The sequence below is a fragment of the Platichthys flesus genome, chromosome 24 (assembly GCF_949316205.1).
Source record: "Platichthys flesus chromosome 24, fPlaFle2.1, whole genome shotgun sequence".
Lineage (NCBI taxonomy): Eukaryota > Metazoa > Chordata > Actinopteri > Pleuronectiformes > Pleuronectidae > Platichthys > Platichthys flesus.
In genome coordinates, this window is record NC_084968.1 from 5,118,856 (window position 1) to 5,260,022 (window position 141,167).

Genomic DNA, 141,167 nt, shown 5'->3' on the forward strand with positions numbered 1-141,167 from the left:
GAAACAAAAAAAGTAAAATGGAAGTGAGAAAATATTTAAATTGAATAAAATGCAAGAATGATATGACCTTGCAAAACTGCTTCCTTAAAGGGACGGTTCACCCTGAAATGAAAATCCACTAATTATCTACTTTACCACTATGCTGATGTAGAAGTGGCTGAAGCGTTTTAGTCCACAAAACAGTGAACAACCAAAATAAAATGCCTCTCTGAGGATGATGTTGACATAATGCAACTAAAGTCGTAATGTTCCATGTGTTAATTTAGTTATTGCTTATTCTGAGTATGACCTTATTTGGTCAAGGTTATTAGTCAGTGCAGTTTACATGACAGTGTCTTTTTCAGACGATTGTATCAATTAAAAAAGAAAATGAAAGCTCATTATTTCATTGATTGACAGAAAGCAATTCATTACTCAATTAAAAATAAAAAAGGTTTTTTATGGACATATATATATATATATATATATATATATATATTTATGTTTTGATGTTTATATTATTGCTTCTTTCCAGGTTCATGGTGACTGGCTTGTGTATTCCAACCAGCTCTTTCTATTTCCTGATGTGATTTCGACCTCTTCGGGCAGTGCCTCTTCGGGCAGTGTCAGCCGAAATGAACTACCTCTGAAACAATCACTATAGACAGACTTGAAAATACTCACCGGCCTTGCAACCCATAATCAGGGCCGGTCTTTCCTACAGGCGATATAAGCGGTTGCCTAGAGCGCCACTCAGAGGGGGGCGCCAAAAACTGCGCCGAGCAAAAACAAATCCCAAAAAAACATTATTCTTTTTTTGCTAGGCAGGGTTTTTTGCGCCCCCCTCTATATGTGGTATGACCCAAAATATTGTATTCAATTACTTTGACAGTGTTTTAAGTAGTTTCATTAGAGAAATCAGTTAATGACAGCAGCACTCAGGAGGAACGTTTGGCACGGGAGCAGTTTCACCCCGTCCTGTCTCTTTGGGGGTTCCGCTCACCTGCCAGGTGCAGTCTGGATGAGGAACTGAATGCTCCGTGTCTTTATTGCTGCTGCATTCATCCTGTATTCTAGAGGTTAGTAGTGGGTGAGAGTCACCTACGTTAGCTCCTAAAGCTTCGCTTGATCACCACGGGTGTCATTGAGACATGTTGATTTTGTTTTGATTATCTACTTAGACTGGTAAAACTTAGAAACTCCGCTGGGCAGTTAGGGGAGACCCTCGCGCACTAGGTGGGCGGGGCTACTTTTGCGTGTATAGGTGTTTATTTTACCTGGACGTCGTCTTGCAGGCGGGTCGCGATAGTATATTGTTTACTTTACAGTGTGTAGTTCCGCTCCGACACACACAGACTCTGTTATTCATGTATTGTTATTGTGCCTTATAAAGACCAGTTATAAGCTAATGTTCAATAGGTCTATATTGTAAATGTTTATATTTCTTTATGAATGATAATGTATATTAAGATGTTTGGAGGAAAGAGACACCATAATAATTGAATGTATGTTTTATGCACTTTAAAATGAAGTCTCACTCAGAGAAATGCTTGTACTTGAAATTGTGTTTAATTTGAATAAGATGCAGTCTGGATGTGGAACTGAAGGCGCCGTGTTGTTATTGCTGCTGCATTGCTGCTGTATTCTACAGATATTCTATAATTTTGGGACCCATTACTTATATCTCCAACCAATATTTTGTCAAAAAAAAAATGTATCTGACATCAGGGTAACATGAGGCAAAAATATTATATTGGAATTGCAAGATCGTCCACAATAATCGCAATAAGTCTTTTTACACCAAATTGTGCAGCACTAGTCTTATCTTAAGATCCACTGATATAAATGCATCTAGGGATTACCGGGATGTCCCTCTGTCCCTCAGGTGGCGTGCCACAGAGGGGGACCAGGCTCTGTGCGAATGCTGTGACTCTGACGACTGCTCGAGACAGACTGGAGTGGGGAACATTGGCTACACTGTCCACACGACTCCATCCCATAAAGGTTTTACCATGAAGTTTACAGGTTTTTTGACATTTTTACCAGTTGTGCTGAATGCAGATGATAGCCATAGCCATGTTTATGGATGTGAAGCCTATGCAATTGCATGGTCACTAAACTAGGTGTGTGTGTGTGTGTGTGTGTGTGTGTGTATATGTGTGTGTGTGTGTGTGTCAGAAACAACGCATGAGGCGGACACAGCAGTTGGGCCTATTCACACCCTGCCCCCCTCCCATTGGACGGGTTATCTGTCAATCATACACTGAAGAGCATTAACATGACTTGACTATTAGGTGGGTACAGTGACTGCTGAGAGCTGGGGAGTTGACCAATAAAGCATTTATCACGTAGTGTTTTTCTTGTTTCTAATCCGTCAGTGAAAAACGCATAGCTCAAAGGCATGAATAGCCTGCTACAGCATTGCCTCTACAGATTCATGCATGGAGCATTTTTGATTACTCTGAACAAGAAGAAATGAAAAGGCAAGATTTGGCAAGTGAAATGTTAATTTTCTGGTTGTCAGCTTAAAGATTCAACCCAAATTGGTTTCTGTAAACTAAATGTCACTGTGTCTACATGTCGTGAAACACTTCCATGTGTATGCCAGCAGAGTGCGCTAGTGCTGCTCCTTGTTGACTGAGCTGAAGATGCATATTTAGAGAAAGCTTTATTTCGCCCCAAGAGAAATAAACCAAACAAACCAATTTTCACAACCATGATTACATTTGTCTCTATAACACTATAACACTATTTCAAGGTGCCCCAGTCGTGATTATTATTGAGTCAGCGCAGCACTCTTAAGTGTCTGTGAGATGACTTAATAGAAATCCTGTTTGTAAATATGTGTGTCATCAGACTGACTGAAGAATGAGTCGTTTTTCATTCAGCTGTTAAAATGAATAGCCATAAAAAAACAAACCCGTGAGGAATTTCCACAAAGAGGCCGAAGCACCACAATGGAACTTAAAATATCTCGGAGGGAACAAGCGAAGTAGAATAAACATCAGGGTAAGAATGGGACAGCTCTGCAGCCGTGCACTCTGTGCTCTGCTTCCACTGTCTGCAGTAGAAACCCTTATCTAGTCCCGTGAGAGGAAATGTGACGGACCAATGGGAAACCTGTTGGATTCTAACGGCGCAGTGTCTTATTCCATGACATCAGGACGTCAGTTATTCTTGATCTTTATCTCTGAGAACAATCCACTGTATTGATGTAATAAGCAGTTGTATTTCGCAGAGGATCTTACTGGTTCTGGAATATGCTGACCTTTCCCTCATCACTTTTTGGTCAGAAATTTTGTGAATGGAAGAGTTGAAACTGAGCAGTTACATTTAGGCCTGTGGTGTTTGGCTTTGTGGTTTTACCTGTCAGGAGAATTCATATCTATGCAATGGAGAGATATTCAGATGGTTCTGTTTAAATATCATTGTAAAGTCGGAGTTACTCTGAAGTATTTGATTAGGCACAAGCACGGGGAAAGGGATCTATTTATAGCCTGGATGCCAGACGACCTTAGCCCCGCCCACAACATTTGAGGTCGGGAAGTTCGGTCTGGAGTCGCTCCGTTGGGGAGAAATTATGCCCGGTTCCAAATCATCCGGACCAATCCGATTGTCAGGGCGGGCTTTATACGATGATGGACAGATGATCAAAGGTAACGTAATCAACCACGTCATCAAAGTGCCCTTGGGTTGAATTCGTTTTCAACAAACATGCCTGCCGCTGGAGGGCTGAGATGTGTAGATGCTGCCATTGAGTCTGTTTTAGGAGACATCGACAGCGCATTCATTTTGAAAGAGGAACAGAGAACGTGGAGGCCACGCCAAAGCACCACGCTAATCCCTATCGCGCCGGAGCTTGGCTGTTCACACCGGACACTGAAGCGACGCTGATCCGCCGGGCAGAGCTAATATCACCCGTTGATCCAGTAGATTAAAAGCATATACTTATTTGTTGCTCCAACATTAAGCAACAGCATCCCAACATTTGTCTTTCTTGGTGTTGTCTTTATACAACATGTTCCGAGGATCATACAACTCACTGTACTTCTCCACTTCAATTATTAATTTAATGTCATCCATGTTGAAGAACTTCGCTGTTTGCTCCGTTAAATGTCGGGTGTCGGGGGTAAATTACGTATTCTCCACTCAAGCCTATGTGGAGAATACGTAGCCCCCTCTCTCTCTCTTTTTATCTGTATCACTGCTTGTGTGGCTGTAGTGGATGGGCAGAGGGGGACATTTAATAATGTCATTGGTCAAATTAAAACTCCAGGACAACAGAAGGGGACTTCAAAGTATGGGATGCATATTTGATCATTTATATCATATCAAATATGTCATCAATATAGTTTAAAATCGTTTTTCAGTGTGTTTCCTGGTGCGATACACTCGTGTCAAGCGCAAAAAATAGACTCGACAACGAAACGATCGCTGCACAGAGCGAGGCAGCCTTGGCGCAGCGCGGTGATTCAGCCTCCGGTGTGACCCGCACAAAGTTTTAACATGGGAGTGGATGGGAGGCAGCTGTTATTTAAGGCTTGGCGCTGCGCTGAAGCGTCGCTTCGGCATCGCTTCAGCGTCCGGTGTGAACCCGGCGTTAGTAAATAACTCACAATGCGTTGCTTAACATACGTCACATACCACGTTGCTCTGATTGGTTGTAGGTCTATCCAATTGGGCGAAGAGGAATTTTATTTCCTGGTCAGTTGAAACACGCCCCATAATCACAGCCCAATGGAGCGGTCTCAGACTCACATTCTGACTAGAATTGTGAGTCTGACAACGTCAGGCTAATCTATTTACATAAACTGAATATAAACTAATCCTAGTGATGTTTTCACTAGCGTGTTTCATCTAAATTGTACAAAATGTTTTCTTTACCCTAGAATTGTCCCTTTTATGTTTATATACAGGGCGTCAGTTATTCTTTATCTCTGAGAACAATCCACTGTATTGATGTAATTAGCAGTTGTAGTTCGTCGAGGATCTTACTGGTTCTGGAATATGCTGACTGTTCCCTCATCACTTGTTGGTCAGAAATTTTGTGAATGGAAGAGTTGAAACTGAGCAGTTACATTTAGGCCTGTGGTGTTTGGCTTTGTGGTTTTACCTGTCAGGAGAATTCCTATCTATGCAATGGAGAGATATTTGGATGTTCTGTTTAAATATTGTTGTAAAGTCGGAGTTACTCTTAAGTATTTGATGTGACACAAGCATGGTGAAAGGGATCTATTGACAGAAACTGAATATAAAATAATCCTACTGAATTTTCCACTAGCGTTTTTCATCTAAATTGTACAAAATGTTTTCTTTACCCTGGAGTGGACCCTTTTATTTTTGAATACTTTATATTTACATCGGGAGCAGGTCTTCTCTACGGAGGCCGCCATGTTTTTTTACAGTATTCCAAACTGGAAAAACTGAACACCTTTTTAATTTTCAGAAACCACTGAATAATTATTATATGAATACTGTATGTTACAGAAACATTTTGTCATTGCTTTACATATGTGGGATAAAAAACATTACAGCCTACGACCCCTATTAACTGACATTATCATATGACCAACATAACTTATTACTTCTGTTTTATCCTTTTTATTTATTCGTTTTCTAATACTATTTTCACACATTTGCTTTGAAATTGTGAATTGTTTCATGAATATATTCATATTTTCCACTATTAATATTTGTTCAATTTGGTTTACACTGTAATGAAAAGTGCAATAATAAAAAGGACATTAAACAGATTTGCTGTATTTATTTTGTATTTATATTATATAAATAGACAGATTTTTTTACACAGGTTGGTGTGAGTGAAAGGCAGCATGATTCAGCTTTGCTTTTCAATGATGAATAATGTTCCTGTTGAAAACAGTTAAAATACTTAATATAATATTTAACATAAAATATCAAGTTTGGAAAAAGTTATTCTTTTATGAAAATGACTTACAGGGTTTGTATTCCAAAAGAGTTACAAAAAAATAAATTCTGGTGTTCAACCATTCAGTATCTGATATTCATGTCAAAAACTTTGAACATGGACTCTGGATGTGACTGATATATTTCAAATGCAAGCTGTGGAAACAACCAAAAAGAATACTGAACGATTAAAAAAAAAATGTAATAGATATGGTGAAATGGCCGTCAGAAAGGAGACAAAATAACAAAGAATGGAACAAAGAAACTTTTTTTTGATAATAAAACACAAGAGAATACATATTGCAATATTAATTCCAGTGGAAACTCCATTGCTAAACAAAGCTGGATCTGAAAAGGTTTTTCTTTCATTGGAGTTGATGGTTCAGGGTCAGAAATCTGTAAAAGAACCCGTAAGAAAAAAAGTGATTCTTGACACAGTTGTCTTCTCCAGTAATATGTAATTTCACATCCTGAGGTGGTGGGAAGTTCACTAACATTGTATTTCTGGTTCATAGAAATAAAACTAATCTATCAAACAACAGATTGAATTCATGTTGATGTGGTAAATTACCTGTTCAACAGAAAACTGGAGACTTCAGCGTCTGAAAGTCTTTGTCTCTCAGTAGTTTTCCATCGTGGAGACAACATGTTGTTTGTCCTCATTTCTGTCTCATTTCCTGTTTCACCACGCCTCACTTTAACTTTAACTTTCACTTCTGAGATGAAGCCTGGGCCGTTCCTTTGGTTTTTCGGTGGTTCATTTATTGTGTATTACTTATTATTATTAAAATAATTTCCGTTACCGCTTTTATTTTAGGCTCACTACAGAGTTGATATAATTTAGATATGAGGATTATATCCCGTTTTGTGCAAAGAGAGCATTATAAATCCTAAGACATCTTACAAACTACTACTTTAAATTGATCTTCTCATAACCTGCAGAAATCCTGAAGTAGATAAAAGATTATGTTGCTCAGCTCATTTACTGGTGAAAACTAGCTGCTTGTTTTCATACAAAAGTACATGGATGTCATCACTACACAATACAATAAGATTAACAGATGCAATAACTATATTTAATGGAGTGTTTATAGGTAATTGCATTTTAACTATGCAGACTCTAATATACATAGTTGTGAAAATTATTTGGCTTGACCGTTTTCTGACTTATTTTAACTCATTAAATGTTCTTTTGTAAGTGGCCTTTTCCTGCCAAGCTTATGACACACCTTGCTGTTGGCTGGGTGAGAAACAATAGCCTCCTTTAAAGCACACTGTCACATGAAGTAAATGAAAAACACAAAGAGCTGTAGCAGTCATTAAAGTCAGTGTTGAGGGTGTGTTGTGTTAGAAAAGGATGTTGAAGGGCAGAAATCAGAGAGAGAAAAAGGGCGAGAGAGAGAAGGGCTCTCATTTCTCAGATATTCCTTCATGTATTACACAATCTCAAATAAGTCTGATTCATGTGATAATATTTTAAAAAGAGTCACCCTGGAGACCTACCAGCAAAATCAGAAGTGATTTGCTGAAACTTGAATATTGTAACTAAAGCTTACTTTCTACTCCTATGAGAAAAAAACTATTGACTGTATCAGACTGGTTAGTAAATTTAGAAGGTTCAACTGATGTCACGTTTCCATTACTGTGAATAAAAACCCATGACATTAAATGCCGATTTAGCACAGCAGCAAACCTACACAAAACCTTTTATTGTAGATATGAAAAAGTAATTAAAAAAAGTAAAAGTTAAAGTTGATATGTATTCCTGTTGTGGTCTGTATGCTGTGATTGTGCTTTGGGGAACATTGAAGAATACATGCTGAGCACTGCCATTGTTTCTGTATGGAATCTGTTTAATTGAGTAATTCATCAGTACATGTTGACAACACCACAAATGGAGTGAATGATCTTTTAATTCCTTTCAAAGTGTAAATAGTTACCACAAGATCAAACTCAAAACAAAGAAGCCCTTCAGTCTGAGGGAGAAAATTAAAAGGTTGCGCTAAATTTAAAGAGAAAAAAAACTCAACAACACATTGACAAATACACTTAATATTTTCCTACATTAGAAATGTAAATATTTCTAGATACGTCACACGAACAGGAACAGATTTAAAAAAAAAAATGTTTTTAAATTCTGTTTGATAAGGATGATACCACATACAGACATGGTCATGTTTTAACAAAAAAATTGAATTTTAAATTCCATTTGATGAAAGAAAAAACAGCAATTTCTGTTTTGATTATTTGCGTGGATGTTTTTAGAGGCAAGATAATGATGTTATGTCAAAAAAAATCCTAAAATCTATTTGGTATGTTTCTTAACATGTGCTCCTAGAATGTACACAGACTATGCGACTGTATTTCAGTGAGCTCATCAAAACAGAGTTAAAGCAGATTACTTTGTTAAAAACATTAAAACATTCTTAGATAAAGGTGAACACAAATGGATCAAGTTATCCATGACAGGATAATGAATCAGTGTAATGAGGAGGATGTGCACTTCTCTCATCAGACAGCTTGTTGTCTCTCAGTTCATGTTAAATGACCCTTTGAGACTCTGTTCTGCCTGCAGACGTGTGATCTTTTTCCAGGTTGTAGGAATATCAGCAGGCATTAAACCATGTTTTTGTGCAAACTCCTCATTGAACGTTGCCATTACATATTTCCAGTAGTCTGATGCCTCGTAGCTTCCATCTGAAGGAATAATCCAATCTGGGTAGATGTCTTTGTATTTTTTGTAAGGGGTCCATTCATCTTTAATAGCATCAGAGCGAAATAGGATGTCACTCACCACTAATGATGTGCATATGTGAGTACTTAGTATATTAGTTGTGTACCAATAGCCTCCTTTCAGACCCCGTGGCCTATGCAGTGGAGCCGTATGCTCAGCATGGTTACCACCTCCGGACACACAGGCCACTCCACAGAAGGGACACTGTTTACCACATCCAATCACTTGTGTGAAAAGCTCATTCTGGGGCTTGACATCAAGATGTTTAAGTATACTCTGGATGTCTCTTTCTTTAAACCCTTGCTTTAGAGCTTGTTCCATTTCATCCACAGACTGTGTGAACCAGTCAGCGAACTGTTCCTGGTTTGCTTTGTTCAGCATCATGAAATCACCAAGTGCATCCTGGGAAATGACCAGTGTATCACCAAGTTCCTGACAGAAGTTGTTAATGAATGTTTTCAAGTCAGCACTTGTTTTCTTTGTGGCCTTGTGGATTGCAGCCTTTATGCTGCTGAGACTTGAGTCAAGATGCTGATCCACTAGCTCAAACATCTTAGAATCTTTTGATAAGTGTTTCTCTGTTTGGTCGAGTATCCACTCCTTTACATATCCCTCATATGATCGAATGTACCTTATGTACTCACCAACGCTGTTCTTTGAGAGCAAATCCAACAAAATTTCATACTGGGAGCAGTGTCTTGCATTGAACTGTGATTGTTTCCTCATTTCACGAATGATATCAGGACCCAGTTTACTGTAGACAAATGTTTCAACTGCAGGCTTCAAACATTGTTTGGTGAATTCTTCTGCCTTCTTCTGGCTCTGGTCTCGTTCATTGAACACATCTTTGAAAGTATCACAAAACTTTTCTCTGTTTCTGTTCAGACATAAGTGAGGGTCATTCTCCTTTAGGAAATCTTCGTGCATTTTCTGAAAGTGTCTGGCTGCAATGCCACAGATGTTCTGTTTCAGAGAAACTTCAAACTCAATGTCTACGGTTACATCCTCATGCTTTTGCAGCCTCTCATCAACTATGCGAAGGATCTCCTGGATGTAAGCATCAGAGTAGTTTTTAGTTTTTTTTGCATCTGCTTCAGGTTCTTCTGTTTTGACTTTTTCCATCACATACTGAAGGCATTCCTCTATGATGTTATCAGCTATATTCTGTAGCCTGATTGTGTGATCTTGACGCAGATGCAAATCGCTCATCATCTTTATAACCAATCTTTTCCACCATTTTTTGGCTGTTAATATGAAAGGTGTTTTACCACAATCTTGCAGGTTTTTTTGACTCAGTAATTCACATGCATGACTCCCTTTGGGTGAGAGATTTTCTAATAGATAGTGGGAGACACTGGTAAAGACATTTGTTGGCACTTGTTCGGAAAAAGACAGTTTCTTTACTGTTTCTTTCCACATCTTATCAAATTCTTGGTTCAGTTCTTCATCTCCCATCTTGATGTTTTTCTTTCGACATACATCGATCAGTGCACACACTGCTCTTTCAATTTCTTTTGTGTGGTTTTCCTTGATGTTTTGAACTTCTGTCTGTCCCTGTTTGATTTCAGCCGCTGCTGTGAGTTGACTATACACAGAGTTCTGCATGTCTCGTCGAAGACTTCTTGCACTGTTTGCAAATTCCTCTTTGTATCTTTCTACGAGATGGACATGGCCGTCTTTTTGCTCGAAATATTTTTTTATTTTTTCAAGATGCTCTTCCTCCAATTTCGTCAGCTTTGTGGAGACTTCACTTGTCAAACTCAAGATGAGTTCTTTCAGGTCAACTATTTTAGATTTTGAAGCAGGTGTTCCTAAATTTGAGATGGTTGTTTCTGCATTTGTTATCCACTTGTATATGGATTCTTTGAAGTCCCATTCCCACTTGTTGAATTCTGTGCATAGCTTCATGTATGCTTCAGCCACTAGACTGTTTCTGAAGCTGAAGATGAAGTTTTCATGCTTCACTGCTCTCCACAGGCTTGACATCCACTCTTTAAACTTCAAGATGTCATTAGCAGAGGACTCACAGTTTCCTAGTATGTGTGTGATGTTTTTCTTGAACTGATATACAGCTTCACTGTACCCTGCATTGACTGGTGCCATTGGTGGGTTTCCATTCCAGAGTCCAGGAATGTACCAGCTCCCAGTTTCTGGGTTGTACTCCATGACATCAGTGAAGCACTTGTTCTTTTCTTTCTTCTCCATTTTGGCTGCTGCCTGTGTCATCTCGTTTAACTGATCCAAGAGCAGTTTCCTCTGTCTTAGGGTGTTCTCATTGGCTGACACATCTGACACATTCTGGTGAACAAACTGACATTTAGGCTTTTTGCCAACCTCTTTCATCCTGAGAAACGCATGCACAACTATTTGTAGGATGTCCTTCATTTGTGTGGAATTCTCCATTGCAATATTGATAATGGTGATGTCACTCAGCCCCACAACAAGTGTTGCAAGCTCATTGTCGTGCTCATAGCTATCATCCAGTTGTGCAAGCTCTGCTGACTTTAAGCCCTCAGTGTCAATGATGACCATGAAGTCACAGTTGAGGTCTTTTTTGACATCTTCATTGATTCTGATGAGCAACATAAAAGCACCTCGAGTGCATCGGCCACTGCTGACTGCAAACTGCACTCCAAACATGGTGTTAAGAAGAGTGGACTTTCCTGTGCTCTGAACTCCAAGAACCGTGACGACCAGTATCTTGTTGTTTGGAGACACCAGTTCATTGAGCTGGGAGAGAACATCACTCACCCATGTGAGAGGTATGTTGGATGCATCTCCATCTACAAGCTCCAGGGGAAATCCATCAAGCAGCAATCCTGCACAGATTTTGGGCAGATGCTGTAGTTGTTTACGTGACCGATCTTGTTCTGGAAGGGAAACTGAAGCTTCATAAATCTGACCCATTTCACGGAAGAAGTGTTCAGTTCCCAGTGAGCTGTTGGAAAGCTCTTTATCAATGTCTTTGATGGCCTCTGTGTTCTCTGCATCTTTGCATTTTTCTTTGTACTGCTTCCTGAGGCCAGACAGTTTTTCTCGAGACAGGTTATCAAGGTTCATTCGCATCCATTTCAGGAAATAATGTCTCTCTAAGCCTGGGCTTGATATTGCACTGATGAAGCACGTTATGGCATCTGACATGTTTTCAGAGCTCTGTTTCTTCCGAAGTTCTCCTTTTTTTTCCTGAAGCCCTGCTTTGTACATTTCTATGTCTTCAGATCCAAGATTTTTCAGTCGAAATTCTTCCTTCTCTAAAATTGTCAACTCCTTCCATATTTCGCCATGCAAGGGAAGCTGAGCGGCTTTGTAGTCAGGGATGTTTTGAATTTTTGATGTAATGGCATCTGCATTTTCCTTGGCAGTCTGACACTTTGGACAGTCTTCATCAACCAAGATTCCCAATTCATGGGCAATGTCAGCCATCTTCTCAATGCACATCTTCTCCTTTGTGTTCTCAATTACATCGTTGACTTTTTTCCGCAAACCTTTGACAAATTCAGCATAATTTTTGTGCTTGGTCTTTATAATGATGTTGTCTTTACTCAAGCCGAGCTTTGTTGCTACTGTTTTGAGTGCATCCATACTGAAGCATTTGCTTTGTTGGTTACCCACCAAAAACATCTGTGCCTTGTGGTGGAGGTTGGTTAGCAGGTTGCACTCAGGGTCCAAATTGTCAAAGAACACAAACACTGCTGCAGATGTCTGACACAAGAAAGAAAACTGAGTTTCAAATGAAGCAATGTCCCCACGAAGGTTAGCTACAGCTAATGGCTCACTGAAAATATCAATGTTATTTTTGCCGGAAGGAAGGTACCATGTTATTTCAGTCAGTCCATTGGATATTCTTCTTGGGGAGTCACCACACTCCATATCATGGTGCACAAAAAAGTCATGGTACTCTTCAGAATTGCTCAAAAGCTTATTGAGAATCTCTGACTTGGACATGGAACATTCCCCCAGTCTCACAAAAGATATCATTGGAATTTCAGAGAGAACAATTCTTTCTTCAGTAAAACCCTTCGATTGTAAAAGTGACCGAGGTCTGTAGGTTTTAACAATGTCTCTCATGGCCCAAAGCATGAGTTTGCACTGATCTGTGTCACAATCTGGAAGCAGGAGAGGCACAGAAAACTGACACATGGACATTTTGAGGGCCATTTCCTGTTGCACAAACCCATCAGAACACAGGAAGAGAGCAGTGATTACGTCAAGGGGGTTTACCTTGTCACCTGAGTCTGTAATGTCGCACAGATTATCAAAGTCAGATTCAGTTGCTTCTGTTGCGCCGTCATTGGATGATTCACATTCTGATTGTAAATTTCTCGCTGTCACATTAACCATCATCAGTTTCTTTAAGAAATACCATGGAAGATCTGAGTTGCACTTGGCAGGTTCATCATTGATGGCCTTCAGGTCAATCTGAAGTATTTTGCTCAGTGTTAGCTTCTTTGTGTAGTGCTGCTTCAAGCCCAGATCCTCCAACAAGGTCTGCAGTTGTGTCCCTGTGGGCATGAAAACAATGATAATTAATCAGGCATACATCTGCCAAGATCCAAGTTCTATCTCAGCATGTTAAAGAAAGAGTGAAAACCTCCCCCTGATGCTGTATACCTGCACCTAAATTTAATGGGTTCCTCCCTGATCCATACCCCATTTTTCCACTAAGTCTCCTGGTAATCTGACAAGTAGTGTTTGTGAAGTGGTGCGAACCAACAGACAAACAAACCAGATGTCTTTTAGTATAAAGCTCATACTCTAAGACACAATGATCTCCTTAAATTTGAAGCTAAATTGAATTTCACTCACTTACATATATCAATTCTCTAATTCTGATGGATCTTTTCCATCAAGATCTATGAATTATTTCTTGGGTTTTGTTGTAATTCATGCAGTGTTTTTTTTTGTGATCCTGCAAACTAACAAGACACAAACATAGAAACACAGATGAAAACACACCATCCTTGGTAAAGGTAAATAGGTTAAAGCATTCTACATACATACAAACATATATTGAGGCCATATGCCTTAGGGGCTGTTTGATCATATCATATTAGTGTCCCTGTAGTCAGGTAGGACCAGTAGTTAGACTACAAATCAGTAACGCTGATAGTATTGCCTGTGAAGTGCCAGTGCCAGACACAATTTGTCGTTTTTTGAAGTGGAAAAACCATGTCTCTTTTTTTTCACTGTGTGTTTTTGGTCACATTCATTAAATACATATTACCTCTAATTTTACGCTCTCTAACTTGACCATTCATAATTATCAGCTGAATTATTTATTTCTGTTATGGTTTTCGTTTGTGCTTGTTAATGTTTTGAAGCAGTTGGTCTTTTTTATGAGAAGGTAGCGACTTTGTCATTGTAGTAGTGGACTGTAAAATTAATTTCTCCAAATATTTTTCTTCACAGACTAGTTATAAAGTCATATTTGACTCTCTAATAAAAATTTCTGAATAATTAACAACAATAATTAACCCTGAAGCCAATTGGAATCCTCCCTGCACAAAGGAGCAGAAACTGGTCCTGCTGCTGGGTTTATGCTCTTCCTGTCCAACTCTCCTCGAGCAACAGACTCATAAATGGAATAAAAAAATATCTCCTGATGAAAAGGCCTTGCCTTACACGTATAGAAGACACCAACAAAGGTCTCAAGAGAGCTTTCGGTGATAAGAGTCGACACAGGTGTTGATGTAATATAAAGAAAAACAATAGATCTCCACAGCAGAATTTATGTGGCATCCTGCCTCTGCCTGCTGCACCACCCTTCAGCTGAACACCCCGGAGATTTCTGTGATGTTGTGAACGTGTCAAAGCAGAGGATCTCCTGCAACCTGATTTGTTGATGGGCTCCCTGGCCACTGGAAAAGTTAATATGTAACTAACGTCTTTGTTAGAAGTTGACATTTGGTGCAATCATGTTAACTTAAAGTTTCAGCGTGTAAGCTTTAGTGACATCTAGTGGTGAAGTTCCATGCTGTAGCTGAACACCCCTCACCTCACCCTCACTTTCCAAACATAAAAGAGAACCTGTGGTAGATTCAGTTGTTATAAAAAACTCTAAAACAGTGTTTAGTTAGTCCGGTCTGGGCTACTGTAAAAACATGGTGGCCTCCGTAGAGAGGAGCCGCTCGTTATGTAAATATAAAGTATTTAATTATAAATGGCCCATTTCTATGGTAAAGAAACAATAATTTGTACACAGTATTGAAAACATGAAGGGTGATACATTTCTGCCAATATATCCCTTTCACCTGAATCTTAAACACTGAAAAATTATCCAAGAAATATCATAGATCTGTTTTTATCACTGCGAACAGTCAAAAGCTACATCCTTGAATATGCTCCACTATAGTTTTGATATTAATAGATACATCACACATATAACCAGAATTATAAATATATTATGGTGGGTCTTACAGTTTAAATTTACACTGGAATGCTGTAAAGTTATAATAATTTCATGAATTAGTGGCATGATTAAAAAATAAATTTTGCACATGTTGAGTATTTAAGACTGCATCATGCATTGGTGAAGCATCTTATTGAATGAATTTCTTATTTTGAGATTAAATTCTTCACAATTTTTATTGCAACAATTATTTTCTGTCACTTACGTGTATTGGCAGATGTTCCTATTGAAGGGCTTCCTGTTCCACTCCTGCCCTGAACATCTACAATGCTGGAGTCCTCCATGGTCTCACTGCCTCTGAGTGTGTCACTGCAGGGATCTGAAACAGTCCTCGTGTCTGAACTGAGAGGTGTTTCTTCTTCTGGTGGAGAAACATCTGTCATAAGAGAAGAGAAAGAAATACCTCTCAGTACCTCCAGATCACACCGTGTTCTTTTGTTCACTGGACTGGCACACTTAAGGTCGATATATGCTACTCTGTTTTGACGGACACGGACACATGGGAACGGCTTCGCCGCCGTAGAACGCCCTCTTCGTGCACCTCTGATTTTTCTAACTACATGTCGGCATGGTGGAGAGCCTAGGGATAGCCCTTGGCTGTGATTGGTCCGCTAACGACAGCATTTACAAACTACATCATTTCGGGAATCCAACATTTCAGGACCTCAAACTTCCTGTTTCATTCCCTATATCACAATACCCAAACATAACTACGATTCTATGATTAATGTGACAAGTGGGTTAAGCCAGCGGAGTTGTCTGTTAATAGCAGCTGAATAATTTATTCTGTTATATTTTTGTTGGTGCTTGTTAATGTTTTGATGCAGTTGGTCTTTTTTTGAGAAGGTAGCGACTTTGTCGTTGTAGTAGTGGACTGTAAAATGAATTCCTCCAACCGCAGACTAGAGTAATAAAGTCATATTGGACTCTCTAATAAAGCTGTCTGAATAATGAACATTTCAACACTCTGTAGAGTGCATTTGCCCGACAAGGCCCAACAGTTTCCTTGAAACCCTGAAGCCAATTGGAATCCTCTCGCATAAAGGAGCCGATACTGGTCCTGCTGCTGTGTTGATATAGCCTGACGTTGTCAGACTCACAATTCTAGTCAGAATGTGAGTCTGAGACCGCTCCATTGGGCTGTGATTATGGGGCGTGTTTCAACTGACCAGGAAATAAAATTCCTCTTCGCTCAATTGGATAGACCTACAACCAATCAGAGCAACGTAGTATGTGACGTATGGTAAGCAACGCATTGTGAGTTATTTACTAACGCCGGGTTCACACCGGACGCTTCAGCGCAGCGCCAAGCCTTAAATTACAGCTGGCTCCCATCCACTCCCATGTTAAAACTTTGTGCCGGTCACACCGGAGGCTGAAGCACCGCGAGGCAGCCTTGGCGCAGCGCGGTGCTTCAGCCTCCGGTGTGACCGGCACAAAGCCGTGCAGCGATCGTTTCGGCGTCGAGTCTATTTTTTGCGCTTGACGCGAGCGTATCACACCAGGAAACACACTGAAAAACGATTTTGATGACATATTTGATATGATATAAATGATCAAATATGCATCCCATACTTTGAAGTCCCCTTCTGTTGTCCTGGAGTTTTAATTTGACCAATGACATTATTAAATGTCCCCCTCTGCCCATCCACTACAGCCACACAATCAGTGATACAGATAAAAAGAGAGAGAGAGGGGGCTACGTATTCTCCACATAGGCTTGAGTGGAGAATACGTAATTTACCCCCGACACCCGACATTTAACGGAGCAAACAGCGAAGTTCTTCAACATGGATGACATTAAATTAATAATTGAAGTGGAGAAGTACAGTGAGTTGTATGATCCTCGGAACATGTTGTATAAAGACAACACCAAGAAAGACAAATGTTGGGACGCTGTTGCTTAATGTTGGAGCAACAAGTAAGTATATGCTTTTAATCTACTGGATCAACGGGTGATATTATAAACCCGCCCTGACAATCTGATTGGCCCGGTCGGGCATAATTTCTCCTCAAAGGAGCGACTCCAGACCGAACTTCCCGACCTAAAATGTTGTGGGCGGGGCTAAGTTCGTCTGGCATCCAGGCTAGTGTTGATAGTCTTCCTGTCCAACGCTCCTCGAGCAACAGACTCATAAATGGAATAAAAAATATCTCCTGATGAAAAGGCCTTGCCTTACATGTATAGAAGACACCAACAAAGGTGTCAAGAGAGCTTTCGGTGATAAGAGTCTACGCAGGTGCTGATGTAATGTAAAGAAAAAAAAAAGATCTCCACAGCAGAATTTATGTTGCATCCTGCCTCTGCCTGCTGCACCACCCTTCAGCTGAAAGCTCCGGAGATTTCTGTGATGTTGTGAACTTGTCAAAGCAGAGGATCTCCTGCAACCTGATTTGTTGATGGGCTCTCTGGCCACTGAATGGAGTTAATATGTAACTAATGTCTTTGTGAGAAGTTGACCTTTGGTGCATTCATGTTAACTTAAAGTTTCAGCGTGTAAGCTTTAGTGATATCTAATGGTGCAGTTCCATGCTGTAGCTGAACACCCCTCACCTCACTATCCAAACATAAAAGAGAACCTGTGGTAGATTCAGTTGTTATAAAAAACTCTAAAACAGTGTTTAGTTTGTCCGGTCTGGGCTACTGTAAAAACATGGTGGCGTCCGTAGAGAGGAGCCGCTCCTGATGGCCCATTCTATTGTAAATAATACATTAATTTGTACACAGTATTGAAAACATAATATAATAATTCAGTAACTTCAATCTTTTTTCACAGACTCAACACTGCTTTCATGCATCAACATGAAATAAAAGTCCAACTACTGAGAAGTATTTTCAAAAAGACTCAAATTATGTAGCTTTAGCTGAGAATACTCACTCACTGAATCTATGACAACCAACAAAACTGCTGGACCCACCAGTTGAGATTCACTGAGCTTAATGTAATGTTATGTAATGGACACTAGCAACACACTCGACTGGAAATGGAGGGAACTATATCAAGTTGTACAAGCTAATGTGGCAGGTTTGCATGATCATGCATTGATAGTTGATTTTAACAACTTTGCAAATGCACATTAAACTGATAAAAATTATGTCTGAGAAGAAATCTGGGGTTTTATGGCTGTGGATATAACAATGATGATGTGGCTAAGGTAGCCAGCAGAAGGATTTGTGGTAGATGCGCCTCTTAAAACCACTGAAAAGCATGACTATCAGTCAGTGCAATATTGAGCCATCTAATGATGAGTTTATATTTTGCACTGGATGTCTTGGCTCAGTCAAATGCACTTCAGAAAACTGAGGCCAAAGCTGTAAATAGATTGAACAAACATCCTTGTTTGAAGATTTATTCAGTGTCGCCTAATTTTTTTCAGCACAGGACTTGGCCCAATCAGTAGCACTCACATCAGAGCTAGAGACCTGTGCATCTAGGCTAATATTTCGAGTGGACTGCATTAAAGGACCAAGTGCAGTCATCCCACCACCTGCTTCAATTTAGTGATCTTCTATAATGTCCTCATTAGAAGACCTGAGCAAGCACTGCTGCATCAGCATTTAGCCCTGAACACAGATTCTTCCTAGAGAAGGACTGTGGACTGAGGTCCAACTTTATTGAGTAACTGATGGGAACGTAACTTTGGAGATAGTCTGGTTTGGCATTTAGTGTAAATGCTAATGAGGAGCATGTTCCCTGTTTGTCCACTTATTGTTAGACTACCACAGTGGTTCCCAATCTTTTTCTGTCTTGCCCCACTTTGGAGTTAGAATATTTTTCATGCCCCACCCGCTCCCTTGCCACAACACAATATGACAAAATGGGCCAAGTTTAACATGTGTATTTATATAACATACACATGAACATTAAATTCACATTACTTTCTGGAATTTCTGAAGTGCAAATAAAAAAACTTTTTCAAACAACTTTTTGTGACATTTGACACTTTTTTCAAAGAATAGTGCAATAACTTTGCTTAAATTCAACTTAATTGAAGTACTTTTGGTGACATTTACCACTACATTCCTCCATCAGTCTTTACCTTTTCAAAAAAAGAGAAAAAAAAATTATAATCTCTTTGTTACAATGATGATAAAGCTCAACCAAAAAGAACACATGCATGTGACTGGGGTATAATGTTTCTATAGTGTCTTCTTAATTTGATGGGTCTCATACTGTTAGCTGCCAGAGTTTTCAGACCTAACATACACACTGGTCTCTCCTCATGTCCTCCTTCATTCACTGTGAACCCAGGAGCAAGACAGGCTTCGTCGTACTTTCTTTTCAACTTAGTTTTTGAACATTGTGTCTTGTTTGTCACTGACCGGCTGCTCATGGGAACGAGCTCTGATCTCACTGTGTGTCTCTCTGAGCGAATGAGTGGGGGCAGTCGCCCGGGGCCTGTGTGTGTGTGCGCTGTCTGGTGGTACACACAAACACACACACGCACACACACACTCACACACACACACACACACACACACACACACACACACATTCACCCGCTCCTGGTATTAACATGAACGTGAGTTCACCGCTCGCGAAAAATATGCCAGACTTGCACAACACTGTACAGGGAAACGCTGCAGAGCCGGTGTACTGTTCCACCGTTAGAGAGATGCGGACGTCAACACATTAGTTCCGCCTCACATTTCCCCCTCCCGGTCACGCGCCCCACCTGTTATGCCTCTGCGCCCCATTAGCCACCCATAACTATAAACCATGTAGTTCTAGTAGTAGTCATATAGTTTCAAGAATTTCATGGCTTCCTGTCATCTTCACAGTAGTGCTCGGCTCTGTTAAAAAGCCAACAGTTTTGACGATGGAAATATTAATAACTGCTTTAATCTACTTTCAAACTGCACAGTAAATGGTGCCTGTTAATCTGAACAAGAGCATGAGACTGACCTTTGTTTATATTGCCCCCAAGGTTATGATGAACAGGTGGATCTCCATCGCCCGTTCCCTTGATAAATGAAAATAACACATTTGCAAACGTGATGAATCAACTTATTATCCCATACACATTAGCTTATAGTGAAGTGTTTCCATAGAATTTGTTTTTTTCAACACAAAACAACTAGAGTAGCTGTTTACCTCCATTGTGGCTGTACTCTCAATCCTCTCACTTGTTCTTCTCACTGTAAAATATAAGACAATGCTTTGAGGGTTCATTCCTGAGACTGTTACACCATCAGCTCAGTGTTAGCATAGTTTTGTTACATTTCATTTCAGTAAAAACATTACACATAGTTCTAATTTTCTGAGTTGGGTGCAAACAGGTTGGTAAATATTCTGTCTTTCTCTATAATTATTCTTTGTTTCTCTTTAATTTGCAATGACACTTGTTTGCAGTGAGTTCCCGGGCAAAATGCCTGAAGCCTGCAGGAAGTGGCTTTTAAGCCCAGCCCACAGGAAGCGGGGGAGGCCAAAGCATGTGTGGAGGGGGGGCAGTATTTGCTGAAAACGGTTGGGTGCTGATCACATCAAGAATTTACATCAACCAGTCTTGAAAATGTGTTTAACTTTATCTTATTAGTGATACTGTCATAATATGATGTGGCATAACTGCACAGTAACTCAATATTAACACAATAGTTAATAGAGTTGTCATTTTAGGGAATACCTTTGTATGTCTTTCTTGCCAAGAGTTGAAGAAGTAGATCAATACCAAACACATAACCCCCCCCCCCCCCCCCTATCTGCGGAAAACAGTAGGCTGCTGATCACATCAATAATTTACATTAACTATTCTTTAAAATGTGTTTGTACCCCTCTCACATCACATCAATAATTCTCTCAAAAAGAAATAAAACATGAATAATTTCCATTAATTCCTAACAAATCCATGTCATTGGTGTAGTTACGCGGGTCCTCCCATCAGGCACATATTAGAAAAATCACTGACTAAACAATAAAATGACCAAACTGTGTCATATCAAACCTACCTTTGAAGGAAATTCACCCATGGCACAACTGAATTCTTTTGTCCAGGATTTTCATTCACGGTTACTCAGGATTTGCAGGTGAAGTATTTCTGCTGATGCCGTAGACAAAACACTTCTCTCCACCACACGAGCCAATGCAATAAGGTGCTGCAGAAGACTCCTTTAATGGTCCTCAGCAAGTTACTTTCACTTTCAGTTTGACACGGTCACATGGTTTCCCAGAAATGGACGGTTTGCAGTAAATTGAAATAATGCCACACACAGGAAGCTGAGTGAATTGCCTATTCTAGAAATCAATGGTGAAGCCCATGGAAACAATATTCTCAATATTTATTACATGTTTCCCACACAATCACAATGAACTGTGAAGTTGTCATGAATAGACTGAGACTGGGACAAACATGAAGATGTGCTGGAATTGAAGAAAACATCAAGTTACGAAACTTCTTTTCATGAAATTCAACTGTTACAATGAAGAAAGGCTACATGTTGCAGTATCATGCATCTTTACCATCAATACATTTAAGATGTACTGGATTCATTGATAAGTTGAATATCAGCTTTGCTTATGTATGGACATGCAATGGAAAGGGTAAAAAGTGCAACTCTTGGGAGAGCACTTTGATCAAAGACATTGATTGTGAGAGCATGTGAAAGATCATGAATGTAAAGCACTCCCTCTCAGGTAGGACATGGGGCCTTGTCTCTGATATACAATGATTCATTTACAGATGATGTATGATAAGGTCAAATAATAGAATATAGTAGCTGTTTCTGCCATGAAACAACAGCCAGCTCAGCTAACAAGGGAGGGAGGGATGAATAAATGAATGAATAGATGGATGGATATCTGAATGAATGGATGAATCGAGGGAGGGAGGGAGGGATGAATGAATGGATAGATGGATGGATGGAGGGATGTGTGGATGAATGAATGGAGGGAGGGAGGAATGAATGGTTGAATTTAGGGATTAATGAATGGATGCAGAGATGAATAAATGGATGAAATGAGGGAGGGATTGATGGATGAATGCATTGGTGGATGGAGGGAGGGAGGGACGGATTAATGAATGGATGCACAGTTTAATGAATAAATGGAGGGAGGAATGAAAAGAGGGATGGAGGGATGGATGGATGAATGGAGGGAGGGATGAATGAATGAATGAATGGATGGATGAATGAATGGATGGATGGATGGATGGAGTGAGGGAGGGAGGGATGGATGGAGGGATGGAGGAATAAATTAATGGATAGATGGATGAATGGATGGAGGGATGTAGGGATGAATGAATGGGACTGAAGTTCTTCTGACGGTGTTTCCCACAGTTCTCTGCACAACTGATTGGGACAATGCGACTCCAGCCGTCGGTCGCTAACCACGCTGCCTGTGTGAACATGGCCGTCCAGTTCACCGGGCTCCACCTCCACTTTCTGGCGGTCGCGCTGTCGGTGAGCGCCTCTTCTTTCGCCACGGGAACCCGGGACAGCGGCAGACTCGAGATCCGCTGCGGAGAGGCGGAGGTGAGGGTCACCGTGCCGCGGCGGCTCCTCGAGGAGAGACGGGTCCCGTTCAGACGCGAGCACCTTCGACTCGGGGCGAAGCCGACGCGGGGCCCGGAGGCGGCGTGCGGACCGCGGGGCCTAATGACCGGCGAGGCAGCGGTCATCTCCGCGGGGCTGCGGGACTGTGGGGCCGAGTCCAGAGTAAGAGGGAGAGCCGCGAAGGCAAAGTCTGAGCACTCGGGTAGAAACTCGAGGAAATGAAGTTATAAAGCCCGTTTCCTTCACCGACATCAGGGCGCTGCGCAGGCACATGGAAAAACAACTCAGACCAAATATACATTTCAAATCTGAAAGCACAGTTTGCCATAATTTTCAAACAAAATAAAAGATAAGTATAAAAGAGATAAAACAAATTTTTTTTTAAATTAAAGAGGTCAACGAAATAAAAGGATAAATTATTACAAACATTTTCAATTATTTTGAAACAAAAAAAGTAAAATGGAAGTGAGAAAATATTTAAATTGAATAAAATGCAAGAATGATATGACCTTGCAAAACTGCTTCCTTAAAGGGACGGTTCACCCTGAAATGAAAATCCACTAATTATCTACTTTACCACTATGCTGATGTAGAAGTGGCTGAAGCGTTTTAGTCCACAAAACAGTGAACAACCAAAATAAAATGCCTCTCTGAGGATGATGTTGACATAATGCAACTAAAGTCGTAATGTTCCATGTGTTAATTTAGTTATTGCTTATTCTGAGTATGACCTTATTTGGTCAAGGTTATTAGTCAGTGCAGTTTACATGACAGTGTCTTTTTCAGACGATTGTATCAATTAAAAAAGAAAATGAAAGCTCATTATTTCATTGATTGACAGAAAGCATTACTCAATTAAAAATAAAAAAGGTTTTTTATGGACATATATATATATATATATATATATATTTATGTTTTAATGTTTATATTATTGCTTCTTTCCAGGTTCATGGTGACTGGCTTGTGTATTCCAACCAGCTCTTTCTATTTCCTGATGTGATTTCGACCTCTTTGGGCAGTGTCATAGTTAGAACAGCAACAACCACCATACCGGTTGAGTGCCATTATAACAGGTGAGGCTGATGCAATATTGTTTATGTATAGTGGAAACATTTGAATCGTTTGAATATCAATTTAGTTAAGGATATTTCAGTGTACTATAATTTTGCAAAATCCCACGGTGCTTCAGGGCTTACTTCAAAGCACACCAGTGTGCACACCATTTGGGAACCACTGGATTGGAGCAATGTTAAGGGATGTAATAATTGCCATCAGCACTAAATATATGACCCGTGCCTTGTTTTTTGTAAGCACAGAAAGCAGACGGTGAATGCAGACGCATTAACCCCAACCTGGCAACCCATGACATCCACTATCAGTGGATTTGGCCTTCTGCACTTCTCCCTTCGTACCATGGCTGGTGAAAACTCTATCTCACTGAAGTTTGACTGTATCAGTGGAGGATTTCTCTGTCAATTTTTCTTTCAAAATAATAAATTGAAACCGACCTAAAAATAAAAAAAGTGATGTCCTCACACAGATGACTGCAACTCTCTACGTAGTTCCTCAGTGTACCAGCAGGGGGAAGCAGTGTTTTTGGAGGCCCGTGTGGAGGCGCCGCTGCATCCTCTACTCACTGTGTATGTGGACTACTGTGTTGCTACTCTGAAGCCTGACCCTCTCTCCTCGCCAAGCTACAGGTTTATCACCAATTATGGGTCAGTAGGTCCTTCTGACTCCAAAAACCTCAACAAAATTCTGTGCATTTGTGGCTGCAGGTTCAAAGTTCTAAACTCAACACAACTAGAATGGTTCTCTGTAGAGCGCATGCCTAAGCCCAACAGTCAAATCATTTTTAAATTCACCAGATCATGAATTTTATTTGCTCACGCACACATATTAATCCCCTAAAACCGTTTTTTTTCCCATCAAGATCCACGAATAACAGAATTTTATTCTGCATCCCTCCACCAAGGCTTGAGGCAGCCCGTCCTGTAGTTGTTGTGTAATGCTTCCTAATAATACATTTATTGTAGATGAAAACATAACCCTCTTTGGCAGAGGTAACAAAAGTGCTCAATCCAAGAATTCAAATGTCACATTGGATCTAATGAGTGGAGTATGATCATCTTTAAGTGTTTCGGACCAGCTTGGAATCTTCATGTCTAAAAGAGATGTCTCTCCATCATTCCAGATGTCTTGTAGACAGTGTATTACCAGGGTCTTCATCTAAATTCCTCCTGCGGGAGCAAGAAAACCGGTTGTGCTTCAGTGTGCAAGCCTTCCACTTCAAGCCGGATTCTGGGGAACAGGTAACACCTCATTGGGCAGTTGTCGTGTTATTATTTTCCAAATGACAACTGACACTGGAGTAACCATATTCGCACAAGGATATTTATAAAATATAAGTATTATAAAATAAGTTTAGTTTTATTTACTCTTATTTTAGTTTATAAAATAAGAGTGATGTATTCCACAAATAGTATACTATTTGTGGAATACATCACTCTTATTTTTGAACTCATCCTTCAGCCGTCTATTGTCAGCCAAGCACTTTTCAGTTGCATTATGATTAATCAGGCACAAGTGTATTTATCACATTCCTAAAATCAATACTAGATCACATGTTCTGAATGTAATGAATAACTTTTATTCATTTGGCTTTGTTCTTCAAGATTTTCATCAGCTGCCACCTGAGGGCCACTCTGAAACAAAACTCCCAGAGCCACCTGAACAAAGCCTGCTTCTTCCACAGGCCCACATTCAGGTTAGGCTGCATCTAGTGATGTTCAGTGTTGAATCAGTTCATCATGCTTTGGTCTGAACTAGTGCTGCACGATTAATCTAATATTCATCAATAACCGGTGCAGTTATATTAGCACAAAAAGCAGCGATCTAATGTTTAATTCTGTGCAGATATAAACAATCGTCACTCTCCAGTCCTGCTGAGCTCATCCTCTGTGACAGTAGCAGTGGCTGTGGGACCGATTTTCTTTTTCTGGTTTATTTCTGCGCTAAAAACTTGTTCTCACTCTAAATGGGTTTATTTCCTCTGTAGCAGCTGAAAATGTGACAGCAGCAAGCAGAGACTCCTGCAGCCGAAATGAACTATCTCTGAAACAATAACTATAGACAGACTTGAAAATACTCACCGGCCTTGCAACCCATAATCAGGGCCGGTCTTTCCTACAGGCGACATAGGCGGTTTTCTAGAGCGCCACTCAGAGGGGGGCGCAAAAAACTGCGCCGAGCAAAAACAAATCCCAAAAAAACATTATTCTTTTTTTGCTAGGCAGGGTTTTTTGCGCCCCCCTCTATATGTGGTATGACCCAAAATATTGTATTCAATTACTTTGACAGTGTTTTAAGTAGTTTCATTAGAGAAATCAGTTAATGACAGCAGCACTCAGGAGGAACGTTTGGCACGGGAGCAGTTTCACCCCGTCCTGTCTCTTTCGGGGTTCCGCCCACCTGCCAGGTGAAGTCTGGATGAGGAACTGAATGCTCCGTGTCTTTATTGTTGCTGCATTCATCCTGTATTCTAGAGGTTAGTAGTGGGTGAGAGTCACCTACGTTAGCTCCTAAAGCTTCGCTTGATCACCACGGGTGTCATTGAGACATGTTGATTTTGTTTTGATTATCTACTTAGACTGGTAAAACTTAGAAACTCCGCTGGGCAGTTAGGGGAGACCCTCGCGCACTAGGTGGGCGGGGCTACTTTTGCGTGTATAGGTGTTTATTTTACCTGCACGTCGTCTTGCAGGCGGGTCGCGATAGTATATTGTTTACTTTACAGTGTGTAGTTCCGCTCCGACACACACAGACTCTGTAATTCATGTATTGTTATTGTGCCTTATAAAGACCAGTTATAAGCTAATGTTCAATAGGTCTATATTGTAAATGTTTATATTTCTTTATGAATGATAATATATATTAAGATGTTTGGAGGAAAGAGACACCATAATAATTGAATGTATGTTTTATGCACTTTAAAATGAAGTCTCACTCAGAGAAATGCTTGTACTTGAAATTGTGTTTAATTTGAATAAGATGCAGTCTGGATGTGGAACGGAAGGCTCCGTGTTGTTATTGCTGCTGCATTGCTGCTGTATTCTACAGATATACTATAATTTTGGGACCCATTACTTATATCTCCAACCAATATTTTGTCATAAAAAAAATGTATCTGACATTAGGGTAACATGAGGCAAAAATCGAGGTACGTACCTTGGTGTTGTCGGAACATGCTAGCACATTGAGGCTTATAGTTATAGTGTGTGTGTCCAAGCAACTTCGACGAAGAAAGAAATAATTTTATATTAAGTTTTCGTGGAAATCGTTTTGAAAAATATTTGTTTTGGGGTTAGGGTTGGGGGGGGGGGGGGCGCCAGGAGTGAAGCTTGCCTAGAGCGCCAAATGTTATGATGGATGTTCAAGAAATATGTGTTAAACATAATCAGTAACTGTGCACTTATTAAAAAAAAGCATTATTATATTGGAATTGCAAGATCGTCCACAATAATCGCAATAAGTCTTTTTACACCAAATTGTGCAGCACTAGTCTTATCTTAAGATCCACTGATATAAATGCATCTAGGGAATACCGGGATGTCCCTCTGTCCCTCAGGTGGCGTGCCACAGAGGGGGACCAGGCTCTGTGCGAATGCTGTGACTCTGACGACTGCTCGAGACAGACTGGAGTGGGGAACATTGGCTACACTGTCCACACGACTCCATCCCATAAAGGTTTTACCATGAAGTTTACAGGTTTTTGTCATTTTTACCAGTTGTGCTGAATGCAGATGACAGCCATAGCCATGTTTATGGATGTGAAGCCTATGCAATTGCATAGTCACTGAACTAGTTGTGTGTGTCTGTGTGTGTTTGACAGAAACAAAGCATGAGGCGGACACAACAGTCGGGCCTCTTCACACCCTGCCCCCCTCCCATTGGACGGGTCATCTGTCAATCAGTCACTGAAGAGCATTTTCACGACTTGACTATTAGGTGGGCACAGGGACTGCTGAGAGCTGGGGAGTTGACCAATAAAGCATTTATCACATTTTTTTATCTCTAAATCCTTCAATGAAAATTGCATAGCTCAAAGGTATTAATAGCCTGCTACAGCATTGCCTCTACAGATTTATGAATGGAGCCTCCTGAACACATTTAAAGTCCCTTGATGTGAGGATTTATTTTTTGATTACTTGGAGGCCGTTTACAGCAGTAATTCACCGCAGCCATACACCACTGCTAACAGCATATGCTATCAGAAGAAATGAAAAGGCCAGATTTGGCAAATGATGAATTTGGTTAGTGTAAACTAAATGTAACTGTGTCTACATGTCGTGAAACACTTCCATGTGTATGCCAGCAGAGTGCGCTAGTGCTGCTCCTTGTTGACTGAGCTGAAGATGTATATTTAGAGAAAGCTTTGTTTCACCCAAAGAGAAATAAAAAAAATAACTAATTTCCATAACCATGATTACATTTGTCTGTATAATACATAACACTATTTCAAGTTGCCACAGTCGTGGTTATTATTGAGTTAGCGCAGCACTCTTAAGTGTCTGTGAGCTGACTTGATAGAAATCCTGTTTGTAAATATGTGTCTCATCAGACTGACAAGTAGTAGCTTCAGCCTGACTGAAGAATGAGTCATTTTTCATTCAGCAGTTAAAATGAATAGCCATGAAAACAAACCAGTGAGGAATTTCCACAAAGAGGCCGAAGCACCACAATGGAACTTAAAATATCTTGGAGGCAACAAGCGAAGTAGAATAAACAGACATCAGGGTAAGAATGGGACAGCTCCAGAGCCGTGCATTCTATGTGCTCTGCTTCCACTGTCTGCAGTAGAAACCCTTATCTAGTCCCGTGAGAGGAAATGTGACGGACCAATGGGAATCCTGGTGGATTCTAATGGCGCAGTGTCTTATTCCATGACATCAGTACGTCAGTTATTCTCGATCTTTATCTCTGAGAACAATCCACTGTATTGATGTAATTAGCAGTTGTGTTTCGCTGAGGATCTTACTGGTTCTGGAATATGCTGAGTGTTCCCTCATCACTTGTTGGTCAGAAAGTTTGTGAATGGAAGAGTTGAAACTGAGCAGTTACATTTAGGCCTGTGGTGTTTGGCTTTGTGGTTTTACCTGTCAGGAGAATTCCTATCTATGCAATGGAGAGATACTCGGATGCTCCTGTTTCAATATTGTTGTAAAGTCGGAGTTACTCTTAAGTATTTGATGTGGCACAATCACTGTGAAAGGGATATATTGACAGAAACTGAATATAAAACAATCCTAGTGATGTTTTAACTAGTGTGTTTCATCTCAGTTGTACAAAATGTTTTCTTTACCCTGGAATTGGCCCTTTTATGTTTTTATACTTTATATTTACATCAGGAACAGGTCCTCTCTACGGAGGCCGCCATGTTTTTTACAATAGTCCAAACTGGACAAACTGAACACCTTTTTAATTTTCAGACACCACTGAATAATTATTATATGAATACTGTATGTTACAGATATATTTTGTAATTGTTTAACATATGTGGGATAAAAAACATTACAGCCTACGACCCATAATAACTGACATTATCATATAACCAACATAACATAGATCTAATTTTAAAGCCTCCTCTGAGTTTCTCCTTTGTTTGTTTTCAGACACTTACTGAAGAGATGTGTGTGGAGCAGCACAGGGGCTGACCGCTGCAGACATGGTGACCCACCTTCTGCTGGAGGACCATGGTGTTCCTATGAACAGTAGGGACACACCTTTCAGACAGCAAGAGGAAAAGCTGTGGTCAGGATCCTGAAAACTGTGTGAGTCTACCACTGTATTTCTCCCAGTACTGCCTACAAGTGTTTTACATATTCACAGGCAGTACCAAGAGGATGTTTGGGTTTGAGACCGCTCTGGAAGCCTCATATAGTACCACAGGTATTAAAACAAAACTGCATATAGATGCAGAAGGATATCATTTGGGTTATTATTATTACTTCTGTTGTATCTTTTTTATTTATTTGTTTTTATATTACTATGTTCACACATTTGCCTTGATGTAGATATGAAAAAGTAATTCAAGAAAAGTTAAAGGTGATAGTATTCCTGTTGTGGTCTGTATGCTGTGATTGTGCTTTGGGGAACATTGAAGAATACATGATAGGCACTGCCATTGTTTGTTTATGGAATCTGTTTAATTGACATATTCATCCGTACATGTTGAAAACACCACAAATGTGAGTGAATGATCTTTTAATTCCTTCAAAGTGTAAATAGTTGCCACAAGATAAAACTCAAAACAAAGAAACCTTTCATTTAAATTCTGATTTTTTTATATTCTGTTTGAAAAGGATGATACCAAACACAGACATGGCCATGTTTTAAGAGGCACTTTATGTAAATATTTGACATCAGGATTGTCGTAGAAACAAAAACATAGCATATCACATTACATTTGATGAAAAAACAAAAACAATTTCTGTCTAGATTATTTGCGTGATTCTTTTTAGAGGCAAGATAATGATGTTATGTCAAACAAAATCCTAAAATCTATTTGGCATGTTTCTTAACATGTGCTCCTAGAATGTACACAGACTATCAGACTGTATTTTAGTAAGCTCATCAACACAGAGTTAAAGCAGATCACTTTGTTAAAGACATAAAAACATTCTCAGATAAAGGTGAAAACAAATGGATCAAGTTATCCATGACAGGATAATGAATCAATGTAATGAGGAGGATGTGCACTTCTCTAATCAGACAGCTTGTTGTCTCTCAGCTGATGTTAAATGACCCTTTGAGACTCTGTTGTGCCTGCAGACGTGAGATATCTTTCCAGGTTGGAGGAATATCAGCAGGCTTTACACCATGTTCTTTTGCAAACTCCTCATTGAACGTTGCCATTACATATTTCCAGTAGTCTGATGCCTGATAGCTTTCATCTGGAGGAATTTTCCAATCTGGGAAGATGTCTGTGTAGTTTTTGAAAGAGATCAATTTATCTTTAGTAGCACCACAGCAAAATAGGTTGTCACTCACCACTAATGACGAGCATATGTCAGTGGCTAGTTGTTCTGTTTGGTGCCAACTGTATCCATTCAGACCCTGTGGCCTATGCAGTGGAGCCGTATGCACAGAATGGTTCCCACCTCCGGACACACAGGCCACTGCACAGAAGGGACACTGTTTACCACATCCAATCACTTGTGTGAAAAGCTCATTCTGGGACTTGACATCATCACGTTTCAGTATCATCTGGATGTCTATTCTTTTAAACTTTTGCTTTAGAGCTTTTTCCATTTTATTCACAAACTCTGTGAACCATTGGGCAAACTGTTCCTGGTTTGCTTTGTTCAGCATCATGACATCACCAAGTGCATCCTGGGAAATGACCAGTGTATCACCAAGTTCCTGACAGAAGTTGTTAATGAATGTTTTCAAGTCAGCACTTGTTTTCTTTGTGGCCTTGTGGATTGCAGCCTTTATGCTGCTGATACTTGAGTCAAGATGCTGATCCACTAGCTCAAACATCTTAGAATCTTTTGATAAGTGCTTCACTGTTTGGTAGAGTATCCACTTCTTTACATGAACCTCATATGAGCCAATGTACCTTACGTACTTCCAAAAGCTGTGCTTTGAGAGCAAATCCAGTAAAATGTCATACTGGAAGGTGTCTCTTGTAATGAACTGTTGTTGTGTCCTCATTTCACGAATGATATCAGGACCCAGTTTACTGTAGACAAACTTTTCAACTGCAGGCTTCAAACATTGTTCGGTGAATTCTTCTGCCTTCTTCTGGCTCTGGTCTCGTTCATTGAACACATCTTTGAAACTATCACAAAACTTTTCTTTGTTTTTGTTCAGACATAAGTAAGGGTCATTCTCCTTTAGGAAATCTTCTTGCATTTTCTGAAAGTGTCTGGCTGCAATGCCACAGATGTGCTGTTTTAGAGAAACTTCAAACTCAATGTCTACGGTTCCATCCTCATGCTTTTGCAGCCTCTCATCAACTATGCGAAGGATCTCCTGGATGTAAGCATCAGAGTAGTTTGGGGTTTTTTTTGCATCTGCTTCGGGCACATCTGTTTTCACTTTTTCCATCACATACTGAAGGCATTCATCTATGATGTTGTCAGCTATCTTCTGTAGTCTGATGGGATCTTGAATGAGACGCCAATTGCTCGCCTTCTTTTTAGCTTTTTCAAACCATCCTTTGGCTATATATTTGAAAGGCGTTTCCCCACAATGTTGCAGGTTTGTTTGACTCAGTAATTCACGTGCAAGACTCCCTTTGTGTGTGAGATTTATTAATAGATAGAGGGAGACACTGTTAACGACATCTGTTGGCTCTTGTTTGGAAAAAGACAGTTTCTTCACTGTTTCTTTCCACATCTTATCAAATTCTTGGTTCAGTTCTTCCTCTCCCATCTGGACCTTTTTCTTTCGACATTCATCGATCAGTGCACACACTGCTTCTTCAATTTCTTTTGTGTGATTTTCTTTGATTTTTTGAACTTCTGTCTGTCCCTGTTTGATTTCAGCCGCTGCTTTGAGTTGACTATACACAGAGTTCTGCATGTCTAGTCGAAGACTCCTTGCACTGTTTGCAAAGTCCTCTTTGTATCTTTCTACGAGATGGACATGGCCGTCTTTTTGCTTGAAATAGTTTTTCAGTTTTTCAAGAAGCTCTTCCTCCAATTTCATCAGCTTTGTGGAGACTTCACTTTTCAAACTCAAAATGAGTTCTTTCATGTCAACTATTTTAGATTTGGAAGCAGGTGTTCCTAAATTTGAGATGGTTGTTTCGCCATCTATTATCCACTTGTATATGGATTCTTTGAAGTCCCATTCCCACTTGTTGAATTCTGTGCATAGACTCATGTATGCTTCAGCCACAAGACTATTTCTGAAGCTGAAGATGAAGTTTTCATGCTTCACTGCTCTCCACAGGCTTGACATCCACTCTTTAAACTTCAATATGTCATTAGCAGAGGACTCACAGTTTCCTAGTGTCTCTGTGATGTTTTTCTTGAACTGATATACTGCTTCACTGTACCCTGCATTGACAGGTGCCATTGGTGGGTTTCCATTCCAGAGTCCAGGAATGTACCAGCTCCCAGTTTCTGGGTTGTACTCCATGACATCAGTGAAGCACTTGTTCTTTTCTTTCTTCTCCATTTTGGCTGCTGCCTGTGTCATCTCGTTTAACTGATCCAAGAGCAGTTTCCTCTCTCTTAGGGTTTTCTCATTGGCTGAAACATCTGACACATTCTGGTGAACAAACTGACATTTAGGCTTTTTGCCCACCTCTTTCATCCTGAGAAACGCATGCACAACTATTTGTAGGATGTCCTTCATTTGTGTGGAATTCTCCATTGCAATATTGATAATGGTGATGTCACTCAGCCCCACAACAAGTGTTGCAAGCTCATTGTCGTGCTCATGGCTATCATCCAGTTGTGCGAGCTCTGCTGACTTTAAGCCCTCAGTGTCAATGATGACCATGAAGTCACAGTAAAGGTCTTTTTTGACATCTTCATTGATTCTGATGAGCAACATAAAAGCACCTCGAGTGCATCGGCCAGTGCTGACTGCAAACTGCACTCCAAACATGGTGTTAAGAAGAGTGGACTTTCCTGTGCTCTGAACTCCAAGAACTGTGACGACCAGTATCTTGTTCTTTGGAGACACCAGTTCATTGAGCTGGGAGAGAACATCACTCACCCATGTGAGAGGTATGTTGGATGCATCTCCATCTACAAGCTCCAGGGGAAATCCATCAAGCAACAATCCTGCACAGATTTGGGGCAGATGCTGTAGTTGTTTACGTGACAGATCTTGTTCTGGAAGGGAAACTGAAGCTTCATAAATCTGACCCATTTCACGGAAGAAGTGTTCAATTCCCAGTGAGCTGTTGGAAAGCTCTTTATCAATGACTTTGATGGCCTCTTTGTTCTCTTCATCTTTGCATTTTTCTTTGTACCGCTTTCTGAGGCCAGACAGTTTTTCTCGAGACAGGTTATCAAGGTTCATTCGCATCCATTTCAGGAAATAACGTCTCTCTATGCCTGGGCTTGATATTGCACTGATGAAGCACGTCATGGCATCTGACATGTTTTTAGAGCTTTGTTTCTCCCGAAGTTTTTCTTTCTTTTTCTGAATTCCTGCTTTGTATGTTTCTATGTCTTTAGATCCAAGATTTTTCAGTCGAAATGCTTCCTTCTCTAAAATTGTCAACTCCTTCCATATTTCGCCATGCAAGGGAAGCTGAGTGGCTTTGTAGTCAGGGATGTTTTTAATTTTTGATGTAATGGCATCTGCATGTTCCTTGGCAGTCTGACACTCTGGACAGTCTTCATCAACCAAGATTCCCAATTCAGGGGCAATGTCAGCCATCTTCTCAATGCACATCTTGTTCTTTGTGTTCTCAATAACATCGTTGACTTTCTTACGCAAACCTTTGACAAAGTCTGCATAATTTTTCTTGGTCTTTGTAATGATGTTGACTTTACTCAAGCCCAGCTTTGTTGCTACTGTTTTGAGAGCATCCATACTAAAGCATTTGCTTTGTTGGTTACCGACCAAAAACATCTCTGCCTTGTGGTGGAGGTTGGTTAGCAGCTTGCACTCAGGGTCCAAATTGTCAAAGAACACAAACACTGCTGCAGATGTCTGACACAAGAAAGAAAACTGAGTTTCAAATGAAGCAATGTCCCCACGAAGGTTAGCTACAGCTAATGGCTCACTGAAAATATCAATGTTTTTTTTGCCAGAAGGAAGGTACCAAGTTATTTCAGTCAGTCCATTGGATATTCTTCTTGGGAAGTCACCACACTCCATATCACAGTGAACAAAATAGTCATGGTACTCTTCAGAATTACTCAAAAGCTTATTAAGAATCTGTGACTTGGAAATGGAACAGTCCCCCAGTCTCACAAATGATATCATTGGAATTTCAGAGGGAACGATTCTTTCCTCAGTAAAACCCTTGGATTGTAAAAGGGACTGAGGTCTGTAGGTTTTAACAATGTCTCTCATGGCCCAAAGCATGAGTTTGCACTGATCTGTGTCACAATCTGGAAGCAGGAGAGGCACAGAAAACTGACACATGGACATTTTGAGGGCCATTTCCTGTTGCACAAACCCATCAGAACACAGGAAGAGAGCAGTGATTACATCAAGGGGGTTTACCATGTCACCTGAGTCTGTAATGTCACACAGATCATCAGAGTCAGATTCAGTAGCTTCTGTTGCTTCGTCATTGGATGATTCACATTCTGATGGTAAATTTCTCGCCGTCACATTAACCATCATCAGTTTCTTTAAGAAATACCATGGAAGATCTGAGTGGCACTTGGCAGGTTCATCAGTGATGGCCTTCAGGTCAATCTGAAGTATTTCGCTCAGTGTTAGCTTCTTTGTGTAGTGCTGCTTCAAGCCCAGATCCTCCAACAAGGTCTGCAGTTGTGTCTCTGTGGGCATGAAAACAATGATTATTAATCAGGCATACATCTGCCAAGATCCAAGTTCTATCTCAGCATGTTAAAGAGAGAGTGAAAACCTCCCCATAATGCCATATACCTGCAACTAAATTTAATGTGTTCCTCCCTGTTCCATACCCCATTCTTCCACTAAGTCTCCTGGTAATCTCACAAGTAGGGTTTGTGATTGGTGAGAACAAACAGACAAACAAACTAGATGTCTTTCAGTGTAGAGCTCATACTCCCACTAAGACCCAATGATCCCCTTACATTTGAAGCTAAATTGAATTTCACTCACTTACATATATCAATTCTCTACTTCTGTCAGATCTTTTCCATCAAGATCTATGAATTATTTCCTGGGTTTTGTTACCATCCTTGGTAAAGGTAAATAGGTTAAAGCATTCTACAAACATACAAACATATATTTAGGCCATATACCTTAGGGGCTGTTTGATCATATTATATTAGTGTCCCTGTAGTCAGGTAGGACCAGTAGTTAGACTACAAATCAGTAACGTTGATAGTATTTCCTGTGAAGTGCCAGTGCCAGACCCAATTTGTCGTTTTTTGAAGTGGAAAAACCACGTCTCTTTCTTTTCACTGTGTGTTTTTGGTCACATTCATGAAATACATATTACCTCTAATTTTACGCTCTCTAACTTGACCATTCATAAATAGCAATTATGTTTTTGTTGGTGCTTGTTTTGATACAGTTGGTCTTTTTTGTGAGAAGGTAGCGACTTTGTCATTGTAGTAGTGGACTGTAAAATTAATTTCTCAGAATATTTTTCTTCACAGACTAGAGTAATGAAGTCATATTTGACTCTCTAATAAAGCTGTCTGAATAATTAACATTTCAAAACAAGAATGTCACCCCATAGAGTGCATTTGCCCGACAAGGCCCAACAGTCTTCTTGAAACCCTGAAGCCAATTGGAATCCCCCTCGCATAAAGGAGCAGATACTGGTCCTGCTGCTGGGTTTATGCTCTTCCTGTTCAACTCTCCTCGAGCAACAGACTCATAAATGGAATAAAAAAATATCTCCTGATGAAAAGGCCTTGCCTAACACGTATAGAAGACACCAACAAAGGTCTCAAGAGAGCTTTCGGTGATAAGAGTCGACACAGGTGTTGATGTAATGTAAAGAAAAACAATAGATCTCCACAGCAGAATTTATGTGGCATCCTGACTCTGCCTGCTGCACCACCCTTCAGCTGAACACCCCGGAGATTTCTGTGATGTTGTGAATGTGTCAAAGCAGAGGATCTCCTGCTACCTGATTTGTTGATGGGCTCCCTGGCCACTGGAAAAGTTAATATGTAACTAACGTCTTTGTTAGAAGTTGACATTTGGTGCCACCATGTTAACTTAAAGTTTCAGCGTGTAAGCTTTAGTGACATCTAGTGGTGAAGTTCCATGCTGTAGCTGAACACCCCTCACCTCACCCTCACTTTCCAAACATAAAAGAGAACCTGTGGTAGATTCAGTTGTTATAAAAAACTCTAAAACAGTGTTTAGTTTGTCCGGTCTGGGCTACTGTAAAAACATGGTGGCCTCCCTAGAGAGGAGCCGCTCCTGATGTAAATATAAAGTATTTAAATATAAATGGCACTTTCTATGGTAAAGAAAACAATAATTTGTACACAGTATTGACAACATGAAGGATGATTCATTTCTGCCAATATATCCCTTACACCTGAATCTTAAACAATGGACCTTTTAAGAGAGGGGGCTTGTTTTTCCTGTACTGTTTGTTTGTTAATTGACTTGCTTTGGTGTCAAATCTAATAAAATTATTCATGAAATATCATAGATCTGTATTTATCATTGCGAATAGTCAAAAACTATATCCTTGAATATGCTCTAGTATAGTTTTGATATTAATAGATACATCACACATATAACCCGAATTATAAATAAATGGTGGTGGGTCTTACAGTTTAAATTTATACTGGCATGCTGTAAAGTTATAATAATTTCATGAACTAGTAGCATGAATAAAAAAGAAATGTTGCACAAATTGAGTATTTAAGACTGCATCATGCATTGGTGAGGCATCTCATTGAATGAATTTCTTGTTTTGAGATTAAATTCTTCACAATTTTTTATTGCAACTACTATTTTCTTTTACTTACGTGTATTGCCAGATGTTCCACTTGGAGTATTTCTGGTTCCAGTACTGCCCTGAACATCTACAGTGCTGGAGTCCTCCATGGTCCCACTGCCTCTGAGTGGGTCACTGCAGGGATCTGAAACAGTCCTCGTGCCTGAACAGAGAGGTGTTACTTCTTCTGGTGGAGAAACATCTGTCATAAGAGAAGAGAAAGAAATACCTCTCAGTACCTCCAGATCACACCATGTTCTTCTGTTCACTGGACTGGCACACTTACAGTTAGACTGTGTTGTTGAGGGATCCTTCTCCTCACTGTCCGGCTCAGGGAACGTATCGTTGGTCTCAAAGAACTCCTTGAAAATTGAGAAAAAAACAAAAAGCAGTTAATTGTAGTGTAATTAATCGACTCATTATCCTGTTCACGATCCCTAATGGGAAAATGTAACTATAAAAACAAGCTGTTTACCTCTTCCTCCCCTGAGCTGTCCATTCTGGGTCCAGTGTTAATTGTGTCTCACTCGGTCCAGATTATTAAATCTTCTTCTCTCTTAAAGTAATCAGAAACAAGTTGCATGTTTAGTTAAAGGCCAAGTAAAGTCAAAGAGCAAAACTCTTAGCAGAGTGCATGATGGGTAGAGGCCCTGAAACATGATAAATTAATCCAGTTTTTCACAATACAACAAAGCAAAATACTACGTTGCAAGTTCAAGTCCTTAATTCATTGGCCTGTTGCTTCATGAATTTACACTTTTATCATATTTAAAGTATTTTACATATTAAAATTATTGAATTGATTAAAGCAGTGATGTATAAGAGACGTGATACTGCTATAGTTGGTTGGAACTGGAGTTAAATTGAAAAGTTTTATCCTTAAAATTTATTACAATGCATCATATTTTATAAGCCAATCATGGTTTGAATGTCAAATCTACAACAGTAAAATAATAGCGAGAGCTGTCCTGCAAAAGAAAGTTGAGTAAAGAGTCCAGCTTTTACTGTAAAATACAAGGAACTTAACGGAAGTCATTATTCTTTGGTTCTTTTTTCTACTTTGAATGTATTTATTTATCTGGTTATTTAATTATCTAACCATAATGTTGTCTAGTTGACATGAAATAACACAAATAAATCACAAAAACAGTAAAACAAAACAAAAAAATTAAGAAACAGGGAGTAGACATAAACATTTATCAAAATAATACCATATCACAAAGCTTTGAATCTCGAAGGGAAATGTGGGATTCAAGTTCGAGGGCAATTGGCTGTCAACTCCATTATAAGTGGAACCTGTTCCGTGGAACCAGTTCTGCCAACATTGGTTCATTCATGAGGGAAATCTAAAGGTAACACTACAAACACCAGGGGGCGCTGCTAACCAAAAACTGGCAATGGGTGCAATTCACCGCTGTGAGAGTGCATTGACTTCTATAGTACAAGGTTCATTTATTCATCATTAGGCAACATAGATTTGTATAACAAAGTGCTAGGTGTGGTCCCTTTAATGCTTAACCAATTGATAATAAAGTAAATAATTAACTGTATTATATTGCACTTTAACTGGGTGAAAATGTGAAGGACAAAATAGATTGTCAACAAATTTAATAAATGTTAAATGTCCTTTATTTTGCGGTTATTCCAGTTACAGTAGATAATAGATCACATAATGTAGACAACTGATTTAAAATGAGAGAAAACGAGACGTGAGTCAGTTTGGAAGCTTCAACATCAGAGCTTCAGAAATGAATAACACAATACATCTATCTGGGACGACTACGATATTTGTTGTCAATGCACAGGAGTTAGATGCTTGAGATTTGAGAGCTTAAGCATGGGAATTCAGAATAGCTTGTTAGTCAAGGGCTTAAAAAGTTTGACTGTACTGAAGTTTGACAGTTCGAAAGAGACACCCTTTAATGGGTGGTGTAATATTGTAGGACGATAATAACAATCCACTTAACCCGTCAAGCAGAAACACATTTCCTGCTTGAAGACTCACGTTGCCACATGCCAAGTTTGTATCGGCAGTATCAGGACGCAATGCTTGTCCCTTGTTCAAATAATAATGGTTGTTCTCTGACAAAATAACAGATAAAACATTATAGGAACTCACCTTTGTAGAGATCTGCCACAGTCTTTCATCCAGGATTCGATGGTGTCCTGCAGCTATAGATATAACATCACACTTTGCTGCATATGCCAATACAGATCTGTGCTAGCAGACACCCTCCTTTTATTCTGTTGGTCAAAACACTTTCACTTTTGGTTTGAACGTGTGATTTCCCAGAATAAGACGAAGAGAAGTTTCCAGGAAATGAAAAATATGGCAGTTGATAAAACCTCAGCTGTCTTGGGGTGTCCTGTTCCCTGTGTTTCAGAATTCATTTGTGAGGAAATCAATGTAGACCAAGCAGGAATCACACAATGTTATACACAAATATAGACTAAGAAAGTCAATTCTCTACAATCGATTTTGTGAAAGTGTAAGTAATTTTGGATTCCAGCTGCTGAGCCCCACTCACACGTTAACAGGACTGAGTTCTTAGGTTTGCAACATCTCAACACTGATGTTTTCTTTCAGACAAACATTTGTTTACTTCTCTGTAAAGGTGGAAAGAATCAGGTTGACGGCTTGTTTCACTCCTAATGTCTGATTTATTGAATAAATAGGCACAAAGGGAACATGTCAACATGATGAATAAAACAATCACACTTCAAAAGGTCTCAAGGGTTCAGTGTGTGAGGGAGGGGGGGGGTGACACCATCAAACTGTGCCCCCCCCATAGCAGTCTATAGAGCGATTTATTGACTAATGTCCCCTGTGTGTTTCGTTTGTAAACAGAAGTTGATCCACTGTCTGAAGTAGAAACCCTGTGGTGTTTGGCTTTGTGGTTTTACCTGTCAGGAGAATTCATATCTATGCATTGGAGAGATATTCGGATGCTCCTGTTTAAATATTGTTGTAAAGTCGGAGTTACTCTTGAGTATTTGATGTGGCACAAGCACGGTGAAAGGGATCAATTGACAGAAACTCAATATAAAATAATCCGTGTGATGTTTTCAGTCATGTGTTCCATCTCAATTGTACAACATTTTTTATTTACCCTGGAATGGGCTCTTTTTATTTATTTTTTTTTACAGTAGTCCAAACTTGACAAACAGAACACTTTTTGAATTTTTACGACAACTACTACAGGTTCTCTCTCATGTTTGGAAGGGGAGGGTGAGCTCAGGGGTATTCAGCTGCAAAATGAAACTTCACCACTAGATGTCAATATAATTCTACACACAGAACTTTTAACACATTAAGCATGCTTTTCCCTAACCTCAATTGTGTTAGTGTGGTTAATGTTCTTACTGTGCTGTTGCATCAAATGTGGTAATGTATCACACCGGAGCATGTGATGCATGGCCCATCAGATAATGATTTATTTGTGGTATGATGACTTCCTTAGTTGGCTCTTTTCAACATAGACAGAGAGATGAATTAAAACCAAAGCCTACTTAGATTATTGAGGTTCTTTTTTTTAAATATATATCAGTAACCACCTCCAGTGGGCAATCTTTACGATCTCCCCCCTTCCACTGCCAATAGGATATCATGGTAAATGGTAAATGGTTCTGTATTTATATAGCGCTTATCTAGTATTGTTGACCACTCAAAGCGCTTAACAGTACATCATCCGGATAATGTTTATTTATTTATGTATTTCTTAACACAGTTCAGGAATTTTGTCAGTCATATCTGGTTCATGGCAAAATGTGGAATAAATTCCCCCTACAATATCCTCTCTGTGATGGAATATTTGCACACAGTGACGCACATGTGATTTAATATTTTTATGGATATGCTTTGGGAAAAACCATAATCAGTTAATTGTGACATGAAGCATGAGACCAGTGTTTATGATCATTTATCAGTAGCAGGATATTTGCCTATAGCTTTTACCAAATTAGTTTTGTCGTCTAAATCCAACAACATGCTACACTGAGGATGTGAACCCATTTCTCCATTGTTAAAGTCCCACAGTTGCAAATCCACCTCGCCACAATCCTACTACTACTGTGCAGTAAATGTATATGTCCCTCCATAACCGAGACAAAACCAAATAAGGTGAAGTGAAGTGAAGCCTGACTTTGTTTCTGGATAGCGGGAGGAAGTAGAGATGCCATCCATTTATATTCATTACAGTCTATGAACAAGACACTGCAATTGTTGCAACTGGGGAGTCCCCCCACTCATGTATTGTTGGTCCACCTGGTTATGCCATCTTATAATGCGGTTCTGATATTCTGATGTCTGCCAGAAAGGTTAGGACCAATTCCCACGTTGCCTTTTGTGATTCTAATGACTAACTTGGCTTGTCTTATTTTAAAGGTGGTTCCCCCCCCCCCCCCCCATAATTCTGGGCAGAAGTCCCAAACGGTTTTGTTGATAACATACCCAGTATAGTGTATGTGCTTTTTCAGCGCAGCCAGGAAGTTGTGAGAAGATTATGCTGTGAAGAAGACAAAAAAATCCCCAAGGTGGATTAGATAAGAAAGTGACAGGAGTTTTCGTTGGATGCAAAACAAGACACAGGGGGTAGTCCACACGCTGAGGTCACGTTGGAACAGATGGTGGTGAACCTTTTTTCCTTCAAGGGTCACTTAAATTCTCAGGACATGCAGAGGGGTCCTCTGTGTTAGTCGCACCCAAAAGGCAAGTTGGGCCGGATTGGAAATGTCTGTTTCATGGACATCTTGTGTTTTCACAATGTCACTGATCTGCTACTGATTCAGTTTAGCTGCATATTTTCAACTGTATAGGAAATCAAGATTGGCCTTTTTCAAATCACTGCTATATATGCTGAAGGGACTGTTTGACTATTTTATTTTATTTCTGTTAGGAGTTTTATTTATTTTGTATTTCTCAGATTTGGGGCCAGATCAAACTGTCTGGTAGGCGACATGTGGTCCAGTGGCTGCCCCCACCCCCCCCCACCCAAGGCTGCATTGGAATATACTGTATTTTGTGGTTTCTATAGGTGCAAATGGAGAAAGTTAAATTAGAGCAAGGTATGGGGTAGACATTGAGCCCTAGAATAATGCTTTAGTGTTTTTACTCCACTTACTATGGCTTTAAATTCCGAAAGCATACACATCCACGAGTACTCAGATTATCACTTAATGTTAGGTAAATTAGCTTTTGTATTTGTTTTGCTGGAACATGAAAGTGTCAATAACCCAATTTGACAAACTTAGAAAGTGAACGTGTGCACATTTGAGGAGAGAGGCTGTCAATTTGACATTTCTGCTGGAATACAAATGGAGGTGAAAGGTAGAGTTGGAATATAAAACCTACAGAGTGTGTGTGTGTGTGTGTGTGTGTGTGTGTGTGTGTGTGTGTGTGTGTGTGTGTGTGTGTGTGTGTGAGAGAGAGAGGTGGGGGTTAAGTGAAAATGACAAGTGATGACAGAAGGTGTGAGACAAGGTGCAGTGAGGCCGGAAAATACAACCACACTAGGCAGCTTGGCCACAGAAAGAGGAACCGAAGAGAATCACATGAAGAGAGAAGACATAAGTAAATGGTCTGTATTCATTTAGAGCTTTTCTCGTCCTGATGACAGCTCAAAGCCCTTTACAGTACAGTCTTCCATTCACTGCAGCTCTTTTCACTATGTGAAAGGACAATTTGGGGTTCAGTATCTTGCCCAAGGACACTTGGGCAAGCAGAAATGGGTTGACTGGGATTGCATTGCCAACCTTCTGCTTAGAGGACAACCACTCTAACCCCTGAGCCACAGCCGCCCAAGTTGGGGGGCAAAGAGGGAAAAAGGGGAACATATAGTTGGGTAAAGATAATATGTAGAGAGCTAAATGTCAGTTTTTAAGGCAGGTATGGTTCGGTCCTTTTCAACAGCAATGCCTTGTAAATGAGCCAGGAATGTGAGTAAGGATTGTATTCTAGATAAAAAGAGATTACTTGTAGGTCTTGCGAGACTGTGTAAGACACCTTCTCCTGCTGTGGCTCTATTGGTGTCGATGTCAGTTATACCTCTTTTTCACCAGAATGAGCGGGTTTACGCAGAGTTTAAAATGTAGGTAAACCCACTAACCAAAAGGCCATTTTCTCCTCTCTCATCACCAGTAGAGTGTTGTCTTCTAAAATGTGTATGTGTTGACTATTGCGTAGATTGCAGCTATCATTGGTGCCCAGGAAATGATTCATAATATGATGTTCCATATGACGTTTTGGCCTTAGACAATGTTATGAAGTGAATTCAGTGATTGCCTTGACTTTGACTCTGGTGCTGCCTGCAGGGTAACATATAGGGTTGTGAGTGAAAATCCTATTTGGGTGGATTTGTCATCCCTTAACATTTCCTCCTGCGTCACATGCTCTATGGATTTTGCCTGAAAAATTAACAACATACCCATGAACCTTTTGTGTACTTAAGTTTTGTGTGCCATCATGGTAATGCTAAGCTAATATCGTTACTATGGTGGCTAATATATCCACTTAAAATCAATGTGTGGCATTTTCACTGTTTGCATGGGCGTATTGTGGCTAAACCATAGACTGTTTCATTTTAGGCAGCTCTTATCACACTGATCTGATGTCTGTTTAAATAAGTTCCCTAATAAGTTATTGATGCAATAAAGAACGAGGTGTAATGTCATGTTTGACTAACTCACGACGGGTCAAGCCCAGTTTAAACACTGGGATATACACTTCCTTTAAATCGTGTTAATCCAATTCTAGCCGGAAAAGTTGAAACTGTATCTCCTTACATTGGCCTATAAGAGGAGTGTTCTTTACAGTTACACAACTCGACTATCAACTCCACTGTCCTGGAATGCTCTCCGCACTCGTGGCCATCACTATGGGATCACCGTAAGTTCAACAGAGTGATAAGACTCTCGTCAGCGTGGATGCCTGCAGGCTGAAACAATAACTTCCGACGTCGTCAGTGGCTACTGTCTTGGCTCCTGCGTCGGCTCCTGTGTCTCTTACAGTCGGTCCCTCATTCTTTTATGTCAGCTTCCTGTCTCGTGTCGCGCCCTTTTTATATACAGTCTATGGTCGCGCCAGAGAGGTAGACCGCGCTGGCAGCCGGCCCAAATCCTTGAGAGAAAGGAAAGCACACACAGGAGAACACTCTGGTGTAAACAGCAGGGCACTTTCGCTGCCTTCTATAGTAAATTAAAGCCTCTTCCTCAGTAGGTTCTCTGCATCACCCGTGGGGTTTGTTTCCTACTAGTGCGGTACACACAAAGAGCATTTGGGTTCATCCCCGACTTTACATCACCCGTCCGCTTTTAAATCACCTCAATAACTGTGTCCCAGTCCAACCAAGGAGTCACTGAGACTGGACTCCCCTGCCCCCGCACTCCCCACACATCCCTGACCTCCCCCAAACCCCTGCCCTGGTCACGGAGCATGGCTCGCAGCACGTACCTTGTCTCCCTCTCTCCTGTCTCTCTCTCGCTCATGTTGGCTCAGACATAAGCAAACAGCCCTTTGAGCCAACAGTGCAACAATCTGTCAACATTGTCCTACGCATAGTACTGCGGTAACAATATGGTGTTAAAGCTGACTCATATCAGAAGAATAGATCTGAAGACTCTGAAAAGAAAGTATAAAAAATGACCTTACTTAAAAGAAGAATATGACCTGCATATGTCAGTGCCTTTTAAAAGCTCATTAGTCCTTGACTTAGCGTATCACATTTTTTAACATCCATAAGTGTTTAAGAGACACCTTTAGTTACAAGGTAATATCATATCTATATACATAGATATATATATACATTTGTCACACTATAATGCTAATTTCAGCATTTCATGATATTTTCAATCATTTCCTTTGTCCGTGTGGGCACTTGTTTTAGCACATGCATGTGTACATGCGCGCTTCACGTGCACTTCACGTAGACGTATCACATAGTAAGAGTGGTAATGTGTAAGCTTTTATCAGCATTTCCAAATATGTGTGTCATAGGAGTGTTTACCTTGTAGGCCCCTGATAATGCATATGCAAACATATTTGTACTTCCTGTCCGATTGGAAAAGCCCCCTGTAGCTCCTGGAAGACCCCCCCCCCCCCTCCCCCCCTCCCATCCCCATATGCCCCCACCCCGACCATGACACACACACCTAGACTTCCAGGAAATTTCAATACATTGCCTTCGTGCTGACATCAAAGGTCAGGATGGGAACACATCTCCTCCGTCTCCATCAGCCTCCATCTAGAAAAAAGAAAGGACAGAGCACAGAGTACAGAAGAAGCACATATATATGAGAAATATAAAGACAGGTGACGGATTAAAAGGGGAAAAGAAACTACTTTAAAGGTGCTGTATGTTTTTTGTGCCGCCGAATATGGGATCTCGTGGGTGGAGGTGGTGGTGTGATTTCGTTGTTGAGTAAACGAAGTTTGATGCTGAACGTGTAATGTTTCTGCAATCATATGTTTTATGGTCTCAGGTTATATCGTAGCTGGTTGGCCTGGTTCCAGGGCTTAAAACTCATTTCATCTGGATTTTATGGAATGTCAGTGGAGATAATGAATGGGAAATTTACTTCCGGAATTCCAAGCAGCATAATCAGAGCCTCCTGATAGACAGAATGAATGATCATTAACGTTGCAAATGATGTCACCAACATCTTCTCATCCCACTGTCAACAATAATTCCAACACTGTGGCCCAGCATGGTGGACGATGCCTGTAGGAATCCACTTCTCCTCTGGCACGCCTCTTTTCTCTTGTTGAACTACTATGTTTATCTATCTGCTGCCATAAACCACCTGAGATCTATTTGATTGGAGATGCGGCCACATCGTGGATTATGATTACAACTACATTATTTCCGATACACACTTTGCCGGGCCACGTTGCCTCATAAATGTGGTGAATATTGTTGTGTAATTTTGGCAATACAAAGAAAATTTGATATTGTTGTTCTTTCTTAAAATGAATTGAGTGGCCCCCTGATTTCCTTATCTTAATTTTGTCGTTATTTTTGCTGTTTAACATACTTTTTTCACTTTATAATGAGCTGACCCCTCTTGCCCTTGCAGTGCCTTATTGACCTTGATACAGCTGCCCATCCTGTTAGAGGTCGTGTGTCACCTTGTGAAAATGGTTTGGGGGTATCTTTAATCCTGTGGTTTACTATACTGTAGTGTCTGGATTGGCAAGGTGGCACCTCATCAGTTCCAGACTACAACTTAACATCCACAATGATCTGCACAGCATCTGTAAATAAGGAAATCTCAGCTCATAGAAAAGTTTAAGCCTGACCTCTGAGCTCCCTGAATGCAGCACGTGACATATGCCAGTCACAGTGCTGAATAGAAACGGTGATTTTGACACTCAAGACGAAATTAGTCATTTGATCATATTCAGTCGTTTTCCTTTTTTTAAATGTGGAAAGCATCCGAACAATGGATGGGAAGTCTCGTTTTCCAGACATTATTTACTTTTTAGGCCAAATGTTTTATAAACAGGGATGGCCTATTATTTGGATAACAATGAAAGAAAACTTGTTGTTTGCCTTAAGTGGGGGGGAGGTAGTTTAGATTGTCATCACAGAAACAATGCGACATTATTTTCAAAGTCATCAATGAAGAAATCAAACGGCATCAGCATTTAGAAACACCTACCGGATAAGTGCAAGAGATCCACAAAAGAGCTTCGTTTCCAATTAACGGGCAATAGACGGACCTATGGGCCAAACCACGAGGAGCCTGTGACGGGCTATGCGGAGACGCTATGGAGTTCCCCAGTGAGTTATGGACATGCCTTCATGACTCTTTTTTTTCTTCCAGATTCAATATTTTCAGGCATTGGGCAAAAGGGCGACTGCACGCGTGGGTTGATGTTTAATCTCTCGCTGCGGTGCGCCCTCGTTCTTGGCGAGCTACCATCACGTTATCGCTCTATCCTGAGGGGAAGGTTAAATAAAAGACTTTTGCCAAAAAGCTCAGCAGGGATGCACAGTCTGGTGGGTGACTGCTCCCACTGACGCGGACCTCCACGCCGGTCGGACTGGGGCGCCGGGTCCCGCGCACTTGGCTTCGCACGCTGGACTCGCCGGGCTCGACCGCTTTGCGTTTAATTCTCTCACGATGTGTCTAAAAGATGCGCAAGCTGTTTGTAGATGTTGCAGAACACGGCTCGAGGTAAGAGCGCTCGTCGCATCATCCAGTGTCGTGCGTAAAGTTGTGTGGCTGCGTCCGTCTGTCTGTTCAGCGTTTCAGAGGATGTTTTAGGTGGATTGTCAGTATGTTCGTATGTGTGCGGGTGAGCACCCGATCTCGACCTCCCTAGAGGCGTCTCTGGAGCTCCCTGGGATTGTGGTCCCCTGATTTGTTTGCCAGACTCCACGCTCCTCTTGTTGTGAGAGCTGTTCTCTGCACGCCACCGCGTTGTGTCTCTTTCACACAAATGGAAATAGTGTGCGTAATGCTCGTTCGCAGAAAACTGCTGGTCGGAGGGTAAGACTGCTAATCTGTAATCTCATCTGTATACATTAATAATTCAAGTCCCTATAAATGAAGACTTTGAACCAACTTAGTCATGGATGAACTTCAGTCTCAAAAATACTTATTTTAATGCTGCTGCAGAGGTTAATGCAAGGTGCCATGTTGTGCAGAGCAAGGCACTAAATCTTTTGGGGTTGCAGGGTTTATTCCCTCAGCAGACACACACACACAAAACACACACACACACACACACACACAGAGATGTAGTATTTCCTGTAAACCACTGAAGTTAAAATGGTCCCTGAGAATTGAAGAGTGTGTTTTACTGTCTCGCTCCCTGGGAAACTAGGTCTCTGGTCGTTCTCCTGTAGCATGACACAGCAGAGCGGTAAGGCAGGAAGGTGAATGCTGAATGTGCAGTTTTTGGCACGGCCGTCACATACTCGTGTCAGCTGAAAAAGTGGATAAGGTTATTGAAGGCTGACGGCTATAAGGGATTCCGGCAGAGGTGATGAGGGAAATTATGTCCCACCAGTGTCATCTGAGAGCTGCTTATTTCCAGCCTTGTACTTTGTCATGGGGAAGACCTGCTCAAGAACTCAGCTGTCTCCTCATCAGCCCCTTGTGCTAGATTCTTCTACCGTTTTGCACCTGTTGGACACGTGTCCGTTAGAAATGTCACATGTCAAAAAGGCATCCTCTCACGTTAGCATCCGGTCACCTTTCCAAAGCATCCGTCACATGTCTGGATTCGCGCTTGCCAACATCTGAAGCACTGGCCCTTGGGAGCGACTGCTTCCAATGGCAACATGGTTGCAGGCAGCTAAGGTTAGCAGATAAAGCTGTTAACTTTTCAGTTTGGACACAGTCCTGGACTGCAAATTCCACCACCATGGGGTGAGAATGATGAGAGGGAGAGAGGGAGAGGTGGTGTAAAGTGTGTTTGTGTGTGTGTGTGCACGCGCAGTTTAGATAGATGCATTCTCACGTAGGCAATGGCGGAGGTGAAAAGGTCACTGATAATCCTCAAGCTGAGTCACACGCTCATTGAGCAAAGTGACAAACGTCATTAGGTTCCGTCTGCGCACGGGTCACTCTGCCTGAGAAACCTCCATGGGGTCTGAAAGGGAGTTTGTGATTTGCTCTGCCGTGGACACACGCTGAAGTCGGCCAGTAAATGTTTACCGGTGTCAAACTTAAGTGGGGCAGCCACTTAACAGTCATCAGGATGGAAGCAGGCGCAGTGCAGTGCAGAGGAGTCTCTGTGTGAAAGGTGTTGTTATTAGTCCCATTCAGTATTCATTACCTGCCGTGTTTACAGCTCTATATTAGAGAGTACTAGGGGACCTGGACTTTAAATCGATTCAACTGTTGACCTCTTAAAGCATCACTTGTAAATGTACTACTTGTAACGGTGTTGTAATTCTTGAAAGACTCTCTTCTTATCAAACCTGTGATATAATTCCAATATTAAATTAGGGTTTTGGTTGTGTTTTATTTGCGCTCGAATTGTGCTAGTTACTGGGAGTCTCTGGGTTTAATCTAGCCTGTGTCTGGCCGGTCTGCCTCGGAATGCCGTCTGTATTTCCCCTCGTCCTTTTGCGTCACACATCCAGGCGGCTGTGAAAGGCTGCATTCAGCATGTGGCACGGAGGAACAAGGCCGGATGCCCACATGACATCACGTGAACAGTAGAGCCACTCTGATTCTCAAGAATATCCCGGAGTTCAGGGTGTGCTAACTTTTATCATCAAGATTTCCAAGCTCACGCTTCGGTTATGGAAAAGCCAGAATGTAAATCATGGTCGCACACAGATAAGCTTATTCTGGCCATGTCATGTTTGCGGCTGCGTGGTTGAGAGAAAATGAATGAGATATTGCTGAATCATGCTACTACATCACACAGCCCTAAATGCCCTCTGTCAGTCTGGAGGTTCGGCATTAATATTGTTATAAATTCAAGAAAATGGTTGTAAACAGTATAGGGAAGCATTTCCGGGAATTAAGTATTCATCGACAAATGCATTCGAAGAAAGAAGACGAGTTAAGTTCTTGGCAGACTGTACTTAAGACCAAAGGAAGCATCACCAGAAGGAATTCCATACATGAGATGAGAGAATCTGTTGTTCTTAAGGTCATGAGGCTTACAGGCATTTAAATTGTAAACAATTATTGCGTTATTAAGTAAGAGTTGAATGCATGAAATTGGATATACTAAAAAAAAGTGATGCTACTGATGGCACTAAATGGACAAAGGAGGCAAAAGTTTAAATTAGGACATTGCATGTTAAGACCGGGAACTTGGGTCTTGCCTCCTCATTTCTGATTGGGAATGTCAGTCTGTTGTTTTTCTCACATGTTGTCCTCTCAGCCGCTGCTTACTGAGCTCGCTTACACTCATTTTTGACTTTGACCTGAAACCACTGCATCTATGTGTCTGGGATGTGCAGGACTGCTTGCCTTGCTCTTTGTGGTGCTGGAGTTGACCCGGCCCGGCCGACCGACCCCACTGAGACCCATCTGTGACGGGAGGGTCCTGAACCCTTTCATTACGGAGGCGCAGGACGCACATGCTGCCATGGTGAGAGGAAAACCTATGCCTGCACTGAAGTCCCTTGAGTTACCCACACTGGCACTTTCACCAATGTTATACCTGTCTTGTTTTTTTTTTAGAGGTCATGTAGAGAAGGATGTGGCCTGTCCACCGATGTCACGGTTCCCCAAACCAAAGTCAACTTCGATGAATGGGAGAAGAAAAGTGTAAGTAAAGAACAGATTTAGATTTGCTATTGGCAAGTTTCTACGTTTTTTGGGGGGGTCAGTTCTTCACAACTCTTGTTTATTTGCAATGGGAGAGCCGATTAAATTGTTTTGGCCCAGATTTGGCCAACATCCGGCCCACATGAAAGGTGGAATGATATCACTTGGGCAAATCATTGGGCCACAAGTAAGCCGTTGCAGCACCACATGTCAACTGCAAAGTGGCCCGAATTAGTTTGGTCCTATTTGTCTACATTTATCATTTTGCCAGAGGCGAGGTGAGAGAGGCGGTGGTCTAGTGGCAGAAACTTGGACTATGGGCAGGGAAGGTCTCTGGTTCGTCTCTGGTTCGACTCCACGGAGAAACAACAAAAAGACAAACCTGGATTGATCTGTCCAAAAATCCAAGAGAATTCTCCCTACCCTGTCTAGTGCCCCTGAGCAAGGCACCTTACTCCCCCAACATCTGCTCCCCGGGCGCTGTACATGGTCGCTCACTGCTCTGTGTGTCCTGCACCAGATGGGTTAAATGCAGAGGATAAATTTACCTGCCATTGCTTGAGTGTGTTGTGCATGTCTGTGCATGTGTTTGGTATAAATAAACTAATCTTAATCTGAGCCGCATTAGGATCACATCCAGAAAACACCTTGCCAAGAGGGCGACATCTGTTTAGGGACATCTGGGCCACATTTGCGATTTTTTAAAATGGGCATCTTTAGGCTCACATCACATTTTGTCCGGGCCACAGGAGGACAGGCATGTCTTATCATCTTGCTCCCCCTCTCTCCCACGATGAGACTCTTCAACTCTTGTCCTCGCTTCATTTTTTTCGACAAGGCACCGGAGCAAATCGAGGAGGTGCAGTCCGGCCTGTGGCTTCTACAACAGGCCTTCAGCTTCCTCAGAACCTCTGTCACCAACACGGCGCTGCACGGCCACATAGACAACTCCCTCAGCAACCTGCTCAGCATCAAAAATCTGCTGCGCCGTCACAACATCCAGGTGAGTCCAACACCGTCACCCCCAAAGTGTGAAAAGAGCCGAATAGCATCAATTTAATACGCTGGCTCTGAAATGCACTCAGTGAAAAAAAATTAAAATCACTTTGAGAGGGGGAAGTTTGTCATGCGCACGCTCTTTCCAATTCTTTAGATTATACTGGCCTATATGAGCCTTTCACAGACATTTCGGTATCTGACCTAACCCCGCTCATGCATGTCTTCGGACGGTGGGAGGAACAGGCGAAGCTGGAGAAAGAACCCGGCCAAAACGGGATTCAAACCGGGAACCTTCAGTGGCAACAATGCTAACCACTGCACGTATATATATATCACTCGTGCTTCTCTTGAGATATGTATACTCTTTTCAGTCAGGAGCTTCATCTCTCTCAGCTTAAATAAAATCTTGTTTAGCTCTTAAGTGATGCAAGCAGATGGATTTGTGCACAGGAAGTTTAGTGAAGGAAATACACATATTTTGATTGGTTGCATCCGAATATAAAGCTCTGAATATTTTTTCTGCTTCTATTTATGACACAGGAGTCATACTTGAACTCCAGTTGAGTTTCTTGAACTGAAATAATGCTGGTATCTCTGGCGATAGGGAAACTGAGGGGTGTCATGGGACATTCTCTCAGCCTTTCAGGACGAGGCTGTGGGCACTTGAGCTGCCGCGCGAGCTTCTCAGTCTGCTGCAGTTATGACAACACAGCCTTTGAAATGATGTGCTAGTCCAGGCCGAGGCCTTGTGAACAGACAAATTAAATATCAATGAGCCGTCTGTGTCCAGGCTCAGGGTTCTTGGAAACAAATTTTTTAAGAAAGTTATTTTCAAGCTGGTAACGGGCACATCAAGGAAAACTAAGAGGAATGTTGAATTAAATGAAACAAACCTGTCAGGATTATTATCTTATTGTGTCACTAACAAGATGATCAATGTCAGGGTGTTATAGGTGTTTTCTAGATTAGATTAGATGTCACGTGATGAAGAAAAGGTTTTTGAGATGTCATCAAAAAGTGGTGAATCAATAGGTTTTTCAAATGAATACAAGACAACATGCTTCTTTGTCTTCCCTTTTAGGAATATACCACACCAGCAAGTACAGCCGAGCTCAAGGATACATGGACGGTGTCCTCGGCAGCGGATGTGCTACAAAACTATATCATTTTCTTGCGGGGCAAAGTGCAACTCCTCCTTTCGGGCACACAGGCTTGTCGGCCGGATGGCAGCTGATTGGCTGCCCTCCCGACTCCGGGCGAAGCCAATTTGTGTTTCCAAAGGCAAAAAGAGGAGGGACTTGACACTGTTGGCATGCACCCTTGGACGGTGGACCCGGCCGTCCTCACGTGAGCGGAAGAGGGGAAAGGACAGTCCGATCCAGGCTGCGGATGAACGGGGAGACGATAGCCCCTTGGAATGTAGATGTGACCCAGGAACACGGTGAAGAACCAAATGACCATGAAGATGCCTTTGGGAAGCACTGCTCCAAAAGCTGTTCTACTGGCACTCTCTTGCACTTATGTGTGTGTGGATGTACTTCTGCCTAAGTCAATACTGGGAGGTTGAATCGGTTTGTTTCCAGTGAGATTGACCCCTCGCACTCTTGTCTTCAGAGTGAAACCCCCAGCAAATATAATTATCAGACCGCGAGGTCACGACAGAGCATCCATACCCAATACCACTGCAAAAAGTCCCAAATATTCACAAGGCCTCACCCCACAGCCCTTTAACTTCACCCCACAGAAACCCTCGTCTTCTGAGATTCTTGTTTGTTCACAGAATATTTTAATATATTTTTTAACGGTTGTGTAATAACTATTTATACAGATTTTCTACTTTTAAAGCTCAAGACGTATTGTTGGTGTCGGGCTCGCCTTGCCTTGTTCACTTGTGTGACATTGAATACATTCACAAAGGGCTTTGACACCGTTTGCACTGGCACGCTGCCATCTTCCTTTTTATAGACGCGGTGGACCCCGCTTGCTGTTACAGTCTCTTCCTTCAGAAGTCACAGCCAAAGACTAAGACGTTGACACGGAGGCTCGGAGCGTCAGTGAGGAGGAGGGTCACATGAGAGCTGCGAAGCCGTTTCCCTATCAACACACTGATGGCGAGACAGTCGGAGTCTGGAAAAAAAAAGAAGGTTCCAGCTCTTACATTTAACATCCTGTGAGGCTCTAATTGCAAATGGTTTCCCAGAACGTGACGCTAGAGCCTCTGTTGTTCGTCATCAAACGGCAGACAGGCAATCAGTTAGTCCTGGGAACTTGGGGGTTTTCTATCAAATGGAAGCTCAACTGTTTCAGACTAGTTAAGTGGTCTTCCTTGTTTTCTTCCGTGTTGTTATATCATGTTGTGCAAGTGCAAGATGTTTTTAAGGATGTTTGTACATGTTTTCTTTCCTGTTATTTTTCACCCTGGCTGGTTTGTCCCATACCTGTATAATTTGCTATTTAAATACAAAAATATTATTCTTGGATAAAGAGAGGATAGACGGAAAAACAACGAGGGGAAGTCTCTCCATTTCATTATTTACGGTTGTCTTTTTAGGTCAGTGGAGGCAATGAGCTAAATACAAGCTGCTTTCTCAGACCTTGCTGCTCTTCAACACATCCTGCTCTGATGTTCCTGCCTTTTATAAAGAAGTGATGGTGAAAGAAAAGCATAATTCGCAAGCAAATTTGATTTTATTTCATTGTGTTCTAGATAACGGTCAACGTCATCCATCTAACCAAAGCGAACAACAGCAGTTAAACGACACAAAGCCAAATACAGGAATCGGATTCCTTGACCCTCAGCTGAACCCATGTTATAAACCAGGTTAAGGAAAAGACTGTGATATTAGTTTGCAGTGGGATAACATCCTGCGAGCCTCACTACTGACATCTAGTGGACACTGACATCTGCTGGAAACATTAACTTATGGTTTCTCAGTTTTCCACTTATTTGTATTTGTCAAAACATGAAACTAAACCCTTGCGCAGACCTTTGGGTGTTAAAATGAAAGATACTTTTACGTTTACATTTCGCATGTAAAAGTGCATGAAATGAACACAATTAAATGACATTGAGGTTTCACCTTAACAACACCGCTGCTGCTTCAACACATGCAAACTTAAAAGGGCAGGACACAACACATGACAAAAGTAACAGCACTATATATTCACACAAGTACGGCTGTCCGTTCCCACATGGTTGAGTGATGCAATCACACACTGTAAGCTTGTCTGCTCCATTCTGCAGTGCTTTGCCATTAAATGTCACCACAATAACAGCCCCCACCGACCATGTTAGCTGGTCTCCTGAGGAACGCTTCCGCTCTGCCACACGCTGAGCAGACCTCATTCATGTCACTGAGCGTCCGGGTAGAAAACCTTGATATGAATAGCCGAGTTGTTGCGTGTACGCGTCATGGGCTCCCCGGCCTCGTCGGGATCCTCAGGTTCCAGGTCATCCACCAGCTCCACCGTAGAGGTGTTGGCCGCCAGCTGCAGCGCCCCCTGGCTGGTGGCTTGCAGCTGAAGGGCAATGTTGATGGCCCGGTTGATGGCGAGGCCCAGGCCGTGGACACAGATCTCCCTGTGACCCCCTCCTTCCAGAAGCTTCTGACAGCGAGCCAGCTGAGCACGGAAATCCGTCTTCATGTTGACATAGACGTCGTTGCGTCTCTTCGGGAGTTTGCGGGGGAGGCGCTTCCTAAGGGTATACTCCACAGGGTCCATGTCCACAGCTGGCGAAGTGGAGTCTGTGTGTGCTGGGGCTGCCTGCGGGATGGAAGACGTCCCTGGATTGCGTGGATCCGCCATGTTTGTTTGCGTCAGTTACGGCAGCCGCCTATTGATGAAGCTGGGGGAACAGAGACATTTTATAAAACAAAAATAAACTCACTCAATTGTTCTATTGGGAAAATCAACCAAAAAAATGTCATCTTCTCAAAGTTGGTAGAATTATTCAACGCTAACCCTAACCCTTTTGAATCGTTTGCACACATGAAAATAAACAATACCTCACTAGTAATTATAAATAGCTACAATTTCACTTTATATTTAAATCAAATCAACAAATGTTCTCAGCTCCACAACTGCATCTCATAAATTAAAAATATTGTGGGTTTTTTTCATAGTCTAATTCAAAAAGTCGAAGTTTCAAAGTCAGCACTATTTTAATGAGATAGATAAAAGCTTGAAACATTTGTTTGTATGTAAACATAACTGAGGATAACTTTTGAGATGCACCTTTTAATCCTGGGGAGCCTGCAGTCATTGCCTGCCCCCCCCCCCCCTCCCTATTGACAGAATATGGAAGAAATGTATAAAACGTGAGAGTTTAAGATTAAAAAGCATGAGGAGACTGATACAGACGCTTTGCCTGTGGACAGACGGGCTAGCATTCAGACGTTAGCTAGCGCTAGCAGTGGCTAAGCCAGCTAGCCGTGTGTGTTTTGTTTTATTCCGATGAAGCGTCCGCGCTGGGGCTGGTTCGTGTATGTGCAGAGGTCGCTCACCTTCAGGAGGAAGGAGTCCGGGGACCGAGCTGCCTTCTCTGTCCTCGCTAAGCTCGGGGGGGGGGGGGGGTTGCGTGCTTTCCACCTAGCTGCTGCTTTAGCTGCTGCTTTCGCCAAGCGGATGTTTGTCGCTTCCGTGCGCCGGAAGTTTGAGTTCACGTGATATCGGAATAATCGGAAAAACGGTTCTTCTTCTTTTTCTTGTGGCGTTTGTTGGCTGAGTCACTTAAACACGAATGAATATGTTGTTTCCATAATGGTTGCACCCAGAATTAATATATGTTTTTATCATAATAAGCATTATTATCGGTGCCTATTATTATTGTTTCTTGTTATCGGTAATTGGAATGTTGTTATTACATTCTTATTTACTTAGTTTCTCCAGTATTATTATTGTTGTTGTATTGTTTTGTCAATATTTTGTCTCTTATCTTGCAAAGTTGCATAAAATATATATTTGTACTGACATGTCACACATTATACAACGACCTGTCAATGTGTTGTTTAAAACACATAGAATACTACACAGTTTGTCGATGTTTCTTTTTGTTGTTCTGTTTTTTGTCCACACACCGACTCCATAACTCGGGGAAATGGGATCCTCCGAGGAGCACCTGAACGCGCACGGGTATGACAACAACATGGCGCCACTGTTTATACCGGTTTATACACATGTTAGCAGTGGGTGAGTGTGCACCGTGAGATAAAGGTCAAAGATGGATGAGAGGGTCGCGGCCGCGGAGGGGATTGACTGGGGAGAAAGTGGAGCTGAAGAGGACATGTCTGATCGGGACAAACCTTTATTAAAGAGCGTCCACACTGATCTTCCTCTGCCCCTCTCCTGTCCTGTGAAATACACACTGATCAAAGGGGACTATCTCTACTTCCATTATGGCTGCGATGGACAAGATGACAGAGGCTGGGGATGTGGCTACCGCACCGTCCAGACGATGGCCTCCTGGATCCGCCACAACTTGTCTCCACCGAAGCACCAGAGCAGACCCCCACCCAGCCTCCCAGAGATCCAGCGGGCCTTGGTGGCCATGGGGGACAAGCCGGGCTCCTTCTCGGGCTCCAGGGACTGGATCGGAACCTTCGAGGCCTCCCTGGTTCTGGACTATTTCTATGACGTCCCCTGTAAGTTGGTGCACATCAGGGGTGGAGAGGCACAGCTGGAGCATGTCGCAGCGGAGGAGCTCCATCAGCACTTTGAGAAGCATGGTTCTCCGGTCATGATGGGCGGGGACAGGGACAATTCCTCTAAATGTGTAGTGGGGGTGTGCACCGGGGACACGGGGAGTCACTTGCTGGTCGTTGACCCTCACTACTATGGACGTCAGCTGGAGAAGACAGAGCTGCAGAGACGAGGGTGGGTGGTGTGGAGAAGAGTGTCCTCTTTGGACCAGAGTTCTTTCTATAATCTGTGCTTGCCTCAGACTGCCAAAAAACTAACGTAAACTGGATGGCAGACCTATGACACAAACAAAGTAGTTGTTATTTGTGTGGATGAACGATCGGAAATCCGGGTATTTATCATCTATGTGCCATAGAAAGTTAATGTGTTGTCAGTATGTATGTTGACAAGGAGCTGCAGCGCCACCCTGTGGATATAGTTAGAGTATGTTATGGTGTGGTGATCAATTTATTTTTCAAAATATAATATCACGTTGAATCCAAGATCTTCTTCGATACATATACAGTGTCTCACTCACTGTTTTTTTCTATTGTGTCAAAACTAAATGCATTTCTGGGTTGATTTTAATTACTTCCAATTCTTTCCATTTTGTTAGTTTGAAGTTGAGTAGCCAGATGATTAAAAATGGACTAGATGCCATCAGTATTTACTTTAGTCATTGTAAACTTAGGAAAATAATCTTTTGTGACTGTATTTATTATTATAGACTGATTTAAAATATCGGACAAGATGGTGAATGTCCCTTGTACGCTGTGGGACATTCACCATCTTCTATCCTATATTCTTAACACTAGGTTTTATTGGACATTTAATTTTACTTTTGACCATCAGTTAATCGCAAAAAGTACTAAAGATTCAATTGTTCAAGCTTCACAAATATGAGGATTTTTGGCTTTTTCATAAATAAATAAAAATCCACATTTTGTATACATCCCCTTTGCTTTCTAATAAAATATTTTACAAACCCCAAAAATGTAATCTACTGAATTATTTTCAGGAAATCAGTAATGAAAAAAATCATAGATATTAAGACTTAATGACACAGTTTTAATGTGTTTTTGACCCTCAAGAACAACAAACCTTTCTCTAATCCCCAAATTCTAAATTTCTAACATTCTCTAATCTTCCAATTCAAGAGACATAGCAGCCATTTGATTTTAATTATCCGGCACACAGTCCTTGTAGAAAATCTGGAAGTTCCGGTCCACATCCATCCTCCCTTTGAGGAACTTCTCAAGGTTCTTGAGAGGGACCTCCACCAGGTGGTTGTTGACATGGTCGTTCAGCCCGTAAGCTCCGAACGCGGGGAACTTGTAGCGCACAAAGTACGGTGCATTTTGGTCAAACTCGGTGCAGCAGTAGGCCGACCACATGTATTCTGGCACCGTCACCCGGTCCAGGTTGTTGCGGCGGATCGTGTGCCCGGAGGTCGTCACCCCGGTGACCACGAAGGCCTTGCCGCGGCAGTAGTTGTTGAGGCGCTTGCGAATCACCTCCTCGTGCTCTGCCCAGGGGCCCAGGTTGAACTCCCGGCTCTGAGGTACCACGTTCGTCAAGCTGTAGGTGGAGGCTTTGTCCAGAGGGTCCGCCTGATGCTCGTCGGGGTTCAGTTGGCCTCGCTCATATTTAACCACATCGGCGTAATCCTCGAGGACGGCTTGGGTGTCCTCAAAGTTCATATGCATGCTTGCGGATTGTGGGAAGGGCTCCATGTTGCTGCTGCTTTTCTCTGAGGCCAACTGTAGGGGGAGACAGAGGAGAAGCACTGCAGTATTGCTTGAAATGCAGTTGACAGTTTTACTACTTCAGAAAATGATAATTTACATCATTATTCATATTCAGACATTTTACCATGTTACCAACATTTGACCTGTACAGTGGAGCATTGGTGGTAAACTGTTCATAACTTACTTGTAGCCACAGTGGTGTTGTTGCGCCAGCTGTCTAACTGCATTGTAAGGTGTGAATATAAATATTAAAAAATCAGGCAAAGAACAGTCTACCTTGAATTTAGATTGAAATGTGCCTAAAATAATATAGAAATAGCTCTCACCTGGGGCTCAAACATCCAAGGGAAGTCCACCTTCTTCTCCCCATCCGACTTCTTGAACGTGTAGGCAGAATAGACGGGGATGTGTTTGCGGGGGTCGTACAGGGTGACGTAGCGCGGCATGTCCTCGTACCTCTGGCAGATCTTCTTAAAGGAGTTGCCCAGGTAGCCCCGGGGTGGAGTGCCCATGTAGAGTGATTCCTTACAGCGTTCCACATGGTTGAAGTCCTCCACAACTCCTGCTCGGGCCCCCTGGAGCAGCACACAGACCAGCACGGCCATGATCGCACCAATTGCAGGTGGACGCATAATCATGGCCGCTCCTTTTCCCTCCATCTCTCACCTTTCAGGGCCTTTTAGACGTCTCTTCTCCCTCTTCCGATGTCTCTCTCTCTCTCACCTGTAATGCACCACTGCAACGCTGCTATTGTCGAATAAATGCAGCCTCTGTCCCGGCTCTATCAGGCCCAGCATTTCCCTTCTCACCTCATCTGTGCCTCGAGGCAACAGGCCTCCCATTGTGAAGTCTTTTGCATGTATTCAAAGTGCCCCGATTGTCAGCAATTCACGAGCCCTGAACGAAATCCATCAGCGAGAGCATTTTTATCGCCGTGTGAAACCGCAGAGGGAAGAAATAATGAATGAGACGTGTGCAGATGGAGATGTCGTTATGTTTTGCGTCAAGTTTTTCTACATACCAGTCAGAGTGCGCCCTCCCAAGGATAGATACCAATGCTCAAGAGTTTATATGTCTCAGGGAAAAAAAGCTTATGAAAAGCTTTGTCAGTGTTGATGCAATAACTGTACAACTGCTGGTGCTGTAAAGGTATGTGACTGTTCCATCAAAACACAACTAAAAGTGAGTGACATATCACAGAAAGGCTTCACACACTGTCCAGTGAGACTTTGCTAAGGTTTATTATTGCTGATTAGACAAACCAGGTTCTTGTAAACATGGGGATAAATAAAGATAATTAGGCCAAACACCAGCATTACAGCTTAACCTGTGTGGCTGGGTCACAGTCACCGACAAAGATCTGAAAGTTCTGGTCTACGAAGGTGGTCCTCTGGAGGAACTCCTTCAGCTTCTGGACGGACATTTCCACCACCTCGTTGTTCTCCTCGTTGAGGCCGTAGTGGGCAAAAGACGGGAACTTGTAGCGCTCAGCATAAGGAGCGTTGTGGTCGAAGTCAACACAGCAGTACGCCGACCACAGGTACGTTGGCACTGCGATGCGGTTGATGTTTTCCCGGCGGATCATCTTCCCCGACGTGGTGACCCCCGTGACGACGTAAGCTCGGCCCCGGCAGTAGTTGTTCAGCCGTTTGCGGACGACATGCTCCCGTTTGCTCCAGACTGTTTTGTGGAAGCCGGGCATCATGGGTACCACGTTGGTCAGGGTGTAGGTGGCGGCCTTGTCGTCGGGCTCGCCCTGATGCTCGTCCGGGTTGAGGCTGCCACGTTCGTAGAGGACGGCGTTCGAGTAGTCGTCCAGGACGGCTTGGGCATCTTCAAAATTCTTGTGGATGTAACCACGCGGGAAGGGCTGCATCTCATCGGTGTCAGAGGATGTGGATAGCTGTGAAGACAGGACCCGGATGAAATGGTTTTGGTAAATGGTTTTGTAATTATATAGCGCTTCTCTAGTCTTGATGACCACTCAAACCGCTTTACAGTACAGTTTTACATTCACCCATTCACACACACATTCATACAGTACATCTATTCACAGCACATTGTTGTTCTACGGGGGGGCTATTCAGGGTTCAGCATCTCGCCCAAGAACACCTTGGCATGCAGATGGGTCAGACTGGGGATCGGACTGCCTACCTTCAGGTTGGAGGACGGCCACTCTACCCCTCAGCCACAGCCGCCCTTGATAAGGATATTACAACAGAGCGGCGATGGCTAAAACAGTTCTCACGTGATCTCGGCAAAGAAAAGACCTTCTTCCCACCTTGTGTCCAACCTTTTATTTGTCTTTACCTGAGGTTCATACATCCAAGGCACATCGAGGCACCTCTCCCCCTCGGAGCGTTTGAAGGTGTAGGCCGAGTAGACAGGTATACGGTCCACGGTGTTGTACAGCGTCACGTAGCGGGCCCTCTTGTTGTAACGTTGACAAATGAACTGCAGGGCGTGGTGCCCCAGCCCTGTCGGCGGGGTCCCCATGTAGAGGAATTCCCTGCACTCTGGAGACAGCTCTTTCTCCACTCTCCCCCTCACCGCTGATGTTAACAAGGCCACGAGCAGGACGCCCTTCTGCGCCCAAAATGCCATGGCCAGGAGGCGACCGATGTCAGGTGTCCTTCTTTGAATTAAGTCTCTGTATCTGCCAGTGGAGCTGACACAGGACACAGGTTTCACACTGTTCTCCTATCTGAGCTCAATATGCAAAACACTGCGCCTCTTACACCTCGGATCCACCCCCAGCCAGAGGGACAGTTATAGAGACACAGTCATAGAGATTTCAAAGTTTACCTGTAGCCTGTGCTTTGCGGAATTCCAAGTCGTTTCGATTGGTTTTAATGGCAGCATCTTTTGGAGGAATTTAAATAATTATATAGTGGTATTTTCTGTTTGAGTTTAGCAAGACGTGTTTGTTTAAAAAGTCAGAACATTCTTTGAGACTAATAACAGGACAAAAAGTGAGTGTCCAGGGTTGGTGCAAATACATCGGTGGCGACTTGCAATAGAAACTATATTAAAAAGGGATTTAACTTTACGGTCATAATCTATTACATTGCATTACATGACATTATTTATTATTTAACCATGAAGGTACAAACCCAGACCAGCAAGAATCATGTTATTACAATTAGCTTAAAAAAAGCCAAACTAAAAAGTGCATAATCTGTTCAGAATGGTATAGTGAAAATGTTTCTTATACAAATCAGGATGTGTTGGCAAACTCTTCTATGGCCCACTCGTCCTCACTGATACTGATGGATAATCTGTGGAAATTAAGAGCTACTAGTAGTGTTCACCCTGAAAATGCCTGTTTTGAACGGGCTGTTACTTGTCCTGTTTAAATGCTCCAGAGCCACTTCAGAATGTTGTCCTTGTCATTAGTGAGTCCTCCTCACACAGATCTACAATTCACTTTTTTATTCTTTGTGTGCTGGATGTTGTGCAGAACTTTGTATATTTTTTATTTGCAGATTGAAGTAAGAAAACTTTGTGTTCATCCTACCTGGATTATCTGCAATGAAGAATGTATAGGCAATGGTCCAATTCTCAAAATGATCTGACGACGGTGTGACACAGTTGCGGACCAATGCTGCAGTTCAGCCATATTCATATTTATTAATAGTTAACACATTGCACATACAGGCAGACAGATGTTTGTGGAATTAGTAGCTAGGTTTCAAAACACATGACAAGGTCTCTATCGAAGTTTATAATCTTAGTTAGGTTCTGTTTCCTCAGGCCATGTCTGTGTTCGCCTTGAGGGGATTTTCTGACACACAGCCTTTATAGAAAATAGTCATGTCCCTAAAGATGTCAGCCTGGCTCCTCAGGAAATCCTCCAGAGTCTTCAGAGGCACCTCCACCACACTGTGGCCAGTCTGTCCATTCAGTGCGTAGCCCCCGTAACTGGGGAACATAAACCTCACCTCATATGGGGAGTTGCGGTCGAACCAGGGGCAGCAGTACGCCAGCCACAAGTGTTTCGGGATCGCTAGGCGGTCCCTGTTGTCTCGCTGGATAGTCGCCCCTGAAACCGTCACCCCTGCCACCATGAAAGATTTGCCTTGGCAGAAGTTATTGAGGCGCCGGCGGACAGCGTCCAAGTATGGATTCCAGGAGGTATCCAGGAAGTCTGTGATTAATGGCGCCACGTTGGTCAGGGTGTAGGTGGAGGATTTGTCATCTGGCTCTGCTTGGTGCAAGTCAGGATTCAGCGGGCCACGTCTGTACCCGACGGCGTCTGTGTAGTCCTCCAGCACGGCCTGGCTGCCCTCAATCCGAGGGGGGGAGTCGTCAGTGAGGGGAAGGGCTCTCATTTGTCCACTTTCATCACCAGAGAGCAGCTGTAGGGAAGTAATACAAAATGAGGCCTTGTTTATTTTGGAAATGGCTGTAGCCCAAAACAACTCTGGCATGCAGTATACCACAGGTGAAATATGCACCTGCATTTTGGCACTAGTTGCCAACTAGTAGCTTATTTCCATCCCTGTATAATTAGAGTGTTTGGGGGAATATTTAAGGGAATATAAACTTATTTTGTTTATACACAGTAATGCACAACTCATTTATGTCTGTTATCTTCAATGTTTTGAATATTGTTATTTTTTTGCTGATGTGCTCTGTTGCATCTATCACACTTCTCTCTGAGGTTTCTGAATTTATTTTCTTGCTAAAAGTTTTTTTTGGGGTACTTTCTGAAGGTTGAGGGCAGAGGATGTTCCACCTTGTTAAGCCCTACCACCCAATTTGTGATTTGTGAATATGGGCATCACAAATGAAATGCTATGGATTAATTCACTCTCTGTACCTGAGGCTCAAACATCCAGGGTGTGTCCATCCTGCTCTTCCCATCGGACTTCTGAAAGATGTAGGCCGAGTAGAGGGGTAGACGGCGGCTGCTGTCGTACAATGTGGCATAGCGCGCTTTGTCTGCGTACATCTGGCAGATCCACCTCAGGCTGTGCCCTCCGACCCCTGCAGGTGGAGTCTCCATGTAGAAAAAATGGCTGCAGTCTCTGAAGCTGTGTGACACGGTGGCACTCACCGGGTGGAAGCCCGTCAGCAGGGAGAAGGACAGGGCCCAGGTGCGGAACAGACGCATCCTCACTCAATGGGAGTGGATGGAGAAACAAGCTATTTCCACCTACATGTCTGGGTTTGTCATGTTCTGCCACACAGCTGTATGAAGGAGGAAATCAGCTTTTTCCGTTTCAGGTATGGTCTTGTATTGGTGTTGCCTTCATATTCGTTCTAAGGGCTGTTGGACAGAGGCTTAGAAATGCAAAGCAGCAGCAGCAGCTCAGAGTGAAACCATTGGCTGGATCATGGACTTATCTGGTTCTACAATGTCGGTGTGGCCATGCATCTCTGCACAAGCTTTGTCCACGTTCTCACTTATCACACAAAGTCACTGTCTCCACTGTAATTTACTTATTTAAGACTATTTTTGAAACATATATTAGAAGCACATCCGGAGCTGAATTGGCCACTGACACTGCACATTATGAGGGCTGTGTCAATTTTATAAGAAAAGTCATTTTAAACACAGTATGGAACGTTATAAAATAAAATTACAGGGTGCATTTTGACACAGGATCCCATGAAGACTTTGCAGCTTAAGGTTCTCATTTCAGTTGGATAATCCTGAACACAAGTGCAATTGAACATTTTTAATTCAATGTCATAGGTTTGCCTCGGAAAGTGTGGTGCCCAGTTGGTCCCCTTGACTGGTTTGATCACCTGCAAGTCACATTTGAACCTGCAGGTGATCAAACCATCTTTTTAACCATCATAATTGATCAATTTTCAGAATTCACATCCTATCAAACTAACTCAAGTTTAAATATCTACACAAATTAAAAAGCTTCTTTCATTCCCTCATAAGTGATCACTCCCTGGATGACAGACACGTTAGATGTTATTCAATAAAAGCAGTTGAAATTGCAGAAATTGTGGAATCCAAAGGCTTTAATGCTTTAATCTTCATTTTTATTGGTTTAAACAGTAGGGAACAAAACCGGAAATATATAAGCAGACATATAATAGAACTGGAGCCATATGTTCATCTTCCATGAAGTGGATGAAACATTCCCAAATAGAATCGAAAGCTTTAAGGTTGTAAGTAAGTACGATCACACGTCCAAGGGTCATCTCGCAGTATTTCACTTCTGACTCTGCAACTTGATGAAATATGACTGCTCTCGGTGTGTTGTTTATAATCCAGGATGTTCTAAGCTATTATAATTTCGTGCTTGAAGTTATGTCCCCGATTGGAACAACAATCATCTGTGCTTACAGTTCCACTGTAGTTCAACAGCGCCCGCTGCCGATCGAACCCCACTACAGCCTCCCTCAAAATGATGACATGCCCTGCTCATCAATCACTTCTCCTCCGAGACTATTCGAAACAATCGCTCGAAAATACACCAAGCACCCCGCGCTTTGAGCTCCTGCCTGTACACTTTCAGTAAACAACTTTGCAGGAGGTAAAGTTGCTGTGTGTGTTCAGAACACGCTGTTTTGGCCGCTGTCTGCCTCCTCCGCAGCCCCATGCTGGAGTTGGCTCGATCCCGCAGCTCCCTGGAAATCCAGAGCCTTCCGTCTAACACAGAAAATACCGCTGCAAAGTGCAAAACAGACTGGATCGGTGTCCGGGCTGCTCGGTCGGTGTGCGCTCGCCCCGCTCCGGCATTGGGCTAGCCGCTTGTCAGTGTCCAGTCACGTGGTGTCACACGGACGGCCATGTTTCCGAAACACAAACAACAAGAGGAGCAGCGACCGGGAGCCAGCAGACACACACTGATACGCAGCAGCGACCGTCGGAGGAGCGGGGGGAAATAGTGAACACAACGCGGAGCACGACTTTGTGGAAGTGCGATTCTGTCGAATGAATACGTTTACAGTGTTTAAAGAGACCAATGCAGGCGACATATTGGCTGTAGCCGCGCCGCGCAGACCAGCAGTCTGGTAGCTACACACAGTGAAGGTAAGCCTCTCTGCAGCTTGTCTTTTAGCTAGCAGGCTAACGCGAGCTACCGTGCTAACCTCGCGTCACGGGCTCGCGAGGGGGACGTCTCCGCCGTGTTGTGTCTCGGCGAGAAAACAAACCGACGCCCTGTTGTCTTTCCGTCGTTGTGTTTGTTCCCTCGCGTCGCTGTCGGTGCCTTGGCTGAGCCCCGACAGCGCAGCGGAGATGGTCGCCCGAACACTGGCGTTGCAGGCCGGGGAGTCCGAGCCCAACACTCCGCCCCCCTCCGCCATCATATCTGGTGTCATTTGAACCTGCAAGCCAAGGCCTTGACGAGTAGCGCATACCTTGTGTTAGGTTATGTAGCAAACTAGTACGCTCCTTCTATGTTGCACATCGTGACTACTATATTCTTTAGCCGAATGCTACAAGGTAGCTAATGTTTTTACCCCCCTTTTACCCTATACACCGATCTATGCTAATTGGCTTGAAAGACGTTAGAGTGCTTGAGCTAATGTGGCTAGCATCCACTAACATCAACTCGGGCTGTTCTCTCTTTAAGTTCGCACAACCAAACAATTAGCTGCTACCAGTTTGTTTGAAGTTATACAGGGGTTTGCGTGAAGAGTTAGCGTTAGCATAGCTTCTCAATCTGCTACCCCCCCCCCCCCAGCCAGCCCGTGATCACGCCGTCCCGCCACGTTTTGAAATGCACAAACATCCACACACACAACACAGGTTCATTCCGCAGTGATCTCGTCTCAGTTAGCTCATTGCAAAGTTGTCACTACACAACCCAATACGCAAATTCGTGTTCACTTGTGGCCATAAGTCTTAGAAACTAACTCAGCGGCCTGAAAACGTCTGGGATCAAGTTGTATGTTCCTAATTCTTCCTCCCCTCTGTCAAATCATCCAATCTGGTTCCCCCATTATTGGGATGTTGCTAAAGCGTGTGTGATCTCACTATAATTTGTAATTTGTGTGAACTACAATAATCTGTGCTGTAATTGAAATATAGTGTAAAATGTGTCCTTACTTTAAAATCGCTGTTGTCGCCGAATTATCATTGCTTGCCATTTTTGATTGCCAATATCAACATAATTCCCACATGTGCATGAGACAACTCCACCGGTCGCCTAGAGAACAAATCATCAAATCATGAGGGACAATCCCCTTAAATCCTGAACCCTCACTCTTAACTAGCCTCTGTTCCTCAAGGATTTCTTTCAGCAGTCTATGGTAGTTATTTCATCCAAATTTGTACAAAAAGTTGACTGTGCCAATGGCTAAGACTTTGTGATGGAGGTAGTTGATATGAATGCAATCATTGAGTGATGATTGATTTCTGACTCACCTGTATCAAAGTTTCGTTCAGCATATGAACAGAGTCCCGCTACATTACAAGATTGCTCAGAGACGGGGAATAGCAAAAAAGTGTTTGTAATCGCTTTAATTTGTTAGAAATGTGTTTGTTAAGCTACCTTAATCTATTGTCCCCTGATACTGTAATCATTTAGACATTCAAGTTCAAATACATGTTTGCTAGTTCTGTGATAAAATAATAATTTAGACTTTTTAAAAAAAAAAAAAAAATCACCCATTCATTTATTTAACCCCTACTAACTATTTAAGGTGTAGAGCACGATATTGCGAGCTCAGGAGAAAGAAAGAAAGAAAAAAAACAGCTTCAGATTACTCAGTCAGTTTTTCCTGCACCTGTCATTGTTGCAGGATCATGACGAGCAACAAATATCAGCCTATGGAAGATCCTGAAATAAACCTCAGTTATTTTACCCTTTTAATATTAAAACAAAAAATGAAAGATAATACTATTAAATCCTGGGAATAATATTAAAGCCACTGCATATGATGACATATCCCCCACCCTGAAAAGTCCCATCTTGCATTCAGCTAGTTGAGAAGTGATTTACATGATGGTTAAAATAAGCTATGACCACAATTTTCCATCAAACAAATGTGTTTTTCAGTACGAACATAAGGATGGAACATGTATATTTTTTTTCAATATCACAGTAGCACTGCCTGCATGAGTCACGATTATCTGTTGAAATGCAGTTCCCAGGTTATTGGTTTAGTTGCCATGACATTTTTGCGATAACCATCCCCAACCAGCTGCATGCATTTAGAAGCAGCTGCTTCACAACATCAAGAAATGGACTCCTTACATTTCTGAATGGAAAATCTCCTGTGAGCGACAGGAACACTCGCCCATGGTGGAACACTAAACTCAAATTAGTTTGCCGTTTCATTTATTCAGTGAGGGAAAACCGCTGTGTTTTCTCTCCCAGCTCAGTGTGCTGCAACGGATTGATCAAATCTGTCCAGTGCCATTCAGTGATTCCCAGGCACGCTGCCTCGAATATAGGATGTCAAGGCTACACAACACAAAATCAAATTACATTTCCTTTCCTATAACAAGAAAGGCCAGCTGTGAAAATGTACCTTACAATCAGCTAATTTATTAAGTTTACACCTCTAATGGCCAATATGACTTCAAATCAATATCACAATTATTTCAGACTTTTACCTCTGTAACGATTAATGATATATATGATGATATACCTTGCAGCGTGTGAGCGGGGAAGTGAGCAGGGAGGACATGGAGGTATTCAGCACAGAACGTAAAGGAAACCCGACAGTTTGTGAATGCACACATTTGGGAAAGTTTTAACCGACATGAGCGAAACTTAGTCGGTCAGAGGTTATAAATGTTGGTTTCAATGCATTTTTCAGTTAATTGCCCATGTTTGTTTTAATTGTCTGATTTCTCTGATCCCATTTCTCCCTCTCTTTTTCTCCCCCAGTGGTGCACAGGGAGGAGGACAGCAAATAACGGAGTTACCTGGAGGGTGTCCGTTAATCCACATTTCAGTTGGAGTGAGAGAAAAGGGCACGGCGGGAGAGAGAGAAAGCAGAAGAGGAGTGCGTGTCGCGTCTGCTCTTGGCAGCTGTTCCAGCAGCCTGTTTCATCCTTTCGGCTGATATTTCATTTTTGATGAATCAGTTCATATTTTTAACTTTAATGTGAGATATAACTGCTGTAGTAAAACAAAAAAGGAAGACAGAAAATATTATTAATAGCAAGTGTTTTTATTTTGTTCCATCATTGTTTTCCGAGGTTCTTTTTGTTTCTTTTTTTTATGTTTAACAACCTTTTTCGGCTGTGAGTAGCAGGAGCTTCCATTCTCCAAACTATAGTCGAAACCCCTTCCTTACTTAGTTAGGACCTGATAACCTGGTATTCCTCAAGCACCTGAAACTGGCAGCTATTCTCTTTGTGTCTGTGTGTCTGGGGAGCTCTGTGACCACAGCTTAAGCACCACTCAGCCTTCTTGTCACCTAAGCCTAACTAAAGCCAGCCAGCACTAGCCTGGTCCAGCCCAGTCCAGCCTGCTCCGATCACTTGGACAGGGTAAGGCAGTCAGAGGTGCATTAATTCTTCAGCCACATCATTTCACAAGTGTGTCCTTTTTTATTATTAACCCTGATACTAACTGATCATTGGTTTCTTCTCAGATACTCAGTTCTGTGTCGACGTGAGGAATATGACTGCTGAGACTCTTAACTTCGGCCCAGAATGGTAATTTATCTAATTTCTTTACTTTATTTTGACACGGTTTGAAAAGTTCAACTGAGCACATGGAGAAGTATTTCCTGAAGAACTGTTTAAGAAGTTAATAGTAAACAAGTTTCACAATTTCCATTATTCTGTTCATTCTTAGGCTACATCCACCGTACTACTAATTGGGTTGAAAACAAGTCAACCCTGCTCCAAATAAGTCTGGTGTCCAAACTATGACTCAGTATTAAAGCAGCTAAAACAGAGAAGTTTGGAAACGCTATTGTATTGTTTTGAAAAGATAATGGAGACATTCTCCATCACTTGCTGATTTGGTCTTTTTGGTCATGACAACTCATCAGACTCTTTCACATGACCCTCCCCTCCAGATGAAAACCACCAGCATTAGCTATTTGAAGACTTCTTTTTTTGTTGACACCTTTAACTATGAACTGACCAAAATGATATTCTCAGAGTTATCCTGGCTGATAGACTCTGAGAACATCTGCAGATTATCCACAGTTCAGTGCATGTCTGAAAGCAATTTAAGATTACCTGGTAACCCAACATGGTGGTGTAGGCCATAGGGACGTTAGGATAAAGAAAACATTTGTATGGATACTTCATAGTACAGGCTTCTGAAGTCAGAATGTAGGTTTGGTCACAGCCACTTCCTGTTCCCTGCTTTCTGTCCCCCTGTTGTTTCTCCTCTTCCTCAGTCAATGTTTGTGTAGCGCTTAATTCGGTGGGCGGGGGGAGTTGGTAGCTCTCCATCTCTAGCAGCCTGTGACTGCTGTGTGCATTCTTGGTGCAGTGCCGGCCACGCAGAATATTTCTCTCTTTACACATCTGCAGCTGACGGTCCTTCCAGCTCACGGTTATCCTCATGCCCTTGTAACATGGCTACAGAGCACAGCACATACAGCCGTCTGGCCAGGATGTTTACACATCTTCTAAAGCCTGTGGGCGTTTCAAAGTTGTGTCCACCATAAGAGGTTTTGTTGGCACTAGAGCATGCAAGTATAGTTGGTGATCGTGATAAAATTCAAAGTGAAAAGAATCTGCCCCTCATTAAGATGAGGGTCACGAATTTACAGATAATCCTAGATTTAATGATTTGTTTAATTTGGTAGAAAAGCTAAATATAGCACAGGTAGAGCAAGTGAAGTTGATACCATTATGCAAAAAGATTTCTTTGCTATTACTGGCATCTTACCTAATATTATGCATTTGAGTTGCTGCTCCACTTATTTTATCCTCTTTGATATGGCACATGCTACCAACTAGTCTTTGGTGATGCTTTCCTTTACCTTTTACAGCTCACACCCAGCTCCACATCTCTGACTTGCATATGGTTTTGATGTGGGACTGTGAGTCAATGACACACTTTGTAGAGGCATGTGAATGGAGCCATTGTTAAACAGCAGGGGTTTGGAATCCGGCCTGATAGTAATAGCTTTTTTAAATGAATTCTGGAGATTGGAAAGCTATCTTTGTTCAGCCAAGTCTATTCAGGGGCACCTGCGTAGGAGGATAGGTGATTTGTTACAGAACATCTAGTAAATTCCTTCTTTCCCTGCAAGATGTGTGCTGTTTTATTTATATAAAATGTTTTTTCTTCAGTTCAGATGAAAATTACTTTTTTGTTACACAATAGTGCTCTCACTTTTTGTTTTGTACTACGTGCTAACAGGAAATATGCAGAAAGTTATTAATAAGTGATATTTCTCCAGTATATGTGAAGTCAGTCGTCAGGTAGAAGTGCTGCAAACATGTGGCTTTCAAGTTTAAACCTTCAGTTGCACCTATTCAAATTCTGACATTAGAATTATTAAATTCCTCAAGCCTTGATACTGTTGATTATTTGTACACACTAGCATTTTCTACATTGGACTCAAACCAGTCCACCTAAGTCATAACTTCTGTCTGTTTGAAATCCATTCAAGAAACATTGATTCATTACCCTAATTCCTTTTCGCTCTTCCTCACACAGGCTCCGTGCACTGTCCAGTGGGGGGAGTGTGACGTCCCCCCCTCCTTCCCCCGCCATGCCAAAGTACAAGCTGGCCGATTACCGCTACGGCCGAGAGGAGATGTTAGCACTTTATATCAAAGACAACAAGGTAAGCGGGCTTCCCTTAGGACCCCATGTATCACATAAGAAATATACATACTCTTCTTGTTCTATCTCTTTTACAGTAAATTTAGCAAGAATACACAGGTTTTCTCAAACGTTGTTATACACTCTTCCATCACTGCCGTTTACAGCGGGAGCTGATAAAAGTCATTTAACCAGGGAGTGAATGCTGATTGTAGCCATACTCATCACAGGCAAAAGCCAGATGTTAGTGGGTGTAAGTGGGGTTTTTGACCAGTGGCCATAAGGGCTTTATATCTCTTCCATTTACTTCCCTGTCTCCATAATTGATGACCTCTACCGATGATGGTTGTTTGTTTTAAGCAATACTAAAAGCTATAAGGATGATCTGATTTCTGGATAATTTTGATGCCCAACCACTTTTGTTGTTGCTCATCGTAGGTCCCAGAGGACTTGCAGGATAAGGAGTTTGCTGCTATTCTGCAGGATGAGCCCATGCAGCCACTGGCACTGGTGCCTCTCACTGAGGAGGAGCAGGTCTGCCACAAATAACTCTCACACCTGCACTGATACCTGCTAATGTAGAACGGTTTTAGTCACTTGCATGGTATTTACAATACAACCTCAGCTTCGGAGCTGCTGTTGCTTGACAAATGTGGCTGTTAGCTCACATGCCTCACATTCCTCCCTTTTGCTCTTTCCATTCTCTCGTCGCAGAGGAACTTCTCCATGTCTGTGAACAGTGTGGCAGTGCTGAGGCTCATGGGAAAAGGGGTCAGCGCAGCTGCCCCAGCTGGAGTGGTCCGAGGACGAGGGACCGCACGAGGCGGTCGAGGTAAAAAAGACAAATTCATCCATTAGAATTTGGGGGGGATAGCGAAGAAACAAGTACATAGATTTAGCCGGAGTGCATTCATAAATCCACCACCAATTGCATTGCAACTAAAATGAGTCCAACAGCAACAGAGATGCTGTCCAACCCTAAAACCCTGAAACTACAATGGCTCTAATCCAGGGAAAGTAAAACTGTTTATTCAAGCCAACCACTCAAGGGTTTGTTTCCCCCCTTTCCTCCACCATCTTGATGCAGCACACTTCCTCTCAGCCTGTCTAAATAGTCCTCCTTTTGTCCAGCCACCTTTGTCTAAAACTTCTGCGCTTATGAACCCACCTTGTGCATGATTATCGCTCTACATATGTCAATAGCCGACATAAACACAAGCCTCTCCGGTTCTGGACAGCCAAGGAAACAACTATGTTGGTGTGTGTGGTTGTCTGCAGCTTGAAGGGGATGTAAGGGAGGATGTGAAGTGTTGTTTATATTATTTTAAATTAGATGAATAGAGAACTTGAACGGATTATACTGAAGAGAGTCAATTAGGAATTCTTTCATTCAGATGATGATTGTAGATGAACACGCACTCTGGGTTTGTGTGTGTGATCAGGACGAGGTCGTGGTGAAGGTGCATTCTACCAAAGAAGTATTGAGGAAGTGGAGGTGGGTTTTGGCCACCCTGGGCGAGAGATACACCGCAGCCAGAGCTGGGATGACAGGTAAGAAAATTCTCCTGCAAACACAACAGAACTTTAAGAAGTGTCCTTAGAATTTTTAGACAAATGATGCATCCAATAACTAGATAGTGAAAGGTGTATATCTCCATGAGCTGTCATCCAGTGTAATAAACGTGATAATCTGCCCTGGTATTTTAGTTGGTTCTTGTTCCCATGTGGTAACTAATCTTCTCATACCATCAGCATGGACTGAACTTTGGATTTGGTATCTTCGTCAAGATGCAAGTTTTAAGTGGATGTCTGTCTCGCAAAAAAAATGTTTTGGTGCTGTTTTCCTCTGTTTATCACTGAACTGATACAACTTCCTGCCATTTCCCTCTTTCCCCAGGGGTGAGCGTCGTTTTGAGAAGCCGCTACGGCGGGAAGTGGGGCGTCCTGGCTTTGAAGAGGTCGTAGTCCCCGTGGTTCCAGGGAGGAAGGACTTCACAAGGGCTGACAGCGATAACTGGCGCACCCTCCGGGAGGAGCAGGAGGAGGAGGAAGGGGCGGTGGCAGGGGCGGAGCCAGGCACCAACTGGAGACTTGCTCTATCCCGCAGAGATGGTATGATAAATATAAATATTTATTTAGTGTTTTACTGCTTCAGACTCGAAAACCAAAACTATGCACACAACAAGGGCCTGATGATTAATTTTGGTGAAACCCATTAAAACTGGATGCAGCGTAGGCTGCGTATCTCCATTTAAAGACCAGAAGGAGATGGGCACACATTATGTGTGATGTTTTTTAAGACTAATAAATGCATAGTGAGTTGCGTTAAGGTGAAACACGTTATGGGAGGTGGAATATCGATAATAGGTTACAACCTGTGTGAGGGGAGACCAGTAAAGCATTCATGATGATGAAAACATCAACGACATTGACTGAGGTTACATCCATATGGATATATTCTTAGTTGATTTTAGATGACAATTGAATGATGAGGATTTTGACAAGGAACAGCCAATATCTCTGTGATCCAGTGGTAAAAAACGCCGGTCACAAAATTTTACATTTTCAGCCTCAGAAGCAGATGGAAACATGAAAAACTAAATTTGAGAACCACAAATTGTTTTTATTGTAAACCACAATAAAAGCCTGACTAACTGTCATAACTTGGTTAACCTGGTTTTGTACATTTCTTTTCAATTGGCACCTTTTTTGTTTGATTTATATATTGATGAGTTCTGTCACTTCTTATTTCATAGTATCATCAGTATCTGTTCTGTCAGATGGCTGTCCTCGCTCAGCAGGCTGGCGGGAACATCCCGGGCCAGGCGAGAGTCGTCGTCGGAAGTTTGATTTCGACTTCCGGGAATCTGACGGACGTGGTGGTGGTGGTGGTCGCCGGCGTGCGGGCAGTGAGGGACTAGAGGACGACAGGGACGGCCTGCCAGAGTGGTGCACAGATGAGGAAGATGGGGAGATGGGCACGTTTGACTCCTCTGGAGCCTTCATGCCTTTGAAGGTGTGTATACTGTTTATTTATTTGTAAAAAAAAAACTGATTTATCTTGTATTTTGATCAGTAACATATATTATTTTGTTGCTTGCCCTCATCGATGTATATAAGCATTTGTCTTACTTTCATTTTCAGAAGGGTGGCAAGGACATATTCCTGGACGATGAGTTTGACTTTAAGGGGATAGAGGAAGAGGAGGAGGAAGAGGAAGAAGAGGAGGAGGAGCGTTTCACTGAAGCCGAGAGGAACAGCCCTGAAGGACACAACGGTGAGGAAATATTTCTCTGATACCAGAATGTGTTTGCACCCTGTTTCATCCAGATAGTGTGTTGATAATTGGCCCAGAATTAATTATAACATTGGCTTTTTATTTCATTTTATATTTCATTCCTATCCTCCACTGTAACCCCACAGAGAGTAAAGAAACTGGCTCTGCTGTGGCTGATGGTGAGGCAAAGCCAGCATCCCCCTCCTCTTCTCCTCCAACACACTGTACCCCTCCATCCCTGGAGCCTCAGCCCAGCAACGCATGCACAGTTGTTGATAACACTCAGCTGAGCAACAGCCACCCTGTCAAGACCAACAGCACGCATCGTGAAGGTACATCAAATTCTCAAACTCCCTGTTAGGGATGGGAATCTCTAGCCACCTCACTATTCTATTCTGACTCACAAGGCTATGACTTGATTATAAAATGATTATCGATTCTTAAAATAATATTGTTTCAATACATGAATTGTTTTATCACTTCGTGATTAATAGAGTTTTCATCTTCACAAGCCTCGTGATTTGTGTTCCAAAAAAGTATTTCAGCCTGTAACTGTCAGTGTGCTGTAATTTACAAAGTAATGCTTTGAATTCTAAAAATATGACTACAAAAGTCAGTCTTTGACAATGGTCAGTGCTTTCCGAATTGATTAGACTTGTGTGCTCATCTTCAGCCTTTACTGTATTAGGATGGCCCCCCTTGCCATCAGGTGCATTTCTACGCTGGTAAACGAGAGATTATGCTCCTCTGCTCTTTTCTTATCACTCACACTTAGAGTTGATCTTTAGATAAGACCTGCTGAATTAATATTTATACGGGCTATAACGATTCTAAAACCAAAAACGTGGTCCAGACGTCAACGGTTTCTGTTCAAGATGCACAAAGACAGAACCGCAACACATCTCCCTGCCAAATCCCTCTCACTGCCAAAGCAGCAGGTGAAGCCTGTTGCATGTGTGCGTATGTGTTCAATCACACTCAGATCACAACCCTTGGACCATAACCCTGTGTAATCTGAACCTATACACACGCAAGGTGCAAGCCTGAAGAACTGAACTGAAGAAGCCTCTTGGATGGCCGAGGAAACATTTCACTTAATGGCGGGAGAGGCGGTGGTCCAGTGGCAGAAACTTGGACTATGGGCAGAGAAGGTCTCTGGTTCATCTCTGGTTCGACTCCACGGAGAGACAACAAAAGACGAACCTTGATTGATCTGTCCAAAAATCCAAGAGTCTCCCTACCCTGTCTAGTGCCCCTGAGCAAGGCACCTTACTCCCCCAACATCTGCTCCCCGGGCGCTGTACATGGTTGCTCACTGCTCTGTGTGTCCTGCACCAGATGGGTCAAAAGCAGAAGTTAAATTTCCCTACCTGCATGAGTGTGCCTTTGCATGTCTGTGCATTTGGGACTAATACATGCATCTTAATCTTAATCACATGATGTAGCCTCTATAATAGGCTTTAGTTTGTTGTAACAAGGTAAAGCCGTAAACTATCTATCTCCTGTTACTTTTTATTTTTATTTCATTGGATAAACCTATTTACGGGGAAGGATTCAATGTTATAAGTGATGTCTGGTGTTCCCGCTGCTAACACACCCAGTACATCTCAAGCCCTCCCTGAATTCTGATGTGCCAGGGGAATCGTGTCAATGCATAGTCACGCTCCCGATGCACTGGACATTAAACTCTCCCTTGCACGTGCAAAAAATAGGGCCCTATGTCTTCATTGACTGTTGCAAACTACACAAACTGTTAGACTCTGCACAGAGACTGTGTGTGTGAGCGCAATAGACTGGATATTCATGTTGATATTTTAGTTTGGATATACAATATGTTTAGCCCCAGTCATTTAATATCTTGTTTACTGAATTGGCTGTTCCTGCTCTATCCGATAGAGAACCAGTAGGTGGCTCTACCCCTCCACATCCAACATCATCCCCATCTCATTAATAGCCATGATAAAAATTGTTTTCCTTATGTTTGTTCTCTCCTTTTTTTTTGTCAGACTTTGCTCCGCTAGGATTTTCCAAGGCCCGGATGAGCTCCAGCACCACCTCCCACATTCTGCCTCCCCCACCCTCTTCCTCTGCTGCTCCTCACCTCCCCCCGTCTGGAGGAGACAATGAGGATGATGAGGGCATGAAGCACCTGCAGCAGGTAAGAACAACGGGAGGCATGTTTCAACCTACAGTTCCGTAAAGAAAACTGAATTTTACACTGCTGAACAATCGTTTCTACAGCTAGTGATTATTCCCCCCCCCCAGTATGTTCTCGGGTCATTATGTTGACTGTACAATGAAGCTGTGGACTGTTTGTGTAGGAGGCAGAGAAGATGGTGGCATCACTACAGGACACCTCTTTGGAGGAGGAGTGTTTCACCCAGGCTCTGCAGCAGCACGAGAGCAGGAACACTGCAGCCGCACTACCACTGTCTCATGAAGCTGCTATGAAGTGGTTCTACAAGGACCCACAGGGAGAAATCCAGGGTACCCTCAAACTTTGAAATGTATTGTCTTGTATCGAATCATATATGCAAGCATGGCATGTTAGTTCATAATTATTGCTTCGGTGGATTACAGCAATTTATTGTAATTACAGGGTTTGCATTGTAAACTCATCTGTCCCTTCCACCCTCTACCAGGTCCTTTCACCACGGTGGAGATGTGCGAGTGGTTCCAGGCAGGCTACTTCACCATGACCCTGCTGGTGAAGCGGGGCTGTGATGAGGGATTTCAGCCCCTGGGGGACGTGATCAAAATGTGGGGCCGTGTACCCTTTGCCCCAGGGCCCTCCCCGCCGCCCCTGTTGGTGAGACAGCCACCACCAACGCAGCGCTCGCAGACCTCCCGGGGGACCGCTGGGACTGTGAGTCACAACTCGGCAAACATACAGTGTGGGGAGGGTGGGATGTGGAGGGGACAGAAGATTAACAGACATGTTATGTTAGTAGATATTTACAAAATAGTTCAAATATAGACAACATGAGGGGCTTTGTTTGTTTAATCCCCCCATTACACCACTGCTGTCATTGTAACTCTTACACTGAATTGATTCCCATCTGTATCGTAGAAACATTCAATAATCAAACCTAATTTATTAAAATGAAAAGTGTTAATATCATCCGGTAATAGTCTCTGGCTGTAATGTTAGTTGATAAAGTTGTAATTGATTGTGCAGCTATGACAGCATGGTGTACATCATTTGAAGGTAAGTTATCAACATTAGCCTGTATTCCCAGTTGAATGGTATGCATGGATGCCAGTGGAAAAAATTGGAACAAGTGGGATTATGTATAGATGCTAGTCCTCAGTACTATGATCCAGTATACTTACTGAAGATCTCTCCCTCTCCCTCTCTCTCCCTCCTTTTTCAGGGAGACCAGGAGCGCCTGAAGAAGCAACAGGAGCTGGCGGCAGCAGCTCTATATCAGCAGCTCCAACAGCAGCAGCTATTCCAGCTCATTAACAGGTGTGTTTATGGGGGAGTGTGGCGGTTTCAGCTTTGTGTCCTAGTTTCTGTCATATTGCATCAGAGGAAATTGCGACTCTTTTTAACTTTAATTCTGTGGGTGCATGCCTGCGTTTTCTCTAGGTGCAGTGAGCAGGGTATGATGCCTTCGATGAACAGATCGATGTCAGTGCCAGATACAGGGTCCATGTGGGACATGCATACCTCAGCTTCACAGCCATCCGGTACTTTTTCGACTGCAGCTTGATACTCATACACAAGCACCTGCTTACATATGGAGTAAAAACTCAGATGGTGATGTGTGACTAATATGATCCAATTTCATTTCCCTGCAGGCGGTGAAGCCAGTCTTTGGGACATAACAATGAATCCTACTACTCAGGGTCCAACTCTCGAACAGCTTCAAAAGGTGGGTAAAGTCATGGGCGTTTCAAACTTTGAACACTACTTCTACATGTATGTTTGCAAACTTCCCACATATACTTCCTCTATGTATTTATTGTGTGCGTTAGTTACATTTCTCACAGTTGTTCGTGTCAGTTTCATTATAGCAGAAACATTATAGCTGGAAAAGCTGGCTAGACAAAATGATGAAATTGTGTGTGCTGCCCAATCAATATAGCAATTACCATATTTTTCTTACAAATTGTAAAGAATTGGGTAATTGGCATTGCAGAATGAATCTATGCTTGTATCTTTATTGTTAATGTCTTTCAGTTGCTCACTATTGTTTCTTTTATATCTGTTGCTTGACCTTTTGTTTTGATTTAAGCTCCAGCAAGAGAGGCGAGACGCTGAACTCAGGGTGAAGCGTGAGGAGGAGGAGCAGCGTAAGAGGAGAGAAGAGAAGAGGAGGCTACAAGAGGAACAGAAGAGGAGGGAGGAAGAGGAGCTATTCAGACGCAAGCAGGTGAGATGAAGGAAAATTTTCTTTATCCCATTAATTTTACATTGCAGAAAATAATACCCTAAAAACTCAATGTGTCCAGTTACTTTACCAAAATTGGTAAATCTTTCAAAATGAATATTAAGAAATTAGACAGCCTAGCTATATTACATGCTAATCTGTTGTTGAGTTTGTATAGACCCTGTCAGACCTAGTATTAACATCCACCCTGAGTGATGCTAATTCCTTGTTATGCCACATTATTGTTGCTGTGTGAACAACGATACGCCCCGGGCCACATATGAAGAGCCTCCTCGGCTGTTTTTTACTGACCTGTTACAATTTCAAATGAAAGGATATTTACTTGGTAACCATTCGTTCATCATGGTTTGCTTAAATTGGTCAAATGTTTCTTCCTGGCTGCAAGCATTCATTCATTCAGTCCCTCCTGACTTCACTCTTGGACTCACTTGCGCAGACACACACATACCTTGTCATCAGACACATGAGTAAAGTCAAACTGGGTAAAAACAGTTAAATGTTGTCTTCTGGAACAAAAATGACAACATTTGTGTTACATATTGAGCTGGAAAGTGAGATCCGATCAGAAGTGGACACATGAGACATTCATTTTAATGCCAGGAGTGAACACATGTACTTAGTAATGACCACTTATGATTGGCTCTCTCAGGACAGATAATAACACCATATCTGAACATCCTTTGTTGTTGATTTAGAGATTAACATGATTACTGAGCTATTGCCTGGCCCGTAAAATTGTCCGATGGCTGTGAATCCTCATTCATGTTCGTCTCCGAGTTATTAAAGCACTACAGCAACTCAGCGTTGACATCTATCGTTTCTTCCTATAGTGTCGTCAGCAGCAGGAACTGATCATGAAGTTGCTGCAGCAGACGCCCCAGCAGCAGGGTCCAGGGGCAAGCAGCTCGGGCTGGAGTGGGGGTCCCTCCTCTGGCCTCACCAAAGCAGTTAAAACCCCAGCTATGGCTCTGATGGAAATGCAGCAGGAGGCAGAGAGGCTTCTGAAGCAGCAGCAGCAGCAGAGAGCCCAGCAGCAGAGAGAGCGCGTGAGTTTCACTTTTCTGAGGTTTCATATATAAATGTCATTATGTTTGAGGAATTGGAAACATAAAGTCAAAACATTTTAGTCGCCATAATCAGCCTTGTGTATCTCTCCATTTCCAGCACTCCGGCATGTCAATGGGGAGCTCCTCTATGGGAGGTCAGTGGGCTGATGGTGTTGGCATGTGGGGTGGGCCTGGCGGTATGGAGGGTAAAAGCAGCAGTGGAAGCTCTTCAGGCAGCATGGGCATGTGGGACGAGGCTGTGAAGAACCAGGCCAGCCTGCGTGGCAACAGTAACAACAACATGGGCTTGAAGAACAGCCGCAGCAGCCCGTCACTCAGGTATGTACCATCAGATTAAACTAACTGAAGCCTAGTTCTTACTACATCATTTTAAGCTTGACCCTCTCAATGAGACACTCTCTTGCAAAGGTTCAGACAAAAAAATTGTCCTTACAAATGTGATGTCCAAGGAAGCCTTTCCTTCAGTTTGATGTGTTATTCTGAGCATGATGACACAGAAGAACAGGAGAAGGTCTTGCAGTGTCTTTTCGTGATTGAATGTAGTTTGGGGACCAGACATACTAGTCAGGCTTCTCCTGGAAGATTGTAGTAAAACTACACAGCATCCGACGGCTATGTAACTTTGGCCAAAGATCCCTTTCGCCATACACCCACCCCTGCAAATGGCACTGCAGAATGAATCTAAGCTTGTATCTATATTGTAAATGTCTTTCAGTTGCTAACTATTGTTGTTGCTTTTATGTCCTCTGCAGTGATCAGTACATGATGCGCCGTAAGCGGACAGAGGAGGAGGATAAGCTGCTGAAGCTGCTGCAGGGCATGAAGCCCCAGGATGGCTTCACCACCTGGTGTGAGCAGATGCTGCATGCTCTCAACACCTCTGCCAACAACTCCACCTCCTCTTTGGATGGTAGGCTGCTCAGCTTTTATATCTTTAGCAGTGGCAACGGGTGAGGAAAGCTCATCCTCATCATAGATGGTTGAATTTTATTTACATTCATAGATTACTATATTAATGAGTGTATAAGTGCGTGAGGGAATTGACTTCAAACTCTGTCCCCTTAGTTTCAGCATCACTAAAGATTTAAATTGTTTGTCTCAATTTAGTTGCCACAATTGTGGCGTACCTGAAGGAGGTGGAGTCACCCTATGCAGTGCTGGACTTCATCAGGTCCTACCTAGGGGACACAGTGGAAGCCAAAGAGTTCGCCAAACAGTTTCTGGAGCGACGTGCCAAACAGAAAGCCAACCAACAGAGACAGCAGCAGCAGCAGGTAGGCCTCACCTTATAAAGTTATTATCCCCCCAGTATAGAGTGATCAATATGGCCGTCGCTCTATCTGCAAGTATTGCGCTGAATTAGTTTTTCTGAATTTTCATGAACAATTTGACAAATTGAGAATTGGTTCTCAACTCAGAACTTTCACCGACGGCTGCTACAGGAGAAAGTGGTAAAAAATGCCAAATCTGTAGATTTACAAATGACACATTTTCAGGAGGGAATGAACGCAGCAAACCAGGTTACTCTCTACATTTGAGCCAGTGCCTGTATTCGCTGTAGCTTCAGACTTTCAATTTACCCATTCACTACCCCAAACACACAAGGTATTCATTATGCAGCTGTTTTCCTGTAACATGCACTTAAACATTTGAACTCCGCTATAGAAATGATCTGCTAGGGCCTGAATGGTCATTTTGCTTACTGTGATGTCATTTGTGGGGTTATCGTCATTTAACTCGTATCTCTACAATCAGTGCAACCTAAGATAAAAGGTTATGTAAGTTAATAAACTATAATAAAACGAACAACGAAATGTCAGGATGAGGCAAATAAGGGCTTTCAAGTACAAAAATAATGAATGTTCTAGCTATTGAAGATTTTACTTGAGAATGATTTAAACAACAATCTCCCGCAGCCAAGGGGAGGTCTGTTTTCAGAGGGTTAAAACCTTTTATATAACAGACTGGCTGAAGTTCTTTGTACCTGTGTGTTTTGATTTCCACATTACGACTGGATGCTGTTTTTAATGTGTGCAAAAGAAGTTTACGTATTTGTGAATATTGACATGGCCGAAATGTGACTGAAGAAACTAGCTATGAGCTGCAAATGACTGATAGAAACCTTCTAAGTTAGACCTTAATAAATTCATCCTCTCCTCTTCTTTACAATCCCAGTTATCAAAGGAAGTGGCTGGATTGAACATGAACTTCCCTCTGCAGGTAAACAAACATGACTCTACACACAAACTAATGGGTTGGGAGTTGTTTTTTGGGAGGAAGTGATGTCGTCGGGTTTGTTGTCTCCAACTCATGACATAATGAATTTTGCATATTATTATTTGGTGTTTGATGTCCTACCGACGAGGAAATTATTGTTTCTGCTTGCACTTTGCTCAGATATACAAGTCAGTTTTTTTTTTTATTATTATTCGCAGCTGCATTACCCATAATTTTTAACTAGTCTCATCTTGATAGCATGAACTATTAAAATGTAATCAGGGAAGGGAACTAAATTAGATTTAATTTCAGCAATTATCTTTAGCATTGTTGGGTTAATTTGTCGTTCCCTGTGCTCTGTTGTTTTAGGACTCAATGCGAGGAATGAACCCAAGCACCCTGCAGTCCATGTTTCAAACCAACCACATGGGCAAGGCTGGTCTCTACGACAACCAGGGGGGGAAGATGAAAAAGAAACAGCCCATGATGCTGCACTCTGACCCCAGCATCTTAGGTATGTGACCTCACTCCAATTTAACAATCCAGAATATGTTTTTGTAGGGGCTTATTTTTAGTTTGTTATGTGTTCTTGTTTCAGATGTTACACTTGATTTTAAACCCATTAAGACTGGCTGGGATGTTTGCATGCATCTCACTTTTAGAGCCAATTTTCTAGACATAGAATATACATACATACATATGAGCTCTTAGCCTTCAAAATAGCTTTAATCTTTGCGTTTACATCTTCATGGCTTACTACAGAATTGTAAACGGAGATGATCATATCATGCCTACACTGTATCAGCCAGTGCTTCAAACTCCCCCATATCCCACCTGCCTCTGACCTCACTCTGCTCTCTCTGCAGGGTACTCTTACCACAACGCGGGCGAGTGTCTGAGCCTGAATGAGATGGAGATGGTGGAGGATTACTGATGTGACGCAGCAATAGCTACCTGAGGCCTTCTGTCTTTTAATCAGACAAACCTGATGACGAATGTGCACTGCTGGGGGAAACAAGGGGTGGGGGTAGGGAGGGAGCAAGCGTGAGGGGAGGTGCAGGGTGGAGGTGCCTGGATCTGCGCCTCCCACTCGTTCCTTCTCTCTGGAAAAGACGCAAAGGGCTCCCTGCTGCACCAGTTGATCACTTGAGCAGGGGAGATGGGGGGTGAGGTTAAAAGGAAGATGGGTATCCTCTGGCACTCAAAAGATTAAGCACCTTATACTGAACTAATGCACTTTATTGAGATGGGATTTGAATATTTTTTTTTTTCATGTGTGTGAATGTGAGAGCGTTTGGAATCAGTGCGCATACGGGATGTGTGTTCATACACAACATCTGTGTGCATGTGCATCAGAACTGGAAGGGGGCGGTGAAACAGTCGGTGGGGTGAATGGTCGGGCTGTTAGGTTTTCAAAGTCAGGGGGACCTTTAGTTGAAACCTTATCAGAGAGCAAATCCTTTCTCAAAAGACAAACACTGTTGATATTTCTCTTGTTTAGCATTTTTTTACGTTTATATAAAAAGTAAAGCTATTGAAAAATGGATTATAAAAAAACTTGAAGATTTGCACTTGCCTAAAAAAGAAATAACAAAACAACAAAAAAAATCAAACAAATGGGGTTAGTTATAGAAGTGAATATTTTTTTATGAATGTGTATGAATGACAGAGTGAGTGTGTGATGGTTGGTTTGTGTCAGTAATATACCAGTCTGCACAATGTTTCTTTTTCTTTTGTTGCTTACCAAGATGTATGAAAAATAAGAGGCCATTTTTTGTCTTTTTTTTTTGTTTTGTTTTGTTTAAATGGTAATTTTGTATTCTCATGTTAAGAGCATGTATGTATGTGCGTGCGTGTCCCTTCTCCAAACAGGGACTTGATCTCCATGTTTTGAGTGAGTATGAATGCGAGAGAGAGACAGAGAGAGAGAGGGCAATTGCACAACACATCCTTTCTCTCACCAGCTCTTCTTCCCCAGTTAGACGAAATTCGAAAAACGCATACATTTGTAAATGTCAGCTTTCGCGCTCATAACCTGATGACCACCACTAGTTTATTTCCCTTAGCGTCTCCCCATTGGGAGCTGTCTCTGGACCTGTGAGGACTGGTAGACAGGGCGAATCATGAGGGACATTACTGTGTGTGCATCTGAATGAGTGAGAGAGAGAGTGCATGTTCATTTATTGTTCATAGAAATGAGTTGAGACTACAGGTACTCATTTTGAATACATGTGCTTTTTTTTGTATGTGTATGAATGCACATTTGTGCCTAAGAACTTGGATAGGGTGCATGGCCATTGAGACATTAACTCTTTTTTGAGAGCAGGTGTGACGTGTGTCAGTGCTCAGCACAGTGTATGTAAAGTATGAAAGTTTGTATCGTAAATAATTCTAGTTCAGTCTAGGGGTGATCCATCGGAAGGTTAGTCCAGTCTGTTTTCCTGGGGTGTGATCACATTGCCTTTCGTCAGCTCTCGAACTTGTGAATGAAAGGTGTTGAGTTTCTGACTCTGAAAAAAGCATCTTAATGTGCAAGTGCACAGAACGGTGCATGAAATGTTAGCATATTGTGTTACTTATTCGTTGTTGCAATTTGATAATAACGAGTTTTCTTTTTTTAATGAAAAATATATATGAATATATACATTATATACAAAGTTTAAAAAGTATTTGGACTAAGATAATGAGCACTTGGGGCTGCTATTTTTGTTGTTTTTTATTTTTTTTTTCCTTAATTTTTTTTGTTTCATTATTGCCATGTGAAGTGTGTATTATTTCTTTCTTAAGAAAATATTGAATGTATTCCAAAAAAATGACAAGAAACCCGTGCTGATACCAGATATTATTGTTTTTCCTCAGAAGATTTCAAAAATGGAAACAATAACAAAAAAGCTTCAGAGTTCAGCGAGGTCTTTTTTTTATTATTTTCATAGTAGGGAAGAAAAAAAAACTTGGGATGGAAACAGTTGAACACACTGCCTCTACAATCCTGGTCGTACAAATAGTGACTACGAATTCAAAGAAAGGACCCTTTCTATTCCATACTGGAGCTTTGGTTGTTTACAAACCACACGGATATCTGTGGGTGCAGTTTTTTTTTTTTTTTTTCAATGTTTGTTTGTTTTTTGGTTAAAATGAGACGGGTGGGGTTTGCAAGTGCGCTTCTGCCATATGGACATTGAGTGGCTTTGGATTTTTTTTGAGGAAGGGTAGCAGGCATCACAACAACAACACGGACACGATCCTCAAACCAGACGGTAGCGTGTGGTCGTTGATCCTGAAACTCGATGATCAACCGCGGAGCAGAGGTGGACAAATCAAGGATTGCCTCTGTTATGTGGCGAACGGAGTGCCCTAGAGGGAACTGCGAGGGCGACATGAGTACACCTGGTTTGTGCACTTGTCTTCACCTCAACCCTCAAGTACTCACACCCTGCCCTCAACAACTCACCTATGCACTTTTGTTCATTCAAGCTGTGAGGTACCATTTCGGGGATGGGAGCACAATTACAACAGGAGGATTGCTGCGACTTTGACAAAGTCACTGAAAAGATATTCCCAAACTGAAATAAGAGACTAGAGAAGCTCCTCTTCTCTCACCTCCTGTACATAGTCATATTTTTGTATTACCTTTCAGAGTAGAAAGAAAATTTACAAATGGATGAAGGAAAATTCATGAGACATTTGATTACATGGAGTGAATGTTCTTCAAGAAAACCAATCTTTTATATTTTTTTTCTTTGAAAAATGGTTTAAGAAAGACTGAGTCTTTGCTGTGAATTTCCCTTAGTTTGCCAGTAACCCTGAAATAACCAGGGATGGAAGGGAAAACCGCACGGACTGAGGTGCTGGACATGCTGCAGTGTCTCCAAGACTCACTGGTGGTTGCTTTTGGAAGTTGATGTTGCTGTGGTTGCAAAGCTCCAACGAGTGTTCGCCGAGGCACCCTGAGGAGCTTTGGATGAGGATGCTTCCACTTCATCTCCTGACCTGGTGACTACCTTGAGAGCTGTAGCATGACTGCAGGAGGAACAATTCTTGACATTGGTGAGATACGTTTGCCTTATTTCTTCTTTAACTGTCGTGTGCCGTGTTTTAAGGACTTCATGTGATCCAGATAAGCTTTTTGAACATTGCTTCTAACAGGATTGTTGTGGGGTTTGACGGTTGTGTGCTCTTCTGTTTGCCTCCTTGCAGGCTTCTGGCTGTGCTTTGTTTGCTGCCCTCTACAAGGAGGATCTGATCTACAGCCAAGCCAAGAAACCAGTCAACCCTAAACCTGGCCTTTGAACTTAAACCCTAAGAAACTTTTCTGTCTTGACCTTGGACTGGGCAGGCCATTGGCATTATCAGTTTGACAGCGGCCAGATGAAGTTCATCAACCATGGATTTCATCTGTGTTGGAAGTTAGGATGGGCATTTGATCAAGCGCTCTTTGGCAAGAGTATAAATGAAACACAAGTTGCCCAGATGTCATCATCCACCTCGGCGTGAAACTCAGGCGGATTGGTGGAGGTCTTTTAACCAGAGCGGCCAGAGGAGCTGCCCATCTGCCCAGACGTCACAGACGGGAGATCTGGGTCGGGGTTCGGCTGCTGTGGCTGGATTACATCTAAGCCACTGTAAATCCCTGCAGCTGTGGAACTGGATGAACTAAATGAATTGTACAAAAAAAAAAAAAAATAATGACTTTGAAACATGACAATACAAACACGTAGCTACATGTCCCATAGATTCAAGAGTCCAAAGGCAGACACTACACGCACACTTGGAGCAAAAGCAACGTACACTCAGTTACATTGGTTCTCCTCTGGAAGCACGTCTGCACACATGACAGGGCTACACCGATAGCAAATCACACATGACAAATGCAGACTCACAAGCATCGATGCTCGTCACTATAAATGCTGAGCTTTGTAAATAATGTAAACGTTTGTGTTTTTGATTTTCCTCGATAGGTTTTGCTTTATTTCTCTGTTCAACATGCCTTAAATTGTATAGTTCAGTCCAGAACAGCAAACTGAAAATCTTCTCGAAAAGATGAGGCGGACTAGTTGTTGGAAACCACCATGTCAGCTGTCCTCTCGAGTTAAAGAAAGAAGAGCTTTCGGCGACACTGTTTTCTTTCGGCTAACAGAACTGTCTATTCTGTATTGTATTGATAAAATGTACATCTGATCACCATGAAAGTTCAGAGTTCGCTACAGTAACATGCAGCAACGTGATCTTTGATTAATCTGATTTTGCTGGTGGTTGGCTTACGTTGCCCTTTTGGTTTCCTTAAAAATTAAGAGTGGGTTTGTTTTGATTTTCTTTGTAGGTTATTGCTAAAAGTGCAGGCTGAAATCTGTACTGTGTGGAGCTGAGCTGACAGGGTGGGATGCACTGACGTGTGGCTGTCCGGTGACTATTGTTGGGGACACTGCTCTAGGCTAAAGTGAACCAGAGTGGCAGGTCATCTGATAACAAGTTGGTGCTTTTTGGTTGTTTATCTTTCTACACTCCAGGGACTTGAATCATTCAGACGATGAGGTACTTTTTTTTTTACAGTTTGGAGATGGCGATTCAGGCTTGTATAAGAAAAAACTATTTGTTGGTTTTGACACTAAACCTTGAAGTGGGTCGCTTCATGGTCCAGACGACCTCGGGTCGCCCCTGGGTCCACCTCGGCTGGCACTGAATAGAGAAGGACTCGGCCGGTGGCTTGTGTGTTATGTGAGCGCAACTTCACGCAAATGTGGATGGTGTCTTGTGTATGTATATCAAAGTGGAGGTGCTGGAAGAAAAGCACTTTTAGTCGACGAGTAGTTTTCCCTTATAGTGTCTTTGATTACTAAAAAATATGCAGTTTTTAAATCTATATGGCTACAGATATTCACCAAATACTATCCGCTCAGACTTGTACATTTTGATTAGCTGAGGTTCTGGTAGATTGATAGCTGCCACAGTTTGTCAAAGCTGTTGAGTTGATACTGAATTAAATACCAAATGTTTGACCATTTTAAAAGCCACTACTGTGTGGGATTAGTCGTTAGTCAGACGGTCTGTCTTAAAGGAGTAAACTGTATTTGTCTGCAGTTTATTTTACTGAACTACAAAGGCTTTTATGATTAGGGAAACTGCAGAATTGTCGTCGAGGAGCCCTGGATGTTTGGTTGTTGTCTTTAGAAAAGATCCCGTCCTCTGGTGAAGTTGATCCTCTGGTTCACCGTAGCTCTGGAGACTGTAGCCCCAGCAATATCGGCCTAGAAGACCTCGTGAAAGTTGTGTCCCAGTCCGCCTCAGCTCCTCCCGCTTAATAAGTATTTTTGAATGTAAAATAACAGCAAACATTTAATGAAGCCGTTTTGGAAAGAACAACTGAAAGATGTGTAAATAGTTTGGCTTTTGTTTGTTTGAAGAACAAAATAAATCCTGAATCCTGAATAAATAGCATTTAGCAGTGAGTGACTCTTGTGTTTCTTATTTCCCTCAAATGATTTGTATTCTTTCACACGTCCACGGCTGAGCTGAACACAAACCAGCCATGTGCCCGCAGACGTCATCAGCCCAATTCTCGCGATACTCCAAGTCGCATGGCCGCTCGCGGTGTTTACAACTCGCAACGAGCCGCTGCGTGGAAACCAAGTCGTGAAGTGGAAGGACGTCGCGTGGTTCCCTTCACCCCCCTTCACCCCCCTTCGCACTCTCCGGCTGCAGCTGAAGCTTCGTCCGCGGCGAGGAGGAGAAGCGTGTGCGTGGGCCGAACTGCAAGCGGAAGCAAAGGGACGAGCAACCAGCCACAACACAGGCATGTAGCATCGGGCGGCTAGCTCCGGCTAATGCTAACGGGAGCTAGTGGGTTTAAGGAGCTGAAGCGCGGTTCCTTCGTCTGTGGGCGCGTCTGTTGTCTCTTACAGCAGGGCACGCACGCAGTGAGACGTGAGGTTTGCTGATGGTAGGACGAGCTGGCTCGCTGGAACTGGGCAGGAGCAACATTCGCGCCAGTTTGGAGTGGTTGGCACGTCTCTAGCTACAGGTGTCAGTGGGATATTTACTCCCTTTTAAACAAGGGACGTCACGTTTACCTCCTTTTTTTTTTACCTCTGTCAGTTATTCATGAGAACCTGCCAGACAGAGGTTTCATTGTGGCTTTGTTCAGTGTTGCAGAAAGAGCCATAGTGTCATTTGGGTGTTTGTTTACTATAAAAGTGTTTAGAATATTTAGAGTCAAGTTATCGTCTACACATTTAAATCTTTACATTAGCGTCATGGGAACAGGAGAAACATGATGTGTTGAATCTGCCTCTGTAATTCCTTCACATTAACCTGATTAGAGGGCTCTCTGGCTTCTTATTGGTTAATTGAAACACGTGAGAGTGAGAAGCAGGAAGTGTGTGTTGTTGATGGAGGTGACCAGTGTAGAGAAAATGAAAGTGCTGTTCAGAAAGTGGGCCGTCCTGATCCAACCCCCCCCCCCCCCACACACACCATCAGTCTTCAGCCAGGTCACTAGGGGACATTTGTGTTTGTAGACTTTATTTCCTCCACATCCGAACATACGAATCAGCTCACTGACTGTTGTTTGGTTTTACCGACAAGAGACCTTGGATGATCTGCAAGGTTGAAGTATAAAAACATAAACATTGACTAGTCTTTTCTACATCTCAGTTAAATACAAGTACTGTCTCATGGAAACGTGCATGATGATGGGTTTGGGTAAATCTGGAAAAAAGACATGCATGTAATGTCTGCTAGTGGGAACACAGTTATTTATGTTTCTTTGAGATCCGTATACTTGAGAATAGTCTTAACTAATGGAAAGAAAGCGATTAACCTATCCGGACTGTAAGAGGAACTGTTCTGCCGAGCATGCATCACATTAAGTCCGACACACGCATCTACTGTTACAGTGTTCTGACGTCTGTCTTCCATCTTTATCACTAGTCTTCCAGGCTAGTGGGTGCTGTGATGTCCGCGACCCTCAACAGACTCAAACACCCACACTGCAGGAAGAAGCACTATCCCAGTAGCACCTATCTCACCCACGTGTGACAACCAACAGAAGGTACTCTGCCCCTCGGTTAAGGACTTGACAGAAGAGATTGAAAGACACAGAGATATGTCCGACACGGCCGGAGGTGGGGACAGCGGTGTGGTAGGCACAGGGCAGGATGCAGAGGCGGACAATGAGCCCCCCCAACAGGCCCCACCTCTTCTTGAAGGTGATGATTTTGAGGTTGGGGAGACCTCAGAGGAAGGACCCACTCCAGATGCCAAGCGGCTCAGGATGAGCCAGGCTCCGGAACAGGTTGCCGAGCCCGTCGAGATCCATGGGGAAACATCAGCACAGGCTTGCTTGCTGCTGGAACACCCAGCCCCACCAGCACAAGGTGCGTGTTATAGTGAAACTGCAGGTATGAAATCAAATGCAAGAAGAAAATGAACAAATTCAATATCTGACTTTTGGATGTCTGTCTGAGATTATGATTCAGGAATACCTTTTCAAATGTACTCTTTGGTGCTAGACACAGGAGAACTACCACAATGTGAGGAAAAAGGTCAAGGAGTGATAGAGGTGCCTGTCAGTCTGGGAGGTGAAGAAGAAGAAGATTGGCACGAGGATGGAGATGAAGGGCCTGATGCTGCCTTAGAAGAAGAGACAAAAGCAGAGGAGGAGTGCGACGCTCACGGATCTGCAGACAGCCCCAGTGAAGTACAGCAGTAAGTGGAGGAAGAAGTCCTGTTTATTTTTAACCTCAGGCTCTACATAACTTTGAGTAAAGATACTTAGCAGAGAGACCATCAAGGGATCTATTTCGAGCGGGACCTTGTGGCAGGTGGTGACGTTATGCAGTGACTGTGAGGATGAGTTACAAGCGTGTGTGGAACGGAGAAAGATTTTCAATAAAGGCCAGTTGATAGAGTAGTTGATGAACTGCTGACCAAAATGCAGTACTCATACCAGTGCTCCTTGATCATATGCGTTCTATGTGCCCTAAGTGTGAAGTCACCACAGTACACAGTAGGAATCATCCCTGTTATTTCTTCTCATTTGTTCAACATAATACTTGTCTTGTATTTACAATTTCTTCTCCCTCAGTACAAATTCGAAGCAATCTTTGATTGACAGTGGGAATAAGAATACCACTGAAACTCCATAATTACAGTCCTGACTATGTTCATATTTGCAGCTATTTGCACATGTGTAAACGACTCATGATTGTAAGTTGTGCTAGATAGTACTTGTGTTGAAGTGGGCATGAAAAAAAGTGCTAAAGCATTAACTGATTTAATATTAAACATTATTAATCATTATTTTGGCAAAGAAGAGAAGAGGAAATGTGGGGGGTGTTGATGGAATTAACCTGTAGGAGTGTGAAATGTAATCACCATCCCCTCCACAGCAGCTCAGAACCAATATATTTTCTTTTAGGTTTTGTGCAAGTTGACACTGTAGCAGCAGCTTTGTTCCAGGTGGTGAAAGTAAATTAAACTAAGATATGTTTCATGTTGAATTTATTTAAAAAACAAACATCTTATCCTCGACACCAACAAAATACAATGGATGCTTTTGTTGTTTGATTCATTTGCTCTAACTTTACAATTATTTGACCAAAGACCTGTCCTCCTCTCTGTCCTGCTGCCAGACTGGGCTTAGAATTTACCCAGACCCCCCAGATGCTGACTGGTTCCTGGACTGAGTACTCGAGCATCCCAGAGAATTACCTGAAAGGCTGTAAATGGTAATTTCCTCTCATATAAACACCACACATGATACCACAGATGAGTTTTTAAATGTGTGAAGTATAAAAGGTTTTGGGATTACCATAATAAGTAAGACAAAGACACATGTATGATACATGTAGTACCCTGTGGTAGATATCAAGGCCAGTTAGTGATTTGTTTCGTTAAACATCCTGTCCAAAATAAGTGAAGGCAGCACTTCCACAATGTTTATCTTCATTAGTCAGGTGAGAGGGGGAACACTAACACTGCATTAGATATACAGTAAGACTGTATCCCGTGGCCTCCAGTTATCGTGATCTGGTTATTAAGATAGATCAGTATCTCGTTGTGTACACAGCAGTATTTATACTTTCTATAAATATTAGCTTTAATGCAAGTCCAGTGCAGTGTCTCTACATGGCCCCAGTGGTGTCATCGTGAGTGAGAAATGTATTTGTTTTGTTTTGTTTTTTATACCTATGCGCTGGCAACAGCCGTGATCGGGGGCATTTCGTTTTTGGTTTGTCCGCATGTATCATCTATTCTCTCTGTCAAGCCTTGAGGGAATTTCTTCAAGTCCCCCTCTCTGTTGTTTTTTAGTATATTAACATGTCCGCCTGTGCCTGTTTATATGATAAAAGACCTATTTTGAGCAAAGTAAGCAGTCAGTGCTATTTCCAGACTAGACTGTATATTTTGAATGTCATTACAGGTCGGACAACAATGTTCCCTCACAAGGTAGTCAAAGGTTTCGATTTGAAATAAATAGCAACAGCTCCAACACAGACAAGTGCTCCCCCCCCCCTTAACACACACAGAGGAAAAGAGTGCGCCCCAGAAAAAACTTCTCTCCAGCTGATGTTTTAACTTCTCTGTGACATAAATATAGACATTGCAACTCACGTCAAAGTTGTACTGTTGCTGGAATTTTGTCATCATAATTTTCACAAACTTTTACTGTTAACCAAGCACTGCTCGCGAAGAAAACAGAACTTGGGTGAACCTTGAATCTCCAGAGAAGCAGCGCGTGAGATTCGCCTGAGAAGTGCTGCTGGATACATGGTGCATAGTAATAAAAGGCAAAATTTCATGTCTTTAAAATATTCTGTCCTTTCCTAACCAAGGGCCCCTGATGGTTCCTGTATTATGACCAACAGTGCAGACAATGTGATCCGTGTGTACAACGTCCCTCCAGAGATCTACAGCTACAATTGGGACTTGCTTCCAGAGATGGTGAGGACACAGATCACCCTCCATAGAGGCTCTCAGACATGCCCTGAACTCCGGATATTCTAGAGGCTTTCTCCGCAAGAGAACACAAATGAATTTCCTTCCAGCCCCGTAATAAAAACTCCAGATTACGTCAGAATGAGCCCAAGTGATAAAACAACAAAATATAATCTGGAAGGGTCCCCAAGAGTGAGCATGTTGATGACGTATCAAATACGCCACAGTTGCAAAAATGAGAAACTACAGAATACAAATATCTCTGGACGACAAAGTGATGACATTCATGCTAGTCTTGATGCGCTGTAGACAAAAACGTACATATAGAAATAAGAATTCAGATTTTTTTAGGATGTAATATGTGTTACAGCATCAAAGAAAACAGAAAAACACAATTTAATATAATATTTCAGGTTCTGGGAAATAACGATCAGTCAGCCAATCTCTCTTTTGCTTTACAGGCTGGTAGATTGAGATCACTGACAAAAATAATTGAAATCTAATCAATTATCTACTCTACACAGATATCAGTCTTTGAAAAGAGGAGAAAATGAAGCTTTGATTCCTCCTTTTCAAAAATCCCACCAAAATGACTTTTGAAAATAAATCTCACCACCAAGAAAAAACGTGTGACTGTGTATTGTAGCCAGCATCAGCACCAATAGATCCCAGTGGTCAGCTGAGCTGCTGTGCCTGACTGTGGTCTTCTCTGCCCATCATTCTGTGGCAGAGTCCGGTGCTGAGGATGGCAGAGGGAGACACCATCTACGACTACTGCTGGTACCCCAAGATGAGCTCTCTGGATGCAGACACGTGCTTGTGAGTTGAACCTGATCTTTGCTGAACTACTCTTCAGTGTCTTTATCAACGAGTCCTGCGAGTCGCGTTCCGATTCTGTTACAAGGTGTAGTGATGACGAATGAAGTTGTCTCCACATGGGCCGTTACTTAATACCAGGACGGGACACTTTCATTGGTCATCACAACACCTTGCATTCAATTGGTGACTTGTTGCACAAAGTGTCAAAGAGCAGAAGAGGGTATAGCAGGGTATAGTTTTGAGTGAGATCAATACAAAATCTGAGCCTGAAATCAATGAGTTCTGCTCTGAAACCAAAAGACCACGCTATTGAATGAAGACAGGAGAAAAAAAAGTACTCTATGAAAAACAGTCTATGCACTTAACAGATGGATGAGACATTAAAAACGTGCAATATTGTCTATGGAGGCTATTTTCATTCCATTGGTTAATTGTTTTTAGTCTAGATCATGGCTAGTTAGTTCAGGACACCGTGTTCTCATGTGTGAGAGTAGGATTTTTCTTTATGCTTGTCTAATAGGCTACCTGAATATTGAAGATATTTTTGTCCGCTTGCGACTCATTCTTTGATCCCTGTGGTATATGCACTCGTTGTGGGAGCCGGGTGCCAGCTTGGAGAGAAGCTGTAAAAGCTTTCTGATGTCTCTCATTAGGAGTGGAGAGCTGGCCTTTGTCTTGTCTGCCTCAGTCGCAGGCAGCGCGGCCGTTTGAGACCCTGGGTGCTTTGCAGCAGGATTCAGCCCACTAACAGCACCTAAAGGGCCTCGTGATCCCCTGACTCTGGGGCTTCTCTTTTTGTGTTGCACTCCTTTTTTCTCTGAGTGTGTGCAGGCGCGCGCCACGGCAGACTTTTACAATGTGGCAATTATGACATCCCTGTGTGTTTGTGCGTGCGCTGTGACTCCCCCCGCCGTCACCGTGGAGAATGCACATCGTCTGTGGCGAGAGAGGTAGGGCCAGTTGTAGCCTCCTCCCTTTGATCGAGACCCAGTGTTGGCACCGCTCCACGGCCAACATCAGACGGGCTTTACAGAGTAAGGGGAGGGGTGTCGGGGGGGTCAGGATCCGAATGTCCCGAGAAGAGAGTTGTGTAAACCGCAAAAACATCAACAAATGGTTAGTGCGGACAGTGAACCACTTCAGGGGCCCTGTGTGTATCTGCCAAAGCCGAACAAAGAGCTGCCTGTCAGGGGGATGCCAGGAGGAGCTGACAGCAGATACTCTTCATCTTCTTTAGATCAGCGCCACGCATCAGATAGGAGCTCCTGCAGAGCACCGCCGTGTGGTCGGACAAGCTTCGATTGGGTTGTTAAAGGCTGAGGCCGACAGATGAAAGGTTAGACCTGTGATGCTTCAACACATCTACAGCAAGCTCGTCTTGCTTGTACCTTTTTTGTCTCCCCCCCCCCCCCCCCCCCCGAGCACTCCTTGAACTCTCCGTCTGCCAGAAGCCATTTGTTGTGGATGCCCCTCCTGTAGAGAGGGAATAAGGGCCCCTGTTATGACTCGGTTAAGTTGCACTGAGTTCTAGGCTTTGCTCCAAGGTAGCAGCAGTCTAGCGTTATAATTGGGCATTTCCCTGCTCTGGAATAAAGCTGCGGCGCAGAGGGGCTATAACGAAACACGGCAGCGTCGGTAGGGGCTAATTTCCTTTGTCTAATTGAGCAGTGATGTTTGGGCCTTTTTTCAGTGCCCAATAATTAGAGTTTAAAGGAGCGGTGCAGTCTTTGCTCCTGATTTGAATCAATAAGAACGTGCTGTGGTCTTGTCTCAATAATGAGGCATCGCACAATACTGTGTATTTGTTTTGATGTATTGATACACCAAGGTGGAGGCGGTGCAGCAGAGGCTTGGAACAGGAGAATGAATCAAGATGTGTTTGGTCATACATAATGTATATCTCAAAAGAATCTAAGCAGCCTATCTCATTTGAATCTGTTTCGTATCCTCTGAGATGTCATTTCACAGTTTTATTTCACCAGTTACTTTGTGTACAAACACAGTTTTTTGTATACTAAATTTCTTCCTTGGTTTTGAAACTCTAAACTGAGTCATCTGTTAATTATTGTAAAGGCCAAACAATCCCAGAGCCAATACAGAGTAACCAATTAGATATTCTCAGCTTTTATTCAGCCTTTTTTCATAATAAGCCTCATTCACTCTATTCCCTGTTGTCTCTGTGCTTTCCCCATAGCTCACGTTTGCCATTATTTTCTTCTCGTCACCCATCTTCCGCAGCCTAGCAAGCAGCAGCCGCGACAACCCAGTCCACATATGGGATGCATTTCACGGGGATGTGCGAGCCAGTTTCCGACCCTACAATCACCTGGATGAGCTGACGGCGGCCCACTCCCTCTGCTTCACGCCGGACGGCACGCAGCTCTACTGCGGCTTCGACAAAACCGTCAGGGTCTTCTACACCGATCGTCCAGGCAGGGACTGTGAGGAGCGGCCCACCAATGGTCAGTCATCAACTCCTCCTCCAAAGTTTCCATATAAAGCAACATAATGGTGTTTTCATGTTGGCCATTTCCGAGGTCTGTTAAACTAAGTTCACAACTTTTCAAAATAAAAGCTTTGTAATTCTTCTCGATATAAAGCTTTGCTGCGTTAAAACGGCCGCTGTGCTTTGAGTTCGTAGACATATTGCCAAACAGGAATGGATTCAATGAATGCTGTTGACATGATAGAGCACCCGCAAACGCTATGAAGGTCTATGTTAGTTCAGTATGGTAAAGTAACAATAATCACATAGTCAAAATGATCCAGTGGCGATTTTGACCTGGGTTTTGACCCAGTTGTCAACATTGCTGGAGTACACTGTGTAGAAGAAGACATGTTCATCCAGATCTGCAGACTGAGTCTTAAAGAGCTGGTCGCTAGTTCATTCAACTATAGTTTATATTGAACATATCCCACTTCCCTGGGCCATTAACAACATGCATTAAGACAAATGGCTCTTGAGATAAGTATTCCCCTGACAGGCAGACGTTTGTGGATATAGTGAGATGGGATCTGTGATTTCTCCCTGTTCCAGGATGCTACATCTCCTAGAGTCAAAAAGAATTTACAAAAATAATTGCATTCACAGGCTGTGTTTTTGGAAAATCTAGCACACAAGAGAAATGATAAGTAAAAAGAGACATTGTGAAAAGGATAATATAATGTCCACTGTTTGCTGGCTGTCACATCAATCAGGTTTTTAATATGAACTTCTGACCAAACTGGGGAGAATTCCTTATCTCTGTCACACTTTTAATTTCACCGGTTTCTTGTAGTTAATGGGCTTATGTATTTAGATAAAGCCAAAGAAAGGAGACTTCAGGTGGCAAGAAACAAATATGGTAACACATGCATGAAATAGTTGTCTTTATTTTTAGGTCATGAGTAATCTCCAGCCCCGATGCGCTGGCAACTCAACACTGCTCTGGTGGATTCTTACAGTCTTTGGTTTCTTGTCTGTTTGGCTCCTTCGTCTCCGCTTGATAACTAATAACTGCAAATTATGCAGAAATGTATGTTGAGTCTCAAAAGCAGGTTATGTGATACACATGAGGGCCCTGCCAAACCATTGCCTCTGCTTCTACGCGCCAAAAATGTGTCTCCTCCGAAAAGTAAGAAAGAGGATTATTTGGAAAGGAGTGAACCGTAAGAAGAAACAGATGATCCAAGATGTGACCGTTGAACCTTTTTGCTCTGACAGATGAACGCAGGAGTCGCCAAAAAAACATCAACTTGAACTCGGGAGTAAAAGTGTTTGGGAGTTGTGTCTAGTGAACCGTGTTTTTATTTTATTTTTGTATTATTCTGACAGCTATGCAAACTGTCGCTCTCTTGTCATCACTGCAGTGAAGAAGCAGGGCCAATGTGGCATCATCTCCTGCTTTGGCTTCAGCCCCTGCCAGTCTGTTTACGCCTGTGGCTCTTACTCCCGCTGCGCCGGCCTCTACTCCTGCCAGGACGGCACCCTGCTGGCTCTGCTGCCGACCCGCCACCACGGAGGCATCACCCATCTGCTCTTCTCCCCTGACGGCAACTACCTGTACACCGGCGGGCGCAAGGTTAAGACACACGCACACACATGCACCTGCAAATGCCAGCAAGCACTTGTTTGAATGAGCACACACACCATAATTAGATTTTGTGTGTTAAGTAGGTAGCTTTTGTCAGTTCTTTTTCAGGAAGTGGTTTACACAGGCAAAGCTTATGGGTTAGAGCTGACCTGCCCTTCACTTCCATTGTACTGTCGACCCTGTACAAACTCGCATATGTTAAATAAACCTTGAAATCTTCAGGTAAGTTCTTTTTGAAATACACTTTATCTTAATTGTTGAAATTCACTTCGCATCTTGATAGCCATCAATAAATAAAGTTGTGCGACTACAAGAAAAGCCGGCTTTTTTTTTCTTGTTAGCTATATGCCCATTTTTTTGTATCATTGTGTATTGCATTTGTTACTTATTTTGACAAACCATGAATGTGCCTGTGTGTGTCTCTGTAGGATCCAGAAATCCTGTGCTGGGATATAAGAGAGCCAGGAAACGTCGTGTTTTCACTTAAGAGGAACGTCGCCACTAACCAGCGCATCTACTTTGACCTGGACCAGTAAGTTTACATCACGAAAGTTGTCTTCAGTCACTCCGGAAAATGACAATTTGGTGCAGACTTTTCCTTTCACCTATGAACAATGCAGCAGGAGATTAGAATGTGGGTAGAGCATGCAGGAGGCAGGACATGATGTAAAACACCTCGTCGACCTTTATCAAAAGCTCTCATGTTCACCCTGAGATATTTGTACTGTCCTTGTTTTTGTGTTTTTTTGTTAGTCAGGAGTTCAGTGCATGTCTGAAAGCAGAATAATTAGAGCTGAACTCGCGGATGTGTGTGAGCTTGGATTGTGACAATATAGTTATGCTGCCCTAAAATCCACATATTACAGTAAATACATTCTGAGATAAGGGACATTTATCCAGTGCAGTTTGCTACCTGGTTGGTGATGTGGCCTGACCATGTGTGTGTTTGTGTCTGTGTGTGTTTGTGTATATAGGTCAGGCAGGTACCTGCTGAGTGGTGACACAGAGGGAGTCGTGTCAGTGTGGGACACCCAAACAGCTCCTCCTGATGGTAACGAGGAGCTACTGCAATACCAGCTGAGGTTCCAGGCCCACTGGGATTGCACCAATGGCGTCAGGTATGATTATCAAAAGGACTAAACCATCACATTGACTGGTCACACATTTATTTCATTTCAAACGTATGAAGATACATTATGACCGAAAGTGACAAGTTAGATTGCATCCAATCTAACTTTTGTACTGTTGGTTGATTCCGATTTTTTTTACGTGTTGTAATGAATCAAATTTACTGCTGCAGGGCAAAAAATCCTAATTGTCATATCTTTAATTTTCTGCATTTACGTTCCCCCCCATCCCTTATTGTCTTCCTGACCCACAGTATTCATCCGTTCATGCCGTTATTGGCGACCTCCAGTGGCCAGCGGCAGTTCCCGTCACCCAGTGACAGCGATGGTGAATCTGGAGGCGAGGGAGCTGAAGCTGTGATGACCCCCCCGCAGGATATCCGACAAGACAACACCCTGTCTCTGTGGTGGGCCGGCCCACTCGGCCCCGCCGCAGAGGGGGACCAGGAGCCGAACACAGCGGCAGAGACCTGAGCCTCTCTTGAGTTCAGCCAACAGACACAAACTGAGTCACACCTGCAAATGTGAAGTTTATTTTGGGAATTTTTGATGTGGGTCAGTTAAATTCTTTTCTCCATCAGCAACATGGAGGCCAGACATGGGCCACATTGACTGGGTCTCCTCCACTCGCAGTCCAAATACAGCGTTGAAATTAAATCTCATTAAATCTGCTGCAAGTTCACAAGTAGTAATGTCGAGAATTTAAATTAAATGATTATGAGACATAACAGATTTTCAGATCTCTGTGTTTTGAGATTTTCCTTGCTCCAATGCCAGCTGGGTAAATATGAATTGGAGCTATGTGCATTGACGATGGTCAATGACAAGAAGTGGGTTGCATAAGTAGTGGACTGTGGATTGATATTTCTCTAATTAGTTATTGAATTTGTGAGAACATCTTTAAGAGGATGGTTACCTGTGTTTTTTATTCTTTTTGAATGGTTCAGACAGAGTTGAGTCTGTCAACCTACTGTTCACACCTCTGATTTTCATTAGTATTTGTGGGATTGTTTGTGGCTCTAACGCTGTCACGAAGATTCTTAACTGCTCTATACTCACAGTAAGTACCATTTGTCCTTGAGCTTTGCTTTTGTAAATGGGTGTCCCCTCTTTTCTTTTTTTTTTAACTCTTGGACACAAAATGTATCTTCGCACGCCCACAAAATGTCTATTTTTGTAAAAGCCTTGATGTTGATTCTGATTTTCGATGTTAAACTCCGTAAGCAGCTGGCGTGATCACGAGACCTCATCACAATCTGTGAAGATCACGTGGAAAATTAGCGCCGGCACTTCTACTTCTTTTTCTCAACAGGATGTTCTTCTCAGATTGTATTTGTACCTGTGTGAGTGGTGATGCGGCAGCGCAGAACAAATTTACTACAATGAATGGCTGCACCCTTATGTGGCCATCAGTGGGGGTGTACCTTGCTGTGGGGTTTCTCTGGAGGCTGGTCAGAGGCTCGGCACACTCCAACCAAAGCCTGATATTTTTTAAATAAATCGATAAACTGATGCCCCTGCTGATTCAGGTTTCACTTTCTTGCAAAGCTACTATCTGTAAGCCATTATTACACAAAACCACATATCCTCTACCACAGGGTATTAGGCCTGGATGATGCCACACTTCTCTAGATAGATGGCCGTGTCTGCAACAGGTGGTTTTATTTCAAGCAGCAGTGAATTAACCGCATATCTCATCACAGATTCATGCTCTTATTTTTTTGCCCCCTTATGTTGAAGACAGTTCAGAGGTGGACGCCCTGTAATAAATCCCCGGCAAATGCAAAGTGCTGTTCGGCTCCAGTCAAGAGGCGGCTCTTCAAAAAGCTGAAGGGACTATTGGCTGTCCCTTGGAAACTATTCATTGCTTTCACCTTTTCCCTCACACACTCGCCGTGTGAATGCACGCACACTCGTGTATTTGATTGTCCGAGAACCACAGGGGCGCCCTGAGCACAGAGCTGGAGAGCAGTTGTGTTGTGAGGGTTGCCTAGCGACCGCATCCGCCTCGGGAGAGGAAAGTATAGGTGGAAGACGGGGAGGAGGAGGAAGATTGGGGCCAGGGACGGGGGGGGGGGGGATGCCAAACCAGCGCAATAAATAATCCAGCAGTGTAGTGATTGCAGCTTGCTTGTCTGATGCTCTGGACTCATTGAAATCTCAGCCCTCCCAGAGTTGTGTGTGTGTCTGTGTGTGGGGGGGGGGTTGATGAGCGGATATGCCGGCTGTTATTATCTCTTGTGTCTGCTATTGGCCATTAGGGACAGGGTGTGGTAATGACTTGGGGCGTGACGATTTATGTTCATTCATGTAAAATTAGACGTTTTACAGACGCACATGAGATTCTCCTCATATCTATGAAGTAGAACTTGGGAAAATGTGTCAGAGGAAATGCATGAAATAAGATGTCACTGGATTTTTGAGGGTCCCACAGCTCCACACATCATCACAATCGGCATCTTTTTGTTAGAATTCTGTAGGATCCCAACTTCACAGCAGTTTTCATCAAACTTGTATGTTAAAAGCCCCTGCAGTGTATTTCCCTCCACACCAGAGCTGGATGAAGAGCCAGTGAAACTCACCTCTTTTTGGACGTGTCACTATGAAACCAGTGCCTTGTTTAGTGGATGTTGTTCTAAGGATGGTTTTCAGTTCAGCACCAGTCATGTTGATAGTTATAAAGTATAGTGAGATCCTGCAGCTCGTTTGCTAGAATTCAAAATAAGACTGATTCTTATAGATTCAATGATGATATTAGGACAGCAGCAGAAGTTAATAGTAGATTCTTAGTTGATAGAATAGTGTCAGCTCTGGAGTCAGTTACCTGCAGAAGGTGAGAGAGTTGTGCTCTGAAGTGAAAAACAGTTTTGTCATATTCTGGGATTGCAGGATGGAGATTGATACCAGGATGTGTCTGTTGTCCTCCGGGCACTCGGTGAACCAGTGCTGCTCAGCTGTTACATCATGGCACGGCGTTTGTTCCCATCCAATTCTTCGCCTGAAGGCTAACAACCATTTTACAGTCCAGTTATTCCACACCAGGCAACGCTCGGTAAATCCATTACCGTGCGCCGCTGAGATATACAAGTATTCCTAAATGTTAAATTAAGCTTGTGTTCCCCCGGGCTTAAAACCACAAATTGCACGCGATGGATATTGATTTCAATATTTAACATCCGCCGATCAAGTCCCTTTTGATCTAATAGAGGCTGCAAAGTGAAGTGTTGTGTACAGACAACGTTATGTCTGTGCTGCCTCCCTAAAACCATTTTGTGGAAACCCACAGTGCCGTCACACAGACGACAGCTGAGCCATTATCTTCATCCCAAGGTGGCCGCGGTGGCGTCTTCCCACTTGTGCAGCTAATGAGCCGATTCCACATCAAGTGTTCCTGTGCTTTCCATTGATGCTGCGTCCGCCATGGCCGTGCATAAGTACCTTCTCTTCAACTTACACACACACACACACAAACTTATCGGGCCCGGCACTTGTGACAGGAAAGTGTGCAGAATGGTAAGCGATGGGATCTTGATATTAAGGAAGACATTTGAAAACAATTATTCAAATGGCCGCCTGCCTGTTGGATCTTCTAAACCCACGGTGAAGCACTCGAGCAAACACTCGGTGCTGTGACCCCCTGCATTAGCATGGAAAAGGGGGGGGGGGGGGGGGGATTTGTCGCCCGCTCTCTGGTTTGTCGCTCTCATTCCGCCTTTGAATCACAAAAAAGGCTTTTTACAACTCGGGGCAGAGGGAACAGATTTCCCGAAGCTTTTATAGCTCGTCATACATGGCATTTCTGAAAATGTCAAAAGGGAGGACTCCTTTATCTCCCAGAGACTTTTAATGGGTTTGTCAGCCGCGTGGCACAGGGCCCCTCTCTGACCCCCGGGGCTCTGACACCCCCGCTGTCGTAGAGTTGTTAGAGCTAATAGATTATCTGCTGCATATGCACAACAGCCACTGTGATGGCTCATGTCTCGGTTGACAGCTCAGGCTTTAGGAAACGTGAGGCTTTCTGTGCGATGTGATCTCGGTGAATCCATTCGTCCCAGATTGGATTGTATTGGTGACAAATACCTGCTGCCCATGTGGAGCCCCAGGTAATGAAACTGGCGGCTGTACGAATTTATCTTTCAGTGATATCATCTCACACCACAAACCGTGAATAAAGATGGACGATGGGTATCCTCCTCCTCCCACTGTCCAGAAATGAAGGCAAAATATCAGGGGATGGAGCTGTGGCAGCCAGGTCCCGCCCACACACTCGCTTTATAACTAATACAAACCAAACTTAGCAGAAAGACGAGCACTTAAACCCCTTTGAGGAAAAATGTATTTTTTGTTTTGGTTGGTGTCCCATCACTTTGGGGGACTCTCATGTCGTCCATCTCTACGGACTGTTGGATTCTGATTTTGAGTCAAATGTGTCTTTGGCACAAACTTTGCAATGTGAATAATGTATTATAATAACTTGGCGTCCCTTTAACTTTTCATCAGAAGCTCTGATGGGGTCTGAATTTCAGTTTGTCCCATGTCTTTTTTCTTATGACCTGAAAAATGAATAACGTTCCTTGTGTTCGATTAGCAAATGGTTTGCTAAAATGCTAAACCACAGTGAACAAAGAAGATCGTTCTCAACACCAGCATGTTGGCGTTCATGACATTTAGCTCGCTGAGGTACCAGCATGGCTGCCGACCGTCTTTGTTTTAATACTCCCATGTTGTTCTTTGGACTTCTTCAGTGTCATGTAACTGTTTGCCGATGATCAATGGCTTCTCCTGGTAACATTAGCGAGGATGGGAGCAGAAATCCCCAAATAAAACGTCTCCGTGAGCATGCATCGAAAACGTTCACAGGCGTTAGGGGAATGTCATTTTCCCCATCACCACATTTTCTACTCATTATCCACTGAACGTGAACGAGTCTGCAGCTCCGATGACTTGAGGTTTTTCCCCTCAGAGCCAGAATCTGCAGGAATATTTCTGTAGGCCCCGACCAAACCATTTCATCAGGTGCCAAAATAGTTCCTATGAATACCCCCCCCCCCCCCCCCCCCTCCCGTTTCCATTCCAAAAAGGGCGGCGGGGGTGATTGACGCATCCTTGTTCTCTGGTTTACATTAGATGTGGAAATAATTGGCACCTGTATCCCTGCACGTGTTCTGAAACCAGGGAGCAGGAGCACAGCGGCGGAGGTTTCGTTGCACTCGGGAGTCTGATCCCGGCTCATTCGCTCCAGATGGGGAGGGCACACGCACACGGATATCTATCAAGAATAGCCGGGAAGGTTAACAGATCTGGCATGTGTCATCTATGACACATGCCAGGATCTGTGGCCCTACCATCCCTCTATACTCTTCATCATCTCACTCCCTCCCTCCTCTTCCTGTTCTCCACACACTTTCCCCTCTGGCGATTTCCACAGCGAGTTACCATGAGGGTGAAGCCCACTGATGTACATTAAGTATCCAGTATCCCAGCCGGCCCCCGACAGATTGGGTTTGATTTTGGCGGTTTAGCAGGGTAACCGATGCCCAGGGAGAGTAATTGCCTGTGTAATTGCTCTCTCGGGGAAAGGTGGAGCAGCAAGGCCTCGATTCATCCTCCCACCTGCCCTCTGGCTGCATGGCCCCCTCTCCCCCCCCCCCCCCCGTGCATCTGTCCACTATGCACACCTTTCCCTCACCTCCCTCCCTCCCCTCTGCCATGGCTGCAGGGGAGGCTTACGGAGGAGTCGGCGGTTGCGGGGAAGGCCGTAGGGCGAGGTGTCAGGGGGAGCAGGTGGAGCGGCGGGCGATGAGCAGCCAGATGGAGGAGGAGATTAGCCGGAGCGAGGAGGCGCCCCGGTGATAAAATGAGACGGTAGTTAGAGCAGGACGACACGGAGACACGTGGGGGGCGGGGGGGGGGGGGGTAAAAGCCATCATCCGAGTACTGTACTTTGTTTTGGACTGTCGGGGACAGACTTCTTCACATCTGGCGCAGTCCTGAGTATTTTAGGCAGCAGGACAGTGGGATTGATTCACTACATGGTCATGAAGGAACATCTCACCCACTGCGACAGCTTGGCTCATTTGTATGTTTAAAGTTTTTGGGACCAGAAAATACAGTTAACCTTATCACTGGAAAAAGCAATAACATATCAGACTTTTGAGATGAGGGTAATAATCTCTGGGATTTCTTTTTGCTCCAATAGAAATTTCCCATAATCACTTTAAATCATGTATTCGTAAAGAGGTTTTGTACAAAGCAGTGCACAAATCAGTGCACTGTCCTAATTTCATTCCATGTTCAAAAAGAGTAGCGAAAAATATTACAGTTGGATGAGAAAAATATATTTCTTATCTATCTTATTTTCTCTGATTTACTTTTGTTCTTCTGGCCTCCAACACAAACCCAGACGTTTAGAGGACTCCCCGGCTCTTCCAATCCAGACCGTTGGGTTTAAATGCCAACCCAATCAGATTTTGCCAAGATCTCAATTAGCCAATGGCGTTTCTTCTGTCAAGTTGAGAGGGTGGATTGTCCCCACCCTCTCAGAGTCAGCTGAGACCCTTCTCCTCCCCAATCACCTCCAGTGTCCACTCATCACATTCAGATCCTCAACATTCTCTTGACCCTATCAGCAACCACTTCCTGTTTCCTGTACTATTCAGCCACGCCCCCTTTCAGGCTTGATGACATCACAAGGGGTCTGAGCGCCAAATAGATTATCATTTATATCCCCCAAAAAAGTGCAAAGGTACCATATCATTCCATTGGAACAAGATTTTAGAAAGCTCTAACTTCTCAAGGAGAATCTAAACGTCAACCCACGGAAACACCTTCACATGTTCTGCAGCCTGGAGGTTAAAGTTATTCTCAGGTTAAGTTTTAGGGATAAAGATGAAACTAGATTGAGGTAAGTTAGGAGACGTGCTGGCATCGAGAGAAATCCTCATGAGCGAAGCTGAAGGCGCATGAACACGAATATGCAAATCGCGAGTCGACGTGTGACAGAGATCAACTGTCAGGTACAAATGATTTCCTCAGTCACTGAACGCTCCATACGTGTGATCTGCACATCACATGCTGCACAGCCCCTCACCTCTCCTCGTTTAACCCACCCCCGCGTCTGTCTCTGTCGTCGGAAGATAGGCGTGTGTGTGTGTGTGTGTGTGTGTGTGTGTGTGTGTGTGTGTGTGTGTGTGTGTGTGTGTGTGTGTGTGTGTGTGTGTGTGTGTGTGTGTGTGTGTGTGTGTGTGTGTGTGTGTGTGTGTGTGTGTGTGTGTGTGTGTGTGTGTGTGTGTGTGTGTGTGTGTGTGTGAGAAAGAGGAGGAGGAGGACAGACAGGCAGACAGATGCTAAGATAAAGATGGGCAGCTGAGATCTATCACCTGTGAGGCGGGCAAGGGTGTTGTGCTCTGACACCAGCCCACACACACACATACATACACACACACACACACACACACACACACACACACTGTACCACCCTTGGTGTGAATTTCATTCCCATCAGGGTGCATGTTTTTCTGTCTTAGGTCTTTCAGCTGCATGTGCCTCTATATGTGTGTGTCTCTGTGTGTATTGTACACTTAACCCTCAATCTACATACATGATGTCAACTATGCACTTACTATAATTGCCTATGTTTGCATCTACTGTGTACATTCAGTGTGAAAGTGATGTGCATGTTTGTTTTTTTGTGTGTGTGTGTGTGTGTGTGTGTGTGTGTGTGTGTGTGCGTGTGCGTGTGCGTGTGCGTGTGCGTGTGCGTGTGTGTGTGCGCGGGTGTGTGTGTGGCAGCTGGAGCAGACTGCAGTGGGAGTCACCAGGGAGAAGATGCAGTTATGAAAAAGAGTTGAAGGTCGGCGCAGTAAATGAGGTCAGCCTGAATAAATGAGCACTAATAAACACAGACATACCAGCCAAGGGTTTATATTATCTATCTATCTATCTATCTATCTATCTGTCTCTCTGTCTATCGTTTCTTCTGTCTATCTAACTGTCTGTCTTTCTATTTATCTATCTGTCTGATGTAGGTGTTATCTTATACACTTCAAAACTGAGTCATCTCCAGCACAAGCCGTCCCACACACACACACACACACACACACCTACGTGCACACACACTTACACACACAGATTCTCAGACAGAACGAGAGGTTTTGTTTTTTCGTGCCAGCTCCACCTCTGCACCGCTGCTGTCTCCGAACCAGTCTGCCTTCCTCCACCACATTTAGCTCTGTCATGTGCCCTGCCAAGGTTTCCAGAGGTCAGCGTACAACAACCACCTCCATCTTTCCACTCTGTCTCCCTTTCTTCCTTTCTCTCTCCTTGCCCAGCTCTATAAAATCTCTCCGCCGTATTTGCTTCTCGTTTGGATTTTCTAACCTGCAATTAGGATTCTTGTTAGAGGCATGCTGTAATTTTGCAAAAGCAGAGGAAACGTCTGTAAACTTTTTGTTATAATACTTGCAGATGATCCTCGAGCCTGATGACCCTGGGTTTAGCCCTGCTCAATTCACTCACCTGGGCTGCCGAGGTGCCCTTCAGCAAGACACTGAATCCATGCCAGCTGCACTTCTGATCCTCTTATAGACACAACTTTCCTGTAATGATTTTTAGTTTCCTAGCTCTCTGTGCTTCCCCTGCCTCACTTTCATTTATTTCCTCTCGCTCCCTGGCTGTGCAGGAACAGCAGGAGGTGTTTGGTGCATCAGGTTTTTGTTTTGTTTTTATGGGAAACAGTTTCAATGAAAGATATTACAGCGCTCCTCCTCTCTTTGTTTGTGTCGCTCGGTTCACCGCCATAGCTGTGTACACTTTGGGGCAAGTGACGGATTGCTGCACCAAGGTATTGCATGCGGTGGTGGAAGCCATGGAAGGACAGAGGCCTTGAACAGAATGAGTCGCACTATTTGAACATTTAAATCACACAATTCAGTAGCATAGGATGTCTGGTGTCAGTTTATGTCAGTAATGATTTAGCAATGCTCCTCCGTAAGGTTGGGGGGCTGTCGAGAATCAGATATGGAAAAATAAAGAGTGGAACAAAAACAGTGTTTTCCACAGCAGAGTTTATAACGACACGCCTGCTTGCTCTGCCCAGAACTGGAATCTCCAACCGTGTGTTTGCCTATTGTCGGAAAAGGCTTTTTAGTCTCCGCTGTGGGTAAAGCTCCAATAATGCTAGCTCCCATATTTCCCATCATTCCCTCCTCTTTAGCTGTCTAGGTCCAAGATGGCCCCACATGACACCGCAATGACGTGATCAGGGTTTTCTGAATTTCATTTTATTTTGAAATCTTCCTCAAGAGCTAGAAAAGTTGTTATTTCAAGTGTCAGAGTCTACCTGGTCTATCAGGGTTTTCTACATTTATTGTAGTCTGGATCATGCAGACTGTCTACCACATGGGGGCAGTACACCCACAGTATTGGTAGTCTACCAAACTCAATTTCATACATGATTCTCTTTCTTTTTCTATGTGTGTGTGTCGCTGTGTGTGTGTGTGTGTAAACTAGTTGGGTGGATAAATTAGTGTTAGTGTTCCCGGGGGGCCCAGCGTAAACACTGGTATGTGTGTGTGTGGCCCTCAGCAGGGGCCTGTCACCCGGCTCCTCCTGCACATCATCAAGCGGATTGGCCCACTTTGAAGTGCTGGGCTGGATGCTGGAACTCTCCCACACACACGCACACACACACACACACTCACACAGAAAGGGGAATCTTTTTGTTTAGACTGGGCTTCAGACGTATGAGGTGGACTCCAGTCCAATGATCATGGGTGCCACCAGGATTGTGTAACTGCACTTTATAAATAAAACCACAATATTCCTTAAGTTTCTACATTGAGAGGGGATGTCATACTCTCATGCCTAAACGTTAAATAACCTCATTGCTGATGTACTTAAGGGAGGTATTTAGGTACTTTACTGTGACATTTTGTGTTCTGAAAGTCCAACAAGAGGTCCCTCTTAATTTGACAGTGCTGTAAACAGGAAAGCTGACCAGATAACTGCAGATACCTCACAGCCGATGCACTCAGAGTTAGAGTCGGTCGGGTCGTCTGGTTCAGGGTCCCACGTCACGGCCCAGCAGGAACGTCTCTTATTCCCAGTGCCAAACTGGACAAAGAATAATGCATCAAGGGACATTTAGTGTAGGGTTCGATCTGCTCTCTGGTGTTAGTGAGCTATTTCTACCTGTCCATTGCACTGTTGTATTGTGTGTATTATATGTTATATTTTATTGTATTGTCTGTCTGTCTGTCTGTCTGTCTGTCTGTCTGTCTGTCTGTCTGTCTGTCTGTCTGTCTGTCTGTCTGTCTGTCTGTCCATCTATCCATCTATCCATCTATCCATCTATCCAATACTTTTCCAGTGTCACGTGTAATTCCCAGTATATCCATTGGGGGCGCTCTTGCTCTTCGGTCGTGGAGTTGAGCGCGTGCGTGTGTGTGCTTCTTCTTCGCCGTTTTATAAGGAGGCAGAACAGACCTCCGGGGAGTCCAGAGGTCCGAGTCTGTGAACCCTGGAGAGGAGGAGGAGGAGGAGGAGAGAGGAGGTGCATGGAGGGGCTCCACAACCCCCCCCACACACACACACACACACACACACACACACACATGCAAAATAAAAAAAAAAGGAAGAACTGCGCTCCGTTGCCTGCCAGTCTGAGGATGGAGCCCCCCCCCCCACCCCTCTCTCCATTCATCCACGTCCCACCTTTCCCCCTCCTCCTCCCGCCTCCTCCCTCTCTCCAACGAGCAGTCGCTGTGTCAACGCGCTGCGAGCGTCAGGACCAGTCAGACCTGCGGGACTGTGAGAGGCGCGCACACGGATGAGATAACGCGCTTGCTTTTTTTTTTTTTTTCTTCTTTCCTTCTCGTTACTGCGAACACCATTCCAGCTCGTCTCCGGACGTCGCGCGACACCAACCAGCAGCACCTCCATAGACCGATGCGCACAATCTTTGCGTTTCTTTCCAAGTTTCCCGTCGGCCCTTTGTGCGGCACCGTTCGGAGTGGAAGATGCTTCTCTAGCGCTTTGGTTCGCTCCTCTCTCTCTCTCTCTCTCTCAGTTCTCCCTTTTTGCGCGCAACGATCCCTTGGATGTATCGTCGGTTTGAATTCGGACCCTTATTTGTTCGCTTTTTGTTTTTGGTTTAATTCTCACCAAGAGGGATTTGCAGGATTTACCACCCCGCCGAGCGAAGAAGGATAAAAATGCGCACGGACTGAAGCCCCCACCGAGCATCAACAACGTATTGGAGGATGGAGCTGTGGACACGAGTGACATCCTTTCCTTTTTAAAACCTGTTCACCTCCGCTGTTTTGGTTTGCTTTTTTTGGGTGGGGGGGGGTTTCTGCGCCGATCGTGACACACACACGGGACAATAAACCTCCACTCCGCTTATGCCGGGACGTGGATCATCTTGCGAGGGAACAAGGTAATGGGAGAGAAATCGCGCAGAGTCGGCGCAGAGAACAAGGGAACATTGTTCGGAGGGAGACAATCAGGGCGCACGGAGAGGCAGCAGGAATAGCGCCTGCTGGGTGGCGGTACCTCTCGGAAAAGAATCCAGTCCAGTGGAGATATATTTGTGCGCTTTGCAGAAAAATTTAAAAAACAACAACAACAAAAGGGACTATTGATTGCTGGGAAAGTCATGGCACTGCAATAGTTGTTTTTCGGAGACACGGATTGGACGAAGTTTTCTCGTGCACATTTCCGAGCGTGATTTGTGCATTTCGATGAATCGTGGATGCACGGCAGCCTCCGCTCTCTGACTGTCTCGACCTACAAGCCTCGCTCGGCTGTGCCCGCTGCGTCTCAGAGTCTCCCCGCAGCAGCAGAGAACAGAAACAGAACCCTCCGCGTCTGGTCCCTCCCGGTTGTTTCCTTTTTTTAATGCGGCTACACAAGCTGGGCTTCGGGGGTGAGATGGCAAATCGAGGGAATGGTTTTGGGGTCCTGCTGGTTTTCTTACTGGATTTACTTGGGTCGGCGGCCAGCAACATGGAGCCCATCTACTGGAATTCCCTGAACGAGAGTAAGAGCAGCCTCTTCCTTTTTGTATTTTATTTTTTTATTTTTTCCTGGTTGCCTCATCTGCAGGTTTGAACTCGAGGCGAGGGAAGGAGCCGGAATAATTGGGGTTAAGTGCACGTGCACGGTGAGACACGCAACTGCGCGCGAGTTACTCTGAGGGACTTTTAGCGATGCAACCTGAAATAGAGAACACAACAAAGTTCGAGAGGCCTCTAGGACACAGCCCCGGAATCATTTATTATTAGGATCAATGTTTCTAGTTCGATAATTTCTCCTCCCCACCATTATTAAGTTTAGTAGTTAAAACCAGTGTGATCTGCTGCACAAACACTCACACCTAGCTTACACACACACACACACACACACACACACAAAACACACACACACACCTGGCTTACACACACACACTTTGATGTGCTACACTGCTGCTGTGAGTTTGCCCCACTCGCATCGATCACTTTGGATAGTCCAGCCTCACCTCTTCCTCATGTAAAGTCCCTTCAACTGCCGTGCAGGCCAAAGTGTGCGCGCGTGTGCGTGTGGTTATAAAGACGCGTGTGATGCTCTAAATTTGCCTTAGCTGGATGACCTTGATTGAAATCCAGCCCCCCCACCCCCACCCCCCTGCAGGCCTCTCCCAACACCCTGTGCGCCCCCCCACTTGCCACGACTCATTAGCATTTCCCCCTCCCTCTGTCCTCTGGAGAAGGTGTCAGGCATTAGCCGAGGAAATGTCATTTTAAACACCTCTCGGCCGTTCACCACTTTTCTCACACCTCTGCCAATTTTTTTTTCTTCTTTTTTTCCCCTGTGTCTGAATGGCCTGCTGGTGGCAGTGGAGAAGAGCAGGGGGCTTGTGTGCCGGAGAAAGGGAATATTAAAGTGACAAACCCTGAAAGCAGTTTGTGGCGAACAGAGATCTTTTCAGCTTTCTTGTCAAAGGGCTTACACCCTTCCTTTCGCACCTTTGTTGATTTAAAACCAAAAAAAATAGAGTAAAGTCACTTGTTGCACCCCCCGCACCGGGGTCACACCCACCCCACCAGCCTCACCAGAGACCAACAGGTTGTTAATGTGTCCGTGTGCGGCTGGAGGCTACTGCCGGCCCGGTCTCTCCCCTCTCCACAGATGTGACTGCGCCTGGCCCCCCCCGCTGAGGAGCCAGGCATGGAGCCCTTAATGAGGGCTTATTGTCAGCAGTGGGTGGATTCACCCAACAGGGAGCAGGACACGGGAGGGTAATTTTCACTGAGAAGCTAACAGCCGGGGCTTTCGAGGCCTTACAGGTGAATCCACGCCATTGTCTCCTAATGGAGTTTGGTGTTAGGTGGGTGTCGGGGCTTAGTGAATGGGCCTGCCTGGCAATTAGAGGGGTGGTGGCTTTGACGCCAGGCCCTGTCGTCATTTTCTCAGATTCTCTCACTCGTATATAGAGACTACAAAGCCTTATTGTATACTACCAGGCTTATTCATAGTTAATCAGCTTAGTCATTCCTCCAGTTCATTTTCTTGGCCCTTTTTACACACTTCCATGTCCTTGTTTTCGCTTGCTCTCTACAAAATTAGAGCCTAAGCGGCCTCAGGGCAAAGTAGGTTTGGGCCCCGGGCTGAAATACGACCCCACGCTCGTTTCAAATCCTGCACCGCTGTCCAGAGCCCACCCACATCTGGTTTGTTCTTCTGAAATGAGGTGAAAAGTCTGCAGAAGCGCTTGTCTGAATCAATCAGGTGGCGGAGCGCGCGTGTGGTTCACGTCTCGCCTGTGTGGCGAATGGACTGTCACGTTGTTAACCTCCAGACCTCCCGCTGCATGGGCCCGCTTTGAAGTGCAGACCGTCCACCTGCAGCCGCCCTCCACCTCCTCCTCCTCCCATCGCTCCCTCCGCCTCCGTGAGCAATCTCCCCGCTCCCTCAACTCTACACCCCTTCGCACCTTCCTCTCACCCCCTTCCCCTCCTCCCCCTTTCTGCTCTCTCCTCCCCCTCCACTCCCATCCCTCTCATCCCTCGCGTCACCTTCCGTCTGCCTCCATCTATGCCTCGGTCCGTCTCCCCGCACCCCCCCCCCGGCGCGGTGAACAGACGTAGCAAATTGGAAACATGTGTCACATCCAGCCACTAATTATGGCACTACAGCAGCCGCTGATGCACCCGGTGATGTGCAGAGGTGAGGAGGAACAGCAGGCACCCATGGGTGTAGTGGAGAACGCAGACCTCTCCCAGATAAAATGATCCGGCTGACGCAAGTTACAGTAAAAATTCTATTTTTGAGAGCCTCTCCAAAGGCTGCCCCCACCCTTTTATTGACTGCTCCATCAGCTGAAATCACTGTGGTCCTGAAAGAAAGGGAACATAAACAAAGAGAGGTGGCAGGAGGTGAAAGAGAAACAGGATTGGAGGGGGGGAGACTGTCCTAACCCTACGTAAATCAATATCAGTTAAGACTCAAGTGCCAATACAGGTTCTGCTTGAGGAAGAGAGACCTGAACCAGAACAGTCACCTTGGGAGGAGCGACACCCAGCCCCCCCCCCCCCCCCCCTCACATCCTCCCAGAAGAATGACATTATCCTTATCTCAGCATCTGCTATTATTGGCCCTACATGGCCGCCCTAATGAAGGATCGAATCTTGCATTTACTGCTCAGGAGTCATGGGGGGGTGAAGGTGAGGATGGAGGGGGGTGACGGGTGACACACACACCTGGGTTCACACACTCACACGCACAGAGAGTGGATTCAGTGAACGTTGGCCCCGGGTCACTTTTTTCGGATCGCAGCATATGGAGTTTTGTAGGTTTTGGCCCTTTTGCAAGCTCCATTGCAGCGTCTGTTCTTAAGGCCAAAGCCTCCCGTTCCCCCCCCCCCCCCCTTCCTCTCCTCTGCTCTTCTGCTCTTCCGCTCTTCCTCTCTTTTCCATACTTCAGTAAACGGCTGTAGATTATTGTAAACGGCTGCCGAGGGTGGGCGTCTCCGCGCTCGGCGCTCGCGGTGACTTGTAATACAACTATTCCCCCTAAGATCCACATTAAAATTTAATCCCCCCCCTTCCCGTTTCTCAATAATTCATTAATCGCCGGCTAATTGGCGCCGGATAAAAGACTAGCTAACTAGGCTAAGTGTTTCGACTACAAAAAAGAAAATCATTGGAAATGTTCTTGGTGAGGGCAATCTGGGCCTGGAGAGTGGAGTGAGTGTGAGTAGGTCAAACGGGGTGCCATATACCAAAGGAGCAGCATTTTACAACCCGTGTATTTGTGTGTGTATGTTTGAAACTCCACGGTGGGTTTCACCAGTTTCACGTAGGTCTCCCCAGTCCACCAATAGTGCACGCAAAGCCATTTCCGGTCCGTGTGGACAAACGAGCGGTTGCCTGGTAAGCTCTTCACGTATCCCCCGGGCAAATGATTAGAGAACATCCACCGGGTAGTTTTATCTTAAATGTGTATTTTTAGGGACGAGGGGCGTGCAGGAACAAGAGGAGGAGGAAGAGAAGGAACGAATATGAACCATATATTGCTTGTTTGGGGCCGCCTGTTAAAGCAAGGGGCCCCTCACCCAGTCTCCCTCCCACCCATCTGTCTCCCCCTCTTTTTCTCCCTCCCCTCGCCTGTGTGTGTAAGTTTATGAGCTGAGAGCAACAGGAGCTGTGAAAAAGAGGTTCCAGCTGATGTGGCAGAATACAAAGGCCAGGGGAAGGAGAGGGGATCCAAGCCGGCCAGCGCCTGCATTCTTTTCTTTTCTTTTCTCTTCCTTTCTCTTCCTTTCTTCCCTGCACATGGACACAGGTATGCGGCTGGACTGTGAAAATACAGACATGCGAACAGACAGGTCTATTCCAGCAGCCGCACGTTCTCAACAGATGTCTGCGCACATAAACGGGCCTCGGGGGGCTTGACCTGCCCTCCCATCTCTGTCTGACACGTGTGTGTGAGTGTGTGGGCCCTAATGTATCTCCTGCGTCGCATGTGCAAGTGAGCGTTAAACACACACTGCTACCACGAGACAGTAAACAGGGGAGGGCAGATGTGTGCGCAACACACACAAATTGACACACACGGGAGAGGTGAGGAAATTGGCAGGCGTCACGGACTGTTGTTCCACTCGGAATTCATTCATTATTTTATCACTCGATTATAAGTTTATTTGGCAGGGGCAGTGCACATTCATCAGCATCATAACAGCTATAAAGCGGTGTTGTAAATATGCTGGGGTTGGCTAAAGAACTAATTTGCTTCCCTAGTCCCCTGGGCTTTAGAAGTGACTTTGGGATTTTGGTAATGGTTAAAAGTGCTGATGATTAGGATGAAGGAGATTAAAAAATGTGCGGCTAGTTTCCGAGTGTTGGAACACATGCAGCAACAAGCAACTCCCTTCCCTGGAAACAGCCAACGCACACACACACACACATACACATACACACACACACACACACACACACACACAGACACACACATTCACAGTGGTAGTGGTGGTAACAGTAATCCAGGCCGTGGGGCTGAAGGGGGTCACATGTGTCCCAGCATCACTGGGCAGATTGCCCTAGGTGGCTGAACCCAGAGCCCCTTAGCAAAGCCAGCCAACACACACACACACACACACACACACAGACACACACAAATACACACACACAGGCCTCTCATTAGCTTGCTTCACAGCACACCCTGCCTAAGCAGGATCATCCAATCCTCCTGGCAGCATTTGGACTGGGCCAGGTCAATCCTCCTCCCCCGGGTGACACAGAGAGGCAGACTGGCATAGTGCAAAAGTGGATGTGGACTCTTTTGGCCTTAGGAGTGTGCAATGGGGGAGCAACCTCTGCCACACTGCTCATCACCTCCTCCATCCGTTCTTTTACTCGCCCTCCAGTCTCTTTTCCCTGCATCAGGAGACTCCTTGCTCTACCACCGCCACTGCTCGGCACATCTCCACCACGTTGGGTTGGGCTCATACTGCAGCAGCTCCCGTGGCTTCGGCATTCCTTCCAGATAAATGGGATAGCGGTAGGAGGGAGTTGACGCCGCTGTCATTTCCCGTGTGTGTATGCGAGTGTGTGGATTCTGGTTTGTGACAGAGGATGCGCTGGTATGTGTGGGTCTGTGCCTTGAATACTAAACGGTGTGTCAGGATCTCCCAGCTCTAAGCCGCCGCTCTGAGTATGTCAAGTGAAAAACAAATCCTTCAAACCAAACCGTTTTTTGGGTGTAATTAAGTCCTAAAGTCTTAGTTTCTCAAAACAAATGTGCCACAAATATGCCACTGTAGTGAGATTATTTGAGCCCGTCTCAATATAATAGATAGAGACACTCAGTCCTGGAAAATTGTTAAAAAAAGAGTAGATTTCAAGTGGGAACAAGTTACAAATGGATGAGAATAGAATTTGAAGCAGTGTGTGTGTCGAGTTCACACCTCCATTCACCTAAAGCAACGCCAAGGTGGAGTCCTCGTTTGCATGGCACACACACACGGTTATGCAGAACTTGTAAAATGCAAAACAAAAGTCAAATATTGTGTCTTCTTATCTCCCAGTAACTTCCCCCGGCAGCCAGAAATCATTCTAGCTTTCAGCCTGTACATCGCTGACACTTTGATCAGCGTTGAAACCCCGTCCATGCCACTGGACCTCAACAGACTGCTTTGATGGGACACAGGCCTGACTGGATGTTAGAGAGAGGGGGGGGGGGGGGAGTGTGTGTCTTCACAAGAGAGACAAATGAGAGGCTTCGCTGACGGACAGCTGTGCCTCGTCAAAGCTGAAGTTTTTGGCAAACATCTTCCGCAGATATGAGCAGGAGGCCGGCGAGAGAAGAAGTGGGTGCCGTTGGGGGGGGGGGGGGGGGGGGGGGCGAGATGAGGGAGAGATAGAGGAGAAGAAGACAGGGGAGGGAAACAAAAAGCAGGAAGGACGACGAGCTAAAAGAGAGATGGATGGTTTTCAGGAGCACGGCCGGGCTTGACAGTGGCACTGGCCGATGTGACGCGGCCCAGTCAGAGAGAGTGACTGATGACCCGTAGGTCACCGCCGTGAGTAGCTGCTTCCTGCTCACACACAACCGGGCCGGCCCCTCGTTCCTCATTACTGACACGTCCCATAATATTTATCCCTGTGAAGTCCAGCGTGAAACCTGGTAAGCTTTAAAGGAATGCATAGACTCTTTGGGCAGAGTGAGCTCTTTGATCAACTTAGCGCAGAGTAGTTAGGAGACTGGCAGCTGTTTCCCCTCTCCCTGCTTGCTGCACTCACTATAATAAGATGAGATGCTGCAAACACACAGTGATTAAACTTGGGACACAAGGACGGATGCCCACAGCGTCCAAAATTATGCAAACTTTTAATAACCCTCCCAAGGATGCAGCCCCTGCATTAAGACACAGCCGTTGTCTCCTACTACAGTTTCTCCGATTTCAATTTCCCCCAAAAAGGAATATGAAAAGAGTGAGTATAGTACAGTGTTTTTTGTGTCATTCTTGTTTTTTAAGGTCCAATGTTGTCTTTTCTGTAACACACACTCCAAAACCCAGTGGGCTGCTTCTCTCGTGTTCCATCGTAGCCGAGGAGGAATTTTATCTTGCTACGTCACGGCAGAAATAACCAAAATACATCGTCAAACAACAAAAATGGACTCGTAAATACGAGCCCCGCAGCCCCGTAGCTGCATCTGCAAGCAATGAGCGTTTGAGTTTTCTCGGAGTTGTCTTTAAATATCTCATATTACATTTATATTTTTGGCACGAGAAGCTTTTTATCCAGAGATTTGCAGAAACACTCAGAGCCGCTAAAGTAAGCATACATGAATCACCCTGCCTGCAAGGAGCCCGGCAACAAAGCAGAGCCAACTATTCACTGCTCGGATACAAAGGAGATACATGACTTTTATTGGTGTGGTGGGAGTGGTGGTGGGGGGGCGGATCCTCTGGCTGTTGTCGTGGATGTTTGGTCCCTTGTGTGGGAGATAGGGAGACCTGTTACTCCAAAGCATCTTAGCTCTAAGATAATCTTTACCCGTTGACTTACAATTGGTCCGAGATGATCCTTATGCTAAGAGGCTTTGGTGGGGAGACCTGTCCCTGCTCTGCCCCGCTGCAGTAACAGCCAGTCATCTCCAAACTTGGCTTATTAATAAACAAACGCATTTATTACCCCGTCCGAGCAAACGGGCCCGCTTCTCTACCTCAGATCCTTTGTAACGTTCTCGGTGCCCAGCTCTCGCCACCTTGATTCTTTTTCCAGGCTTCTCGCTTTCGTCTCCTCAGATGTGTGTGCGCGCCTGGGCTCGCACGTATGCATCGTTCTAATTAGGAGTTAAAAGACTGTACAGCGAAAAACAGTCCATCTGGCTTTGGCATTAGCCGTCGTTGTTTCTGGTCTACGGGGAAACTGACCTTGGCTAACGGCGCGGGGAAAAATCATGCTCCATTTCCTGGGTTCTGCATTAAATATAATTTAAGCAGGATCGACACGCAAGATTAACATGGGGAAAAATAGACGGAACACTGATAAACTGAAGTAAACTGTTCATAGGTTATAGCCTCAAGTGCAATTGCTCAGCCTCAGAGTCCCCCCCCTCACCCGGAGTCAGTCTGTCTGTCTATCAAAGAACAATACAGATAATTAGTTCTTAAATTATTCGTTCACCCTCAGAGGGAAAAGTTTAAACATTTTCTCTAATCAAAGCTGACATTTCCTGAAAATATGAGAGGACACAAATGTCAGAGTCCGATTCTGCCGAACATTTACCAGAATTTGTTCGGCCAGCCCCCGAGTAAAATGTCCAAATGAGCCCATGTGAGAACATAGCAGGAAAATGTTTCTACCGCGTGACGGACACAAAACTGAAAAGAAACCCCCCCCCCAAAAGAAAGAAGTTAGAGCTGCCATACGTGTAGAAATGTGTCAACTTGCAAAGACAATTCAATTCAAGGGCTTATGACGATAAGGCCGACACCAGTTTCGATATGCTATGAAAAAAAAAAAAACATGAGATCTCTGCAGTGGAAATGGAGCCAGCAAGTGATCATCTGAGCTTAGCATGAAGACTGGAATCAAAGGGAAACTGATAGCCTGGCTTTCTGCAAAGATCAAAAATCGCCCTGAAAAGCCAGTTAACACACATCCTGCACCTAAACGGAAATATCAACAACTAGGACAAACAACTAGGCTGCTTAGCTACGTAATTAATGCCACTACACTGTTGATATTCACATTTGATAGAAACACCACCCAGCATTGGATCAAGCCGGTGATCTGTTAATCGGAAGGTAATTGTTTGGTTCCAGTCCCCATTTCAAAATGCCCTTAGTTCAGACGTTGAACCCCCTGATGGCTGTGCCCTATGTGTGTTTTAGGAATGCATATTTATATATATATATATATATATATAGAGGCGCTGTATGAATGCGCCTGGTAGTGTCAAGCTCTCCGAATGGTCGTTAAAGACAAGAAAAGCACAAAGTAAATGCGGTCCACTTAGCATTTACTGTGCCCACAAGTGGCAATTAAAGGATAATCGTAAGTGTAAGTAACAGAAGCAGAGGAGCGACATAAAGTTGAAAGTTAGCATCATAAAGTCAGCCAACTGGCCCAGTTATATGTATTTAAGTTGGCGTACATTAGCTAACTAATGGTCATAGCAAATCAAGACGGGCTGTTGCAACAAGAGCCAGGGGTTTAGCGCAGGGCTCATATTATTGCTTGTCGAGAAAAATGTCTCTTTCTCTTCAAAGTTTCAACATGTCACTTTGACTTCAGCTGAAGAGTTGCATTCTTCTCTTGGACGGAGGAAAGTATGCAGCCTCCCGGGTTCGTGAAGCTTTCAAAGTTTCAGTGGTTAGGCTAAAAAAATGCATGGTTGTCAAACTGAAACAAGGCTGTTTATCCCACTTTCCTGAAAAACGCAGCTCCAGCCGATAAAAGATTTTGAACCTGAAGTGATGATTGGAAGCTTTTGGAAAAGCAAGCAAGATCGGGCTTTGAAGAAATAGAACCAATACAGCCAACCCCTTCTGCCGGGAGCGTACTACCTCCTGCCTGACCAGCTTCTTGAAACCAACTTTTCTGAGAATCGCTTACTAACTTGTAGCTTCAGCCTTGTAAGCCCTGAGGAGCTTGCCTTTCTGTTCCCCCCCCCCCCTGGTGCATCATGTCCGACGTCACAGACCCACCGACACCTGAGGCACTCTCTCTCCTCGCTGTCTTGCCAAATTGCCTCGTAAACCACGTTTCCATCAATACCGATCGATGCCAGAGCCCACTGAGGGTCGCTTTTCTATCACTCGGAGACCCCCGCCTTCGTTCCCCTATGTGCAATATCTTGCAAACATAGCCCTATAATATAGCTGAATATAAAATATAGCAATTTGCAAACATAGCCCTATAATATAGCTTATATAAAATATAGCAATTTAAATAAACGTTCATTTAATTTGGGAGTTAAAACCAATGGAATCCATTCCGATTGCAGACAGAGCGCCACACGTTAGCCGGTGTTGGTTTAGTATCCGTGGTAAAGGGGCTTAAGATCAGATGTGTTTCAGAAACAACTTACCAACCTCAAGGAACGACGACAAATTAAAACCCGCTGCCTCCTTTTTTATTTTTGTGCAGCTATGGATTCCGGCGCGGTGCTTTGTTGTCTAGGACAAGTGACTCAAACGAGATCAATCTTGTGTAGAGCGGGTGAAGAGGACTGTTGTTGCCCCCTCCACATGCCACCGTCTGATACCCCATGCTGGCCCTAGGACACTACACACTACACACTACACACTACACACTTACACACTACACACTACACACTACACACTACACGACAACACACTACACGACAACACTCGCGGCTTCTGGCTTTCCCCTGTCGCCCTTGCCTTTTGTGCTCCTGTCTTGCAGTCGACATTAACACACACCAGCGTTCGCGTACGCTGGCAGACACACACATCCAGGCCTGCATGGACACAGTGGAGAGCTTGTATATACACACACACACACACACACACATACACATGCATGCACAGATGAAAAATGTTATTGCTCCCAGTGCTGGAACAAGTCAAGTGGAGGGGTAGAGTTTCTCTTCCCTCCCCACCCCCGTCTCGTTCTCACTCCCCGTCGGTAGCGTATCCCTCGCTCCTTGCCCTTCCCCTCCTTCCTCGCCCTCCCTCCCGTAACTTCGTCCTCCTCCCTCTGCTCCCTGCGAACAAAAGACCGCCCCCCCACAACACCTTCCAGCGCTGCCACTGAAAGCCTCTGCACTCACTCGGCTCGCTGGCTTCGCGCTCTCCCACACGCACTCTTGCCCCTCTCGTCGTCTGCAAAAAAAACCAGTCCACTTCTCCGCTCTAATCCCCCCCTTCATTTCATTGTCTTTTCTTCCTCTCGCTCCCTCTTTGCCTGGCTTACCACCAGTGTAAATTTCCTTCCCTACATATCCGAGCTGTTATCATGTTACAGCTAGTTGGCAGGCAGTAAAAATGATTCCCTCTTCTTCTTCTTTTCTTAAATTGCTCTCCTCTTTTACTCTTTCTTTCTCATCAACAGCCTCTTTGTCTCTCCTCTGCGTTGTGGGTGGTTTTTTGATGTGCAGTGTCTCTGGTTTCTCCTCGTTCACTCATCAGCGTCCTGCAGTAAATAGGTCCTCTGTAGTGACGACAGGATGAATAATCATGATTGCCTATCACTGCCGTGTCAAAGTAATTTGGAGTGCCTGTGAACCAGAGCTCGCACACACACAACCACACACACAACCACACACACACACACACACACACACACACACACACACACACACAGGTTTGCATTAGCAGATGTACCACTCCCTCTAAATTCTCTGCAAATCGAGAAGTCTTTCCTCATTAGCTGCCCCCTCTTCTATCCTCCCTTCCAGAAATCGTTCTCTCTGTCTTTCTTTTCTTTATCAGTCTTGCTCTCCGTTGGAGTGCAGCTGTATTGCAGGTCCCCAGCCACAGGAGGGGGAAAAACAGATGGAGCGCCCTCCTTTCTTTATTCCTTTCTTTCATCCTTCCTTCCTTTCTTTCATCCTCCCGTCCTTTCTTTCCCCCCTCTCTCTCTCTCTCTCTCTCTCGCTCTCTCTCTCTTTCTCTCTCTCTCCCTCTCTCCCTCTCTCCCTCTCCTTCCCCACAAAGAAAATCAAGCCCAGAAGAATGCTAGTGTGCAGGGAGGCAGGCGGTGGGGGGGGGTGGGTGCTGGCGGGGGACAAAAGCCTCCCTTTGTCGACAGTCCCCCTCTTGTGTTCTTTGGTTTTCAGTTGACGGATGGGTGGCACGGCTGTGGGTCACCGTGCCGCGCACCTTGTTGTTGGATATGCGAGAATGCATATTTGTGTGTGATGCTTACTTCCGTTACGTGGCGCTGATAACCCTCTGGCTGTGTGGTCTTTGGGTTTTGAAGACATTGTGTGTCGGTCCCAAGCTCTCACACCGACACCGACACACACACAAACACACACACACACACACGCACACACACAGCTGCGTTGGTGTTTGTGTTTACTTCCCTATTTTGTGTGCTTCGGCAAAGCCACCGGTCCCACTCAGGCCTAGCCCATCTGGAGCCTGAGTCCTGGGTGGCCGGTGTGTGTGTGTGTGTGTGTGTGTGTGTGCGCGTGTGTACACAGCTGAGCGTTGCAACATGTCCAGTTTCTGAGGTGTGTTTACTCTGGCACTCGGGAAAATCATGCACAATTATCTGATTTCTCAAACGCCTCGACGCGGCAGCGAGGTAACGGCGCTATCTTCACGCCCGGGCGCCGCAAATCAGCTGCATTTTTTTTTTTTAGAAGTTATCTCTTTTCACTTTTCTCCTTATGTTTCCTCTTAAATTTAATCGCTCTTGTGATGGGCGAGCTAACTCTATTATGGCGGTACTTAGCAAGGACAAAGGAATTCACTCAAGGTCTTGTTTAAGTGCTCCTGTACCCCCCCGATGCCCTTGCACGCTGAGTAGAGTGAGTTTTGTGTGTGTGTGTGTGTGTGTGCACCTCTTTGCGTGCAAGTGTGATTGTGTGGATGTCAGGCATGCGTCATGCGTGGGTGCCTGCGCTTGTGTCCATGCCCTGCGTGGGTTTGTATTCACCCCCCACCCCACCCCTCCACCCTGCTGCTCACCACCACCACCACCACCCCTCCACCGCCGCATTAAACATTATTTGCAAAACAACACAATCATGCTGGAGACAAAGCCAGGTTCCTGTGCGAGTGTGAAAAGAGAGCGGCGAAAACAACGCAAAGCTGGCCCGTACCTCTTGACCCTGCCGAGTGGGCGGGGGGGGGTTGGCGGCGGTGATGATGAGGCAGTGTGTTGAGGTGTGTGTGTGTGTGTGTGTGGGGGGGGGGGGGGGGGGGGGGGGGGTGTAAGCCAGGGGAGAGATAATCTCTCCAGTCGTGGCTGCCCCCCTCCCCTCCTCCCTTTGCTCGGTCTCTAACGTGGCGCGCTGGGCTGTCAATCACTCAACAAAGCTGTCTGTAAGGGGATTATGAACCCGTGGACCCTCCCTCCGCCGCCTCACCCCTCTCCTTTTCTCCTCCGAATGCCTTTTCCCCTTCTCTCTCTCCCTCTCTCTCGTCCTTTTCCCCATTCAGCCGTCCCCCTCTCTTTCTCCCGGGCCATCTCTCTTGTCCCGCCCCTAGTTCTTCAACCTTCAGAACCTGCCCGTCACTCCTGTCGTCCACTCACGACAAAGTGCGTCTGTCTCCCGACACGTTTTCTTCTCCGCCTTGCAGTATGAGGCTTAGTTTATCTTCAGCTTTCCATCCGTCCTCCCTCTGTCCTCTGTAAGCCCTGTTTCTCTCCCTCCCTCTCTCTCTCCCTCTCTCTAAAGCCATTCTTGCTCTTTCTCTATCTCTCCGTCCCACCCGTGTGTTATTTCTCACCTAGACAAGGCCCAGGTGTTTCTGTGTGTATCTCGGTGTCTCTGTGCGTGGTGACAGGTGTCTCCAAACTATATGGCAAATCCAAAAGATCTTAAATTGCACCCCCAAACAATTCCCGAGACCATTGTGACCTTTGAACTCTCAAAACACACTCGCACCAAGCCGCCGTCCGGCTAAATGTCACCTCTCCTACAAATGTGATGCACAGCCTGAAGTCCTATCTTATCTCTGCGTCCTTAAACCCAGCCACTGCTTCCGTTGGCTCCCGCAGGTGGTGACAGCAACACCTCCTCCCGCCGTCACCCTCCATTAATTTCCCGTTTTTCCCCCGCCGACAATCTCTCCATCTATCTGTCGGTTAAATGTCTGTTTAGCTTAAACGTCTGTCAGCGCTCGGACAAGCTCTCACTCTCCACCTCCGCCTAACAGGTTGGCCCACCTGTGGTCCCGTCTTATCTCTCTCGGTCTCCTTTTGTTTTTATAATTCTCTCGCTCTCGCTCTCTCCACTTTGCATGCGCCACACTCTCTCCGCCCCCCGATAGTCCGACCAGTTTGGCCAGCAGGTCACGGTACGTTGCAGAACGTCAACTGGTTAATCTGCCTCAATCCCATGAATAATCACCGTGCTTTAGAAGGAGAGCGAAATAAATAATGATTTGTCTTTGTCGGTTGTGATGGGGAGATTTAAGGGTCAAGGTTTTTGCAGATCCACACCACTTTTAATCAAAGTTCTGCTTTACAGCAGTTTGCGATTGAGTGATGGAATTTTTTAGATAAGTTTTTCTGTTCCTTTCTTTATGTAAAAAAAAAATACTCCACAGACCTGAGCACCTTTTTAAGATAAATAAGTTGAGTGTTTTCTCTATTCTGCTAAGAAAATAGTGCTTTTATTTGGTTTATGGAATTTTGTTACAGGCAGATATCAGTCACTTTTATTCCAATCCTTATTCTCATTTGATTCTATCCACAAGTGTTTTTCATGACTGGATGTAGACTCCTTGTTAACAATAATAACCCTGAAGGAGGCTATGATGCAAAGAGACCTCAATTTGAAAGAAAAACACAACAAAGCAGAGAGTTAGAGAGATGCAGAGTTTTAACAACCATTCCTTTCACCATTAAGCGAACGAGATTAGACGCCGACGCCGAGTGAAAGTGAGGGAGAGGGGGAAGAGAGAGACGTAACGTGGGTGACAGGGCTGTTATCTCCCAGGCGGCTGATGGCTTTAACAGCTGCATTATCTCGTGTATCTCGTATTGGATTAAGAGTCATTCTCTTGCATGCGTCGCACTCTGATTGACGCTCTGATTGGAGACATCCACTGGCAGAGATGCAGGGATGAGGGGGGAAGGAGAGAAGGGAAGAAGGAGGGTAGCTGGCACCCACTTTTAGAGAGTTCGGTAAAATGATGCGTTCCGATATCCACTGAAGTACTATGTTCCCCAAAGCTTTAAAAGGGGCAGTACGTGAGGACGCAAATGTCCAAGTCAGTGACAAAACTGAAAAGAATATAAATATCTCACTATGATGATGATGACGCTAACAAATTTGCCAACTTGGAAAGACCCAGAGGAATATATACGTCACGTCCTGCCTCCAGCAGGCACTACCCAGGCGCTACCCAGGCACTACCCCTCATCTGGATGTTCGGGACATTTTCCTGTTGCTATGAACGTCCCCGACAGTCAGCTACTGCATTCTTCATATGAGGAAGTCCGTAAATAAAATCTAGGCCTAATTTTCCAGCCCTTTCCACGGTGTTCGTGTCTTAAAACATCGCAATGGATGAGTAAAGTCACTGCAGTTATTCTAATGTGTTTTGTTTATGGGTGTGGAAAGTCAGGCCACCGTTTGAATATTTCTCCCCTTCACGGAATAACAAAGGACGAGAGAGTTCACCTGGAGGACAGGAGCTGTGCTGGTTGACAGAAGGTGCTGTAGAACCTGTTGGTCGATAGCGACACTTCCTCGAAAGAATCTGGCAGTCAAATAGTCCCCATGTTGGTATGTAGACCTGTTTTTATCGAAGGTTAGCACCGACCTGTCTGGCACTGAACTGCTGCCTCAAAACACGAGTGGCTGAGCTGGTAACTCGAGAGAATAGCACGCGTTACTTTCGTAGCTTCTTATTGAATCTCTGTGGTTTGGGGTTTAGCTTCCTTTACAGTTTATTGATCGTCAGAGCTGCCTTGCTTATTCAAACTGAGCGTTTCCTTCTGCTGCTACTCCACGTGAAAACCTATTCCCCCAGCAAACCGACAGGAGGCTTTTATTGTGAAGCATTGGGGAAGAAGTGTAGTACACGTCACCAAAATAAAAGCGCTAAAAGCACTAAACACAGAAATGTTCCATTTAAATGATAAAGGTTTTTAGTTGATAAAGAGAGGCTAGATTCCTGCTCTCAATTCTTGTAAATGTTTTGTTGCCACAAAAGCTCCGTGATACGAGTAGCGCCAGCTTTGTAACTCCATCTCAAGTGCTGGTGGGGGAAAGAGAGGGAGCGATCAAAGGAGGAGGGAGAAGAGAGTGTTACGAATATTAAAAAAATAAGGAGGGAGATGAAAACGTGTCATAGCTCTTATTAGAAACTGTGACTCTGATCTGTTTGGTCTCATCTCACACCTCTGCCAGGGAACGCAGCTTTCTCTTCAACTTCTTTCCCTACCCAACCGCCCTCCCTCTCCCCTGTTCCCTCCCTGTTACTCTCTCCCCCACTCTCTCCAATTCTCTCCCTCTCACCATCCGCTTTCCTCTGTCGCACTTGTATCTACCTCTCTGTTTCTCACGCATTCTCTCCATCATACCCTGCAGTCTCTCACCAGCCCAAAAAACTTCTCATTCTCAGTTTGGTGTGCAGCCTGTCAAGCTTGCTTTGAACACACACACACACACACACACACACACACACACAAGCATATACAGCTATAACTCCAGCATACAGCCAAGGGAATAATAGAATCAAGGAATACTCTGAGATAAAGCGGAGAAGTGGGGGAATAAAAGGATAAAGCAGGCTGAGAGGGATAGAGAGCTTCATATTATTAATTTAGCCGGAGAAAAAGAAAAAGAGGGAATTTCTTTCAAACCCACCCCCCCACACCGCTGCTTCCACAGTGTTCTATAGTGGCACACAATGGAGAGATTGGAGCAGTAGGAGGGGGGGAAACAGAGAGGTAGAGATAATCCATCCTGCTGTATAAACCGTGGAGTTAACTGTTTCATATCGGCCTGGCCTGCTTCTATTCCTCCGTCATCCTGCCTCTTGATCTAATTTCCTTCCATCCCTCGCTTTCATTTACTCCATCTTTTTTTTTTCTTCTTCCAGCCCTCCTACCGCCGTCTTCATCTCCATCCTCCCATCCCTCCCGTAGCTCCTCCATCTACCTCTCTGTGGGCTCTCTCCCTAATCCCCCCAACATTTTTTCCAGACCTATACACTAGAATAAACCTGCCCACATCACATGCGGCCAAGTGTGTGTGTGTGTGTGCGTGCGTGTGTGTGTGTGTGTGTATGTGTTCCTGCACACACACAGCTTTTTGGTGTCTTATATGTATACATCCCATTGCCAGCGTGTGACTTGGGTGCGTGGTTGAGAGTGTATGTTACTGGTTGGCAGTTCACTTGCCCGTCAAATTTGGCAGAATATCTACTCATCTGGCAGAGGAAGAAGGAAGGGCGTCCCATAGCGAGGGATTACACCGATTTACACACACACACACACACACACACACACATACACACACACACATACACACACACACACACACATTTATTGGCACATAGTTGCACACTAAGAAATGCAAAGCCCCATGCTTTCCAGCCACACACGGGCTTATTTGGGGTGGCTCGCTCATTCAGACACCAGGATATCAGTTTTCTCTCAATTTATTAGCAAGTATTATGAGCTGAAAAAGTTTCGAGAGAGGGCCCAGTCACTCACACAGAAAATGAACGCTTGGAAACGCACACCCCATCTCTCCGCTCGAGGCTTAACGTGTTGGAGAAAGGGTAAATATTTTTCTGTCCGCACGCAGAAAGAAGTCGACTCATCTTTACGTTGCTATAAACCGAGCTGTCTCAGCAGGATGTGTCTGGTGGGTTTCTGAAGCAGCATTCGAGCCTCCCCCCGCCCAACAAGAAGTGAAATGCCAATGAAATGCATTTCTATAATGGGCCTGCTGACAGTGCAGCAGCTCCAAGCAGCCGTGGGGGAAACGGTCTCCCGAAGCCTGTTACTGTAAAGTGTTTCTTTGTCTCAGAGGAGAGGTGCAGGGAGCTGGAAGAGCAGGTGGAGGTAGTCAGACCCAGCCCTTTGTTTCGGGCTCCGTTTATACTGCTGCGTTTTTTCGTTTGAACGAATCCCTGAACAATCTCTGTCCACATGGCTATTTCGGCAAACGTGAAAAAGTAAGCAAAGACAATGTTGCGTTCTACACTGGGAGCTGAAGCCAATGCCGGGGTCATGTCTTAGGATCCTGACGAATCAGGGAAAGGCTACATTGTGATTGTAAAGATCCAATCAGCAAGCGTGTTTATGTCACAGTTTCCAATAGGTGATAGGTGTATTTGACCCTTTGCACCTAATGAGTAATCCAACAATTAATTGTCTCACCTTATATTTGGTCCCTTCTGTGTCTGCTACACACACACACACACACTAACACACACACACACTTTCAGACAGGCCCTAGATGGAAACCTAATTCTGTCTCTTCTTCCGCTCCTTTTCAAAAACCTCCCAATTACAGCTACTCCATTTTCCACCTCCCTTCCCCCGCGCTCCTTCCCTCCCCCTCGCTCCTTTCTTAACGAGCAATCTCGTTAATGTCAGCGCCGCTCTTTCTTTCTCTCTCATTCTTTCCCTCATTCAGGATTTTGGCCAACACAGGGAGAAAGAGAGCGAGATAAAGAAGCCGAGGTAGAGAAGTCAGAGCTCGGCTGAGAGGACAAGTGGCGGGCGAGAGAGGTCGAGGGAAGGCAGAGAGGGTGTGGGAAGAGAGAAGCCAGAGCCTCCGTAATAATGGCCAGACAAGTGTGTGAGATTACTGCCCTGGTTTCAGGGGGGACATAATTATATGCCGCACCGCCTGTCAGAAAGAGAGTGAGATGAGGGTGGTTGTATTTAGAGATGCACCACTGAGAGATTGGTGAGGTGAAGGTGATGACTAAATCTGCACCACAGCCTGGGCGGTTCCAGACCCGTGTGTGTGTGTGTGTTCGTGTGTGTTCGTGTGTGTGTGTGTGTGTGTGTGTGTGGATTCGCAGGATGAGTGATGTTAAGCCATTGAATGCAGTAAATTATTCAGATGCTTCATGCTTGGAAACATTATAATTCCATGTCTGGGTGTGAATTACCCTCCGTTTTACCCCCAGGCACATATCTCACTCTTGCCCAAGGCCTTTATGGGAGATTAAGGGGAGTAAATACTGCGGAAGCTGGACCAGCATATAAAGTAGGTGGAGTGGCCAGATATCCCAGCAGGATGTGGCCACCTCTCCTCCGCACGGAACGGGGTCGGTTTGAATCCATCTCGCGGCTCGTCGTCCGGGTCCCCGGTCGAACCCGGCATTGACGTCCGCCTGGGATGATCCAATCACAAGTAAAAGTGCAAGAAATATAAAGCCGTTTTAGATTTTGCAGAGGTTTGAAGAAAACACCCAAATGATGTAACGGTAGCATAAGTGTTCCAGGGGGTTTTTCAGCAGAGGGTTTTTTGAGAGAGCGTGCATTACACAATCTGAATGGGAAATCAATAAGTCCTGCGCTCAAACTTAAAGACCTAACTCTTAAATAAAGATAGGAAAGAGAAAAACATCACCTGCATTTTGTAAGCTAAAAGATTCATCTCAATTATTGATGAGTTGATCAGTACTGAAAATAACTCCAAGCAGCAGCCACGATGAGATATTTATTTTTCTAAGCCCTTGCCTCACTGGAGTCGAAAAAGCAAAGTGCATTCTTGCAAAGTAGCAACAGCCAGGGCTGGGTAGGGCTCTGTTTTTTTCAGATAGCATTGAAAAATCGATATTTTGGAACAATACAGGTCCTAAAAAGATACTTTTAAAATGGTACAAGTGCTCAATCGCTACTTTCACAACAGAACCAGGCCTCTGAAACGATACTTTACTGAAAAAGAAAAAAGAGACAAAATTATGAGAACAGCTTCTTTTTCATTGCTCAGGGGATTCTAATTGTTCTAACAGTTTAAAGTAGCCTTTATTCAGATAGGCAACTATGAATATGTACAAAACTCTTCACGTGTTTGCATGACAAAGACCTGAACCCTATGCATTCAGCTCTGTAATACCGACACTGCTGCGATCCCCACCTGCGCATACATCCTGTTTTATGGCCGTTGAAAATACATTCAGGGAGATGGACTGGAACAAAGCACTGACTCGTGTCGACACGACAAGGAGCCGGAAAATGGGTTCACCAAACATGTACCGCTGCAGCACGAGACATTAACACATCACAGATACCTCACGTCAGAGCTTCCATTTAATCGGCAGCCGGCGGTTGGACTTGAAGCTCTCCTCCAATCAAATCGTCCTCGCCTCGGAAAGTCTGCTTCCTCGTCGTCGCCGACTGGAGCTGAGGTTTGGTTTCCGATTGGTTCGCAGGGGTGTGTGTGGGTTGGCGAGTGTTGGGCGTGAGTGGGAGGTGAACTAGCATGCAGCATTAGTTCTGCTTGAGCTGACGTGTTAATTAGCCAGCCGGGTGCATAGATAATTAATGAGAATCATGATTAATGACTATACAGTACGCACGGCTAAGGCGGAACGCGTCTCTCTGATAAGGACGGAAGGATGAGAAGGATCACTGGCTATTCACCCTCTGCTGAGTGCCCGTCGGGTGTGTGTGTCTGTGTCTGTGTGTGTGTGTGTACGGCATGTTTGCCTGTAAGTGTTTGCACATGTGGGCATGTGTATCTAACCGTTGTGCGCGTGTGTTGCCAGGCGTGGGCGGTGACAGCAGTGTGAGTTAGCAGACCTGGCATTCAGTAGGCCTAATAACAGACTGCAGCAGGTCAGGGGGGCATTTAACACTTCTAAACACACTGGCAGAGCGGCCCACGGATGCCAGATCAGAAGGAGGACCTCACACACCGATCAACAGTGTAATGACGGACGTCCAGAGCTGGTCTGTCATTGTTCTGCATTCTTTCTCAAGACGCATTTCTCTTGTTTTGTCAGAGGAAATGTACTTATGAAGTGATATCTGTTATCTTTATCGAGGCCACACAGTCAGATACAATCTGCCAGTGCAGCAATTCACTGTTATACTTATTTTCCAAAATGAAGTAGCTATTCTTGACTCAAGGATAAGATCTAAGACACTTTAACTAATTCATAGAAAATGATATATATATATTTAAAAAATACTTATATTGAATTAAACATTTTTGCAGTCTAAAATATATTTCAATTTCATTTTAAGTCCTTAAAATGTAATGCACGGGTTATCACAATATGCTGAAGACCATGTTATATGGTCAAAAGCCACAGAAAACGTACTAAATGGACCTTTAATGAGACGTTTCTGTCCAATGAGATTGTAGCATTGGTCCGATGGAGGTTTAGCAGCATCCCTGCTCACCGTATCTGACTCTTGTGTTGATTTGACATTTTAAATGTAATATTTTGTAAGGTTTTCAGGGACAGAGCGATAAAATATGTGGACATATCCTCCCTGCTCTGAGGAAATTTGATGAGGATGTGTAATTTATAATATGAATAAATAGTAAATCAGAAGAGCAACAGAAGGGTTATTCAACAGTGTACTGTAAATTAACCTCCATGGCAACTGAATAAAACACTTTGAAATGTCCCTGAGGTCCCAGGGTTGCAACTCCATCAAATCATTTCCCTCTAAGGAGATATAAGATATGAAATGATTGAAGCTGTTTGCACTTTAAGCATTGTTTAGGCTTATTTGTGTATTGACTTTCGCAGTTTGTTCATATTAAATGAGCAAATTTTATAAAGTGAGAGTTAAACACTGACTAGATGACACATTTCTCCAGTTGAGAGATTGAACTGAAGATCAGTGAGTGAAGCACGGCACCAGCCAGGGGTCAGTTCCAGCTGCACTACGTTGTGTGGATAGATAGAGAGATATAGATAACTACAGAGATATAGACAGTCATTTTTTTAAAGAAAATACTTAAAATATCAGGTTGTATATTGTATTAAAACACAAACTTTAGAGTTATACGTAATAGTCTGATGTGAAGAAGAATGTCCAGAACAAGACGAGACTCGAGCCACAACCGCAAACGCCGGCCATGTTTATCAATTAGTCCCCAATGAATACCAACTCGCTGGTGACATCCCTGCCCGTGGCAAGAGGCGGTTTGACCATTGACCGCACGCACAACCGAGGCCTTGACCTCCCATTGGTCCAATCCGCAACATATGATACCATCTCGCCCAATGAGTCGCAGGCTTGTGGAGCACGCTGGGAGGGAGGCTGAGAGGGGGTGACATACCAGCGCTCACCCAGTGTGTGCGTTCGTGCTAATCTGCTTTGTCTGGCTGGATGCTGCGTCAGCAATGAAGCGTGACCCTTAACCTCTGACCTCAAATACCCACCCCTGTGTCCAGCCGGAGAGTGAGAGGTGTTTGGGTGCATGGCTCACAGAGGGAGAGAAGCTGCGTGTACATGGGTTTGGGGTTAACTCTAACTCTAACCCACATATATATATACATATATACACTGTATGGATGGAGAGAGGTGGAGTCTCGGGACAAAAGTGAGGCTGAGAAGCACAGAAGAGAGGTGGAGAACAATGTGTTCTGTACTTTCTTCTCTCCTCTCTCGCTCTGATGAGGAGACAAATGGCTATTGTCATCTAAGAGATGCTGGAAAAAGCAGCTCGCGCTCACGCTCCCTTTGTCTGCCGGCACTGTGTTTGAGAAGGGATGACAAAGGCCATTTTCATGCTCTGCGTCTATCTCTGTCACCTCCTCCTCCTCCTCCACTCCCCTCTTTCTCTCCCTTGTCCTCCAGGATGCCCTCCGCTCCTTTCTTCCTTCCTTTCCTCACGCTGAGCCTGCCATCGCTTTAGTCATGCCTTGGCCTTCTTTCTCTTTTTCCCTTTCCCCCTTGCTATGTCACCACGTCCTTTCCTCCGCTCCTGCCCTCCTTCATCTCCCCTCACCTCACCTTGCCGTCCATCCATCTTTCTCCTTTGCTTTCCCTCCGTTCGTCCTCTCACCCGCCACACTCCTCTGCCGGGGAGGTCGGCCTAATTATTCCTCACAGAGCTTTTCTCCGTCCCTCCCTTCTTCTCCCCCTTGTCTCCCTGACACACACCTGTAACTCCGCGTGACATGTCGCACTCCTTCGTCCATCGCTCCTTCCCTTTTTGACCAGCTGTGAGAACAACTGATTTAGAGCATGAGGACTCTAAATCAGTGTTTTCTCTCTCTTCCTGTTTTTGCACCGCTCTTTCTATTTTCGTTTTTTTTGACGTTGCACCTGAACATACACATGCACCCAATTTGAGCCAGTTGCACTGAATCCAGCTTCTGTCTTTAAAGGGGAGCTTGACACCACCCACAGAATTGGGTGGCTAAAGAGGGGGATGTTCACGGTGAAGCAGACGGGGGGAAAAGCTATTTTTCTTTCCTCCGTCTCTCTCTCTCTCTCTCTTTCCCTGTCTTATTGTCAGCCAGCTGTCTCTCCGGAGTTCCTCCCGAAACAAAGGGAGGAATAAAGCAGTATTTTTAGATTCCTTTCATTTTTCATTACCATAATAATTTGGTCTTTGTAGCATCTTTTCATGTATATTTGACTGTGTTTGTGTGTGTTCAACAGGCTGTGCAGGGTGTTACTTTTGCTGCACTGCCGCTCTCCCCACTCGGGGGCCCAGAGGTTGAAAAAGAGAGTATGCACACACACGCGCACACACACACACACACACACACACTCTCTCTGCAAATCAGTCATACTCATCCCCAGCCGTGCCTCCTGTCTATTTATTCCTCGATTCGCACAATTCTTTATTTATTTTACACGCGGCTTCCTAATGCAAATAGGTTTGTCTGCTCCCCGCTGAACTGTGGGAGCAGCATGGGACCCCGAGCGTGTGTTTCTCAGTGTGTGTGTCTGTGTCTCTGCAAGTGAGCTAGTGAATCCGTGTGCATGTGGGAGGATGTGTGGAAGTTTATATATATATATTGTGTGTGTGTGTGTGTGTTTGTATGGGTGTGTGTGTGTGGGACCCAGTGAGTAATAGAGCCAAAGTCCTTATCTGTCACCAGAGAGCTGCCTGGCTCTCTCTCAGCTGTCAATCATCCAGCCCTAGAGACAAACACTCTGCTTCAAACAGTATGAGAGACAGAGAGAGAGAGACAGAGAGGGAGGATGAGGGATGGATGAAGTCAAAAGAGGCAGGGAGGGAACGAGGGATAAGAAAGAGGGATAAGAAAGAGGAGTGCAGCAGCAGCAGCAGGAGGAGACAGGTGTGGGGGGGGGGGGGGGGCAGGAGGAAAGTGAAGGACAAAAGGATAGAAGTTGTGTTAAAAGTGAAGGGGGGAGGAGGGAGGGTGGGCAGGTGTTATCTCAACACCTCTGCTGTGTGTCCCCCAGGCCCCGCAGGTAAAACGGAGGAATGGAACTTTAGAACACTTCACCTGCATGAATTAGACGGGCCCCCTCGACAGTACCCGGGTGACTTTTGAAAAAGCCGCTCTTTAGAAAATAAAGTGGGAGAGAAGTGGCGAGGTGCACACGCGCAGCCGTGCTCAAGCGCACACCCACGCACTCTCATATTCTCTCTTCACACACACACACACACACACACACACACACACACATGCTGGCAAAGCTATCAGCACTGAAATATTGGCATGACACACTTCAATATCCTGACGGGAGTAAATAGGATTTTTGATGACCTGGGGGGGCTTGTGTGTGTGTGTGTGTGTGTGATTGCATTTATGTGTGTCTATTTGCAATTGAGGCAGACATCAGCTCACCCAACACCCAGTCTGTCCTACTTTCATGGACGCAGACCCCTCCTCCCCCCCCCCCCCCCCCCCCCCCCCCCGGCTGCTCGGACTCTCCTCCTCTGGCGGCTAACTGTTGATTTTACCGCGGGGCTGCACAACCCCTGGGTCGAGCCCGGACTGCCGCTCCAGCGCTTTCCCCTAAGCCCTTAAAGCTTCCCTCAGCTGAAAACGGGATGGGTGGGGGTGGGTGGGGGTGGGTGGGTTAGAGAGCCAAAGGGGGGGGGCGGGGGGGGGGGGTTGAGAGGGAGCAGCGAAGGGTTTGAGCCCCCAAATCGCTTCAAGATGCGTTCCACTGGAGTCGGAGTAGCTGAGAGTCTGGGAGTCGGGTAGCGCCGCTCGGAGCCTGTGGGGAAACCGAATGGAAGCCAGGTTCCCATTTCCAACGGTGGATTAAGCACTGCTACGGATACACAAGGCCCCTATTGGGACACACACACACACACACACACACACACACACACACACACACACACACACACACATTCTTGGACTGACATCCAGATGAAGACCTTCTATAGGGTATAATATTTCCTGTAACATAAATGAACCTCAACGTTAACTTAAACAAATACTGTAGCAATTTCTTAAGAATGACATAAGCATGAACAATTAAAAAAAACTAGTACTGTACTGGAATAACAACGTAAACAACCTCAACTCGTGGAATATTTTTGGAAAACATGATTATTTCCTTTCTGGCTGAGAGTTAAGTAAGATAATTAATCTTTGGTGGTACGAATGTCGCAGCTTTTTTTTCAACTCGAGTAAACCCACTCACGTTTGACGTGACAAGCGGGACCCGCTCACCTCACCGTCTTGACAGCGTTGCAAAAATCGTGTTGCACATCGTTCCCAAAATGTAAAAAAACAATATGAACACAAACTTTCATGGCTGTTTACGCCCAGACGCCTGGGAGTTCAATTCCCGTCCTAACGTCTCGCCGAACAAAAAAGGAGGAGCATCAGCGTCTAGGCTGCCAAAATAAGGAGAAGTGAGTCGGTTCACCGAGAGACGATAAATACCGTACAGTGTCTACGGCTGAGTCATTTGACGCGGGAGTGAATACTGATTGTATCCAATCTCAGTGCAGACAATAGCCAGACCTAAGCAGGTTTTTCGACCAATGGAAAAGGAGCTTTATCTTGGCACCGAGGCGAACAGAACAGTTTCTTCTAAGAGTCTTATTCGTTTAAGTTTAAAGTGGATCGATTTTTACACACAAATATACATGTTAGATTACTTCCAAGCTCTTGTGCTCACCCACTCAGCAGTTTGGTAAAAGCACAATGTCCCTGGAGTGCTGCATACCTGGTGGCCCCTAGGGGCCCCCTATGGATTACACTGCTCTCCTGACACCGTGGCCTGACTGAGCTTAAGTTGAGTCACCTTTAGCTAGAGTTTCAGACTCCCTGCACCCTGTGGCCCCACCAGAGCAAAGCCCGGACAGACACACACACACACAGGCACAGGCCCTCACAGGTCACAGATGGGGAGGGCGGCCCCTCGGGAGTGCGTCTACATGCATGAACGCATGTGGATGCAGTCAAACACACACACACACACACAGGGAGCTTTGGATATAGGTGACCCACACTGTGGCAGGTCAGTGTCTCACCTCACACCTTCACTCCCAGAGGGACAGCTCTTGGATGGTTCTCTTTCCGTGTGTGTATGTGTGTGTGTGTGTGTGTGTGTGTGTGTGTGTGGCATAAAGAATGAGACTGCATGCATTATAACCTTCATTCCTCCAGAGTTCTGGGTGACCTAATTAAATAAGTGAGGAAGTTGGAGTGAAGTTGAAGCTCAAATACTTTTCCTGCATAAACACCAGCTGCCATTATTTACATGTATATGTGTGTTTATATGTATATGTGTGTGTGTGTGTGTGTGTGTGTGCCATTGGAAGCTACTTCTATCTAAAATGCATGTCGACCTCACCGGGAGTTAAAGGGGAAGTTTTAACATGTGTGTATGTTAGTGTGTGTGTCAACGGTTTTTGGACCTGGGGCAGGGAGCTCTCATCTCGTCTCCCGCTCTCTTACACACACACACACACACACACACACACACACACACACACACACACACACACACACACACACACACACACAGAGGCAGAGAGAGAGCTGTCAGGGCCCGTGGTGCTCTATCACCACACACCTCCACCAGGCCACCGTAATGGGACCAATCTAGAGCGCTGCAAATCATCCAGAGTACACGCTGAAAACAGGGGAAGACGGGGAGTGGGGGGGGGCAGGTGAGAGGAAAAGAGACACAGGAGCAGGATGAAATAATGGTTCTAGACGGCTGAGGAGCGAGGACAGGGAAAGAAAGGGGAGGGAGGGGGGGTGCAGCCACGAGGGAGGAAGTCAAATGTATGATTCTGGCTTCATATGATCACCCAGAGGAATGGCTGGGGTTGCTCTGTGGAACAACTCATCCAGTTTGGACTGAAAACGTCTCCTCTGTGGCTCTACGGCTGCTGCTCAGTGCAAGTCATCAAGTTCAATGGAAGCAATGCAGACAACAATGTCAGCGATTGGTTCCTGTGTTCGGTCACATTGGCTTCTTGTAGCTTGTGTGTTAAATGGGAGGTTTTTCCTCCTGGACATCTTTGTGAAATCCTTTGTCTTTGGACTTTGACCTGTGAATCACACAAAGCTTTTTGGATGGCGCTTGTGACTACTGTCTGGCATGTTATTGACTTACAAGACTGAAATAATCAATGAATGAATCAATAATGAAAAATCACTAATAGCTGCGGACATCCAAAAAGGTTTTGGTTTTGATTTTGTGATTAGTCTTAAAACCACTTGTTTTCCAAATGTGAGGGTTAGGATTCGACGTGAATATATATATGTGAGATAATCTGAATCAACAAAACTGCAAACAGGGCTGTGCTTTTATTCACACATGAGTATATGTAACTATAAAACAAAACATGGTATAGTGGGAAAAACATTAAATGTAAATCATAATCATAATAATGTCAAATAAATAACATTTAAAAGTATGACATGAATTGGATTATAGTTTTCATGGCTAGTAGTCTTATCTGCTTGTTTGTGCGTTATTAGATTTTTGTGCACCTGCTTTTGAGGAGCTGACATTTGCTCTGCTGGAGAGAAAACAAGGACGGTAATGACGAAAGGCAGGAAGAGGTGGAGAGCCGAGAAACGAGAGAAGTCGCACTAACGGAGCGAATGTTTGGATGAGTCAGAAGAAGCTGCAAACAAAAGGCACTGAGCTGGAGAGGCAGGAGCAGAGACATGACACACACACACAAAAAAAAAAAAAAAACAGGAACAAGGATGCAGATGAGAAAGATGGCGGGGAGGAGAGAGAGAGCGATAGAGGGAGGGAGATGTTTGCCTGAGAAAAGTTTCTGTTGACCTGAATGGGGCTGCGTCGTTCAGCTCCGCTCAAAGACGAGTGGAGCTGGTGAGTTAGCTCTCGTTCTTCTTCACGGCGCAGCTACAAGTTTCATCTTGATGCGATACGCTCGTCCGCTGCATTGTATCGTATGGAATGTATTGAGCACAGCAGGAGCGTGTAAGGTCTTTCTGTGTGTGTGTGTGTGTGTGTGTGTGTGTGTGTGTGTGTCTTAGCGCTCTTTGTAAATGCCAATGTAGCGTGCCTCCATCCCGTGTCTCTGTGGTTACGCCGGGTGTGATATCTACAGGATGTGACACTGACGCTGCAGCATTCTGGACCGCCTCCGGACAGGAGTGTGTGTCTGTGTGTGTGAGAGAGAGAGAGAGTGTGTGTGTGCGTGCGCGTGTGTGTGTGTGTGTGTGTGCGTGTGTGATGACAAGGACAGAGTTACCTTCAAAGTCCCATGATGCCAACTAACTATTCAAACAGGCCTCTGCAGCATCCCTACCTGCTGACTTCCACCTCCCCTCCCGTCTCTCCCTCTCTTTCTCTTGTTCTGCCTCCTCAGTCTCACAAGTGTCTTTCCACCGTTCTCCTCGACACCTCCTTTGTCTCTCATCCCCACCTCTCCCTCCCTCCCCCTCATCATATGGAAACCATTACCTGCTGTTGTCGTTTCCCACCGCCGACATTCCTGAGGGCTTTCCAGTGTTCGCTGACTTTACATCAACCTTCTGCTCCTCTCTCCTTGTTCACGCCGCTCTTCATAGTTGGCTTATGATCCTGTTCGGTCCTCTGGCCAAAGTCGGGCCCAGAGCTGAATTTGCTCAATTCAGCTCCGTTCTAAAGCGAGGAGGTTTCCACCTGACTCCTGAGAAGCTGTTCACCCTCGCCGTCCTTTCCATAGCATGGAGGTTTTTCAGGATGGGGCTGCCGCTTTCAGACAACGGATAATCTCCTGACGCTCCCTGGAGGGGCTCAACGTGAGAACACAAAAAGTCCAATTGAGAGGCTCCGGGCACAAAAAGATCATGGATTAACAACAGACTTAAAAATAACCTCAAAGTGAATAAAGAAATCTAGCAGCGAGCCGACCCTTGTTGCCGTTCAACAGGTGGATGCACGGTGTGGACAAGTGTTTGAGGAATGGCAACGGCTGCTGCTGGAAAAATAATTGAATCTCCAAATCCAGACAGAGACTCTCTCTTGTTTCCCGTGAGCGGCTGGCTGCTCAGCTGAACGTGCCGACACAGTCTTCAGTGAAGCACAAGCGGCAAAAACACAAAAAGTATTGATTTGTGCACTTAAGTTTTTCGATAAGAATAAAATAAATCGATAAACTTTTGTGACGCTATCGTAAAAAAATCTCTTCACTGAAACAATAATGCGTTTTAGCCCCAAACCAAATGAATCAGAGGATGTTGAACTTTTTTGCATCGTACCATCGAACAAAGTACCTCTTTCTCACAAAGGTACTGGATTTATGCAGGTTTTTTTAATTCACGGCAAACCAGCTGAAAAAAAAGGTGATTAACCTTTTCCATTGGCAGCAGAGGATTTCTTTCAGGAGCGCACCGGCAACTGAGGCGCTCTCTCCCGTTTCTGTCAAAGGAACCTCCTGCAAGGTCTTTTGACACGGGAGTGAATGGGCGATTTCTATCCATTCCCATTGCAGATAGAAAGCCAGATGTTAGCTGGTGTTAGTGGTTTTTTTCACCAACATGTCATGTTTGGAATCCGCTTTAATTCTGCCTTAACTAATGAGACGATCATTTACCAAACAAAGGTTTTCCATCTTTCGCCCTCTATCCTCTTCTTCCATGTCCTCATCAAACTCTCATCCATCGCACCATTCCATCCATAATAAAGATGTTCGGCCGTATCTGGGTATCCGCGCCTTCCAGAGAGACTCAAACTCTCATCAATTCACATTACGGCTCCGTCCAGATGCTCCCTCTCCGTCTCCTCCTCGCCATTCTCGCTCTCCCTCCGTCCCACGCAAATGTACCTCTCTCTCTCTCTCTCCGGCTCTATGGACCCTGTCAAAGACCACTTTCTGCAGCTCTTCTCCAGGGTATATGGTTCTTTAATGAAGACAGTAATAATGGTTATGGGTATTTTAAAACGGTCTGTCTGCCCTTTGCAGTGACGGGAGCATGCAAAGATAATGCTGGGATTCTATTAACTAATGATCATTGGTTATTAATTCCTAGAACAGTTTAAGATGACAATTATTCTGCCAAAGATAGTACAGGAATTACATAATTTCCTGAAACGTGACTGTCTCACGGATATAAAGTTATAGAAATTAAAATATTATCCCCATATGAGGGGTAAAGTATTGATTTAGTAATATTTCATAGTAAAAGGTTTTTATTTCTCTCAGGACCTCGAGTTTAACCTGCTAAATGAGCTTCAGACAGGCTTGTAGCAGCATTGAAGAAGTCCTATTCGATTACAGAGCTGATCAAAGATAGGG

The 141,167-nt window shown here is 44.0% G+C and overlaps 11 protein-coding genes across 18 annotated transcripts; 5 read left to right on the plus strand and 6 right to left on the minus strand.

Moving 5' to 3' along the window:
- Positions 1–7,736: 7,736 nt before the first annotated feature.
- LOC133949774 (up-regulator of cell proliferation-like) lies at positions 7,737–21,121 on the minus strand. Of its 2 annotated transcripts, XM_062383755.1 has the most exons (5): positions 20,995–21,121; positions 20,144–20,187; positions 19,955–20,012; positions 15,253–15,423; positions 7,737–13,140 (listed from the first exon to the last, which is right to left on the minus strand). In XM_062383755.1, exons 2-5 carry the CDS (start codon positions 20,147–20,149, stop codon positions 8,435–8,437), a joined length of 4,941 nt encoding a protein of 1,646 aa, XP_062239739.1. In that variant the 5' UTR covers positions 20,150–20,187; positions 20,995–21,121; the 3' UTR covers positions 7,737–8,434. The 2 variants fall into 2 exon arrangements, with proteins under 2 accessions (XP_062239739.1, XP_062239740.1); XM_062383756.1 differs by lacking the exon at positions 15,253–15,423.
- Positions 21,122–22,344: 1,223 nt separating this feature from the next.
- LOC133950278 (zona pellucida sperm-binding protein 3-like) lies at positions 22,345–27,599 on the plus strand. The gene is made up of 8 exons (XM_062384530.1): positions 22,345–22,698; positions 23,482–23,609; positions 23,853–23,956; positions 24,077–24,254; positions 24,731–24,848; positions 25,212–25,303; positions 27,164–27,303; positions 27,428–27,599. The coding sequence occupies exons 1-8, from the start codon at positions 22,345–22,347 to the stop codon at positions 27,514–27,516; spliced, it is 1,203 nt and encodes a 400-aa protein (XP_062240514.1). The 3' UTR covers positions 27,517–27,599.
- Positions 27,600–29,719: 2,120 nt separating this feature from the next.
- Positions 29,720–42,080, minus strand: LOC133949772 (interferon-induced very large GTPase 1-like). 2 transcript variants are annotated; one of them, XM_062383753.1, is made up of 5 exons: positions 39,255–42,080; positions 37,611–37,691; positions 37,422–37,497; positions 37,167–37,337; positions 29,720–35,018 (listed from the first exon to the last, which is right to left on the minus strand). In XM_062383753.1, the coding sequence occupies exons 2-5, from the start codon at positions 37,632–37,634 to the stop codon at positions 30,322–30,324; spliced, it is 4,968 nt and encodes a 1,655-aa protein (XP_062239737.1). In that variant the 5' UTR covers positions 37,635–37,691; positions 39,255–42,080; the 3' UTR covers positions 29,720–30,321. The 2 variants fall into 2 exon arrangements, with proteins under 2 accessions (XP_062239737.1, XP_062239738.1); XM_062383754.1 differs by lacking the exon at positions 39,255–42,080 and having other exon boundaries at positions 37,611–39,235.
- Positions 42,081–46,818: 4,738 nt separating this feature from the next.
- epoa (erythropoietin a) lies at positions 46,819–53,877 on the plus strand. Of its 2 annotated transcripts, none has more exons than XM_062383760.1 (5): positions 46,819–46,911; positions 50,062–50,192; positions 50,285–50,371; positions 51,210–51,374; positions 52,452–53,877. In XM_062383760.1, the coding sequence occupies exons 1-5, from the start codon at positions 46,899–46,901 to the stop codon at positions 52,602–52,604; spliced, it is 549 nt and encodes a 182-aa protein (XP_062239744.1). In that variant the 5' UTR covers positions 46,819–46,898; the 3' UTR covers positions 52,605–53,877. The 2 variants fall into 2 exon arrangements, with proteins under 2 accessions (XP_062239744.1, XP_062239743.1); XM_062383759.1 differs by lacking the exon at positions 46,819–46,911 and adding an exon at positions 47,169–47,308.
- A 162-nt stretch (positions 53,878–54,039) lies between these two features.
- pop7 (POP7 homolog, ribonuclease P/MRP subunit) lies at positions 54,040–55,177 on the minus strand. Its single transcript, XM_062383761.1, has one exon. It carries the CDS (start codon positions 55,175–55,177, stop codon positions 54,722–54,724), a length of 456 nt encoding a protein of 151 aa, XP_062239745.1. The 3' UTR covers positions 54,040–54,721.
- Positions 55,178–55,923: 746 nt separating this feature from the next.
- Positions 55,924–57,997, plus strand: ufsp1 (UFM1-specific peptidase 1 (non-functional)). The gene has a single exon (XM_062383757.1). It carries the CDS (start codon positions 56,592–56,594, stop codon positions 57,330–57,332), a length of 741 nt encoding a protein of 246 aa, XP_062239741.1. The 5' UTR covers positions 55,924–56,591; the 3' UTR covers positions 57,333–57,997.
- A 117-nt stretch (positions 57,998–58,114) lies between these two features.
- si:dkey-85k7.10 (endonuclease domain-containing 1 protein) lies at positions 58,115–59,409 on the minus strand. The gene is made up of 2 exons (XM_062384378.1): positions 59,124–59,409; positions 58,115–58,809 (listed from the first exon to the last, which is right to left on the minus strand). Exons 1-2 carry the CDS (start codon positions 59,400–59,402, stop codon positions 58,228–58,230), a joined length of 861 nt encoding a protein of 286 aa, XP_062240362.1. The 5' UTR covers positions 59,403–59,409; the 3' UTR covers positions 58,115–58,227.
- Positions 59,410–60,031: 622 nt separating this feature from the next.
- Positions 60,032–61,368, minus strand: zgc:172339 (uncharacterized protein LOC564384 homolog). Its single transcript, XM_062384385.1, has 2 exons — positions 61,108–61,368; positions 60,032–60,700 (listed from the first exon to the last, which is right to left on the minus strand). Exons 1-2 carry the CDS (start codon positions 61,291–61,293, stop codon positions 60,113–60,115), a joined length of 774 nt encoding a protein of 257 aa, XP_062240369.1. The 5' UTR covers positions 61,294–61,368; the 3' UTR covers positions 60,032–60,112.
- A 1,178-nt stretch (positions 61,369–62,546) lies between these two features.
- Positions 62,547–63,913, minus strand: LOC133950279 (endonuclease domain-containing 1 protein-like). The gene is made up of 2 exons (XM_062384531.1): positions 63,620–63,913; positions 62,547–63,155 (listed from the first exon to the last, which is right to left on the minus strand). The coding sequence occupies exons 1-2, from the start codon at positions 63,911–63,913 to the stop codon at positions 62,547–62,549; spliced, it is 903 nt and encodes a 300-aa protein (XP_062240515.1).
- A 1,658-nt stretch (positions 63,914–65,571) lies between these two features.
- gigyf1a (GRB10 interacting GYF protein 1a) lies at positions 65,572–88,866 on the plus strand. Of its 4 annotated transcripts, none has more exons than XM_062383636.1 (26): positions 65,572–65,797; positions 68,607–69,214; positions 69,319–69,382; positions 71,355–71,484; positions 71,901–71,996; positions 72,177–72,294; positions 72,905–73,013; positions 73,360–73,574; positions 74,219–74,478; positions 74,607–74,739; positions 74,886–75,071; positions 76,746–76,897; positions 77,061–77,226; positions 77,382–77,605; positions 78,114–78,208; positions 78,332–78,432; positions 78,544–78,617; positions 78,981–79,118; positions 79,967–80,182; positions 80,301–80,521; positions 80,956–81,113; positions 81,311–81,477; positions 82,379–82,423; positions 82,790–82,934; positions 83,287–86,467; positions 86,618–88,866. In XM_062383636.1, the coding sequence occupies exons 3-25, from the start codon at positions 69,348–69,350 to the stop codon at positions 83,352–83,354; spliced, it is 3,252 nt and encodes a 1,083-aa protein (XP_062239620.1). In that variant the 5' UTR covers positions 65,572–65,797; positions 68,607–69,214; positions 69,319–69,347; the 3' UTR covers positions 83,355–86,467; positions 86,618–88,866. The 4 variants fall into 4 exon arrangements, with proteins under 4 accessions (XP_062239620.1, XP_062239621.1, XP_062239622.1 ...); XM_062383637.1 differs by having other exon boundaries at positions 78,338–78,432; XM_062383638.1 differs by having other exon boundaries at positions 74,228–74,478.
- A 1,488-nt stretch (positions 88,867–90,354) lies between these two features.
- Positions 90,355–100,887, plus strand: wrap53 (WD repeat containing, antisense to TP53). Of its 2 annotated transcripts, none has more exons than XM_062384373.1 (10): positions 90,355–90,816; positions 90,928–91,123; positions 92,050–92,145; positions 93,253–93,361; positions 94,086–94,174; positions 96,413–96,636; positions 98,024–98,235; positions 98,676–98,779; positions 99,222–99,365; positions 99,629–100,887. In XM_062384373.1, the coding sequence occupies exons 1-10, from the start codon at positions 90,522–90,524 to the stop codon at positions 99,846–99,848; spliced, it is 1,689 nt and encodes a 562-aa protein (XP_062240357.1). In that variant the 5' UTR covers positions 90,355–90,521; the 3' UTR covers positions 99,849–100,887. The 2 variants fall into 2 exon arrangements, with proteins under 2 accessions (XP_062240357.1, XP_062240358.1); XM_062384374.1 differs by having other exon boundaries at positions 90,355–90,792.
- Positions 100,888–141,167: the final 40,280 nt, after the last annotated feature.

Coding starts and splice junctions, on each gene's coding strand:
- ufsp1 (XM_062383757.1), top strand. CDS start 56,592: ATGGATGAGAGGGTCGCGGCCGCGGAGGGGATTGACTGGGGAGAAAGT.
- LOC133949772 (XM_062383753.1), bottom strand. CDS start 37,634: ATGGACAGCTCAGGGGAGGAAGAG. Junction 37,338..37,421: donor CTCAACAACACAGTCTAACT/GTAAGTGTGCCA, acceptor CTCTTATGACAG/ATGTTTCTCCACCAGAAGAA. Junction 35,019..37,166: donor TGGAACATCTGGCAATACAC/GTAAGTAAAAGA, acceptor TCATGCCCACAG/AGACACAACTGCAGACCTTG.
- LOC133950279 (XM_062384531.1), bottom strand. CDS start 63,913: ATGCGTCTGTTCCGCACCTGGGCCCTGTCCTTCTCCCTGCTGACGGGC. Junction 63,156..63,619: donor CCTGGATGTTTGAGCCTCAG/GTACAGAGAGTG, acceptor ACTTCCCTACAG/CTGCTCTCTGGTGATGAAAG.
- pop7 (XM_062383761.1), bottom strand. CDS start 55,177: ATGGCGGATCCACGCAATCCAGGGACGTCTTCCATCCCGCAGGCAGCC.
- LOC133949774 (XM_062383755.1), bottom strand. Junction 15,424..19,954: donor TGGGGGCAATATAAACAAAG/GTCAGTCTCATG, acceptor CTCTTATGACAG/ATGTTTCTCCACCAGAAGAA. Junction 13,141..15,252: donor AGGAACATCTGCCAATACAC/GTAAGTGACAGA, acceptor TCATGCCCACAG/GGACACAACTGCAGACCTTG.
- wrap53 (XM_062384373.1), top strand. CDS start 90,522: ATGTCCGACACGGCCGGAGGTGGGGACAGCGGTGTGGTAGGCACAGGG. Junction 90,817..90,927: donor GTGTTATAGTGAAACTGCAG/GTATGAAATCAA, acceptor CTTTGGTGCTAG/ACACAGGAGAACTACCACAA. Junction 91,124..92,049: donor AGCCCCAGTGAAGTACAGCA/GTAAGTGGAGGA, acceptor TCCTGCTGCCAG/ACTGGGCTTAGAATTTACCC.
- gigyf1a (XM_062383636.1), top strand. CDS start 69,348: ATGACTGCTGAGACTCTTAACTTCGGCCCAGAATG. Junction 72,295..72,904: donor GACCGCACGAGGCGGTCGAG/GTAAAAAAGACA, acceptor GTGTGTGATCAG/GACGAGGTCGTGGTGAAGGT. Junction 81,478..82,378: donor AGAGACAGCAGCAGCAGCAG/GTAGGCCTCACC, acceptor TTACAATCCCAG/TTATCAAAGGAAGTGGCTGG.
- LOC133950278 (XM_062384530.1), top strand. CDS start 22,345: ATGCGACTCCAGCCGTCGGTCGCTAACCACGCTGCCTGTGTGAACATG. Junction 23,610..23,852: donor GTTGAGTGCCATTATAACAG/GTGAGGCTGATG, acceptor TTGTAAGCACAG/AAAGCAGACGGTGAATGCAG. Junction 27,304..27,427: donor TTTTACCATGAAGTTTACAG/GTTTTTGTCATT, acceptor TGTGTTTGACAG/AAACAAAGCATGAGGCGGAC.
- si:dkey-85k7.10 (XM_062384378.1), bottom strand. CDS start 59,402: ATGGCCGTGCTGGTCTGTGTGCTGCTCCAGGGGGCCCGAGCAGGAGTT. Junction 58,810..59,123: donor CTTGGATGTTTGAGCCCCAG/GTGAGAGCTATT, acceptor CTCCCCCTACAG/TTGGCCTCAGAGAAAAGCAG.
- epoa (XM_062383759.1), top strand. CDS start 47,287: ATGTTGCAGAACACGGCTCGAG. Junction 50,193..50,284: donor AGGACGCACATGCTGCCATG/GTGAGAGGAAAA, acceptor TTTTTTTTTTAG/AGGTCATGTAGAGAAGGATG. Junction 51,375..52,451: donor TGCGCCGTCACAACATCCAG/GTGAGTCCAACA, acceptor CTTCCCTTTTAG/GAATATACCACACCAGCAAG.
- zgc:172339 (XM_062384385.1), bottom strand. CDS start 61,293: ATGGGGACCCCGCCGACAGGGCTGGGGCACCACGCCCTGCAGTTCATT. Junction 60,701..61,107: donor CTTGGATGTATGAACCTCAG/GTAAAGACAAAT, acceptor CTGTCTTCACAG/CTATCCACATCCTCTGACAC.